The 144,179-nt window shown below is 39.5% G+C and overlaps 3 protein-coding genes across 6 annotated transcripts; 2 read left to right on the top strand and 1 right to left on the bottom strand.

Annotated features, from left to right (window-relative positions):
- Positions 1–38,332: 38,332 nt before the first annotated feature.
- On the top strand, positions 38,333–55,147 carry NUDT4 (nudix hydrolase 4). Of its 4 annotated transcripts, none has more exons than XM_021687327.2 (5): positions 38,333–38,862; positions 48,511–48,621; positions 49,851–49,895; positions 52,019–52,106; positions 52,399–55,147. In XM_021687327.2, the coding sequence occupies exons 1-5, from the start codon at positions 38,764–38,766 to the stop codon at positions 52,599–52,601; spliced, it is 546 nt and encodes a 181-aa protein (XP_021543002.1). In that variant the 5' UTR covers positions 38,333–38,763; the 3' UTR covers positions 52,602–55,147. The 4 variants fall into 4 exon arrangements, with proteins under 4 accessions (XP_021543002.1, XP_021543003.1, XP_044771292.1 ...); XM_021687328.2 differs by having other exon boundaries at positions 38,334–38,862; positions 52,022–52,106; XM_044915357.1 differs by lacking the exon at positions 38,333–38,862 and having other exon boundaries at positions 47,251–48,621; positions 52,022–52,106.
- A 5,298-nt stretch (positions 55,148–60,445) lies between these two features.
- Positions 60,446–98,997, bottom strand: UBE2N (ubiquitin conjugating enzyme E2 N). Its single transcript, XM_021687520.1, has 4 exons — positions 98,756–98,997; positions 63,352–63,598; positions 63,024–63,164; positions 60,446–62,162 (listed from the first exon to the last, which is right to left on the bottom strand). Exons 1-4 carry the CDS (start codon positions 98,783–98,785, stop codon positions 62,122–62,124), a joined length of 459 nt encoding a protein of 152 aa, XP_021543195.1. The 5' UTR covers positions 98,786–98,997; the 3' UTR covers positions 60,446–62,121.
- Positions 98,998–112,222: 13,225 nt separating this feature from the next.
- Positions 112,223–143,356, top strand: MRPL42 (mitochondrial ribosomal protein L42). Its single transcript, XM_021687522.1, has 6 exons — positions 112,223–112,267; positions 113,860–114,023; positions 119,264–119,327; positions 121,415–121,499; positions 127,815–127,978; positions 142,784–143,356. The coding sequence occupies exons 2-6, from the start codon at positions 113,954–113,956 to the stop codon at positions 142,827–142,829; spliced, it is 429 nt and encodes a 142-aa protein (XP_021543197.1). The 5' UTR covers positions 112,223–112,267; positions 113,860–113,953; the 3' UTR covers positions 142,830–143,356.
- Positions 143,357–144,179: the final 823 nt, after the last annotated feature.

Below are 144,179 nucleotides of genomic sequence, written 5' to 3'. Positions count from 1 at the left end.
CATCTTTTTTCCATGCAGTGCTTTGTTTCCACCCTGGGGGGGGTGTCAGATTCCGTGTCCTCTTTTGACTGAGAACCCACAGACTGTCCTCCAGACAGGCATAGGTGAGGCCACTCAAATGGCCCGTTTGTCCAACTGCAAGTGTGCTAATCCGGGACTCAAATCTGCTCTGCACTTCGGGCTTCACCGCCACAGACCTGCTCTGCTGGTTTATGCAGGCTTCCTCCAGAAAGGAGAAAGTTTAGACGCCGGTGGGGGGAGGGGAGGGCTCTGCTAGCATTTAATGAGCTGCCTGCAGAGAAACGCAGCCTACTGTAGGGCGCTTTGTACCTCCAATTCACAAAAGGAAAGAGCGTCTTAATGAATTTTATTTACTTGGGAACCCCCAAATTTAATTGTGCCCCAGTATTTATAATCATGTTAGTCTTTTTTCTATGAACACACACATACACATATAAATTCATCTCTTCAGCACCTGTCACAGTCTGAAACATCTATGTGGTAATAATGTTTGGCAAATAAGTAAAATCATTTTATTTTTACACATTTAGAACAATACTTATATGCAGTATGGAATTTTGCTTTTAAAAATTTTGCTCAGTATGGTGGGTGTATTTTTCTGTCCCACTTTTAAAGCATTTTTTTTTATGAATGCACAAACACTATTGTGTGGATAATGCTGACCTGAACATGCAGTAAATCACCCTGTATTTGTATCTCTGAAGACTTCCTTAGGCTAGATTCCTAACTGTGAAATTAATAAGTCAAAGAGAATAAACTTTTTAAGGTCGCTGGTGTCATCCAATGTTGATGAACTTTCCAGAATGAAGTTATCTTCACATGGAAACCCAATCAGACCTCTGAGAGAGCTGTGGCAGTCTGCATACAGTAGCTGCTTCCCACCTGCTGAAAGAATGGCCCTCTTTGATGGTCTTTGGACCCATAAATCCTCTCATACCCCAGACAGCCTCCCTTCCCTGGCATCCCTGGACCATCCCTGTGCTGGCCCCCACTGGATCAAGCTCCAGCTCAGCTGCTGTGGTCCTCCACAAAGGCTCAAGGGAGAAATCTAATCTTCAGTATTGTGTTCCATTTAATTTTCACTTAAGGATTGTCTTGACTGTTTTCCTACTTTGTTTAACCATATCTATTCTAAACAAATTCTGTGTCACAAAGCCATTTCTTTCGTTCTTTCTTTTTCTTGAATTGTGTCTAGTATCAGTTGGGGATTGAAATGGGTGGCTTTATCCCCCTTTGGTACAACATAACTTGTACTTAAAAATATTATTTGAATTGTATTCTGGGTCTTCAGTGACGCTATGATATGTGTCATTCCAATCGCATTCATCAAACGTGCATATTACTGTGCTATGACCTGGAAAGGACTTTTTTTTTTTTTAAATAATTGAACATTTGCCTTACAGACCTCAGATCCACCACTATGATGTCTTGCCCCAAGTGTTCTTCCCCTTGGAGTCCTTCTTTACTAACCTATTTACATCTCCACCCCCCCCCACCACTTCCTCCTCTACTTAATTCTTATCATAGCAGTTGTCACCGCCTCACCAACTATATATCTTACTCGTCTCAACGGTCTGTCTCATCCACTAGAAGCACAACCATGACAAAGTGGTTCATTAATTAATTAATTAGTTCAGTATTTACTGACCGCTTCCAGGTGTCTAGAATTGTGATAAGCATGGGGTGGGGGACAACAAAAATGTGGAAGACTGCTTTCCAGGAGCTTACAACTGAATAAGAAACACCAAACAGCTAAGCAAAGATATGAAGCAGGATCTAATCTTAAAATACTAAAATAAATGAGGTTGGACAAAGTAGGTGTGCTCTGGAAAAAGTGGCAAGAACAGACTATGTGAAGTGAGGGTAAAAGCCAGTAAGGAGATGAGGTTCCAAGGCAGGTTGGAGCTTGATGAGGAATTTACAGTAGAAACATTTGGCTTGTCCTGTAAGCGGTGCAGGTTTTTGAGCGAGGCAGTGGCATGATGAGATAGTGTATAATAAATAAGGACCGGTGGGCAAAGAGTGACAATGAAAACGATGGTGAGAGGCCAGATGAGGGGACACTGGTTGGAGAGGTCAGAGGGGCCAAGGCCAAATATGCATGTTTGATGAATGAGATTGGAATGACACAAGGGGAGGGACCAGAGGAAGGTGGTAAATCAGGAAGGACGAGAGGGTGGAGGGTGGCCCTGCAGAGGCACAGCTGAAGTACCCTCGCCTCCACTCAGGCAGTTCTCAGAATGTTGAGATCACCAGCCATTCAAGAGGACATCGTTCGTGGGCTGCAGGAGACTGAGGCTGGCCGCCTGAAAGGGGAGAGGAGGGGTGGAAGGTAGCATAAAGCACAGGATAAAGACAGCTGGGATATTCTATGCAAACTTAAACTGATTAACAGAGCCCAGATAAAGAGGAATAAAAACGAGAAGAGGGGAAAAATAAGAATTGCTATTTTAGATAAATCCCATATGGGTTATGCTCTTAATTTACTTAAAGCAGATGGCTGGACCTGGGACTGCCTAATTTATTACTGTCCTGCCATTCAGAGCCAGAGCCTTCCTTAGGTTTCTAAGCAACTCTGATGGGAAATGTCAGATTGCATGAAATTTTCTGATTAGACCATGTGACCTAAGCACATCCTACAGAAAATGATTCGAATACTCAAAATCGCTTATCCTAGACCACAGCTGCCAGGTCTGTTCCCTCCCTGCTCACAGCAGATGGGTGGGTGGGCCTTCCCCTATTTGCAGGCAGTATGGTGGGAGTTCTAGGAATAAAAAAGACCAAAATAGAGGGTGGGAGAGGACTTGGAAGAAGTCTGAAATACCAGATTCTTTCTTGTTGTCCTATTACTTTCCAAAATTTTCTATAAGGGAAGGAAAGTCACAAAGCATTTAAAAGAAGCATTCAAACTTCTCTGGCAATTAAGCAGCCTCTGAGTCAGCAAACGCATCTACTAAACTGAGTAACATCTGAGATAACATGAGAGGATTGAAAAAGTTTGGACAGAATCAGGAGCTAGGCCAGTTTACAACCTGAAGAGGAGAGCACAGTGATTTTAAAAAGCTATAATTAACATTTTTTGAGGAAGAGTCACCATGTGCCAGGTTCTGTAGGAATTACTACTGAGGATCTAGGTTAGGTCATACAACCAGGAAGTACACTGGATCTGTCAGAGTGCAAGACTGGTTGGTCAGAAAAGTGAAGGGCAGAAAGCTGCAAATGCCAGAATTGGAGAATGCAAGGAGCTTCCCTGTGGCACTCCTTTGGAGCAGAGCACAGTTCAGGCTAACAGAAGAAGGGACTGCTCAGAGCAGAAGAGAGCATTTGCCAAATGCAATGGGGTATCCTGTATTGGAACTTGCAACAGAAAAAGGACATTAGGGAAATATGAAAAAAGTCTGGGGTTTAATTAATAGTAATGTACCAATGTTGGCTTCTTGAGAGTGATAAAGTTACCACAGTAATGTGAGATGCAGATAAGGAATGGAGAGGAACTCTCTGTACCATCTTGTAACTTTTCTGTAAATCTGAAATTATTCTAAAATAAAAAGGTTATTTAAATATCTTTAGGAAAAAAAGAGTAAATTCCCATACACTTTAAGGACCACACAACTTTCCCTTGTTGGAAAGGTTTTTTGGGCATAACAGGACACTGTCGCTCGTGAATACCAGGATATGGAGAAATAGCATGTCCCCTCTACTGATTGATCAAGGACACCCAGACAGCCATCAATTAACGTGGAATCCAGAGTCAGAAAAAGCTTTTAAAAATCTCAAGAGGGCCTTGCTCAGTGTCCCAGCTTTAAGTCTTCCTACCATGAGGGATGTGACAGAAAGGGAATGGCCTTGGGTGACCTAACCTAGGCCCAGGGACCAGCTCAACAGCCAGTGGGATATTTAAGCAAAGAGCTGGATCTGGTGGCTTATGGCTGGCGGGCATGCCTTAGGGGCAGCTTTGACTATGAAACTAACTCTGGGACAGGAAGAAACTAACTCTAGGACAGGAAAAACGTGAAGAATACCCCGTTCTCCTGTTCACAAATCCCCTGAGACATACAGCAAGTAGGAAGTTATCCTGGGGAGGATTGGCAAATGGACTTCACACATGTCTAAAATGCATGGGTACAGGTACCTCCTGCTTTGGGTAGATACCTTCATGCACTGGGTTGAGGCCTTCCCCTGTAAAAGTGAAAAAGCCTCAGAAGTGATAAAGGCACTGGTAAGTCCCTTGGTTTGAACTCCCCCAGTCCCTCTGAGTGATAACAGAGGGAGCATCCAAGGTTCTGGAATCATTCCATCCCTCTTGCAAGGAGTTTCCCAACTCCCAGCCCCAAAATACCCAACCTCTCCCATTTTACCCTGGGGACCAAGGCTTGTTTGAGCCAGCCTGGGAGGGACTGAATACAGTGATTTTAGCCACTCCAACAGCAAAGTGCCTGAATTTGAAGCCTGAATCCCCCACTCCAGAGTCAAACCCTGGTCCCCAATGGGGCCTAACAACAAGGAACCAAAATCCCTCTGTGAACCCAGAGAGGACCTCAAACTAGTCTTGAAGGGACAAGACACAGATCCTTATATCCTATCAAAATCATAATCCTTATTGCATTCCTTTCACCTGCCCTCTCCTCACAGTATGTGGGAAGTTCACCAAAACATCCTCTACCTCTCGCCAGACCGCTGGCTATACTCGATCTTGCATTGTGCTTTGGGCCTTGCCTCCTAAATGCCCTAACCTGCTTTATATCTTCCAGAATGAAGGTCATCAAATTCCAAATGGTGGTTCAGATGGAGCTTCATATGAAGCTCAAACCAGGTATCTACAAGGGACCCCTTGATAGATCAGGACGAGAAGAACCCTGACTGCCGCTCCATCCAACCCTCTTGACCAACAGGAAGTTGCTACGATCAGTCATAGCCCTTTTTCCCTAATGGCAATTAAGGATACGTCTTCAGAGGGGGGAATGATGGAGAGTTAGGAGGCAGGCAAGCAGGGACACGGGGTCCCGCCCAAAGATGAAACCACCCTTAAAAGGATTTCACACCACCCCGGAAGAAGCCCTCCACCCTTTCCCATATGATAGGTGACAAAAACCTGATTGGATGACAGGTGCAGGGAGGGTTAATCAGATTAAAACAGCCTGTCAACAAGCCCGTAAAAACCTCTAGACTTAGAAACTCCCCGTGGCCACCCTCTTGGGTCCCCTCCCTCCTCAGGAGCTTTGTACTATCACTGTTATCACTCAATAAACCTTGCTTTGCTGCCCACCAAAAAAAAAAAAAGAGCATTTGTGACATGTTTACAAACATTCTTCAGAATAGTAACATTTTTTTTTTTAAAGATTTTATTTATTTATTCATGAGAGACAGAGACAGAGAGAGAGAAGCAGAGGGAGAAGCAGGCTCCCAAGGAGCAGGGAGCCCGATGCGGGACTCGATCCCAGGACCCTGAGATCATGACCTGAGCCGAAGGCAGACGCTTAACCATCTGAGCCACCCAGGCGCCCAGTAACATTTTTTAATTTACTTTTTTTAAAGATTTTCTTTCTAAGCAATCTCTACACCCAACGTGGGGCTCGAATTTACAATCCCAAGATCAAGAGTCGCACCTTCCCCCGATTGAGCCAGCTAGGCGTCCCAGAAACAGTACCATTTAAATGGAAATGGCAAGGGCAGCATTTTTGTGGCTGGTCATATTTCTTGGCAGACAAAATTATTCATAATGACAATCACAATGACTAATGGAGCACTTATAATAATATCCAGCCTTTATCCAACAGATGTTACACAAATGCCCACATGTCATCTTCAAGACCACACTATTATTATCCTAACTTATAGATTAGAAAAGCTCTTAGAATAGAGCCTAGAATCTGGTAGTCAAAAATTAGGTGTTTTTTTTTTTTTTTTTAATTTCTATTTTTATTATAGAAGCTAAGAAACTGGGCCAACCTGACAGCAACAGAGTAACAACTTCAAACCAAACCCTAAAAGACTTCCAATTCCAGCCTTGCCATTTACTAATTCTATGGCTTGGGCAAGTTTGGAAAACAAAAGAAAGCTAATATCAGGGAGTGGATTTAAAAGTTTGTTGAGAGGGGCGACCAGGTGACTCAGTAGGTTAAGCCTCTGACTCTTGATTTCAGCTCAGGTCATGCTCTCAGGGTTGTGAGACTGAATCCCAAGTCGGGCTTTGTGCTGGGCATGGAGCCTGCTTAAGATCCCCCTCTCCCTCTGCTCCATCCCCAGGTCTAATTAAAAAAAAGTTTATTGAGAAATATCAAGTGCTGGTGAGGATGTGGACAAAAGGGAACCCTTGGACACTGTAGGTGGGAATATAAATTGGTACAGCCACTATGGAAAACAATATGGAGGTTCCTCAAAAAATTAAAAATAGAACTACCATATGATCTAGTAATTCCACTCTTTGGTGTTTATCCAAAGAGAATAAAAACAATAATTTGAAAAGATTTATATACCCCTATGTTTACCCCAGTATTATCAACAATAGTCAAGATAAGGAAGCAACCACTGATAGATGAATGGATAAAGAAGAACTAATATATATACACAATGGAATATTAAACAGCAATAAAAAAGAATGAAACCTTGCCATTTGCAGCAACATGAACACACCCAGAGGGTATTGTGCTAAGTGAAATAAGTCAGAGAAAGACAACTACCATAAGATTTTCTTTATTTGTGGAATCTGAAAAACAAAACAAATGAGCAAACAGAAACACACTCATAAATACAGAGAATAAACTAGTGGTCACCAGAGGGGAGCTGGGTAGGGGGATAGGCAAAATAGGTGAAGGGGATTGAGAGGAACAAACTTCCAGTTATGAAATAAATCAGTCATGGGAATGAAAAGTAGAGCATAGGGAATACTGTCAATAAGATTGGAATAACTTGGGCGCCTGTGTGGCTCAGATGGTTAAGCGTCTGCCTTCGGCTCAGGTCGTGATCCCAGGGTCCTGGGATCGAGTCCCACATCGGGCTCCCTGCTCCTCGGGAGCCTGCTTCTCCCTCTGCCTCTCTCTCTCTCTCTCTGTCTCTCATGAATGAATAAATAAAATCTTTAAAAAAAAAAAAAATTGGAATAACTTTATATGGTGACAGATGGTAACCACACTTACTGTGACAAGCATTTATAATGTATATAATTGTTGAATCACTATGTCATATACCTGAAACTAATATAATATTATATGTCAACTATACTTCCAAATTTTTTTTTTTAAGATTTTATTTATTTGACAGAGAGAGACACAGCAAGAGAGGGAACACAAGCAGGGGGAGAGGGAGAGGGAGAAGCAGGCTTCCCACTGAGCAGGGAGCCCAACGCGGGGCTCAATCCCAGGACCATGGGATCATGACCTGAGCCAAAGGCAGACACGTAACGACTGAGCCACCCAGGCGCCCTCCAAATTTTTTTAATGTAAAAAATTTTTTAAATGAAAGTTTGTTGAAAATTGTATCACTCAACTAAAGTTTAAAAGCAGACAATTAATTATTATATATCTCAAAATTCTTTTTTTTAATGATTTTTTATTTGAGAGAGAGAGCACAAGTGGGGGGAGGAACGAAGGAGAGGGAAAAGGAGATTCCTCACTGAGCAGGGAGCCTGACATGGGGCTCCATCCCAGGATTCTGGGATCATGACCTGAGTCGAAGCTAGCAGAGTGTTGTATTGGGGTCAACAAAAAAATTCCACATATACCTTTCTTAAGACTCCTTGGATACACCTCCAAATACAAGAACCAAATAAGAGCAAATGGAGACAGTAAGGGAAACTGTTAGTCCCTATTAAGCATAGGAGCCACTAGGAAATGAATGTTTCCAAATCTCTTCAGGTATCAAATGACTGCAGCTCATTGGATCAGCAGATTCCCATGAGAAGCATTTCCTTCAGAGGGGAAGGTGGAAGAGGCAAATTATGAAGACAGCCTTGTGATGACTGATGCCCAGGGTGAAAATGTCAGCAGACAGAGGGGGAAGGCTGGTACTCAGCAGCCTTTGCTCATGCACATTCAATTCAACCCCACTGTCCTTTATTCAACATTTTCTTAGTGTCAGGGATGATGCTAAACTCTGGGAAAGATACAAAGGTGAAAAAAATAAAACAATGCCTAACTTCAGCAAGTTTACAGCTAGTGGTGTATTTCACCAGAAGGATATACAGCACATACGAGGCACAGTGGAATACCTTGAGTGTGAGTCTTCACTCCACTCCTCACTCTGCACCTGGCCCAAGTTGCAGACTCTCTTCTCGGACCTCCCTAAGAATAATGTAATTCATATTTGCCTGGGAAGATCGTTGTGAATCCTGAAAATGAGGGAAAGTACGGAAAGTAAATAGGAGTCCCATCATAAATCCATATCGCTTTCCTTTTTTTTACCCCAACAAAAAGAGAAATAAATCCCTTACACCCCCAGCCAACCAACTCTTCATTTTAAACTAGACCCTGGTCTCAACTGACTAGAAAGGGAGGTCACAGCAGAAATGTTAAGAGAAGAATTTCTGGCTTCAGAGATTGCAGGAGCCCAGGTTCAAACAGTATAAAGACTACTGAGCTGGGGTAGGGGTGGGGGGGGAAGTTCAAGAATGGACTTTAGAACCTTAACACATTATTTTTTTTAAAGATTTTATTTATTTGACAGAGAGAGATCACAAGTAGGCAGACAGGCAGGCAGAGGGAGACGGAGAAGCAGGCTCCCTGCTGAGCAGGGAGCCTGATGCGGGGCTCAATCCCAGGACCCTGGGATCATGACCTGAGGCAGGTGCTTAACCAACTGAGCCACCCAGGCGCCCCACCTTACCCCACCTTACCGCCCTGAAGGCAGGTGCTTAACCAACTGAGCCACCCAGGTGCCCCACCTTACCACATTATTGTGTTACCCACCTGCCCCCAACCTATCCCCAAAGATAGGGCCGCAGAGATCCAAAACATACATTGCTGACACAAAGCTGCTTAGAACCTAAAAAAGTTGAAACCTTTTCTAATCTATCTGCCCAGATATGGAGTCACTTCTAATTTGCACAAGAAATATGCTAGCAGCAGCCTCAACCTTCCCCACCCCCCATACCTGCCTAAAATGTGATGCCCTTGCACTTCTGGGCCCAAAACAGGATGAGAAAACAATAAAACCCTATGCCTGGAGTCATATAATTTATTCATTTACTCAACAAATATTTATTCAGCCCCTACTGTGTGCTCTGGAACATTTTCTTCTCCCTGTGTCCCCTGGGCTGCCTCTAATCTCTCTATTCTACCCTTGCTGATCCCAAAAACCTCTAGTTTAATATCTGTTTACTGTTTTTTAGCCAGTATCTCACCTCCTGACATGCAGGTTAGCCATCCTTTTCTTCCAGAATAGAATATTGTTCTATCCTCTCCGGCCCCCAGGCTTTACCTCTTTCTTCATGGCTTAATTCAAAGCCCTTAATCCCTTCATTATTCAGCTCCTCTTGCTTCTCTGCCCAGCTATCCTATCACCAATACTTGCTCTCAACTCATCACACCATAGTCCCTGAATAGAGCAAATGGGGCTGAAAGAGTGGAACTCATTTGCCTGTGGTGATCCAAATTGTGAGCAATCCAAATCAACAAATTCTGTAAAAATAGTAACACTTGAGACTGAGATTAGGGACAGGTTACACTCATTAGTAATGACTAAGTCCAAGGGCTGACCATGGGACTGAGTACATGAGGTGGGATGGGGCAAGGTCATTGGAGGAGGGAAATCTAAAGAAAGCCAAGACCAGATAATAAAAACAAAACCTATGAGGATAAAACAATCACCAAGAAGTATGGCAGATATAGTGCAGGAGAGAAGGATCTGGAGCTAAAATCTTAAGAAACAAATGTGTATGTTAAAAGAAGGAGGCAATAGAAGACTATAGGTCTGATGACTTGAGAGTGAGAGTTGGTTAGGAGCACTGAGGGGTGGAGGGAATGTTCTGGAAGCAGTAATAAGGATGACCCCCCTGTCTTAGTACATTCAGGCTGCTATAACAAAACTATGATTGACTAGGTGGCTTATAAACAACATTTATTTCTCCCTGAAAGTCCCAGATCAAGGCACTGGCAGATTCCATGTGTGGTAAGAACTAGCCTCTTGGTTCATAGACGGCTGTCTTCTCCTGTGTCCTTATGAAGCAGAAAGGGCAAGGGAGCTCTCTGTGGTCTCTTTTATAAGGGTACTAATCCTATTCATAAGGGCTTTACTCTCATGACCTAATCACCTCCCAAATGCCCCAATTCCTAGTAACATCGCATTGGGGTTTTTTTTTTCAACATATGAATTTGGGGGGAGCCACAAACATTCGGTATGCAGTACCCACCCTGCTTGTGGGCTCGTGATATGAGGAGCTTGAGAGAGAAAATGGCCACCATCAGCAAAGGAACCAGTGTCTTTGGGAGAGCCAGGTCCCCCCTATAGCAAGAAGTTGAAGCCAACATTCAAGAAGTGAGGTAGAGAGGGGATGCTGTGAAGTCACTGTGGAAGGGTTTCAGAAGTTGGGGAATGGTGAGATGTAGGGCCAGGATAGCATATGACGCCATGTGGAGATCAGAGTCCAAGAATAGGAGATGACCTGGTGGACCAGGGCTGACAGAAATGGGAGACATGATGGGATTAGCACAGGCCCCCAGGGCTGATAGCAGTGGCACCGTTGTGGGTGTTGGGGGCCGGGAAGTGAGGGTTTGCCAGGAACACTCAGAGTTCTTGCCCATTGCAAATTCATAATCTGTTAGGGAAGACCCATACATACTGACAGAAAAATGCACCCCAGATTACCTATGGAATTCAGCCTGTGGAGGATGCCTATCCGAGGGGCACCCAACACAGACAGGGAAGGTCAAGGAAAACTTGAGAGACAGAGAGAGAGAGAATGGAAAGACAATTCCATAAAACTACTGGCACCCCAGAAAATAACTGAGACGCTTCGCCTATGGCAATGAGTGTACTACACTTGATCTTAGCCAAAAGACCAAGAAGTGGTGCAATGAGACTTCATATAAATGGACCATCAGTTTAAAGAGTAGTGCAATATTTTATATTTGTACTATCTGAATAGTCTTTGATCTTGCCAGAGTGAAATTTATTGGTTTTGCCTAGAGAACTTTGCAAGGTTATACAGCAAAGAGTGGGTATAATATTATCTTTAATATAAGTTGTAAAACTCTAAATAGATGGAAGTTAGATTTTTTTCTGAGGGTAAAAAGTAGGAAACATTTCCAAAATTAAAAGTCTAATACATTCATTCCTATCTCTCTATTACTGGAGATGTGTGAAATTACCTCCAGTATTTGAGGTGATGGGTACAGGGAAAAAAATAAGTTGACGGAACCTTCCCTGACTCCCATATTTAAATTAGCCATACTCCTTTTATGTCAACATTTCTTGAGTGCTCAAATGTATCTTATGTAATCCTCATAACAAACTGAAAGATATTAATTTCCATTTTACTGACAAAAAATCTAATGCTTAGAAAGATAAAATAACTTGCCAGCATCCCACAGGGAACAGTTAAAGCAAATTCACAATTCTGTTAAAACGACTGCCTCTTCCCTTACATCGTGATACAGTCACATCTTCAAGGATTTTTAATTGCAAAAAGAAAAAAAAAAGCTATTTGTGTTGTCCACACTAGTCACTAATTACACTTACCACTTTCAGTAGTTTCAAGGAAAAATTCTGATTACACCAGAGAAGCTTTTTACATAAAGTTGAATAAAATATAATGGGGAAGAATCTCCCCCTCAGGAATTCTGCTGATGATAGGCTAGTTTAGCAAGGCGAAGTCTGGTTGTGTTTAGGAGAAAAAATATATTGAGGACAGGCTGACAAGTTTGGTCAGCCAGAAAACCCTAATAGGGACACTCATTATCACACCATAACTAGAGAGCTGGTGTTGAAAATTGGCTTAGTCTGCATAGCATCCTCATTAATAAATAAATAAATAAATAAATAAATAAATAAATAAATAAGGCATCAGTCAACCCATGGAGATGGACTACTATTCAAATGTAGAGTATTTACTCATCTTAAATCTATAAGAACATGTTTTATAAACACAAAAAAGTTCAATCAGGAGTGATAAGAAAACCATATATCAATCTCCATAAAAATTTATGGAATTCAGATAAAAAAATCTACAGAGCCCTAATGCAGATCAGATGAACCCCAGGATTTTATGAGACACAGTTTAAATACCTAAATCAATTAAAAATTATTTACTAGTATTCTTTTGCATGGCTGTCCTATCTATTATTTAAAACAATCCCCTGTATGTGGGGCATTTGGTTAGTTCTATTTTTCTCTATTGAAAATAACACTGTAATTAATACCCTAGTACAGGGGCACCTGGGTGGCTCAATCGAGTAAGCATCTGCCTTTGGCTCAGGTCGTGATCCTGGGGTCCTGAGATCTAGCCCCCCATTGGGCTCCCTGCTCAGCAGGGGGTCTGTTCCTCCCTCTCCCTCTGCACTCCCCCACTCCTGCTCCCGCTCACTTTCTCTCTCAAATAAATAAAATCTTAAAAAAATACCCTTGTACATACATTTTGGCACTTAGAATAAATTCCTAGAAATGCTGGGTCAAACCATAGACATATTTTTGAACCTTTTGGTAGATAATGCCAAAATGCCCTCCACATATTTAAAAACTGGGTTGAGATTTCTAACTCAATGAAAGGAAGGAAAGGAAGAGAGATTAGCTTCAGAATCCTGGATTTTAGCCCTAGGCTCACCATTTGTTAGCTATGTGATCTTGGGCAGGTTACTTAACCCTTCAGTTTCTCTGTTTTCTTACCTATAAATTGGGTATAATCAGTACTTACCTCATAAAGTTGCTGTTAAGAATTAAATGAATAAATGTTTGTAAAGCTCTTAAAACAGAGCCTAGCTTATAGAAGCCTTACATAAATGTTCACTAATTCCTGGTTCTTAGACTTTGGGACTTCAAAAACCAATTAAAAAAAAAAAAGAATTTAAGGAAATCAATATGAGTTTGACCTTTTTTTCCCAAAATAAAAACATTTTTTAAAAACCCGGCATAGGGGCACCTGGGTGGCTCTGTCGTTAAGCATCTGCCTTCAGCTCAGGTTATGATCCCAGGGTCCTGGGATCGAGCCCCACATCGGGCTCCCTGCTCAGCGGGGAGCCTGCTTCTCCCTCTCCCACTCCCCCTCCTTGTGTTCCCTCTCTCGCTTTGTCTCTCTCTGTCAAATGAATAGATAAAATCTTTAAAAAAAAAAAACCCGGTATATAAGCAACATTTCATAGAAAAAATATTTTAATAACATAAAAATTTAAGAACACAATGTCAAAATGTTACTTTTATCATTATATTTAGCTTTAGGAGAGATTTTTTACATTACACTTATTTTTCTCATTTTTCTATGGAGCAGTGAACATGCTATTTTTTCACTGTGTTTGAGAACCATGGACAATCATATTTTCTAAAACTCTTGCATTTCTGTTTTTCACTTATTAATACTCAAAGGTTTTTAATTTTTAGAAAATATCATAGAATTTGGACAGTAGTTTTTGTGAACTATGTGAACAAAAGATAATAGGATCATAAGGTCAGCTTACTGGTTTTGCAAGATGCAAATAACAGAGGAAAAAGAAACATTCTCTTATATGGCTCTGAAAGAAAATAAAAGTGAAGCTTTTGGCCAAGAAACTTGACATCCTACTTTTATTCTGATAGAGGAGTCCCTATAAAGCTGTTGAAGTGGAAATGAAATTCCTGAGTCCCTAAGGGCCAAATCATTTGTGGACAGCCAGAATTTGAATTAACTCCCAGAAAGATCTGTAAAGGAACACAGAAATGCTTAGGGAAACCATGTGAACTGCACTAATGGCGAAGAACTGATCAATCTGCAATGGTCTCCATCTTAAAAATAATTTGTTTGGGATGAATAATGAATGCTATTGCATTATTTGTTGACCGGTTTCCTAAGTCATTCATTAGTTGTCAGGCACATATTTAACAAATATCTAATTACAATAACTAGCATTTGGTGAGAATTCACTAGGTGCCTTGTACTGTGCATTGCATTACCTCATTTCATAATGACACCCATTCTTTAAGGGAGTATTGCTCTAAATTCCTATTTAAAGGTGATAAACAGACCTAGAGAAGCTAAATCAAAGGTTGCTCTAAGCTTCCACACAGGTGGAACCAGAACACAAACCCAGTCCAGCTGATTCCAGAGGTCTTGCTCTTTTTTTTTTTTTTTAAATATTCCATTTATTTGTTTGAGAGAAAGACAGAGAGAACACAAGCAGGGGGAGGGGCAGAGGGAGAGAGACAAGCAGACTCCCCACTGAGTGTGGAGCCCAAAGATGAGGATGACCTGGGGCCCGATGTGGGGCCCAATCCCAGGATCCTGAGATCATGACCTGAGCCAAAGTCAGATGCTTAACTGACTGAGCCACCCAGGTGCCCCCAGAGGTCTTACTCTTAACCAGGGCTTAACCACTACCATTCCAGACCTATTTTATCATTCTTAAATGTTAAGAAGAAAATATAATGTTTCCACTTAACAAGAATAGAAAACATTAGCAAGTATACTGGAAGAGACCTAAACTAAAAGGAATCTTCCATCCCAGCCTAGGCTCCCTACTTACTCTATTGCCCTTAGTAGATTCCAGCTTTGGCTTTCTCATCTCTTTTTTCTTTGAAATGAGTGATGTCTAAAGTTCTGTCAACCAAGGAATTCTTAGGGGTAAAAGATTCAATTGATTTCTTTTTTCCCTAAGTTGAAAGTTGGCCTTGAGTTAACAATTTAGGCGGGGCATAGGGTGGGAAAGAAAGACCACACTAAGAATCTTAAATATTATTTTAGAAGATAATTTAGTATTTATTTATTTATTTTTAAGGATTTATTTATTTATTTGAGAGAGAGAGAAAGAGAGTGAGCGCATGCACGAGCAGCGAGAGGGGCAGGGGGAAAGGGAGAGAGAGAATCCCACAGAGACTCCCCGCTGAGTGTGGAGCCTGATGCAGGGCTCAATCCCAGGACCCTGAGATCATGACCTGAGCCAAAATCAAGAGCTGAACGCTTAACTAACTGAGCCACCCAGGTGTCCCAGATTATTTAGTATTTGGTATTATTTAGAAGATCATTTCTTTTATTAGTTATATATCTAGTAAGGCCATAACAATTACAGGCACACATGAAGAAGAAATTTGTCTATGAATTATGGTACTGACTATCAAGGACTGTGAAGGCTCTGAGATTATATCTTACTTGCAAATTAACAGTAAGCCTGCCAGTTTTATGCATGCTGGTAAAAGGCATGAGATACAAAGGATTTTATTACTCACATCAACGCCAGTAGCCAGAGTATCAGCACTTTCTTGCACTGGTTCCCAGAGTCTCAATCCCCACAAAGTGACGTGAAAGGAGCCAGATAACATCTGCACATGCACTGGTTTGCATTTCAGGAGAGGGACGCTGAATCTTTTATAATAGGCAGCAAATAAACCTGTTCCTTTGCTCCAGGAGATAGTACCTCTATTTTCCAAGACCATTCACTACCCAAACATCCTTGAAAGGATAGTCTAGAATGAATATAGTCAGTGCCTCTGCTCACAAGACAGGCAGAAATGTGAGAGACCCATGAAAATTGTCTCACAACACTGACCATTCTGCTTATTAGAAGAACACGTTTGAAGACTGTATCTTGCTTAGATCCATAGATTTTTATAAATGTTATAGTGGCAACAAATTATTCCAGGATCTTGGACTATTCCTTTTTAAAAAAGTCAGTTGTGTCACTATGCTTGTTGTATTTTCTACAGATCCTAATGAGTCAGCACAGAGTTTAATAATAAAATTTTCACACAATGTAAAATGCAGTGTGGAAACTGACCTAGAGCATCCCAAAGTTAAAATGTTCTAAATATACAATGCAAGCATTTACACTAAGACTGCTGAATACAATATTCTAGAGCCAAATGATCTCAATAAACAGCTATGAGGCTTTTTAAAAAGGTCTGAATCTTAAAGTCTAGATTGGATGATATTGAGTCCCCATTTCCTCAATATCTCTTGTGAGAGATAAATTGAAAGGAGGAGATTTCTGTCTTAGGACCAGTTTTCTTATAAGAATCCAAAATTTTGAGATACTATTCTTTCCCTCTAATCCATCAATACTGTCCTCACTCATAAAACTGCACTAGTTCCTTCTTCCCAATGGCTCATAGGATTCTGAATCTCACAGAACCACCTTTTGATAATTAAAAGCTAATATAATGAGATTCAGAGATCTGTGTTCAAAAAATATCTTTTAAGCATTTTTTTTTGTCTGATGTGATGATGCTAGGTAGCAGGCCCCAAGTTACAAAAATTAAACTTAAAAGCAAATCACTCCGTTCCCCATATCCACGAGTTGATAGTTGAACTCCACAAAAACCCTTTTCATTACCTTTCCCCTAGTCCCTTGAATATTACCCTATGTCTTACAGTTCCCCATTTACTCCCACAAGCCAGTTCTACACACCATTCATAAAATGAAACAGTAGCAAAGATTTGCTACTTCAAAATAAGGACATACTGCCTTTTCCCCAAATTTATTTCACCCAGGTATAAACACCCAAACACTGACAAAAAAGGTGTGGAAAATGTGGTGTGATTGAGAACTGCATCTCATATATTGTTTTTTTAAATAATATTTGTGTGGCAGAATACTATATAATCTGTGTTTCTGTGGCTTTGGAAACATAGCGCTAGGAAATGTGAAATACAACTTTGTCTCCTAATTTCAATAAGGCTTGCTCTGGCAAATGGCTAGAAATAAACTCAAAATGTGATTGAAAGCCAATTTTCGCTGTTTTAAAAAATGTTAACAGTCAGGGCGCCTGGGTGGCTCAGTTGGTTGGGCGACTGCCTTCGGCTCGGGTCATGATCCTGGAGTCCCAGGATCGAGTCCCGCATCGGGCTCCCTGCTCGGTGGGGAGTCTGCTTCTCCCTCTGCCCCTCCCCCCTCTCAGGTGCTCTCTCTCATTCTCTCTCTCTGAAATAAATAAATAAAATCTTAAAAAAAAAAATGTTAACAGTCAATCAAATCAGAGGTTGATTTCAAAAGAAATGTCGTTTTCCTTCTTTGAATGGCATACACACACACACACACACACAATACATACCCTTAGAGAATACTTAACAAGAGCTAAGCTCTAAAATTAAAGAATCTGTAGAAAATGCATTGATGCACCTGAAAATTGTTTTCATTCTCTCCTTTGTGTGAAATTCAATTACATAGAAAGCAAACAAATGGAGCAAACAATGAAAATGGCACATGGGATTTTTTTTTCAATTACTATAAACTGCACTCTCTAAAAGAGAAAGACTATTTATGCAGCAATTGCATCTAATGACAGGCATTGTTCTCCTGTCAGGCTATTTCTGGTTTTTGGAGCCTCTTAACACTAAATCCAGTGTTAACTCCTTTTTAACAAGAAACTCTCTCTCCCCGTAAATGCAAACTTAATAATATTGCTCTTATCTTGATCCTTCTGTGGAAAAAAAAAAAAAAAAACCCACACACACACACAAAAATTTTAAAGCTTTGACAATACTATGAAAGACAAAATATGGTATTTACATCTTTCTAGAAATATTTCAGTGAGCCTACTGTGACCATTCTAGGGCAGCAAGAATGAAAAGTAGGGAATTTCATTGCTTTAACTCAGTTCTAATGTATTGCTTTAGAATTTAAAACAAAACAACAACAACAAAAAACCCAAGCTACTCTAATATATAAATGCAGCCCTTATAAAAATACCAAAACATACATTTACCAGATTAATCTTCTAGAAAATTAAAGTACTAAAATTCTTCTTTGAATTCCCTTAAACAGCAATCTCTTCTTATATTTTGTAGATGACTCAAGAACAATTAAAATTTTGCTTTAAAGACAACAAAAACCTAATTTAACACATTTCTTGATCATGTCTAGGAGAATGATACCAAGAGAGATTGTCTTAATTTTAAAATATTTTTATTAATATCAGTATTAATATATATTTCTCTCTATATAACTACATTGTGTGACAGAATATATATTTTTATTAATATTAATATATATTTAATTCTCTCTCTAAATCATCATGTGAAAGGATTTCAATCTCAAATTGAACTGGAGAATATGAAATGAGGAATCTCATGCACATGCCCTCAGAAGTACAGAACTTAAGAACTGAAACACTGATTTCCCATAAATGCCTGATTTACAGAAGATGAGGCTTATCTCCTCACCAATGAACATCCAACAGGAATCTCTCCCATCCTCCAGCCAATGAACTTACTGCTTGGACTCCGGCTGAACATCCCCCTCTTTGTATTCCTTGTTCCTAAGTCTGCCCTAAACCCTCAACAGACTTGCCTGTAGCTTGCTACAGCATCCATTTCCCAAATTGCAATTCCTCTACTATTCCCAAATCAGCTCATCTTCTGGTAATTTGAGCTTGTCTCAGTTTACCTCTTTATTTAGGTTGACATGTGTCACATATATGTCACTTTCCAAACCTACATCATCTGGGCTTGAACTGATAAGGCACATAAGATGTAAATGATTTACTACAGATGCCCTGCTCCTCCCACGTAGACTTAATTGCTTTAATGGGGAGCAATCCCTTGAGCCAAAAGAAATTTAAATATCAGTGACAAGCTGGTGGTGACATTTCAAGCTCTTCTACCACATTCAAAACAGACTCCACCACCCACCTTCTCTCATGCCTCAAAACAGTAAGACCTACTGGTGAAAGCTTTGGAGTTCTACCTATATACATACCTGAGGTGCTGGGATAACCAGGTGACAGACCTCACCACCTGCCCTTCCTCTTTCTGGAGACAGTGTAGTACGGTGGAAAGAGCATTGGGCTTTGGAGTGGGACAAACCTGGAATCTAATCCAGTTGCTAATATGGAGTCTTGGGCTAGCTGCTTTATAGCTCTCTGAGTTTCAGGTGTCCTCATCTGTAAAATGGGGAAAATAAAACCAGTCTTTATGGTGGTGTATGTAGAGCTGCAGACATGACAGTGACAGGCAGGCATGAGGGAACCCTCCTGGTGGGGGAAGTGGGACAGGTTCCAATGTTTGAAGGAGTTACAGTATCTGTGAGCTCTCTGAAAACTTTGTCTTAGACCAGTCCTGAACATCACTATCATGGATGGGAACTGTGTTGTTCATGCATTCATTTATTCATAGCATACATGGTCACGGAGCTTCTTATCTAGGCTAGCAAGGAAGACAGACTCATGCATAACTAACTGTAAGACACAGGTGCTATCACATAGGTAAGCTGAAGGAAGGGTTGGAAATGACAGTTGGCAAGGTCCCCCAAAAAAGAAGGACCTTTCAGGTCAAGTCACATATGGTCAGAGAGGATTTAGTAGGACATTACAGGGGAGTTTCAGGGCCACCTATGAGTGGTTCATACCCTCCTCTCTAGGACTATGTAGTGGGGAGCAATTGCATCCCCCTCTGGAGACCTGCAGGGTGGTCTCTCCATCGTCACTGTGGCAGGGACTCATAAGGGGAGAGGTTTAGGAAGTGGATGCATTCAGGCCACAAGGGGTTCCAGGCTTCCTTCTAAACCAGCTAGACCTTCACAAAGTGAATGGCCTTCAACACCACCAACTCTAGAGAGTGGTTTAGTTAGAAAGGAGAACCTGTGAGGGAGTAGAGAAGGTTTCTGCTAATATATCCTTCCAGATGGGATGAGGGAATCAGATTCATTGTATATTTGACAGTACGAATAACCAGTCTGAAAGTTTCAAATATAAATTAGAGTAGATTGATGAATAATAAAGGGATGGCTGCTTCTGTTCAATTCTATACATTCCTGATTGCATTGATGATGATGATGATGATGATAAAAATAATAACAGCAGCTACCATATCCTCGGTATTTCTTTTTTTTTTTAAGATTTTATTTATTTATTTGAGAGAGCGAGCTAGAGAGAGCACAAGCAGGGGGAGGGGCAAAGGGAGAGAGAAGCAGATTCCCCACTGAGCAGGGAGCCTGAGGCAGGGCTCCATCCCAGGACCCTAGGATCATGACCTGAGCCTAAGGCAGAGCTTAAACTGACTGAGCCATGCAGGCGCCCCTATCCTGGGTATTTCCTATGTATCAGGCAAAAATTTGAGACAGACAATTATTATCCCCACTTACAAATGAGCAAACTGAAAAACTGAGAGATTAAGTAACTAGCTGAAGGCTACACAGATAGTAAGTGGTGGAGCTGGGTTTCAGACCCAAAACTGCTTACAATTCCAGAATCTGCATTCTACCCCATTGCCCTACATGCTTACTCAATCTCTAAATGGCTCTGTGGACATTCCCAAAACAAGAACTTATCAAAGTGCTATTTATTTATTAATCTCCATTATCATAAAAATTCTTACTAACATTAGTATAACAATGATAAATTTCTCTGTCTTAAGAGTTTTAGGTCCTCGGATCTAGTCCCATGTCAGGCTCTCTGCTCAGCGGGAAGCCTGCTTCTCCCTCTCCCTCTGCCTGCCACTCCACCTGCTTGTGCTCGCTCTCTCTCTGTCAAATAAATAAATAAAATCTTTAAAAAAAAAAAAGGAGTTTTAGGTCCCAAGGAGACCTTTGGGGTAAATTCAACCAACTCCTTCAATTCTACAAATAAAGAACTGAGCTATCCCAAGTTCAACTAAGCTACAACTAAAACACCAATGGTTCCTTTAAAAATGTTAGAAAAAATGAACCTCTTTGTATATACCTATTGATGATGATGATAATCAGAGTTTGAAATAAAATTGTGATATACTAACAAGATGGTATCAAACAACCTTGGGACTTGACACAAAAGGTTGGAATGTTTTCAAACCTCACTTACTAACTCTGTTGCTTGATAACTTCACAAAAAGCAAGTGGCTTCCTAAACACTGGCTATTTGGCTCTCCCTTAATCATTCCTAAAATAGGGGCGTCTGGGTGGCTCAGTCAGTTAAGCATCTGCCTTCAGTTCAGGCCATAATCCCAGGGTCCTGGGATTGCACCCTGCATCGAGCCCCGCATCCGGCTCCCTGCTCAGGGGGGAGCCTGCTTCTCCCTCTCCGGCTCCCCCTGCTTGTGCTCTCTCTCTCTCTCTCTGTCAAATAAATAAATAAATAATTTTTGAAGACTTTATTTATTTGACAGAGAGAGAGGGCTCAAGCAGGGCGAGCGGCATGCAAAGTGAGAGGTAGAAGCAGGCACCCCGCTGAGCAGGGAGCCCGACATGGGACCCGATCCCAGGGTCTGGGAATCGAGTCCCGCATTGGGCTCCTTGCTCAGTGAGGAGCCTGCTTCTCCCTCTCCCTCTGCTGCTCCCCCTGCTTGTGCTCTCTCTCTCTCTGACAAATAAATAAATAAAAATCGTTAAAAAATAATAATAATAGGGCGCCTGGGTGGCTCAGTTGGTTAAGCGACTGCCTTCGGCTCAGGTCATGATCCTGGAGTCCCAGGATCGAGTCCCGCATAGGGCTCCCTGCTCGGCAGGGAGTCTGCTTCTCCCTCTCCCGCTCCCCCCTCTTGTGCTCTTTCTCTCTCTCACTCTCTCTCTCAAATAAATAAATAAAATCTTTAAAAAAAAAAAAATAATAATAATAATAAATAAATAAATAAATAAATAAATAAATAAATAAATAAAAATCACTCCTAAAATATCTAAGGTATGTCCTGGCTTAAATGTACCCATAGTGGATTAATTTTTATTTAAAAACCTGGTCATGCAAAACTGAATTTAATTTTTTTCTCAAGCAGAAGTAAAACCTTTCTAAAAGTAACTGAAAACGAAAACACTGCCTGAAAAGCAAAAACTAGGCAAAATCAAGTATAGAATAAGGCTAATGTCAATCACTATGAAGTTAGGCCATTAACTAAAAGTAACAGAGACAGAAAATTTGGCTTGTGGTTTTTTTCATTGATTTATTTTTATCCTTCCATCTTCAGTAGGATTATTTTTCCCATAGCCAGCTATTGATCATTTGGAAAATTAATTTTTTATAAAAAGACCATTTATTTCCACTGTAAAATGACAAAATGAAAATGAAATCTTCCTCAAAAGTCTTCAGCCTCATTAATAATAAAAGAAATACAGATTAAAATGAAACACCAGGTTTATGCTATGGAACTGAGTAAGATCAAAGATTTTCCCCCAATTCTCAATGTTGGTGAGGGTATTGCAAAACAAGTTTACATGATGTTTTGACAATACTAAGAAATAAACTAAGGCAGTCTTTTTGGAGATCATTTGACAATATCCCTTTAAATATGCATTTTTTTTAAAGGCACATTTATTTGAAACAGCAACTCCACTTCTAGGAAGGTAACCTCACATTGCCTCATAGGCAAAGATTTGCCTAGAATGACATTGATAACAGGGATAGCAAGGAAGGAAGGAAGGAAGAGGGGAAGGGAGGAAATTAAAGAAATCAAAATGTCCACCTATAAGAACTGGCCAAATAAATAAATATGGTACACTGCATTCATAAAAAGCAGTATTATTTTTCCATTAAAGTGATGTTGTGGATAAATACTATTGAGATGGAAATCATTCACATATGTTACTAAATTAAAAAAAAAATACAAAACTCTTTGTACTTGTATGTTTCCATTTATATGAAGTTCAAGAACAGGCAAAACCAATCTGTAGCAATAGACATCAGAACAGAGGTTGGCTGGGAGGGTAGAGAACAGATGAAGAGAGTAGACACTGATTTGAAAAGAGGTAAGGGAACTTTCTAGAGTGATGGAAATGTTCTAATCTTGGAATATGTCTTGAGGGGGAGGAGAGGGACAGAGTAGGTATACATTTGCCAATTCATCTAAATGTACATTTAACATCTATACACTCCATTCAACGTAAATTATACATCAATTTAAATAAGGAACAAAACCCCTAAGTGTATAATATAATTCATCATTAACAAAAATAATGTTTGTATATATACCTGCAGAAAAGGATGTGGAGATAACTTTATTTTTTTACTTTCTTTTTTAAAAACTTGTCAATGAGGGGCACCTGGGTGGCTCAGTCGTTAAGCGCCTGCCTTCGGCTCAGGTCATGATCCCAGGGTCCTGGGATCGAGCCCCACATCGGGCTCCCTGCTCTGCAGGAAGTCTGCTTCTCCCTCTCCCACTCCCTCTGCTTCTGTTCCCTCTCTCGCTGTGTCTCTGTCAAATAAATAAATAAAAAATTAAAAAAAAAACAACTTGTCAATGAGCACTATAATAATTAAAATAAATACAAATATACAAGCATGTCCAAATGTGTCTCAACGAGCCTCTCCTGCCCTTAATCTGGATATTGCTTCCCCCTCTCAAAAAGTAGTATATGAATTACCCAAAGCATAATGGAGCCATGCCAGGGTTCAGAGTTCTCTACGTTTCCATGGAGGGATACCACTGGAGTCCCAACCTTTGTGGAGGTCCTTCATAATATGTGTTCACTGATCATTTGCCTCATTTTCTCAGACAACTTCAAATACCAAAGTTATACCAAGACCTTAGTCATTTTGAGGCATACTCTAAGTATTTTTTTATTTGTAGAACCCAAATTCCTCTCAGGTCCAGAGAATAAAGCTTCAAATTACAAAAGGCAATGCAAATGCTGTGTGGCCTGAGAAATAGCTGTTCCTTTGCACATGTCCTGCCAAGCTTCTAAGAATGGTTTTGCCATTATTTCCAACCCCATAAGCAGCCAAGCCTGAGCCCCACCCCCTCCTATTACAGATAAGTCAGTCAGTGTTCATGGGACAGGAAAGCCTTCTGTGCCAGGTGTGCTCACAGCCAAGGCTGGGTGTTTGACACCTCTTGCTGGTAGCAGCTCATGTTCACATGTAGCCCCCAAATCTCCGCATGGGCTGCTGGGTCATTAACCATGCAGGCACAATTACCTACTAACAATAACAGTGCAAACAACCATAGGGCAGTTAGCTGATGGGTGGAAAAGAGAGGATATAGTCACAAAAAGATGAAACATAATTACATTCCTCTTCCTTAAAACCCCTGCAGGATGGATACAAACTGAGAATTGAAGTAGATGGGAACAAATGAGAACAGAAACTTTTCCTTGGGATACAGCCAAAAAAGCTTATAAACTAATGCTAAGAATAGCTCAACAACCCAACAACCTGGCTTGGTTCTAGACCAGGGGTGAAGCCAAATAATACCCAGAGCATCCACATCTCTAGCCCACTGAACAGCTTGCCAAAAATGCCCCACAGGACCAATCAGACTTACCTGGTCTCAAACTGAACATCCTTTCATTGCTCCCACTTTGCTACTCCTTTTGCAAAGCCCCCATCTCAGTGAATCACACTCCAATCTACCCCTTTACCAGAGCAAGAACTTAGAAGACATTTAAGCCTCCTCTTTCATTTTCCACATACAATCAGTTACCAGGCCCTGTAGATTCTACCTTCTAAGTATTTTTCTGACTGTCTTTCCCTCTAGTTCATGCCAACTGTCACAAAACGTAGTCTCCACTTTACTGCCTGAATAACCTTCCTAAAGTGCAAATCTGATCATGTCATTGACTTATTCTAGTCTTTCCTGACTCTCCATTGCCTACCCAGAGGTTTCTTGAGACAATCTGAGGTGCCTTCACTACTAGATATTTAAATATGTGAAATCATGGGGTTTAATACAGCAAAGGAGGAGGCAGTATGGACCTGGAAAAGACCTGTCCCACTTAAAGGCATTCAAACCTGAAACTATTTTAAAACATCTGTGCCAGCTAGTAAAACCCTTTTTTTTTTTTTAAAGATTTTATTTATTTATTTGAGACAGAGAGAATGAGAGAGAGAGCACATGAGAGGGGGGAGGGTCAGAGGGAGAAGCAGACCCCCTGCCGAGCAGGGAGCCTGATGCGGGACTCGATCCCGGGACTCCAGGATCATGACCTGAGCCGAAGGCAGTCGCTTAACCAACTGAGCCACCCAGGCGCCCGCTAGTAAAACCCTTTTTGAGGTCACTTTGACACTCCTGGTCCACACAGTAGAGTCTGAACTCCCTAGCCTGAACCTAAGTCTGTGATATAGCTGATGACTGCTTCTTTGGACTCATCTTCAACTAGTCTCAGCAAGTAGCTTTCGTTTTCCTGAAGATTCTTTTTCACACAGCAGTGCCTTTGAACTTGACCGTCCCATAACCTGGGCCCCTCTTCTTTCTCTACCTTGCCTGATACTCTCATTTCAATACCTCTGGTACTGCCAGCCTTCCTGGAGCCCTGGGGAGAGCTGTACTCTGGACATACATCTCTTACAGTTCTTTCTCAGCTTGCAAATATTCATTTTTCTCCCCTACTAGTTAGTACTTAGGGGACTTGTCTTATAATTGCACAAATCATATGTTACAAAAGAAACAGTAAAGGCAAGAGACAACTTTCTTCCCCAACATCGTAAATAAGATTGAGAAAAATATCGTTTGCATCACAGACTACACTTTTTGAAAAAAATTTGGGTGTCCCTGGAGAGCTAATGGAGATTTTAGGGGGCCTCCAAATATGCTATGCTATGCTATGTCCTTATGCAGTCTCTGCTCACTAAACCTTTATTGCATATGACACTGCAACAATCTTATGCCAGAAAAGCTCCTTTAGGTCTTGATCAATTCCACAAAATGTTAATGGGGGTAATATTAATCATTACCATGAATTTTCAGTGTTCAAAAGAAATAAAGAAAGACACTGTTACATGCTCCAGCGCCTTTTAAAAAGTCACTCTAAGAAATAAAAGGGAACTCAACTCCACTCCCACAACTGGGTCACAAGATCCATTAGCTGAAGTAGTTGAGTGCTCAGTTACATGAAATAGTTTTATTTCTCAGAACTTGTCCAAAGGGATCTCCCCTGCCTGCAGAGGTAAGGAAAAAAAGAATCTTTCCTATACCTTTAAGTTTGACCTGCCCCATTTTTCCCTCTGTCCCTTGATTTAAGCCACTGGGGAGGTATGGAAATAAAATGGGAAGTTCGAAAGGGAAGAGATTGTGAAGGATGAAGGGGAGGGCTGTAGTGGGGGCTTACAACGTATCTATGTCCGTTGTGACCAAGGTTAAATGAAGTCAACCACAAAGCTCCAATAACCTCATTACTTCCTACTTTGCATACTAACAGGCTGACCTCTAGGTTTGACTTAAAATTGAGTGGTCTGGAGTGAACTCATTCATTATATACCAGTTCCTCCCAGAATATTACATATATTTTTATCATTATTGTTGGGGTTATAAGTGCTTTTATTCTTATTAACCAATGTGAAAGCAATTTACTTAGTATTGGGCTGAAAAAAAAACCAAATAGACTCCATCCTAATACAAAAATGAACATGCTCATGATAGAAAATTGAAAAAATACAGCTAAGTGTAAAGAAAAAAAAAAAAAACACCTATACTCAAAGATCTTTATATAACTGGGACTCTATTATATTTACTTTTAACACCTAAAAAACTAACTTCGTAACAAGTTCTTGCCTTGTTTTTAGAAAATAGTTAAGCATTGTTTTTTATAGCTACACAGTACTCTTGGAAGTGGATACATCGTAATATATATAACCATTTCTCTATTACTAGGCGTTTAGCTTCTATAAAACATACTTTGGGTTAATAATATGGATTTAAACCTTTTAATAGCTCTCAATACCATCAATGAGTAAATGAAAACTTTCCAAACAAGGTGTAGGCAGCAGCAGGGGAACAGTTTAGGAAGCATTTTAGTCACTGGTTTCCTTTAGCCAAGAAAAACAGGTACAGTATCACTAAATTATAAACAAAAGCAGGAACTACTCTGAAATTTCCTCAAGAATAATGTATTTCATAAAATTCTGTTGAATTGAAGGTGTGATCAGTTCTAGAAAGGCTTTGGAGGAAAGAGGGGAGTGTTGAAAAAGGAGCACAAATACATGAGACGTAGTATAAAAACATGAAGTTGGGAAAAAGAAACCAGAAGTTCTTAACAGGACAGCAGACTTTTCCACCCATTAGGGCCTTTGGTGGGGACCAGACACTGATAAGCTTGTCATAAGTCCTTAAATCTTGAAGAAACTTTTTTTTTCTAAGATTTATTTATTTATTTGAGAGAGAGACAGAGTGGGCACACGCGAAGGGAGGGGTAGAGGGAGAGAATCTCGAGCAGACTCCCCACTGAGCGTGGAGTCCAACATGGGCTCCATCTCACAACCTGGACATCATGACCTGAGCCAAAACCAAGAGTCAGACATTTAACTGACTGAGCCACCTGGGCACCCCTTGGAGGAACACTTTCTTAAACAAAAACTTTAACAGCCATTTGTTAACAGCGATCCCCTACCTACCCTATGTGTCTTTTCACCAAATCATTCATCTTTTCCCATGCCCTTTCGACTTTACCAGAAACAGAGCAGGTAGCCAGAGGTTCTTTCACAGATTCGACATGGCTAGAATCACCACTGTGGAATGCTTTTCAAGTGACGTAGAAATTAGAGTCTTCCTAAAACCCAATGTCCTTGGACCTTTGTGTCAATCTGGGGAAAAAAAAATGCTATGTACCATTATACTTTCATTTGATTTTCACTTAAATCAATTTTTTCTTACAAAGCTATCTTAAAATTTTGAAACCACTCTACATGCTTTGCCCAAAGTGTTTCCAATTATTTCTTGTAACAGTTTGTCTTCACAAAACTCTGAGAGATGGGTAGGGCAGGTATTATTAACTCTATTTTGAAGAAAACAGATAAAGAAAGTAAAGATGCTGTCACCAGAACCCAGATGTTTTGTCTTTGGGCCCAGGGTGCCTTCTCCTACAGACTATACGGTCACAGTGGCTTTGGCAGATGGCATTGTTGGAGAATCTATGGAGACATGACTTGTGCTTCTGTGATCAAATATCTCAAAGAAGTTCTGTCCTTGTATTTCCTGAGTATTTCCCTGAAGCATATATATATGTATTCTGTCTTAAAGCATCGCCAAGTTTCTTCAAATGTGGATTTAAAAAATTTCTTATCTAATTAACCTACATAGAAGAAGGAACCAAATTGTAGCGTTCATTTCTCCAAATAGTTAAAAGGGATAAAGATGAATCTTTACAAACAGTAACATATCTGAAAAACTATGTTGAGATTTAAAAGGCAAATAAAACTAGGAAATGCAAGTGTGTCTCTTAAAAGCAGAAAAATCTATACTGTATGTGCTTTAAATTAAATAAGTGAATATTTATCTTAACATCACCAAGCTCTGTTTAAAAAGGTAGAACAGTTCTTTCTTTTTCTTTTTTTCCCTTCCCTTCCCTTCCCTTCCTTTCCCTGCCTTTCCTTCCTTTCCTTCTTTTTCTTTCTTGTTTCTCTCTCTCTTTCTCTCACACTCTTTCTTTTCTTTTTTTAATGAATAGATATATAAAGGCTCAGCCTGGAAAATTCACCAATAGAAAAGGCATCTATATGTACACGTATGGCTACTTGCCTTTTTAAATAATGTTACTTTTCTATAAAGCTGGAATATAAAAGTCTTGGAGAACTACAACTGAAATAGAACACATCTATATATATATATTAATATATGTACCTATATATATTATTTTCTTTTTAAAAATGAAAGGAAAGGTAATGTTGAAAGCTATTTTCATTAGGGATGAGGGGGTCTGTGTGTGTGCATGAATGTATACACATGAGTATTTTTGTTGTTGGAAAGCAGTTTCCAAGAGCCCTCAACTAGCCTGAATGTGGTTACAATTTAGCACTTGACCACATTGAGTTTAACTCTTTATTCTAGACTGGACTTGTATTGTTTCATGTTTCCTGAAAAGACTGTGATATCTTGAGGTTAAGAACTCTGTCTTCTATTTCTTTTGTATCCTCCACAGTGCCTGCCACAATGTTTATATTGAGTTTAAAGATGGGGTGCCTGGCTGGCTGAGATGGTGGAGCATGCCACTCAGTCTTGGGGTTATGAGTTTGGGCCCCATGTTGGGTGTGGAGATTGCTTAAAAATAAAATCTTTTAAAAAAGAAAGAAAGGAGGGGCGCCTGGGTGGCTCAGTCGTTAAGCGTCTGCCTTCGGCTCAGGTCATGATCCCAGGGTCCTGGGATCAAGCCCCGCATTGGGCTCCCTGCTCAGCGGGAAGCCTGCTTCTCCCTCTCCCACTCCCCCTGCTTGTGTTCCCTCTCTTGCTGTCTCTCTCTCTGTCAAATAAATAAAATCTTTAAAAAAAGAAAGAAAGAAAGGAAGGAAGGAAGGAAGGAAGGAAGGAAGGAAGGAAGGAAGGAAGGAAGAAAGAAAGAAAGAAAGAGAAAGAAACTTCACCCAATGTTCCATGAGAACCAATCCTACTAACCATCCAATCTTTGAAATAAATTGTTCTCATTCTCTAAATGTGAAACTAAATGTTAATATTATTATTTTGTGGAACATCTTGACCCTATAATAATCTGCATTTGTATTATACGGTTGCAATTATTATTATTATTATTATTATGAAAAACAATGTTTTTATGCTTGTTCTCTGGATATTTTAAGGCTTCAGACATAATTTTATAAATGTGGTGAATAGGAGTAAGTAATAGAAAGCACAAAAGTCAAGCATCTCTGAATCTCTAGTAGATTTTTATTTTTTTAAATATTTTTTTAATTTTATTTATTTGTCAGAGAGAGAGAGAACACAAGCGGGGGGAGCAGCAGAGGGAGAGGGAGAAGCAGGTTCCCCGTTGAGCAAGGAGCCCAATGTGGGACTCGATCCCAGGACCCTGGGACAATAATCTGAGCCGGAGGCAGACACTTAACTGACTGAACCACTCACGCTTCCCTTTTTTTTTTTTTTATAAATTTTTTTTTTAAAGATTTTATTTATTTATTTGAGAGAGAGAGAGAATGAGAAAGAGAGAGAGCATGAGAGGGGGAGGGTCAGAGGGAGAAGCAGACTCCTTGCTGAACAGGGAGTTTGATGCGGAACTCAATCCCGGGACTCCAGGATCATGACCTGAGCTGAAGGCAGTGGCTTAACCGACTGAGCCACCCAGGTGCCCCTCTAGTAGATTTTTTTTTTAAGATTTATTTATTTAAGAGAGAGAGCATGTGTGCGTGGGGGGGAGGGGAGCCAAGAGACTCTCAAGCCAACTCCCTGCTGAGCATGCGTGGAACCTGGCATGGGGCTCTATCTCACAACCCTGAGAACATGACCTGAGCCAAAATCAAGAGTCAGATGCTTAACCAACTGAGCCACCCAGGCACCCCTCTAGTAGATTGTTTATAAGGGTGTGGAAAGACCCCTTAGAAAGGAGAATTGGAGACATCATAGAGCTCTCTCTGGGAGCTTAGACACATTAACTCATACCAGAATACAGCATTGTTACTGGGAAACTTCTTGCCTCAGCCAAGTCTAAAATTAATTCCTTTTCAAGCAACAGGTATTTACTAAAACTGCTTTTGTTGTATTCTTTCTGTTCCTCTTTCCTGGTTCCAGACAGTTTCTGCCCCTACACCTGGATTCTGATTTATAAACTATGACCAGCTCATGACTATAATATCTTATTCTTGAACCCTGCACCTGGATTGTTGACAGTATTACCTCATTCCAACTTTGCCTCTTTCTTTCTTTTTTTTTTTTAAGATTTTATTTGACAGAGAGAGACACAGCGAGAGAGGGAACACAAGCAGGGGGAGCGGGAGAGGGAGAAGCAGGCTTCCCACTGAGCAGGGAGCCCAATGTGGGGCTCGATCCCAGGACCCTGGGATCATGACCTGAGCCGAAGGCAGACGTTTAACGACTGAGCCACCCAGGCACCCCTGCCTCTAACTTTCTAACAACAGATCCAGACTCCTCTTGTCCTTGTCTGGTGAGTCCATTTCATGTAGCAGTTCTTAATCCTTTTGAGGAGCTCCTTGAAAATGTATGAAAGCTATGAACTTATCCACTCCAAAAAAAGAAAAAAAAAATGTACATATATACACAAACACACAAAGATTTGCATTCAATTTCAAGAGGTTCACGATCCTATAGAGGCCACTTTTAAGGGGCTTCTGCTGATAGTAACCTATAGTGTAAAAAAAAAAAAACAAAAAATAACCCACAAAACAATGCAATCTATATAATCTAGGATAAATCTTTATACCCACCAATGAATAACTTCCTTTCAACTTTTAGATAGAAGGGAGAAAGATAAACTCAGCTATCCAGAACCAAATTAATAAACTGATAACGGTTCTTTCTAATCCTGATTAGCTAAGTTTCTAAACAGTCACAAAAGTTCAAAGACCTCCCCTGTTTCAGTCATTACAAACAGATATAATTCATTCTTGGTGGAGTTTGAGAAAAGCTAGTGCTTGTCTTTATCACTTCCAAGATTTTTCTTCTAAAAAATCACCAAAGTAATATATGTACATTGAAGAAATGCTGGAAAGTGAGGAAAAGCATACATAAGAGTTTTAAATCACTTCCAATCCTAGCACTAAAGATACCCAATTGTCAATATTTTAATGGACAAATTTCCAGTCTTTTTTAATTCATATTTTTTAGATTGCCAGAATACCTTTCCTTCAAATTCTCCTTCAAGTTCAAATTCTCCTTTTATATAAGAACCTGTTGTACATTCAAAGACTTAGTTCAATCTTTAGGGGTGCAAGAAACTTCTAGATTACCTAAGACATGCCCCAGGTCTATACATTTCTGTGCTCTGACTACAAATTCACCTGCCACCTTCTTAATCTATACACAGCATGGACTGTAGCTGAAGGCAAGGTATCTACCAGATTGCTATTGTGTCTTCTGGTTATTAGCTCTGCCATCAATGCTTGTAATTGTGATGATAATTACAGTTTTGAAATTCTGCTGCTTGAGTTGAACACTTGGCTCTACCTTCCAGTTTTGTGAACTGGACAAGTTATATAACTCATCTTGCCTCAGTATTCTCATTGTAAAACGGCATGTTGGTGGAGAATAAACGAGTTAATATCTATAAAGTATGAGGACACAGGGTGTCACCTTGGAAGCACTGAGGAGATGCTATCATTATTATTCTTTATATATTGTTGTTATCCTTTCCCATGATGTTTCCTGGTTTGTCAGTTCTGCTCTCTCCCTGTTGGTCCAGCCACCTAGTCCACTGTACCCTAGCAAATTCTCCCTATTCTTAAATGATTTTGCCTCGGAGTTTTTCAAGTACATTCCTTTATTCAGTTGATACTTTTTGAGAATGACTATGTGCAGGCCCTACAACTGGCCTTAGATATAGCAGAGGCCTCTGCCCTCAACTGTTTGGAATCTCCTGGGAGCAACAGATAAAAAAATAAAATGAAAAGAGTATTTATAATACCGAGTAATGAGTGTGACCATGGATGAAGTACAGGGGCAGAAACAGGGACTGCAACCAGACTTTGCAGGAGAAGGTAAATTATGCCTCCTAAAGGAAGGGTCTCTAAATGGAGTCCTGAAGCAGGAGTTAGGCAAAGAGGGGTGAGAGCCAGAGAGAAAGGTTATGTTTGAAAAATAAGGGATTTGACTATGAGCTCTAAGATCCCTTCCAGTTCAAAAACTATAGGACTCTGCTGTCTACCTGATATGGAAATCCACCTGACCCTTCCCACTATGTCCATCACTGGCCTAAGTTCCTGCCAAATGTGATTTTAGTTGGAGGGAGAAAAAGGGATAGTTTTGGAAAAAGCATAAGCTCCCATTAATGCTCAGTAAAGCAGCCACACTTTTTTCACTGATATATACAATTGATGTTTCTCAATATTATGTCAAATGCTATAAAAACTGTGCTTCTAAAAAGTCTCCTCTCCCAACCAAATCACCAGCTCTAACTCCCACCTAAAGAGAAATTCTACAGTTCTTTGTGTAGCTATTTGCTATAGACTGAATGTTTGTGTTGCTTTAAAATTCATCTGTTGAAATCCAAACCCCAATGTGATGGTATTAGAAAGTGGGCCTTTAAGAGATTATTAAGTCACAAGGGCAGAGCCCGCATGAATGGGATTGGTGCCCTTACAAGAAACTACGGGGTGCTCCCTCGCCCTTTCCACCTTGTGAGGACACAAGGAACCAGAAAGCATCTATGAATGAGGAAGTGAGTTCTCAGCACATGCTGAATCTGCCAGCATCTTGATCTTGGACTTTCCAATCTCCAAAACTGTGAGAAATAAATGTCAGGTTCTGAGGACTGAGTTGATCATATTCCTCAGTTAGCGTAAATATATATAATTTTATATATATAGCCCCAAACCAAAACAAACAAAAATCAAGGACAGATTTAAAAATCAGCATAAATAGCCAAAGAGAGAGAGAAAGAAAGAGAGAGAGAGAGGAGACAGAGGGAAATGGAGAGAAATTGATTGTATTTGCATTTTCTATACAGGAATATGATACATGATATAGTAACTATGCCAGAAGAAGAAATCAGCAACATATTATCTACGGATTGCCTCATGGCCTATAACTGAGCTAAAGTATCACTGGATCACCTGGATTTCGGCCCTCCTAGGGCTTGTAGTCTAGTTCTAAGAATGAAATTCTGTTTCACCACACAAGGATGAATGCTGATAAATCAATCACTATTAAATTTTCACATAGAAATAACCATTAAATTTTTTTCAATTCATGAAATAATATTGGTCACAACTTTTTGTACAGGTGAGTAATTTTTATGTCCTATTTCTCTATTTTATATTTTATAAAAACATTGCATAACTTGCAAACTGCACTTTTGGTTATTCTAATCATTCTAGAATCTAATACTTATATCATGAGTGTGTACAGCTTCTTTCTAACAGAGATTCATTTCCATGCCCCATGAAATATAAAACATTTCTCCTCCTTTCGGTTTCCTTCCTCTCCTCCATTTTCCTAATGGCTTACAACCTCAACAACAATCAGCTCATGGCCCCTCTAGTTTCCTCCACACTCCCAACCCATCTTCCCTGCTCCAACAACCCAGATTATTTTGAAGGAAATCTCAGACATCATATCACTTCAGCTCTGAGTATTTTAGTATATATCTCTAAGCGGTAAGGAGTTCTCTTTTCAAACATCATCATAGCCCCTCAAAATAACAACAGTTGCTTAATATCATAAACCAGAGTTCACATCCCCTAATTGCCCTATGTCTTTTTTCTTGTTTATTTTTCATTTGTTTTAATCTATATCAAAACAAGGTCCATACATTACAATTGAGTAACATGTCTCTTATGGGCAAACATTCTTTTTTTTTGCTTTTCTCCTCAAATGAAAATAGCAGAATTGTTATGTAGCAAAAAGAAGCAATTCTGAATGAAGCAGGAGTTTAAAATGCTGTCCTGAAGAAGGTGGTGAAAATGTCTAGTCACTGCCTTTGCTGAGGAGATAAGCACTTGGCATACCTTTCCCTGAATGATAAAGAAGTAAAGTGGGAGCTGTGCTTCCCGGTAAACATTTTTATTACCCACCTAGAACTGCACGTAAACATGATGCATGTGAAACAAAGTGCTCTGCAGTTAATAGGAATTGAGGAAATAGAAAATGAGTTGAAAATCTGAAAATCATTCTTTACTTCAATGAAAGAGAAGCTTATAAACAGGCAAACCAGTCTCTTTTAAAGTCTTGCTAATGCTGCTTGCATTAATCCTTTTTAGGATTTTTAATCCTAAGGCTTAGTTTATTGCTTATTCCATTCTAATCTGTGCCTTTTGTAAAAGAAACAAAATCACTTTAGATGACATGAAATTGGGGGCGCCTGGGTGGCTCAGTCAGTTAAGCGCCTGCCTTCGGCTCAGGTCATGATCCCAGGGTCGTGGGATCGAGCCCTGCATCGGGCTCCCTGCTCAGTGGGAAGCCTGCTTCTCCCTCTCCCGCTCCCCCTGCTTGTGTTCCCTCTCTCACTGTGTCTCTCTCTGTCAAATAAATAAATAAAATCTTTAAAAAAAAAAAAAGTTTAGATGACATGAAATTGTAATCAAGACTTCCACTTCCATTTTGCACTAGAAGAGCTTCTCTTACCATCTTACCTTAAACAAAGCTCCTTTTTCATTTTAAAATGGAAAGAAATCCCAGTGTCAGAACATAACACATACAAAATAATTATCATGTAATAAAAGAGGCAAGACAAGCTTACAGTGATACAGTGCAGGAGTTAAGAATATTGGCTGCAAAGAGAGAAAGGCCATCCCTGTTTCTTTGCCTGTAAAATGGGGACGATAAATAGTAGCTGTCTCATAATACTGCTGTTGGGATTATTCAAATATGATCATGACAAATCATCCCTTCCTATGTCTTTCCAATGATAATAATAGCTAGTCATTACTGAATGTTACTCACTGCTGGGTGTTTGTCATGATCAGTTTTACCTTGAGAGATAGAACTTACTTCATGGTAACGTTGTGAGTCAATTACAAGAGAAGGCCGCAAGCTCCCTGCACGGCACCCCTATTGCACTGCCTCCCATAAAAAGACCCCAGGAAAAGAAGTACCCTGGAGAGAGAATGTTAGTTCTCCTCTCTGATGGCTCCAAGTATTTGAAAATAGTACAGGAAATGGCTCCGCGTGTAATAAGTTCCAGGTAAGACAACACTGTGCTTAGTGCACTAAACAGATTAACCTGAAATTGGACTCTGATCCCCAAGGAAACTGGCCGGTGTAGCCCAGTCCTTACTGGCCCTGCAGAGGAAAAACAACCTCATGTCTATCTCAACTGTGATCTGGCTGGATATGATCTAAGCTTTGAACGGTGCCTAAGCGCATTTCAGATGCATAATACCTGTTAGACAATACTAAGCAGGGAGCTTTGGGCTGGGGTGTGCACCCTACTACTGAGGAACTGACATAGGAAAATGAAGATCCAGCATTGTAATTCGGCCTTTCTCTATTCTATCATTTTTAGTCAAAAATTTCCTTTTCTCTTAGGTGTTTCTCAAATAATTGCAAAAACTAACTCAATAAATAAATTAACAAAAAAGTAGGGGGTGGTTATTTATAGAATACCATTCTTCCGTTCAAATCATTTGTTGCAAAATTCCTTTTAAAACCCTTCCCTCACAACTCACAGCCCTTTCCAAGCACCTGGCCCTCTGCGTTATTCCTCTACTCCCTGCGGAAACATAGGAGGAGGATAGATCTCCAAAGAAAATGTGCTTATTAATAATAGCCTATGTTTAAATGCTTTATAGTCTTAAAGCACCCTCAGATTCACTGTGGTCTTGTGCAAGATGGTATAAATGATATTATATCTATTTGACAGGTGAGAAAAGTTACATTTAGTGATTGGTGCAGGTGAGACCTGAACTCAAGATCTTTTCAACCAAATGCAACGGTCTGGAACCTGAAGCAAGCGGCCCCATGCTCATGCTCGCCAGTTTTCTGTGCCAGTTTTTCCTCCCTTCAGTGAGTCTTTTCCAGCCATCTTCCTCTTTCCTCCTCAGTTAATTCTGATTCATGCCTCACCTCATGTAATTACTAAATGGGAAAGATTTGAGTAGATCAACATCCAATCAACTAATATTCACTGAACACAAAATAGAAGCTAGGCCTTTAAAGCAGAGGGAAACTTAATGTTCTTTATCATTTAAAAAGACCATGGTGAGATTAATCATTTTATCAATTTGAACCAATTATCTTAAAATAATATTTGCATATTAGCCAAAATGGAGCCCCTAGCTACATGTGTTCGGTTCCTGTTTATAAATCGGGAAATAAACTTCAGGCAGCTTCTGTAAGAACGCTAAGGCTTGGAAAATGTCCCTGCACGGACTTGATAAGCTTTCCAATTGTGCCATGGTAAAATCTCATTTCTTAAATCACTTATTCAACGTTAACTCATTGTACAAACTTGCATCTGCCTGGCCCTGGAGATAAGAAGATGATGAAGTTAGATGCAGCGGTCATGAACCTGGAGGTCAGAATCTACAACAGGAAGACCAGTGCCCTACTCTGGACTCTCCAAGGGACCCCAGGCTGGGAACAGTCAGGCCTCACAGCCCTCTGGGCCAAAGGTGGAACCCAGCTACCCCCACCTCCTCTGCAGCCACATGGGCCTTTACTCATTTCTCCTTGCTCCTTCTCCCACTGGACTCTACATATGTCCCAGTTCCCTCGGCCTTGAAAGTTCACCAGGCTCTTGGTGGCCTTAGCTCACCGTCCTCTGGCCCTTGACCAAAACCTTGACCTCCTGCCTCAGGAAGCCTTTCCTGACTTGCAGGTCTGGTCATATCTCCCTGGGAAACCCTCCACCACCTTCAACCTTATCACATTTGTAGTTTTACATGTACTTGTGTGATTGTTTGATATCTGACTATATCTGCTCTCAGGTGCCTAAGATCCTGGAAGGGCAGGGGCTGGTTTTAGATGCCAGTGTCTGGCACACAGTAGGCCCTCTAGGAATGAAAACCGAATAGTCACACGTGCCTGGAACTAAGTAGCCGGGGCTCTGTGGAGGGGGCAGGTTAGATTGGGTTGGCTTCCTTAACACCGGGGGCCTCCTGGCTCCAACCTTAAAGCGTGGGTGACACTCTGAAATGGAAAGGTTGTTCGTCCCAAGTCCCCAGAAGACTTGAAACTCCCAGACAGCAGAAATCCTATTCTATTTAGCGTGTGGCTCCAGTACCTAGCTGTGCCTGTTACTTAGCATGAAATGCAAGCGCAAAACACTTCGTAAATATTAGCCATTGCCAGTATTAATGAATACATTCCGGAGCGTGGGACAAAGTGGAAGATGTTACTCATAGCTTCAAAGAAATATTCAAGCTCGAACGGACTCTTGAGAGAACAAACGACCCCCTAACCAAAGACTTAAAAAAAAAAAAAAAAAAAGGAAATGTGCCTTCTCTCTTTCCCCTGGAAAACAAACAAAACCCCTAAAACCCTCCAAACGAACCCTCTTAACCAACGTCTTCCCCTTTCCAGGCCTTCACCCTCTCGTCTCCCCGCACCTCACGGGCGAAATCGGGACGTCAGTCACTGCGGAGACTGCCATCGCTGCGATGCCTCCAGGCATTTCCTGACCGGGGTGCAACTTTTTGTGAGGATGTACGTAGTTGGACCTCCTCGCCTGGAGATGATATTTAAGGTCTCCATGGGGCAGGTAGCGGTGTTTATAAACAGGGAGGGAGGGGTCTTTGCCTCTTCCTACTCACGGGTATTTTGGCGGGCTACCGCCAGCCCGCGCTCGGACGCAGCCCCATCCCCTCAGGCTCCGAGGAACCCACGTTGCCGCGCGGCCGAGACCCCGCCCCCCGCCGCCCCTCCCCCGCCGCAACGGTCCCGGCACGCAGGCGCAGGGGCGCGCGCAGGGCGGGGCGCGCGGAGGCGGGGCTGCGCGGGCCCACTTAAATATAGGGGCGGTGGGGGCGGCGCGAAGCCGCTGCGGCGCTGCTGCCTAGACGCCGCGAGTTCTTTTAACTGTTTCCTTGTGGCGCGAGCCTCGAGTCTCGCTCTTTCCCCGGCGGCGACGGCGACGGAGACGGCGTTGCCAGCAGCAGCAACAGCAGGAGGGAGCGGAGGCGAGCGGGCGGCGGGCTCCATGGAGAGCGGCGGACGCTCGGGCAGAGGCGGTGTTTGCTCTCCGGCACCCGGGCTGCAGTGACCGGCGCTTGCGCCCTGCCCCACGTCGAAGCGGCCACCGGCCCCGGGACTGACCGGCCTCGCTGCCACTCCCCGCGCCGCCGCCTCGCCTCCCGGCGCCTCTGTGCCCCGACTCGCCCGCGCCCCAACTCCCCGACGGGGTGGCGGCGGCCGGGTCCCCGCGGCGGCGGCCGGAGCAGCAGCGGCAGCAAGAGCCCGCCTCTATGATGAAGTTCAAGCCCAACCAGACGCGGACCTATGACCGCGAGGGCTTCAAGAAGCGGGCGGCGTGCCTGTGCTTCCGGAGCGAGCAGGAGGACGAGGTGAGGGCCTCCAGCGCGCTCTGTGCCCTCGGCGGCGGGGGCGCCGGAGCAGGCCGGGGGAGCGGGGGGCCGGGGCCGGCCAGGGTGGGGGTCCTTGCCCTTCCCCTTCCTCGCCCGACCCTTCTTCTGGCTCCGGGGCTGGGAGGGATTAGTTAGCCCCCTCCTTCTTTCCCTCCCTCCCTCCCTCCCTCCCTCCCTCCTTCCTTCCTTCCTTCCTCCTTCCTTCCTTCCTTCCTTCCCTCCTTCCTTCCCTCCCTGCTTCCTTCTTTCCTCCTTCCTTCCTTTCTTCCTTTCTCTGGGTTGACAGAGGAGACAAAGGGGCTGGCCCAGCCCTATGTTCTGCTGGGCGGTCGTGAGGACCTGAGGCCGAGACGCCTCCCGGCCCGCGGGAAGGTCCTGGGCCGTATAGGTCGCTTCTGGCGGGAGTCACCATCTTAACACGCGAATTGAGTGTAAAGCCAGATAAACCTCGAGTGCTAACAGAGGCGGCAGAAATGGCGTGAGTGTTGCAGCCCAAGCTCTAATGCCTCTGCCTCTGTTATATTTTCCTTCCACGTTACAGCAGTTTGCGTTTTCGCTTTAAACCTAGGGATGTTTGTGGAATAGCCAAACAGACGCCGTGCTTTAAAATAAAACCCCATTCGGTCTGGTTTTTTAAAATCCCACTTTTAAGTGGACCCTTTAACTCGCAAGCACTTGGCATGATTATATTTGATATATATTTTTTTTAAATGGCCGCCTCTTTTAAAGTTTTCTGACAGCAGAAAGATGGCTAGTGAAAAATGTGGAATAACGCCAGAGGGAGAAGATGGTTAGAGGTCGGCAAAGTTGCCATTTTCAGACCGTAATCTCTAGCTCTCAGCATATTTATCAAGGCTTCTTTACTTTGCTGTGTTTGGTTTGACATCTGGAGAAGAGCAGCCTTTCTTGTTCTAAGAGTAAGCAGTCAATCTTCTGTAATTTACCCTCCTGCGTTGGGTTGATATGAGGCCCTTGAGGTTTTCCTGGAGAGCAGTTTTTCCTTATTTGTTACATTTATTTAATTTAAAACTGGTTCACTGTTTTAAATTTGCTTAAGGCAGTAATAGTTGATTGGTAGCCATGAAAATCTTTTATAAAGCATTGCCACTCCTAAAATCATTAGACAGGGAAAAAATTAACAGAGTTCTGCTTCCATAACCAACTGTATCCAATAAAATACCAGGCTAAAGCTGGAGACGAGAAATGTAATGGCTTCCTTATTGCTAATCTGTGTAGTTAGGATGAGTATGACACAGTGTACACTCGGTAGCATAGTTCTTATTATGCTAACAAAAATCAAAGTGCTTCAAAATGGTGCTCTTCAAACTCTGGTTTTGCCTTTATTTTTTGAAAAGAAACCAAGCCTTTTAGTGTTGATCAGCCCTCAGTTGGGGGCCTTTAAGTGTTAAAACCTAAATTGTCTTGAGTTTTCCGAAGAAACAGGTCTGCATCTATGACTGGGCTCACTTTGGAGAGCTAGGAAGTGGAAGGGGAAAGATGTTGTAACATTCACAGAGTCAACAGTCAACCAGCCTTAAGTATATTCTATTTTTAAAAAGATTAGAAAATCGTTGAGGGAAGGGCCATGTTAGGAAAAAACAAGCTTTCAATACAAAAGAATAGCCCAAAGTGATCAAGCTAGGTCAGGGATCTTGTCTGATTGGCTCACTGTTGTGTAATCACATTCTTAGTTGAGTGCTTTCCTGAAAACCTGAGTTTGTTACATTTCATCCTCTTAGTGCTGGTTTATAGGTGAGGAGACAGTTGCAGATCATAAGTATTTTCCCCAAATGACATAATTAGGAAGCGGTAGATTGAGAATTCAGGATCCAGTCCCTGCTCCTGATGCTGGGCTCTTGGCACAGGGCTCCTTAGCAATTGGGTGCATGCTATTTGCTGAATGAGAGATTTTGTGAGGCTGAGCTTGGAAGCCTTTCTGGAAGTGATGACTTTGAAGTCTTGCCATAACCTGAACTTGGAATTCAGGCTTTGTTAAAAAAAAAAAAAAAAAAACGTTCCCAGGAGAAAATACAGGAAATGGGAAGAAATTGAAATGATCTGTATTGTGTGAATGGTAAAGCTAAGCCTGAAGAGAGCTTCAGAAATCACCGTAGTAGATCAATGAATTAACGTTTGTGCTTGGGAGTTGTTCCTACTGTAATAAATGCTAAATTCCTAGCCTCTAGTTGAGTCAAGAGACTACTGCCATTAGATAAAATGAAGTAAGGAGCAAGCTCTGGAGTATTAGAGAAATCTGTTACGTAAAACTGGGTAAATCTGGTACAGTGCAGACTGAGAAACCAAGTCAGAATATGTTCTAAGGGAAGGCTCTAGAATTCTCTAAGTAAAATGCACAGCCAACCTTAATGTGTGGTTAATTTCTGTACTTGTGTATATTTGGGGCTCTTTCTATTATATGATAGTTACAAAGTGAACCCTATTAGCTTTCCTGGACATCTTGCTGTTTTGCTATGAATTTATTCCCACTCTGTTTAAATTATACTGGTAGCCTTCCAAGGATAGGATACAAAACAGCCTGAATCCACCTCTTTAGCTAATAGGTGAGAATTTTCGCCCCTACTGGGTTAACAATACCTAGGTCCTGGTTGGGAGATTTAAATGTATGCCTTATTTTAGGATGAAATGTTTATAGACTGTCAATTGAAATAAAATAGTAATTGCTGTTTGACCACAAAAAGTTACGCAGTGTTCTAGTATGGTTCTCCTCGTACTGAAGGAGTTAGTAGCCCATAATTGAGAACAGGTTATTTTAGGAAAGAAGGTTGTCCTAACAGCACAGTCTATTTTTTGGGGGGTGTTTTTATATTTGCCTGTTTTATCGTCCCTGTGAGGTAAATAATAAGAATTAGCATTTGTACAGGAAGAAATTAGGCAGCAGACATAATTTGTCCCAAGGTCAAAGAAGCTGGCAAATAATTTTGACCCCAGGTGCTTTATTTCTAAATCTCCTGTTCATTTGATACTCTCTAGCTAGTTTTTTCTGTAGGCAACCACCCTTAGTTTTGGCAGTTGGGCTTCCTCACAAGCCCACAAATAAGCATCCCATAGAGTAGCTGGGATATTGTGCTTGTACGGAGGAGGAGGATAATACATTCACAGAAGGTAACCAAAAATAGGTTCTTTTGAACATATTGTATATATGATAGTTTGAACAGGACTGTAGAGATGAAAAGTGTCAACTCCTAAGAAACATACTCTGTAGCGGGAAGATAGACAAATGACTGATATAAAGGGAAATAAGATAAGGGAAAAGTACCATCACGTGCTCCAGGGTTAAGATCCACTGGAGCTGGATTTCAGTCAGTGAGAGAGGAAGGACCAAGTATCACAAACAGCAAAACTTGGGGCTGTGGGTTAGTTGAGCCGCAGCTTAGGATAGCATAGGACAGATAATGGTTGAAAAAGAGCACCTTAACTATTAGGCTAAGGAGTTGCTAGGGAAGAAAGGAACACTTAGTTTTGAACAGGGAACATTTACATTTTAAATGTATTCAAGCTTGAGGATGATCTGGCAGCAAAATAGGATAGAGTGCTAAAAAGAGAAATAGAAATGACTTGATTCTGGGTGGAATCCAGGCACAGTTGTGAGTGAGAAACACTAACAAAACAGTCTTAAAGACTGCCCCCCTACTCTTCCATTTGGATTTACCACCCTACTTAACTTTTAAGCTCCTTGAGCCAGGGACTGCATTCTACAGTCTGCTAAATGCCCAAAGTGTATTAACTAAATGTCTGAATTTTACAAAATCATGCACTAAAAGTAAGCCTTGGGAGGGAAAGCAGAGTCCTAAAAAGACTTGGTAGGGAAAGCAGAACTCTAAAACCAGAGCCCTAATAAAAACAATCTTAATAAGAAATATTAGTACAGGTAAATCTCTCCTAACATTTGTACGCTTGGGATCAATAGGCAGTCTGCCTTTTCAGATGTATACTCTGGGGCTTATACTTCCGTAGAAGTCCTTTTAGATTTAAGTCCTTGAAGATACTTGCTTCAAATGGAGACCACTTTTATGAAAGTTAACTATCCAAAGGCAGCCTTTTCTAAACATAGGGAAATGTCCTCTATGCCTGCAGCTCTCCCAGACCTAAAGTGATTCTTTGGCCACTCAGCCACTTCCTTCAAGGGAAGGCATTTTTGTACAGTTTGCATCTGTTTCAGGCTCTTGGTATATATCACTAAGGCTTTCTGTAATGTGTGAAAGAAAGCTTACCCATAGCTTCAAAACACTGACATGCTAGAAGAAAATGTCATCAGCCCAACTTAGCATTCATCTATCTACCAATCCCATACAGATGGTCCCTGACTTCAATGGTTCAACTTGTGGTTTTTCGACTTTATGATGGTGCAAAAGTGATACACACTCAGTAGAACCCGAACTTCAGATTTTGAATTTTGATCTTTTTCCAAGCTAGCAATAATCTAATATGGGTTAAGCACATTTTCCCAAAATGAGCTGTTATTTTGGATGCTCCTATAGCACTGTGCCTCTGTAGTCCAAGAAGTAGTACTAATTTGTTTAGTAATAACAGTAGGTAGCTGGTTAATGGATACAATAATCATTGTTATAACTTAAGATCTTTTTAAAATGTGTGCACACTGGGTGTTCCTAATATGCTGCTTGCTGGCCTAATTTTGGCTAAATGCCTATAATACAGTTACTATGGTAGAGGTAGTTTAACCATTCACACACATCCTAGTTCATGATAATGTGGGAAGAAAGAACAAAAACTCCAGTACAGCTTCTAATAGCTATAATTCACAAAATAAAACTCTTCATTCTTCAATTTAGGAATCACTTGAGAGGTTCTCTAGATAGCTCCCCCCCCCCCGAAGTAGTCATTTGTAGTGACTAGTTGTTCCCAGAAGCAGGCTGTGACCAAGAACAGTTATAAGGGTAAAAGCTGAAACACGAAGGACATTTGGGGGCCACTTGGTGTATAGGACTAAGAATTTCAAGTACCTCCATCTTCTGAAGGCATCACTGCATCACGTAAACCTTGAACAGCATTTTTTTTTTCGTTTACAAGCTCTTACACACCCCCAGTGAGGACGACTTACTTAGGTGATAGAGTATAGAATCTATACTGTAGATTACTCCAATTCATAGACAAACCTTTGTCCAGGAAGACTCAGGGCTGGTTCCAAGTAGACCATTATCACTATACTGTTGCTACTTAAAGTGAGAAGTACTTATATTCCAAATGCTTAAAACATTAAGTGTCTAAGAAAAAGACAAGTGTGAGAAATGGCTTCTTAACAGTGATAAGTGAATCTGTTGTATTCTGATAATTATTCAGTACATGGAAGGAGGGGTTGGGGTTTGATAGTGTAGTAGCAGGAATGCTTATATGAAGGTGGGCAGGTTGAATCAAGGAAATATCTTCACTTTTCACTACTCTTAACAGCACTGGCTTTGAGGTTGAGTTTGATTCAAGTCTCATTCTGCAGCCTGGTGGGTTGGCTAACCTCCTTTTTATAAATCTTCCTTTGGTCTCAGCTCTGGCTTACCTGGAAGGTTGAATGTCTCCTTTCATCTCTGTCACCTTGTCACTAATGTGGCAGACTGTCACCTTGTTGGATACACAAAATGTAATATGCCTAGAAAGGTATTTGAAAAGGAATTTAAAACGTATGAACAACCAGGTATGGATTTGTCAGCTATTGGTATATCCTCTTACTGATATTTTATAACTTCTGTTACTTCAGTAATAATATTTTTAGAGCATTAGGAAGCATGCTAAAGCTATATTACAGATCTAGCAGATTGGGGATGTTGTAGAAATGTGAGATGGCTTTTTTTTTTTGAGGATATTAAATAATTTGTGATGGGGTTCTATATGCTTAGATTCTTCTAGCATGTAGGAGGGATTTTAATTCATCTTTGTCTCTACTTAATGCTATTCAGATTCATTTCTTCTACCCTGGTAGATAATCACCACCACCACTCTCCCCTATATAACACAACAAACATACAAATGTGGCCTTGACTTCATTTGAACTCTGAATGAAGTACTCTAGATGAGTAGGCAAATATTTAATGAAACATACTGGTTTCCAAATCTGTTTCATCACTGAAGACTCATTATCAAATCTTTTAAAGCTAGTAGTTTAGATGCTGGTCATTTCTATACTGCAGATACTAATTACTTGTTTATTAAATGTATCATATTTTGGAAAGATACATTTGAAGTTGATGGTTTGATCAATAAAATTTAATCATTTTGGAACGTCAAGGGACTCTTGCGTGTTAAGTTTTCAGATTCTACCTAAATCATTTGTCCAAAACTATACACTTGTTTTCATATGTTTCTAAAAAATAATTTATGAAGCATACAGGGATTCCATGTCACTGACTTTTGGAAGATAAATTTACTCATATGTGAATGATGTCCTTAGATTGCAGATTAAAGATTTGGATTTAATTGGAAGCATAAGTGTTAGTTCAGAAAAGCAGACAGACTCTACTAATGGGTTTTCAACATTATTAACCTTATGTAATTTATCTCTTAAAGACTATCTTGGGACAAATGGGAATTATCATTGACCTAGATACATGACACTGAGTTTCATTTTTTTCAGGACTCAAACATTAAGAATATCAATGGCTTTGAAACTCCCTGTTTACTAAATAAGGATGTACTTTTCCAGTAGCTAGCCCCTGCAGTGTCCTGTCCCATTAGGAAGGTAATCAAGGAAGTTGCTTAAGGAGCATAGAATTGGGTAGTAAGAATTTCAACCAGGCAATAAAAACTAGATTATCTGTAACCCACACCTAGTAATCAGGAAAAGAGGCCTCCAGCTCTGCAGTCCGAAACAGAAGTTGTGGTTTACTTTTCCCTTGATGCAAGATGTGTATGCTTTTATACCTTAAGCATTTTTGTTTTAACTTAAAAACATATATTTGCCAGTCTCGATATAGCCCAAAGCCTTGGAATACCATAGATCCTCCGAAAGCCTCCTTTTTGAATAAAATAAAAAATGAAATCTGATTTGCAGTTTCACTTTGTTTAAAGAATTGGAACCTTGAAGACTCTTGAAGGCTCTTACTGAATTTTTAAATTTCCTTTTTCCAGTCTTTTATAGTAGTCTCATCCGTATTTAATTTGATAGAGGTTTTTAATAACCTACCTTTAATTAATTTTTGCAGTCTTTTTGATAATTCCTTTCTGCCCTCATTTCATCATTAACTCTCAGTAATTATAAAACAAATACAAGTGGCAAAATTTGGGGGGAAAGCCTAATTCTTGGTAACCTGATTCAGCTCCACTAGTGGGAAAGCCGAATAGCTAGTAAGGGCCAACAGCGAGTGCCTAGGCCAGGACTTAAGGTATTTAATTCTCAATAACACTCAACACCCCTAACAAGGATGGGCGCTTGCTTTTACAGAGGACGACACTGGTGCACTGAAAGGTAGATGAGCAGCCTTCATTGTGTGCATCCAGTAGTGAAACACACCTTGGTTGTGATCTGTACAGTTGCAAAACATCTTCAGGTTCAAACCAGTGTTTTCTAATTCTTACTAGATTTGCTGATTCTGGCTCTTTAGTTTCTAATTTTGATATGTAAGCCCTGTTTGCTAATATTTAATAAAGCTTAAATGTAAACCTGTCTTACGTTTCATTTTACCAAAATGGCTATATTTTGACGTGGTGATACCTTCAATGTCAGCCATTAAAATATTTTTTAAAGGATTTTATTTATTTATTTGACAGAGAGAGCATAAGCAGGGGGAGAAGCAGGCTCCCCGCTGACCTGGGGCTCTGTCCCAGGACGCCGGGAACATGACCTGAGCCGAAGACAGCCGCTTAACTGACTGAGCCACCCAGGCGCCCCAGCCATTAAGTATTTTAACTAATGTTGTATCAGCTATTAATTTACAGTGCTTCCTCTGGATTTGCACTGTTCTGCCGGTTATTCATTTGAAGGAATAAAGCCGGTAGAAGCAATAGAGTCCTATCCAGATCAAGAATGAGAGAAATAATGCTCAGACCCCTTGAACACTGATGGATCACCACTTTGCAATGATGGTGTGTCCATAGACCACAGTTTGCTGCTTAGTTTTCAAATGGAGGGGATATGTGCCTGGATAGGTGTTCCTTATCTTCCATCTCAATATTTTAGAGGGTTTGGGGGAAGGTGGGAGTTGCTGAACTATTTTACTGTCAGCCTGGAACTTTCCAGTTGGGGAAGGTTGAGTTCTGGCGGCCTCCTCCGTGGGAGGCGAATCCTGTGCTGGCTGTGAACTCTCAAGGCCAGCGGCTGCTTTGGCAGGAGGGAGGGGGCTGGGCAGCTCGAACTACGGGCACGCCAGACAGAAAAGCAGTGCACATGTCCGGGATTAAACTTCACTCTGAATTGATTGATCTGGTGAGAATGGCTTACATTGGTGAAGGCAGTATACTAAGGTAATTTTGTAAACACTTTTGTTCACGTTGGTTAAGGCACCTGTTACTTCACAAACATCGTTTGGTTATTTATCATAGCCTTTGTTGTTTTAACTTGGGTGAATTTTAACCTACTCTAGCCCACAAATTTTCATTTATAAGATATATATTTCTTGCTTCAGGCACTTAAAATAATGAACCTCTGGGATACTCTGATGATGTAGTTCTTTTTTTTTTTTTTTAAGTGTTTGCATATTTCAAGGTTAATGCTAATCTTGATTGAGGTCTGCAGACTTCCTGTAAAGAGCCAGATAATATTTTAGGCTTTGTGGGCCACACCGTCTCTGTTGCAGCTACCCAACTCTGCTATCGTAGCATGAAAGCAGCCATAAGCAACATGTAAAAAATGAATGAGTGTGGCTAGGTTCTCAGAAAATTTTATTTATGAACACTGGAATTTGAATTTCATATAATTAAAAATATAAAAACCATTTTTAGCTCACAGACGGTACAAAAACAAGTAGTGCACTCACTGTAGCTTGCCAACCCTCTTCTAGATCATAAGTTATAGCTGCCTGTTAATCAAAAGAAGTGACTTTTGTTCACTTATAATTGGTTTGGAATATGAAGGTACTTCTTTCCACCCAATCATAAGTGTAAAAATAACGGGAACTCTCCCTGCCGTGCATTGGCTTTACGTGAATTTCCCTATTCCTTTCTCACAGTCTCGGTTATCTTTTAAGTATTCATACATTTGATAGGTGAGGGAACAGGGTGATGTGCCTGGGGTCACATACCCTTAAATTTGGGAGAATACTAAGATTCTATAACTGAAAAAACAGACATTACGACCACAAACCTAAGTGCATACAGCTCTGAGACTAGTAAACCGAGTCTCGGCTTCTGTCTTTTGTGAGTCTCCAAGAATTGGAGTTTCACGAAGTGAATCTGGTAGTTGAAGTGACTTCATTAGGTTCAGAATGGTGTAGTGATGTGAGCACAATATTGTTGAATTCTGAATTCCAAAAGATGGTGTGTACAGAAGCTGTCAGCTGCTTGTTTGTCGTAGGATGTGCACCCCTCCTAATCTGAATGACCCTGAAAGGCGGGTTAACCTGGAAGGGCTTACGTTCCCAGGCCGGCGGGGGCGGGTTGAGGGTGTTGTCCGGGGCGCAGCACTCCGCGGGCAGCGGCCGTGCACGGTGGTGCTCCTTCTTGCAGGTGCTGCTCGTGAGCAGCAGCCGGTACCCGGACCAGTGGATTGTCCCTGGAGGAGGCATGGAGCCGGAGGAGGAACCCGGCGGCGCAGCCGTGAGGGAGGTTTATGAAGAGGTGAGATGAACCATTGTGGCTTGTTTGCTCTCCTCTCAAACACACTGTGCCTGTGCACTTGGAGGTTTTACAGTGTCGGGGGGGGGGGGGGGGGCTCAGGCTACGTGCACTCAGAAGACGGACAGGCAGGTCACGTGGGTGCTTGCTCTCTTGTCTGGTTCAACATTTTTAAGCAGGCAACTACAGCTAGCATTTTGCTAAGCAGATATTTTTTCTACCTGGTAAAATAGAGCTAAAAGCAATGTAGACATCCCCCAGAATTGTGTAACAGACAATAAGCCTGATCAGTGATGAGTACATAATATGGCGGCCTCGTGTCAGAGCGGTTAGTGATACACCTAGAATGCCCTGCAGGAATGCACAGAGACATCACTCATGCCCTGTAATTCTTTCTCAGATGAATAAGCAAATTGCCTTTATTTGTTTTGTCTTAAAGTTGAGGAAAACGGCACACACACCCATGCACGAAAGCATAATGGCCTGCTTATCTTCTAACAGTTGCTTATAGATAGAACTTGCTTTTACTCAGAGGCAGAATAGCATAGATTTCAGTGCTATAAATTGAGCAGCAACTTAGGATATAAATGGGAAGCAAATGCTAATATTCTCACTGGGTCTTGGTGTGTAGTTACAAAGGTTTCATAGAGATGGGTCTTGAAGGATGAGCAGCTTCCTGATGGAGGAACACAAGTCGTAGAGGAGACAGCGGGTACCAATGTGTTAGTTGTGGTGTGGATTTGAAGTTCCAGTCAGTCTGTTACAGTACTGGGTAAAAGTAATGAGGATTCTGCAGTCAAAGGGTAACATAGAGAAAAAAATTGTACCTCCTGAGCCATGTGGGGGAAAAAAGGGCAGAAAGACCATCCTTTAAGAAGGGTAAACCCTTTATCAGTTCATATGGAAAAGTTCTGTTTTCATTCATGAAGTTTGTCCCATATTGGTAGAAAGTCTTAATTTTTGGTCAATCCCTGTCAGTTCTAATAAAATAAATGACAATCTGATCAGTCTGAACTTGCATATGGAATAAATTAAGCCATGTTTTATAGCAAACCACAGGTTGTGAATCTTGGCATAGCTAAAAAAAAAAAAAAAAAAACCTTACAGAAGCAGGCTTGGTATAGGAGGGCCTATTGTGCTTAGATCCAAGGGTTGAAATAGCCAGAAAATAACTTCAATGTAAATTTTCTTAAGCAAAGGTAACAGTTTTACATTTCATCCTTTTTTAATAGGCTGGAGTCAAAGGAAAATTAGGCAGACTCCTGGGCATATTTGAGGTGAGTAACAAAAGTAATCCTTTCAAATAATAGAATTAACGATTCTTTCCTGACCAGCCAAATAATCTGGCAGCAACCTGAGCTAGACATTTCCTCTTAAAACTATCAGTAAGCAAGTAAGTTTATAAGGATTAGGAGAGAGGGAAGTAAAAGTTACTTTCATATGCCATCAGTTTTATACATTATTACAGTAGTAATTATTTTTATATGACAATACAGTAGAGCTGATACAGAAAGACCTATCTCTTGGTTTACTGATACTGTTTAGTTATAGACTTTTTAGGAGGTACAGTGTCCTCAGTATCACCTAAGGGTTTAGGACTCTTGGGGGATACTGTCTGGAAATGGACCCTTTGCCTTTAGCACATAATGTTAGATGATACACAATAATGACTTTATTATCCCTACAGGACGGTATGAAGGTTAAAAAAAAACCTGATACAAAGAATAGATGCTAAAAGCATAGAATTCTCTTACATAATCTGTTATTACTGAAGGCAAAATGGAATTTGTGGAGAGGGAATTTGGAATTGGCAGGTATTCTATGGAAGGTAAGGATCATGAGACACAAGCTCTTCTCATCTTTTCATCCAAGAGTCAGACAAAGATAATTAGATACATGGTGTATACCTGACACATTGTGGCTTTTTTTTCCCTTCAAGATACTACTAAAGGGTTAGTTTAGTCCTTCTCCTAGAACCATAAACATTTTATTTTTAAGGCTTTTTAAGGGGGTGCCTGGGTGACTTAGTTAAGCGGCCCACTCTCTGATTACGGCTCAGGTCATGATCTCAGGGACGTTAGGTGCTCGGCAGGGAGGTCTGCTTGGGATTTTTCTCCTGCCCCTGCCCCCGCTCACACAGCCCTCCCTCTCTCTCCCCCCGTAATAAGTTCTTTTTAAAAAAGAAAGAAAAAAGGCTTTCTACAGAATTCAGAAATTGTGCAACACTTGGTAGAATTGATGACACCTAGAATACTCTGTTAACAGTAAAGTTCTCAAGTTAATATTCAAACTTTCCAGAATTCAGCACTTGCTTTACCCAATTGAAGAGCACCATCTCCTGGTTAAACTGAAAAATATATTGAGGGTTTTCTGTAATTCAGAGTAGCCATGGTACAAATAGCACATTGTCGATACGCTGACAAGATTTTTGAAGAAAACATCTCACATTATAAATAAAGCTTCTATAACACAGGTAGGTAATAGTATTAACTGCATTACAAATGCTATTTAAATTTATTCATAGACTCTGAACAGAAAATAGTAACCAATGTATCTTTCCCCTTAGAAAATATACAAGGGAAAGTTAGTATTATCCTGCCTATTCACCCTGGTGATTTCAGTGAATTTGTGAACATAACATAATACATGTATTGATTTTGCAGGCATAGAAATAAGACAGTAAGTTCTTGACAATAATGAACAGTAATGTTTTATGTGAGAGATGCCTCTCATTTTTTTTTTGTTCCCGTTCCTTCCCAAAGACATAATACACTATTTGAGTGTATTACTCAGGTAGTTTGTGGTGGAAAAAATTCTGGCAGTGTAGAGCAAGCAGCTCTTGATCTCAGGGTTTTGAGTTGAAGCCCCAGGTCAGGCATAGAATTTATTAGAAATAAATAAAAAATTTTAAAATCAGGCAGTTATCTGAAGTCCTAGACTATATAGTAAGCAAGGCTAACTTTTAATTGAGAGGATGACCCCTTCATTTTAAAACCAACTTGTGTTTAATTTTGAATCTAGAAGCAAGGTGGCAGTTTTTATATGGGTAAAAACTGAGTTTGAGCACAAAGGACTAAAAGATAGTATTCCAGAAATAGACTAACCCATTCTCAACCTTGGCTGTGCATAGTTGACCTGAAAGCTTTTAAACTATCAATACATAATGTCTCTTAAACACATGCATTGAAATCAGAGTGCCACGTTTACTATGGGGAGCTAATTTCATCATTTTACATTTACATTTTGTATTACATAAAATTCACTTCTGTGCTGGGTTATACAACTGGATTATACTTGCCTATGTGCTAACCAGTAGTATGCCACAACTGAATTTTTTCCCCTCAAAAATGTGTAATGGCTAGCTCCTGGAGAGTAAAATGCTTTTCTTTTTATATTCAAGCAGAATCAAGACCGAAAGCATAGAACATATGTTTATGTTCTTACTGTCACTGAAATACTAGAAGATTGGGAAGATTCTGTTAATATAGGTAAGTTCCCTTTCCCTTTGCCATCTGGATTCTCTTAATTCAAGTACTTTGTACTTGTATACCATTTTCATCTTAAATTACTTTTGGTTCCCTTTTTTAAAGAGGATCAGTATGTATGTCCACATTTGAATTATCTTAAAATTCTTCCCCCAACATATTATTGTCTAAGCCATTCCAGAAAAAACAATAAAGTTATTATTTGTGGGGGAGGGGGTGAAGGGCATTGTTAAAGCATATGGCCTACTTTTTAAAATTGACTATTGTAATATAGTGACCAGTGTCCTATTTCTAGGAAGGAAGAGAGAGTGGTTCAAAGTAGAAGATGCCATCAAAGTTCTCCAGTGTCATAAGCCTGTACATGCAGAGTATCTGGAAAAACTAAAGCTGGGTTGTTCTCCAACCAATGGAAATTCCACGGTCCCTTCCCTTCCAGATAACAACACCTTGTTTGTGACTGCCGCACAGACCTCTGGGTTGCCATCCAGTGTAAGATAGAGAGAACTGGGAGGACCTCCCATGTGCAGTCTTGTGGGGAGAGGTCTCTTTTATTTTCCTTGGCAAACATCTGAATGACTCTTGCAAACTGTCTGAATTTGCGATGCAGGATTTTCAAACAGTTTGCGTGTTTTTCAGATGTTTTCAAATCTTCTTAAAAAAAAAATGTAAAATATTTTAATAAGCCAAAGCCATGTGGAATTTTTTTTAGATGCCTTAACTCTGCCCCCAACCCACCCCATCCCCATTTTAGTTCATTTTTTTCACAGCATTTTGTTTTTTGTCCATTTGACATCAGTCTGTGGTTTTTGTCAGATCAGCTTACTTATGGGTATATCTTCTAAATTATTTTCTCATCACAGCATTAACATAGTCAACAAATTCTGTTGTAGAAATTTACAAAAATCTTGATATTAAATCTGTTCGATCTGAAAGCTTGTTTCATAGGATCATAGTTTCAATTCCTAAATTCCAGATTTGGACTATTTCTGAATGGTCTAATAACTATTTTGACAAAGGACTTTTTGCTATTTTCAGGAATTTGTCAACGCATTTGTCTTAAATTTTCACAACTGGTATGTCACTAGCTACCTGATAAGGCCAGTTACCCCCCATAACTCACTAGTCCTTTAACACACAGTTTAACTATATACCGTTGGTGATTTTTAGAGGTATTGTAAGAAAGATGCATGTAGTAAATACATCATCATGAAAAACTGTATTCATGGGATTTGAGTTAGCATGCTAAATCGCCAATTCCCTTTATCCATAATCTCTTTACACAGAATACTTGAGAACCATAATTCCCTCAAGGTAAATTCCTTTTAAAAGATTTATTTCCAGTTTTTTAATTTACTGACCCTTCTTTAGTTAAACTTAACTGGTTACCAGTAGTGACCACAGGATTAGTCTAACCTCAAATGATAGTCAGTGGTGACTGCAGTGGCCTTCTTGCTGTTCAGCTGTTCCAGACTTAGATTATTAGGACACCTGAGAACGTCTCATCTTTTATACGTTGCCAATAAGTACTATTTATCCTATAACTATTTTGTCTTGTCTTTATACTCACTCGGAATCAAGAATCCCATTGACACACAGGTACCTTGTCTGAAACCCCTGTACTTTCCCAAACAACCCAGACAAAAACCTTTGAATAAGACATGGGGCGGTGGGGAGAGTGAAAGATCATTCTGTATGTAGGCATTAGCCTTGTAAATATTGTACTGGTGAGTACAGAGTAGAAAGTAAGTATAGTTGTACATTCTACAAATTGTTAACCTTTAAAAATATAATTGCTGCTAAGTAGAGTGCTGTTACACTTAAGGAAAATCGGTGCCACTGTTTTGAAAAAGATCTTGTGCCATAAATGCAGCTGACTAAATATAAATATTAGTTCACAAATTAATGCTGTCAGAGGAAGGAGTAAAGTAGAAAAACTTAACCAGTGACATTTCATTCTAAATTATGTAGTATGATCAAACATCATCCAGAATTTTTATATTATTCTTTGTACAGAGGTTATGCATCCTGCGTGTTTTTTAAAAAGGAAACATTTTAAATCCACAGATTGACACTTTCAGTCTTCAGTGGACTTAAGATTTTGTTGTTTCTCAGTAATCTCTTAAATTTCTTTATATACCTTAACACAGCAGAGAAACTGGATTTTGTATATAAAAATGTCCACCTGAAATGCTATCACAAGTACTGGGGGAGGGGGATATCTTGTATATGATATTCTTAGAGGTAATAATGCATGAACTTATTTTATAAACTCTTGGACTATGTATTTGACATGTAAAATATGTACAGTATTGTCAGCCATCTCTTAAAAGTGAGCCTATAAATATTGTTGTATAATTATTTTTGGTCAAGAACATTTGTACTAAGTAGTGCCACTCGGGTCAGGATTTTCTTCAGTGCCATTTAGCAAACCAACTGTCTTTAGTCTATGCAACTAGCAAAAATTTGTATGATGCAACAGAATACAGTCGTCAACACTTTGAACTTCACACAAGGGATTCTTCACTATTCTTCTGGAACCCAGTCTAGCAAAATGAGAGGAAAGGCCATAAGGAGATTTCTGTTAAGGGAGAAAAAGCCTTCATTTTCAGGCTCAGCAGTTGAATCTACTATAGATAATAGTGTCTACTATCTCAACCTTCCAAAGTTTACAGAGTGTTGGGACTCATTTCTGCTTTCTGTGGGGTAGATGGATAAAATTGGGCAGCTAAATTTTTCAGTCCCATGTGCCTCCTAAATATATAGGTTATAAGTTGACTTGTAGACACAAAGTAGCAAACTATCCTGAATATTTGTTGTTTGGGGGGGGGTTGTGTGTGTGTGTGTGTGTGTGTATGTATTTTTTAATAAACAAGGTGAAATTTTCTGTCACATGCCATTCAATTTTCTGTCAAACAGTTGTATAAAGCAGCAAAACTGAAAGCGGGGGATGATTGTTGTATACACTCTAAATTGCTTTGCATGGTCTCATTTGAGATAATTGGTGTAAGAATCTTGACTTTTTATATTTGGAAACCAAATAAAAGGAAATACATTTTTTTTTTTTTTTTTTACCATAAGTGAACATCATCCAAGTGGAAAACTTGTCTGGCATTCCATAGTAAAAATTTACTCCTCTCCCATAGATGGTCATATACATAATCTCATATATTTATATGAGTGTATATTTATATATATTTATATATATTCATACTTTCCACTTATGATCCTTACTAGTGGAATTAACTAGTTGTCCACCAGTAAAGTGTTGCCATTACTCTCCCAAATGGATATTTCTATTAAATACCAACCAGTCTCATGGTGTCCCACTATGGCTATATCTTTATAGCTTTCTGCTCCTCAAATGGGTTTTATTTTTAATGATTTTCAAGAGCTCTTCTAGACTATTCTGTAATTACGTACTTAGCTAATAATTACTATCATTTTATTACAGCTGTATTTAAAAGGCTAGTTCCCTTGCCCACCAAAATATTTCCCCAAAATAGTGCTTACCGAAGACCAACTTAAGAATCCATTCAACCTCATTTGGCTTAAATTGGAGGAAAACAAAAAGCATGGCATTTCTCAATGCTGTCTTCACACTGGAATACAAGAATTCTCTGCAGGTCCCTTTAAGCTGAGCTTTGTAGACGAAGTGACAGGACTAAACACTACTTTTTAGTGAACTGGGTTATAACAGGAATGCTGTCATGTAGTTGATTGTCTCAAATGAAGTTTCCAGCTAACCCTTTGTTTCATAAATTTCTAATGTATACCAGAAGCTGCACAATAATCTGCTTTATGCCCAGCATTGTTGCTCATAGCACAGAGTAAGTTTCTGCCCACAAGACTGTTAAAGTCTAAGGGCATCTGTATGGCTCAGTCGGTTAAGCATGACTTCAGCTCAGGTTGTGATCTCAGGGCCCTGGGATTCCAAGGTGTTACAACTTAAATTTTTTTTTTACAGACTTACATGTACCATCTTCAAAAGCAACATTTTAAATTGTGCCCCTCCCCCCAAATATTTAGCAACATTTTATATGGAACTGTAGAACAAAAATCAGGTCAAAAAGTCATCTCCTCTCTGGTGCTACTTTCCTCCCTGTTTTTGTATCTTCCTGACTAGTGCCATTGGCTGAATTCTAGCAGTAAGGTGAGAAGGCCCTAAAGGCCTCTCTTGGCATTGCATTATAGCAAAGACCCAAATTTATCCAAAGGCTCAACTGTCTTTTTGCCAGAAACCAGTCTTAAATTCCTCTACTTTGCCGTGATTGCAACTAATTATCCTCAGTTATTCTTGCCAGTATGTGGAATACTGACTACCCTCTGGATATCACATCCTGGTTCTTAAACAGCAACGCCAGTATTGTAACTCCCATTTTTCTCAATTTTTAATCAAATGCATTCCTTAAATGAAATTAAAAGAATACTTTGACCATTAATGTGTATCCAGAACCTTAAAAACATACCTTTTGATCAAAGTATTACACTAGGAATCCCAAACCCTCTCCAGGAATGTGGACCGAGATTTATATACCAAAATTAGGCAACTAAAGTGAGACAGGGAAATAATATGCACACACCTAAAGGGGTAATGGTGGTCAAATACATCCATGTAAAGATTACACAGACACAAGTAACATTCAAGTCAGGTAAGGATCTGCACGTGCACCAGTATATAGCCTTTTGGACAACGACCAAGTACTACTCAGCAAAATTTTACAGCTGCACCTCTGGGAATTGGTCAACTGAAACACTTAGACAAGTTGTACAAGCAAAATATGGTTAAAGATGGGTATTGCAGGCTTGGTAAAACTGGCATCAACTTAAATGCTACAACTGGGACTAAATTATGATCAACAGATATGATATGGATACCAAATGTGATGCCACCAAGTGTAAACTTTGAATAACACATTTTAAAAAGAACTACAGAGTATTACCTACTAAAGGTCACTTTTTAAAAAGGAACCTGGATTTATTTTCTTTAAAAGCCTGTATAATTTTAAAATTAATATTCCAAGAAATTTTCAGTGTGAAAATGTTTAATAATCTCACATGAAAAAACTGGGCTTGTTTAATGCTCAATCTGTGCATACTATCAAAATATGTATATTAACAGCAAAGGGAGAAAAGGAAACCTACACCGTCTTTGTTTTTGGAATAACAGTAATGTATCACTTTTTAAAGGAGGGGGAAGGAGAGACATTTGGTTCTAATACAAGAGCAGTGAATAATCAATCACAGCCAAGGGGGTGGGTAACAGCCTACAGGACAAACCTTAGACCCCACCTCTTTGTACAGCTCACAAACTTAGAACATTTTTTTTTTTTTTACATTTTCAGTGGTTGAAAATATTTTGTGACCTGTGAAAATTAAACTTATCATAGCACTGCATGTCCAACCATTTAAAATTGTCTATGGATGCTTTCTCACCAACAATGGCAGAGGCGAGTAACGTGGACAGACCCATGGACCACAGAGCCCCAGATATTTAGTGTTTTAGAAGGAAAAAAAAAAGATTGTAAGACTTCGGCCCTATTCATTCCCTTCGTTATCAGTCCTAATGCTTCCTCCCAAAACAAAGAAACAGCACCAAGTTCAAATCTAGTGCAACCAACCTACCTTACCTAAACTGCTTTTGACGAGTCTCTAGTCTACTCATGAATTTCAGCCAGGATACTTTGTAAACTTGCTAGATTATAATGAGATTTAATTGGGATTTACTAATCTAGATCATGGAACTATTTCAAAAGAGTCATATGGTGGGTGAGAATGGATCAGAGTATGTAAAAAAGGAAACTTGCTAGGTACTCTCTACAAATGAGGTGAGGTTATCAATCTTTCTAACTTCTAAGACCTGTTTCGTCCCCTAGATACAAATGATTAGCAGAGGAAAAATGTAAAAAGCTCCTTAATGAGCACCACAAAACGTATTTTAAATGATGAGATTTCAGTTGTTACTCTGCTAGGAGACAATAAGCAAGGTCGATTTAAGGCAATTATTCTCCTTCTACAACCAAATCAGAAACTGAAACAATTTTATCTAGTCAGTAGGGGCTTGGCTGTGTAGCACTCTACATCCACATAACTGAAATGCCACACCAACAGGCACAGATGAAATGAGACCAACTGAAGTACGGCAAAGATGTTAACTGGGGAGAGGAAGGAGGACGGGCACTCTTCATGTGAAGTTCTACACCTAAAAGGAAAAACCCGTAGCCCAACTCCTAGTTTTGCTGCCAATGAGAACTTACCCAATTTGTAAAAAAGCTGTACCAAAGCTAACCCTTGGAACAAATCCTCCCAATTTCCAACATCAAGGAGAAATGGAAATTAACACAGGGGCATATAGTTAACGAAACAAGTATCACCAGGCTGGGTGGAATATTACAGATTTTTATTCTTTATATTTTTCAAGTTATTACATTCAACATGTTTTGCTTTTGTGATCATTAAATATCATTTAAAAAATAAGCCCCTGATAATAATTCCTTAAACCTAAGCAGCATGCTAAATAGCTAAATGAAATGTTACCTCAGCCCAAAAATAATTATTCCAATGAGATATTACATTTTTCTTAAATCGACTGATGAATTAGCTGCCCTATAATCATGGCATTTAATTATTTGTTTTTTGGCCAGCTTTTCCAGATAAGGCTAACTTTTTAAAACCTTTGCTACTGCAACTAACAAAAAGTGATATGGCTAGAATAGCCCCCCCCCGCCCAAAAAGATTCCTGAACCATCAAATAGAAAATAAAGACAATTTCTATCATTCCTAGGACACCAACAGTTCCATTTCGCTAATGTGTTTATGGTGTCTTGCAGGATACTAGATTTCCTCCAGTACTCTCCACAGCACCTGTGGCTTGTTTAAATATCAAGTTTGTATTTAAGCTTATTTTTAAATGCTTTTTAAATTTTGTATTAAAGTATGTTCTTGGTCTAGAGCAGGGTTTAAGTTCTACACACCGCAGACCTAAGATCTTATGAGGCAGGACCAAGAATAACTAGTGTGGAAACAAAATATACTACAACAAAACAGAAAACCAAATAAACATAAAGCTCCTGTCAATGCCTCAGGATTTCAGAGAAGCTCCTAATGGACAGAAGAGTTTCTCAAGAAGCCACTTACATATTCAGATTCTTTTCCTCTCCCCCAGGGCTTTGCACATGGTGTTCCTCCAGCTTAGAGGTGTTCATCTGGCTGGAATCCAGAAGAGCGGCCCTTCCCAAGTACTTCCTTCCCTGCTCCAGGACAGAGTTGCAACTGCAGTTTGTCTGTGCCCCCCCCCCCCCAATTGGAAGGGCCACAGGAAAAGCCGCATGCCAATCTCATTCACTTAATCATCCCCAAGCGGTAGTGTTGGGTACATAGAATACTTTTGTCAAATTCACTGTTCCCTTAAGCTTAGGAGTTACAAAATCAAAGGCTTATAAAGGAAGAGGACTACATAAAGGAGAAAGCGGGCCTGGAAGGGGACTCGAGGCAAGCAGAGTCCCTGAACGAGGAGAGATGCGCTCTTATCTGGAGGCTGCTTCCTCCCGGAAGGTGAAGGGTGCTATGCACAAACGCTGGGCATGGCCGCAGTTGCCAGATCTTCACATCATTAAGTTACCAGAATTTGGGATTTTTTGTCACGTGAATCTCCTGATTTTTAAAAATGTTGGCACTGAATTCAGAATGTTTTAACCAATCACATTTTGTGGGCCAAGGAAAAGGCCCAAAAGCCAGAAGTAGCTGCCAGTTTGGGGGATCTATCCTGGCCACTCCCAGAGCTCCTTTAATCCTAAACACGTTCAACCAACAAACTGGCTCATTTCATCCCACTGGTTGAGAAAGAGTCTTATCAAAACAATGGGGGCTCTTAACAAAATTACAAAGGAAAAAACAGGATGCCATAAAATCAGGAAACAAAACATTTGAAACAAAAACAGTGCATTATTCCACTTTAGGACTTCTAGAACTCAAGTAAGTAGACATAAGAGTCCTATTCTAGACATATTTTGTGGTCCAATGAATTTACATCTGGAATTTTAGGACTTACAAATCACTACGTGATACTAGCTATCATCACAAGTAGTGCCACCTGCACTAAATAAAGCTCATCTCTACGCAACTGCTTGTGTTCATTTTGGCCCCAGAATGCGATTCAGTTTTCTTAATTGCAAATACCCTCTACAGCACAAGAACGGTTATAAATGTCAACTGCTCTTAAGAGCTTTAACTTTACAACGTTAAGGTTACGAACAATTTTATTCTGAATTAAACTAACACTTGTTGCCAATCAATGCATTTATTTGGAAGGATACCAGTTACCACTCATCAAAAACTTTCGTATGTTGAAAATGTAATTTTAATAGATAATTCTTCATCTTACATAGGAGCACAATAAAATACACCACATTCTGAAGAAACTCCAGAAGTTAAGAGAATCAAGAGTGGGGGAAATTCAGACGGGCTACAATATCCATTACCTTAAATTGCGAGAGACAAAGGTTCCCACCTGCGGGTTAACATTTACATACTTAGGACTGGCTACACTGATGACTTACAAAGAACAAGGATAGGGAATTCGATACAGAGAAGGGTGGGAAAGAACAGTTTTTTGAGGGGAGGAACTCTGTCAATGCAGAAAAAAATTACTGAGTATCAAACAATAGGAGCTCCCATAGCAAATACTGAAGGATGAAAGAATCATTAACTGAGGATCTGATACTCTCAAAGGAAGAAACCTTTCAGATGACACTTACGCAAGCTGGCTGCTTGAGATCTGCTCATCAGGTCTTATAAGGAAGACTCATAAGTGCCTCAGCAACCCCAAATGATTATCAGATTGGTGTTTCCTAGTAGCACATACCAGTGGTTACACGTGAAGTTTCCAGACAAGAACTAAGCAAAAGGTCATATCCCAAATGCCAGACACACAAATGTGGCACATGTGAGTCCTACATAAAGTCAGTCACAACTGCTGCTTTGCTGTGACTCTCCTGTACAGTAAGTTTCAAACATCATGGCAAGACACCTATGATCATCTAATCAGACAACACAAACACATTTATTCAAATTTCTAGGAGGTAAAAAAAATACCAAATACCGACGCTTTATGCATGCTCAGGGCCAGCTTATAAATACTCCATTCAGTGACATCTTAACACAAGTTTGCATCAGTGAAAAGACACTGGCAAAATCCACCTCTTGCCGGATCAACTTGTCAGATGGTGAAGACCAAAAGAGAATGTTCCATCAGTTTTAATTTTTAAATACGATTGTCACATTGGGAAAATGAAATAAACACAGTAAAATAAACTGTACAAAGGCAAAGTAGAATAACAAAAAATATTTTACTAAAACATAAGATTTACAGAAGTTTCCAGACAAGCCATACAAAATGGTCACAAGCTTTTTCTTGAAGGAAGGATTCTACACTTGACAGCAAAGTCACAATGTTATTAGTGAGGGCTGTGATGTTTGTTTAATGTTCCCATTTTGGTTCAAACAATCAAGCTTGTCCATCTACAGCGTCTAAATAAAGTTAGACTTGGCTAGAGAGCATATTCTAAAGAACTGGTTAGCTGCTTTTAACCAATGCAATTAGATCACCATAAAAAGGGGGAAAGGAGCCCATAAAATTAAAATAAAACTACCTCTCCCCCTCAAAAAAAAGTAATAAAGAAAAACACCCACACCCCTGCAGCTAACCCTGACAACTACCTTCATTCACAGTGCTTTATACTCAAACCATGATGGGGGAAATGAATAAAAGCAGAGAAGGGCCACTGCTTTTAAACGTTTCACAACAATCCAGATGGTACTTCTAGCCTCTGCTCATGCTTTACAACAATGAATCAGGACAAGACATAGATTTGCTAATGTGCATTTAATCACCAAAGGACTGAAGATGTCTGGGCTTTTATTCTGTAATGTTTCTAAGACTGTGTCCATTAAATGCAAACAAAAAAGGAAGAAGTCTTGGCAGAACAGGAGAAGTGATGCACACTTGATGATCAGATCGATTTTATATATTATTCATGGCATATAGCCTAGTCCATGCTCTAGCTGTAGACAAAAACAAACGTGCAATTATTATTTTACTTAGTTCAGTATGTTACTTTCTAAACTCTGTAAAAATAAAGCAGTATTCTGTTAAATTCATGCCATTTTCTGTCATCTGGATCAGACAGACTGTGTGTATATCTAATTACCAAAACACTACAACGGAATCCAGAAGTTCTACAAAATTCAGCAGGATGAAAAGAGGTGTCTCCTTTTGTCTCCATTTCTAGACATGCTCTCCACTAATTTTGTTAAAATCTGTAACAAGAAGAATCCTACTCATTTCAAACTCCCTAGCTATAAACTGACATAGTTTTATTGATCAGATGAATTACAAAAGCAGCTCAATGGTACACACCAAATATTTGATAAACCAGGTAGTACAGGTTATACAAGTTAAGAGCTCCCAATTACAGGCTGTCTTTACATCTGGGGGTCATGAAGCAGGCCCTAACTTGGAACTTAAACATCTGTTGTTAAGAGGTGTTTACATATTAGAAACAGGATCTGACTTATTCCTCTTAATATATTTTTTCTTTTTGTTAAGACTCGAAAAGAAGTTTTTAAAAAGGTAGTATAGGGCGCCTGAGTGGCTCAGATGGTTAAGCGTCTGCCTTCTGCTAGTGTCATGATCCCAGGGTCCTGGGATTGAGACCCACATTGGGCTCCTGGCTCAGCGGGGAGCCTGCTTCTCCCTCTCCCTCTGCCTCTCCCCCTGCTCATGCTCTCTCTCTCTCTGTATCTCAAAGGAATAAATAAAATCTTTAAAAATAAAATAAATAAATAAATATTAAAAATTAAAAAGGTAGTATATATTTGTTTTAAAAAGTGGAAGTGGTGTGAAGGAGAATGGATATTAAATACCTGTTTCTATGGCTTGGGCTTCGTTGGTCTTCCACTGCTCCGCTACATCATTTGCTAATGGATCATCTGGATTGGGAGCACTTAACAAAGCCTGGATCGATAGCAGAACTGTGCGGATCTGCAGTGCTGGGGACCACTTATCTATGAAGGCAACAGGCCCAGAATGATCAGCATGAAACAACAGCCCCAGAACTCCTGCATTGCATTCCCACAGACCTTTGTGGTCTTTATAATAAGGCAAGATTACAATGTTCAGATTCTCAATACAGAATGCTTAAGAGAAAAAGGAGAAATCTTAATAGCATATATTAATAAAGGTAACACTTACCTTTCAAAATATCTAAACATATTCTTCCCAACTTGTCTACATTAGGATGATAAATTTTGGTCATGAAACGTACTTTAGGGGCTGCCATCGGGTATTCTTCTGGTAGGAATAGTTCAAGCTTAAAAGTCCCTCCCTCAAAGGGGGAATCCTGGGGGCCAGCAATGACCACATGAAAATAACGGGCGTTGCTCTCATCTGGTTCTGCTTTAATGCCAGGAACTGGTTCTGCCAGCAAACGCTGGGTTTCCTACAACAGAAAAACATGATACATTTATGAAACAAATGTCACTTTGCTAAACACCAAGTTAAAAGACTATTTACATAATCCCAATCACCTGAATGCAACTGCAAGTGAATACTGATGACATACACTGCAACTACAAATGTCTGAAAATATGTTGATAATAAAAATTAGGCTAATGAAACTGATTTTATACTAAGGAGAGAAGTGAGGAGAGGGGAGTGGAGGAGAGAGGAGGGGAGAGAGAAGAGAAAAAAGAAAATAACACTGGGATTATCACATAGGTAAATAAAGGCAACTTACTCTGTTTAAACTCTACCAAAACCTTTAAAAAGTAAAATTAGGGGCGCCTGGCTGACTCAGTCAGCAGAGCATGCAACTCTTGGTCTTAGTGTTGTGAGTTCCAGCTGCACGTTGGGTGTGGAGATTACTTAAAAATGAAATCTTCTAATTAATTAATTTTTTAAAAAGTAAAATTAGTTCTAAAAGTCACTGAAAATCTGAATGTAGGAGGGAGGGCCAAGTGCCTAGGCACCTGAACAGAGCTAGCTAGAACTATATACAACCTTGACACCAAACACTTTAATGCTGCTCTCCAACAATCATTAGGTCTCTTTTCCATCTTTCTCCCTCTCTCCTAAATAACTATAACACTCTTCCCTCTCTCTTCAAACCTCCAGTACCTCTATCCTCACCCTCACTTTTGGCTGATGACTCTGCTTTCTATTTCACGAGAAAACAGACATGCTTCCCACTGTAGCATTTGTACACCCACCTTCAACTGTGTACCCATGTGCTTTGCCTGTCCTCCTGTCACTGTGAAGGAAATGGCCATCACTCTTGGCTAAGACTGACCTCTCCTCTAAAGCACTACATCTCATCTCCTTCTCACCTATCCACGGACATTGCCCTAGCATCTCTTTCGAAACTCTCCTGAATCATCAGTTCCCCCTCTTCACTGGATCTTTCCCCAAACTGTACAAATTTGCTGTAATTTCTCCCAGTAAGAGGAGAAAATAACCTTGACCTCACTCTCCCCCCACCCCCACCAGCTAATGCCCCACTGCTTTGCTGCTCTTTCAAAGTAATCTATACTTGATTATCTCCAATTTTCCTCCTCCCTCCTATCTTGAACACAACTCTCCAATTAGGGTCTATCCACTAACCTGTCTGTTGAGGTCACCAGTGATTCCCACACAGTTAAATCAAATGGCCAATGCTTAATCTTCATCTTATTTGACCTAAATGTAACATCTTACCCAGCTGGTCCACCCTCCTTGCCAAACACCACCCAGCTTCCTATAGCCAAGCTCTCCTGATTCTCTTCTACTTGTCTGGCTGCAACCTCCTTGCTGGTTCCCTCCCTGACTCCCCAACACTGAAGTGCGCCAAGGCTCTGTCCTAGGGCTTCTTTATCTACACTCTTCCATAGTGATCCCATACTGTCCAATGAATCTAAATACTAAATACGCCCTGTATATGATGTCTCCCCAAATTCATATCCAGCACAGATCTCTCCCCTAGATCACGCCTCTTTTATCCATAACCACCTGTTCAACAGCTCCTCTTGAGTATCTTAATAAGCATCCCAAACTTTGCATGACTTTCCCCACCTTCAACCTGCTCTTCCCTCAAAGCCTTCTTCACCATCAAGCCATCCTTCCAATTGATCAAACCTTTTCCTTCATACCCCACCATATCTAACCTGATTGGCATATTTTGTTCACTTGAATTTCCAAATCTACTGGACTGCTTCTTACCACCCTGCGGCTACACTTCTAATCCAAGCCACCATCAGCTCTCGGCTGGCATACTGCAATAGCCTAACTTTGTTCTTCTTGCTGCTGACCTTGTTCCCCACTCCCTCCTGGGTCTGTGTTTCATGGATCTTTCAAAGTCCTTATAATGGCCCCCCAAGAAGAGGCTTTATATGATCCCCTCACTCTGGCTATTCTTAATTCATCTTCAGCTATGTTTCCCCCAATACTCCCACCCTGGCACTTTGCTCCAGCCAGATTAGCAGCTTGGTAATTTTCCAACCTGCCAGGCATACTCCTCCCTCAAAAGCTTTGCCCTCGCTTTTTTTCCCCTGAAATTTCTGTCTGGTTTGCTCCCTCAGAGCTCCTAAGATCTTCATTCAAATGTGTTTTCTTAGTAAGGCCTCCATAATTGAAACTGAAAAAGCCCATTTCCACCCTATCCCACACCCTTCCTATCCCTGTTCCCCTAATTTTATCTCTACAGCACTACTAACATATTACACATCTCACTTATTTTGCTCAGAATGGAAGTGCCATAAAAGGAGATTTGTGCCTGTTTTATTTACTGCTATATCCTCAGCGTTTGGAACAGTGCCTGGCACCACAGATGTTCAATAAATACTTGCTGAATTATGAATCTATTTGATGTTACAAAGAACAAGGAATAAACTATCAGAATTGCATCTTTAACATTAAAGCAGTGTTATTCAGAGCAGGATGTGCACATCACAGGAGGAAAACAAAAGGATCCATTCAGGCATGGGAAGAAATAATCAAACTTCTATTTATAAACTTACTGTCAGCCAAAAATAGTTAACACTCAATAAAAGAAACTGACAATACCATGTGTAATTTTATATATTAGTAACATATTTTCAACATTTTGAATAGGCATGTGCAGTCGAAGTTTTAGAACACTGCTATACCTAAAGTTTTAGATATGAAGAACAATAAGAATATTGTATTTACACTGCCTTCACTTAAGAAAAATCCTACACCGGGGCACCTGGGTGGCTCAGATGGTTAAGCATCTGCCTTCGGCTCAGGTCATGATACCAGGGTCCTGGGATCGAGCCCCACATCGGGCTCCTGGCTCAGCAGGGAGCCTGCTTCTCCTTCTCTCTCTGCCTCTCTCCCTGCTCATGCTCGCTCTCTCTCTGTATCTCTGTGTCTCAAATGAATAAACAAAATCTTTAAAAAGAAAAATCCTACACCTTACACCATTTCATTCTACAGCCTACAGGGCACATACTAAAAGAGATTTCCCTGTCATATACTGAAATAATCATAAGATGCAGATAAAAAACTAAACCCTTTTCCAAACTGTGTTAAACCCATAGCCATTTGAAGTAATGCCTTTAGTACTTTAATTAGAGACTAGTTTTTTTGCTTTGTTTTAATCGTGGCAATGCAAGGGCAAATGAGAAACTGAAATGCTATAAACTACTTTCAGCAAAATGTTCTTTAGGTTCAAAGTAAAACATTTTTAGAGCATTAAAAACCCTCAAGAAGAGGGGCACCTGGGTGGCTCAGTTGATTAAGTGTCTGTCTTCAGCTTGGGTCATGATCCCAGGGTTCTGGGATCGAGTCCCCGCATTGGGCTCCCTGTCTGCTTCTCCCTCTCTGCCCCTCCCCGCCCCCAGTGTGTGTGTGCTCTCTTGCTCTCAAGCTCTCTCTTCCTCTCTCAAATAAATAAAATCTCAAAAAAAAAAAAAAAAATCTCAAGAAGCAATAATGAAGCCCCCCACTGTGGGAAGTCCTCCAACATGGAATTAGAACAAAAGAGGCCAGGCTTCATTTTTAGCATCAATCAATCAATCAATCAAGATATTAAGGATCAACAGTAAGAGTAAAGGAATGAGAAAAAACCTAGATGGTAAAATTCCTTGAATTGTGACCTGTCCTCACCTCCATCCTCCTTTTGTTTTGCCCCAGGTCTTCCTATTTTTAGAAATCCATAAGGAGGGAGATTGGAAGGCTGGGGTCTAAGAGCCCCAAAATCCCACTCCCTGGTTACACAAAGTAGTAGCAGCTCTATTCAAGGCTATAAAAAGCTGCCAGAAGGGCCTCCAAGATCATATCCCGAAATAGCCTCAAAATTACTCTTAGAACACATTGTCAGAGATTCAGCATTCCTTCCTCATCTTCAGTTCCTCCTCAAAATAAGAGTCTTTCTAAAGAATGTACATATTAAACATATCACATGGCCTGATCAATTTTAAGATTTAATCAGAACACATTCTAGCATAAGCTTTTAAGTGTGGAAAACCTTTTGAAACAGTTTTTATATGCTCTCAAGTTCTCATGCATTTTGATATAATGAACAGATGCATAATTATTTGACTACATGGCACTGATTTCCCAAACAAACCCATAACATAAATTATGGGAGGAAAAAAGAATAAAATCCAAACCAAATGGAACAAGTCTCACCCACAGAACTTGGGAGTCAATTTTTTTCCCAAAAAAAGCAAAAGTGGGTAGGAAATAAAATCCTTCCTGCTACTACTCACACATGGTTAACTATGAAACACCTAGTTTTATATTATTCTTTGGTAGAAAGACAGTGAAGTACAGTGTGATTTCTTCAAGTCTAGAAGTAACGGGTTCAAATTCCTACTGCACTGCTTACTTAACTATTACTTTTGAGCAAATAATTTACACTGCTCTGAGTCTCAGCAGACTTATCTATATCATAATTAAGACCGCCTCTCATGCAGAGTTGCTATGAAGATCAAGAGATAATACTGCAGAAAGACTTAACAAATGAGATCACATAGGAAGGCCATAGCCATATACAACCAACTCAAAAAGAATTAAGAACAAAGCACAATAACAAATCTTAAAAATTTATTAAATAACAGTATTTGTTTTTAAAGAAAACAGAATAACCATTAGTTTCATTATGATCCTACTTGTTTAAAAGCAATCCTCCGACCCAGTCCCAGGTAGAACTGAGTTTAGGCCATACAGAACAAAAAGCACTGTAGACTATTTAGGGAATTAGCTACTAAAAAGCAGAAAAGGAAGTACATAAAAATAGAGTATGAATTTAAGTGGCAATAAGATTAAGTCTCAAGAAAACTATCTCATCTTACAGAGTGAGGGTAATAGTTCATGTTATAAATACCTTAAAATGGAAGTAAGTAACATCAAATTGATCTGGTCATCAATACATCTACTAGGACTTGAAAAGCAAATTCCAGGATTATACCACAGTAAACTGCAGCACTTGAGTTTGTCAACTAAATTCCATTAACTAGGTCTTGTCCCACTTTAAAGTTCAATAACAACTTGTGCTCACTATGAAGCAATGTAAGGTCTTACTATACATTTTTTAAGGCAATGAATGAATTATGTACAGTAAAATTTTAGATAATAAACAGTATTCTTAGACAAAGAGTAGCAGGGGCGCCTGGTGGCTCAGTCGGTTAAGCGTCTTGATTTTGGTTCATGATCTCAGGGTCCTGAGATCTAGCCTCAGGTCGGACTCCATGCCCAGCAGGGAGTCTGCTTGAGATTCTCTCTCCCTCTGCTCCTCCCCCCCCCAAAGAAAAACAGGGAGGGAGGGAGGGAGAAAAAGAGTGGCAATTTGCATATGAGAAAAGTTGATACATAATAACTTTCTATATACACCTCCAACTTATGTCTACAGCACTTAGGTTTTGCCCTATTTAGAATATTCTCTGGTGACACCTGGGTGGCGCAGTCAGCTAAGCGCCTGACTTTTGGTTTCAGCTCAGGTTGTGATCTCAGGGTCATGATATCCCTGCTCCATCAGCACTCAGCACAGTCTGCTTAAGACTCTCTTTCCCTCTCCCTCTGCCCATCACCACACCCTCTCTCACTCTCTAAAATTAAAAAAAGAATATTCTCCGAAACACAAAAATGCAATGTATTACTAATAATGTCAACTGTCGATCTTTTAGATCATCTCACCCAAGAGCCATGTGACTATACTTGATAACACTATCAATTTTTTGTCACAATTAGTCTTACCAAACTGAGAGATGCCTCAGTGATGTCTACTCCGTCTACTCCAACCTCTGTTAACTACATCTATAAACAATTTTAAAATATTAACAAACAGGGGCTCCTTTTTTGGGATTACTGATAAAGCAAAAGCCTATTTTTCAATTGTAAGCTACTTTAAGGGCATCTACAACTTCACCATCTACAATAAGTGGGCACTAAAAAAAATGTTAACCAATATTTTTGAGTGTCATGCCCCCAACATTTTATCCATGAGCCATGTCATTTTTACTGCACAATTTTGGTCAACACAATGAATTTTAGGAACGCATAGATCTCATTATAGTAGAACGGACTATATTCTGGCTGGGATTAGAAACAGAGTCAAAATTGTGCTCAATTTCCCCACTATACCACTTCCTTACAAATCATAAGGCCAGCTAGAAGTGCGTACAGCATGATAAAAATGGCTGATGAATATTTTCTCTACAGCAGTGCTGCCCAACAAAAATACGAGCTGCAAATATTAAATTCTCCGCTAGCCACATTAAAAAGAACAATTAAAATTAATATTTAACTATATATTCAAATAGCATCATTTCAACATGTAATCAATATAAAAATTAATATTTATAATCTTTTCTCATACAAAGTCTTCAAAATCCAGTAATTTATACTTACAACACGTATCAATTCAAACTAGCCACACTGCAACTGCTCAATAGCCACATGGGGCTAGGAGCTACCATACAGGACAGTGAAACACAATACTGTTACAATCTTACTTACAGGTTGTGAAAATAATTTATTCATATAGTGAGTAAAATCTGGTAGAGAAACTTAAAAGTATCACTTTTTTCCCTTCAAAAAATTCTATTCAAATAGTAATGTCAGAATATCTGAATCACTAATAATAGGAATGTGGGTGTTATTGTTTGTTACAGTCACAAGATTGTGTTAGAAAATAATGATTTGTAGCCATTTCAAAAAAGCATAGCATGGACAAAAATTAACTGAAACAAGGCAACTGCATTAAGAAATAAGAGTCAATCCCCTCAGGAATAAATTTAATTTTTACAGTCCACACTACCCCCTAGTGGACGAAAGACATCACTTACTTATTTCAACCCCTTTTCTTCCCAAACAGCTCATACATTATTTTACCCTAATTCACTAAGTTTTTAAAAAATGTTTACCCTAGGGGCGCCTGGGTGGCTCAGTTGGTTAAGCGACTGCCTTCGGCTCAGGTCATGGTCCTGAAGTCCCTGGATCGAGTCCCGCGTCGGGCTCCCTGCTCGGCAAGGAGTCTGCTTCGCCCTCTGACACTACCCCCTCTCATGTGCTCGCTCTCTCTCATTCTCTCTCTCTCTCAAATAAATAAAAATCTTTAAAAAATAAAAATAAATAAAATAAAAATGTTTACCCTAAAGTCAGATGAGAATAATGATTCTCAAGGCACACCCTCCACCTTCCTCTTTTTCTCCCTCTACTCCCACACACATAAACCTCACAATTTCCTTCTCTGAAAAGAAGGAAAAATGGAAGGAGCCCTTTCAAAGGCTCTAGGTACCAAGGACTAAATCCTAAGATTTTAGACCAAGTATCCCTTTAATGAAAAGCTTTATTTCCAGCTGGACTGGTAAGTAGCAAGAAAGTAAAGCTGACCCATGAACAACACAGGAGTTAGGGGCACCAACCCCCGGCACAGTTGAAAATCCACATATAACTTTTAACCCCCAAAAACTTAACTACTTACTAATAGCCTACTGTTGACCAGAAGCCTTACCTGTAAGTCAATTAATACATAATTTATGTATGTACTATATACTGTAGTCTTACAATAAAGTAAGCTAGAGAAAAGAACATGTTAAGAAAATGAGGGGCACCTGGGTGGCTCAGTCAGTTAAGCATCTCCCTTTGGCTCAGGTCATGATCTCCGGGTCTTAGGATGGAGCCTCAAGTCTGGCTCCCTACTCAGCAGGAAGTCTGCTTCTCCCTCTCCCTCTGCCCCCGCTTGTGCGTGCTCTCTCTCTAATAAATAAAAATCTTTAAAAAAAATCATAAGGAAGAGAAGATACATTTAATATCCATAATGCATTTATCAAAACAAAAAAATCCATGTACAAGTGGACTCATGTATAAGCGGACAAGCGAGCACAGTTCAAACCCGTGTTCTTTAAGGGTCAATTGTACTCTGTATTCCACTTGGAGTAATACCCAAGAGATGGAATGGAATGACCTGGGCTACAAATCTCTAGTTTTTTTTCTCAAGCCAAGACCAAATCAGTACTTCTGTTAAGTTCAGTGAAAAGGAAAAGAGACTTGGAAGCCAGGGAAGGACTTTTGAAAAGCTAAATCCAATCAACTTGTTTCTCAGGTCTGAATTAGTCTGGAAGCATCTCCCCTGTAGTTCCAGTTTCCTGGACATTAACACCACTCCTCTTACTACAGCTAGGACAGTAACGATTTGAAGATAAGAACTCCAGCGCAAATGGTGGTGATGATGTGCTAAATAAATACATGCTTGTTCAATGAATAAATGCATGCGTGCTTAGGCACCAGACAGAGCTGATAAGAATTACTATACTTACTGTGTTAGTAGTGGGTAACTTCCACCCCAGGAATGGCATTTAAAATTATTCCGATCACTGACAACAGACAAAAATCTGAAAATCCTACTAACAAAGTGTGCCTCCAACAGGGAAAACTTATTAAGCTGAATTCCTTGCCTACCACCCCCAAATTCTTTTGTGTCACTAAACACATCAGGTTATACTGCAGTCTCTGTTTCTTTTCCTGCCCTCACTAGTCTGTGAATTAAATAAGGGCAGGGACTCTATGCGATTATTAAAGCACTGTACCCAGATACACAGAGAATCGATAAAAAATCAAGTAACAATAACTGTGCCAAATAGTGACTTAAGTGCTCTACATGTATTATTAACTCAATCTTCATACCCATTTTACAAATGAGGGAAATGAGAAACTAAGACTAACCACTTACATTATAACCAAAGCTAGCAAGTGGCAGAGCCAAGATTGAAATCCAGGTAATTGGCCTCTACTCAGCTGGCTTCAGAGCCTGATTTCTTAATCTCAACGACCTATAGAAAGACAATTAACAATATGAACAGTAAATCTCAAATGTTTGGCAGGATAGTAAATAGCACAGAAGTTAAGGAAGGGCTATTTTCAGTCCTTCATAATCATGAAAAAGTGCTTCATCAAAGGGGTAAATTACTTTAAGCCATAATGTCACTTTTTTTCTTTTTTTCCTTTGGGACTGGCAACTGAAGAAGTATACAGTCTTAGTAACATAAATGAAGTAGAAAAAACTCTGCTTTATTTGATGAAAAAATTGGTATATGTCATTTTGACCTGGAATTATCCATTATATGGTAAGCCACTTTGCCTATCTGTTATTACATGAAACCACTATGCTCTGAAATGCTGTGACTCTGAAATATGAATTTACTAACAAATGTTTATTTATTTTGTACATGACACTGTGGTATCAACTAATTCAAAGGAAGAATAAAAAAAAGTCCCTTTGTCCCCCAAGAATTTATTCCACTGAGTATAAAGTACATATAAAAGTCAGTTTTGGGGGGCACCTGGGTGGCTCAGATGGTTAAGCGTCTGCCTTAGGCTCAGGTCATGATCTCCAGGTCCTGGAATCGAGCCCCATGTCAGGCACCCAGCTCAGCGGGGAGTCTGCTTCTCCCCCTGCTCCTGCCTCTCCCCCTGCTTGTGTTCTCTCTGTATCTCTCTCGAATTAAAAAAAAAAAAAGAAAGAATATCTTCAAGATAGTTTTAAAAAAAGTCACTTTTTGAAAGATGCATTTTCAAATGGGGTATGTCAAGGTCTTAGAGAAGGCACAGGTGTGATTAGGGATACTAATCTACAGGAACAACAGGACTAGACTGGGAGCACATTACGTTCTTGCTTATTTCTAAAGACATTTCAAAAGTTTTCTGGAAAGATAACTTTACATCTCCATCTTTTTTCTACTTTTTAAAAGATTTCTAAATATTGGCATCACAGCTGAAGACAATGCCAATTACTCCTTCATAAAACACTCATGAAATTTTTTTTTTTTTAAGATTTTATTTATTTATTTGACAGACAGAGACACAGCGAGAGAGGGAACACAAGCAGGGGGAGTGGGAGAGGGAGAAGCAGGCTTCCCGCTGAGCAGGGAGCCTGATGCGGGGCTCGATCCCAGGACCCTGGGATCATGACCTGAGCCGAAGGCAGACGCTTAACGACTGAGCCACCCAGGCGCCCCCACTCATGAAATTCTTGATGGTAAAAATGTCCTCTGAGGGGCGCCTGGGTGGCTCAGTCGTTAAGCGTCTGCCTTCGGCTCAGGTCATGATCCCAGGGTCCTGGGATGGAGCCCCATGTTGGGCTCCCTGCTCAGCGGGAAGCCTGCTTCTCCCTCTCCCAGTCCCCCTGCTTGTGTTCCCTCTCTCGCTGTGTCTCTGTCAAATAAATAAATAAAATCTTAAAAAAAAAAAAAAAATGTCCTTTGAATGCCCAGCACTATATACTAGTAGACTCATGGAAGTTAACATATCCATTTTTTTCTTGGTTTCTGATTTGATGGATAATATAAACACTTCATTGCCTGGACTTTCTTTAGCACCAGCTCAAAAGTTTAATATATGCCTTTACTGATCTGAGTAATGTAAAACTGTCCTTTGGTCTTAATGAATTCTGTGTCTTAGGAATGATGTCTTGGAACTCTGAATGAAGAGACTACCTAGCTTAGTAACACTTCATTGAGATTGCCGCTATTTATAATAAGGTCCTTAAGGCACCGTTAGCAAACCCATCAAAAAGCATTTTTAAAAAACTTGCATACTTTAGATTCTGGGAAGAAGTATATCATTTAGTAGGCGGGGGAGGGAAGGTCTTCTGTATTTATCCTGAATGAAAAGGCAATTTTTTAATTTCCTGTTTCTGTACAATGAAAACAAAATTATGAGTGATGCCTTAGCAAAAACCAGTGAACTTGTACTTTAAAAAAAAAATTCAGCATTTAAGTTAGAAATGATCTAGATTGTGGGTTTCTTTCTTAAAATTTCAACTGGTTGAAGTTGATAATTCATTTTAAGGCCTTTATGTGTAATTTCAGCCATTTATCTACACATTTGTCTATAATTAAACAACAGTAAAATTCCCCCATTCATTCATACCTTCCCTCCCCTTCCTTAGTATAATATTGGAATTAGGAGCTTAAGAATGTGAAAGTTTGAAGTAACTCTTGTTTGAAAATAGAAAAAAGTTATCCATAGTCACACAGGATTATGTCTGGCAGCATAAGAAAAATGAGGTTCATAGTGGATGTTCGTCATTCCTTTAGACCACCTGACAGGCAGAACAGCCTTGTTGGGGAATAATACCCCCCAACCTTTATGGATCCCCACCTTCCTCAGGAGAAGCTTTAGTCTCAGAAAATTTCCTAACTCTCTACTAAGCATGTGAGACCTAGGCTCACACAAAACCTGTGCATCAAAGCTAAAATACAAAAGAAGGATCCATTCTGGAGATAATAGCAGTAGTTACCTCTAGACAGCAACGGAAGAGGTTCTAGAGTAGCAGTCTGTACTTGGTATCAGCAATCAAACCGCAGAGTACGAGGCACACAATAGTGGCAGTGAAGACTCCACCATGATGTGACTGTGAGCCTTGTTTGAATGCCTCTTTCTTTGGCACCCCTGAAGATTATGTGAGATACCTAATAACTCAGTAAATACTATTTCTACTTAAACTAGCCAAAGTTGACCTCCATCGCTTGCTAAAAATACAAAGCCTAAATAGATAGAAAAGAAAGTGAAGAAAAGTTAAGAGTTAATGGACCAGGGGCTGGGGTAGATGAAGAGGTTAAGAAGCTAAGTATCTCTTTGGGATTAAATGAGGTCAAAGGAGAGCACCAAAGTCAGCTAACCTCTCTATCAAAGAACTTCTATCTAGTTTAACAGCCTTTGTTAAAGAAGGAGCTAATTTCACATTAAAAGAGTTAACTTCCAACTAGACAGCCTGGTATACCTCCTAGGGAAAAACCTGGAGCTAAGACGTCTCTATTTAATCCCAATCCTAACTGTACCAATTTGTTATACAATCATACAAACTCACTTAACCTCCCCAACCACCTAAAATTTAGTCCCTCCAACATTTCAAAGGTTCTCTTAGCACTAAAATTGACTGAATATTTTAACAATGGAATGGATGAAATCTTACTGTTATATGCTCCCTCCTACTACAAGGTCCCCTTTTATAATACTCTTATTGTTTTAAAGATTTATTTGAGAGGTAGCAGGGGGGAAGGGAAGAGGGAGAGAGAGTCCCAAGCAGACTCCACACTGAGCGCAGAGCTCAACGCAGGGCTCAATCTCAAGATGCTGAGATCACGACCTGAGCTGAAACCAAGAGCAGGGTGCTTAACCAGCTGTACCACCTAGGCACCCCATAATACTCTTTAACACTGTAATTACTGTTCACTATTTCGCCCTCCCTGCTGAGGGAAGAGATATTATGGACTGTATCCCTAGCATCTATGCCAATGCTCAATATCTAAAGAAGAAATTTGTTGCTAATGGTACCTGCTTTTTTCCCCAATTCTTTCCCACCTGCTCATTAAAGAAAAATACAATATAGACTTAAATAGCTATACTCCTAATAACTAAAATCTGGTTAACATTTTAGTATGTTTGTATTAATTCTGATAAAGACAAAAGCCCTTTTAAAACAGTTTAATATTTTCACATTTTTTTCATTTACTGTGTCAGTGCATCCCACTTTCCTGGTTGCTTTACAGGTAAAGTAATCAATACTCCTTGCACAACTATGTGGCATAAACAGACACTTTTACTGGCCTGCAAGCTAGTGGCTATACTGGTGCAACTACCATGTATTACTTATTCAATCCTTGATCACTAGTTACTTCAGGTTTCAAATGTGGTAATCACAACAAAATTTAAGTGCTAAATGCCTGAGGTCTCCACTAATAGGAAAGGCCTATGCTTATATTAACAGACAAGACAGAAGCAGAGCAGCTGAAATTTTCAGTGAGGCAAACAAAAATAAGTTACAGTTGGTCCAGATTTAAATTCTCAATCCAATTGTGCCACTGACAAAATTTTGTCCAAAATCCAAACCACAAGAAAAAATACTGCATACTAACTCTGAGATAAATCAGGAAGCAATTAGATATTAGGGATTCTGGCTCCCCCAAAATAAGCACCCTTTAAGAAGGCTGCCATACTGCACCGCTCCAAGAGAAACCCATTCAACATCACAGTCTGTATGAATAGCACCCCCTGAAGCTGTACAGTGCAAGATCCCAAATACTATGGATTAAAGAATAAAACTTCAGTTTAGCAGCAATACAAATCAACTTTATTATTGTCTAACTCATGGAAAATTGATTATATGGTAATTCTAATAGAATCAAAACGATAATTCCAGTAAAATCAGATTATTTACCTCAAACATCCCATTTTCCTACCCACCGCTGATAAACGGGCATCCACTGTGCTTTGAAAGAAAATCTATGCCCTATTTCAGATGGTTATGTTTAAGGTTATCCATTTTGTGGAATACATAAATGATGAAAACAAGTATACCCACACTGAGAAGGAATTCATTCTTTCCAGATTTACAGTGAAGCAGCATCTTTGCAAAATCAGAAAACAGTAGTAACACTATAAGGCTCACTGTATTATGGTAAGCTCTCTTCTCTGCACTCTAACCCTCCCAACCACCTTAGAGCTAGATTAGTGTATTAAACAGATAAAGAAGTAGAGGTCAAGTGGGCTGCACAAGCTAGTACTTGGCACAGCTACAAGTCAAGCCCAGAAAGCCTACCTCCACATTCTGTGCTCCTGCCACACATAACCCACACAGCTCCACATACCCAAAATCTTTTTGCTCTTCAGAATTAGGAAGTAGATCTAAGACATTTAACACACTAAACGTTATTTTGCCCACAAAGCAGCATTTCTACCATTTTGAAAAGTCGACTGTCACTTAAGAGGTAAGCAGCTGAGTAAATGCTACTGACTAAAAAAGCAAGAGTATTATTGGGCGGTATGGGTGCACCTTCTGCACAAAGCTATCCCTTACATACTTTCCTCCCTACTGACTCCCCAGCTACACTAGTCCCTATAAGTCAAGGCCCAGGTGTAGTGTTTGCAGCCCCAACACTGAGCACCACAGAGTGTCTCACATTCCATAAGGGCTGAATGAACAGACCTAACTACTACTGAAAGAAAAATACAGAGAGGGTAAAGGGGGATTCAAGAACTTCCAAAAATGGTAAGCCCAAGGTTTTAAGGTTCCAGAAAGTGGCCATAAATATAGGCAGGAATGGGGGGGGGGGGGGGGGAAGGTTTTTTTTTTTTTTTAAGTTTTAAACCCAATCTTCATGAACTATTTCATACTTCTGCTCAAAAGCTTTGCCCCTGCCATTCTCCTTACAAGTTGTGCACTTAAAGGACCAAACACTAAGCACCAGAGTATCAGGCTTAAATTTCTTTTGCCCCTTTAGTAGCTTTGATAATCTAATCATCTTTCTCAAGTTTAATAATGATCATTTGCTAATAAGAACTGGTTGACACATTAAAGATTCAGTCTTCTACCTCAAGGTTTTTGGAAGAATTTGAAATTAATCTCATTTTCTTGAGTACTTTCGAGATTTTAATATTTCACACATTATCAGTCTGGTTTGAAAGTTAAATAATCCTTTTTTAAGATTTTATTTATTTGAGAGAGAGAGTAAACAAGAGAGAGAGCACAGGTTGGGGGAGAGGCAGAGGGAGGGGGAGATGAAGGCTCCCCACTGAGCAGGGAGCCTGATGCGGGGCTTGATCCCAGGACTCCAGGATCATGACCTGGGCCGAAGGCAGACGCCTAACCGACTAAGCCATTCAGGCGTCCCAAAAGTTAAATAATCTTAAGAGATCCAGCTGGAGTATATAACTCAGTAGATATTCTGTTTTTCTGTGATTTTAGATGATTATTTTGTCCTGTGCCACTAAGCCAGAGAAAGAAATGACCCAGACAACTCAGATTTTAATATAACTGAAATAAGTACAAATTTACATACTGAGGCAGACATATTACATGATAGAGCATCTGTGTACAATAGTACTGGGTCAAATTCACCCATTTCATGTGGGACAGCCAGAGTCTCTGCAACAACATAGTATGAATGCTGGACATAGGGCTTGCTAGGAGTGTGAACTAATATGATATGTTGTAAAACTGCACCTAAGCAAAAATAACAAAATTTCAAACAAAGATTACAAAAGCTTACAAAATTATAAAATAACAGATGTAAATGGTCCAACTGAGTGGTTTCCTTGAGGAAAGTAATTAGATGGCTGAGAGGTGGGCGATACTTCAAGCTAGTATCCTTTTGCTGAATTCTGTAACATGCCCAAGTACTACTTACCAAAAAAAGCAAGAAAAAATGTTTTTAAATAAAATCACCCAAGAAAATTGGATAAGCATTGTTAAGTAACCCTATTTTGAAAGTGACAATATTTTATTATCAAGACAACCCTTAAAACTCAGAATAGACAAAAATTTTTAAAAATGCTATTTACTGTTATGGGAAAAACTGGCTCTCATATACATGGCTGGTGGGATTACAAGCTAACCCAACCTTTAAAATTTCATGTCTTGGAATTTATCCCAAGGAAAAACTGTGAATGTGTTCAAAAGTACAGCTCCAGAAATAATGGTCACACCAAAGCCTATGAGAATGTGTAACACCACAGAAAAATATCCTTCTATGTAAGTGAAAACACATACTTCAAAACAGTATAATCTTTTGATTAAGTGTTGTGCTGGGATGGAATGTTCTAAATCTTAAGATGGTGGTTTCATAGCTGTTGTCAAAACTTAAATGGTACACTTAAAATGGATGCATTACTTGTATGTAAATTATACCTTAATAGAGTTTATTTAAAAGGGGGAAAAAGCTTAGTGTATGTCTTGGGCTTGCTGAGGGCAGGGAGTGGGTCTTAATTTGGATAGACAGGGCCCCTATTCACCTGAGTATTTATTGGGATTGAGAGGCAGGAGCTACACTGACCAGGGACTCCGCACTAAACTCTGCAGATGAGAGGTGCTGCAGTGGAGCAATGCAGGAGGGAAGAACCTAGAGGAAAAACACCAAGAGCCAATGAGATGGTTTATGACCATTGGCTGCTAAACTCCTAACTCTCCAATAAACACCCTTTAAGAAGGCTGCCATACTGCACCGCTCCAAGAGAAGCTCATTCAACATCACATCCGTAACTTGCAAAATGCTTGTAACTACATAGTGGATTCTTTTATGGAAACTGCTTAAAGGGCTGAACTGTGTGTTTGGGTTAAATGCATATACCATCCCAGAACCAGAGACAAAAGAAAATCTCAAAATACTGCTAAATGGCCAAACCCTCAGCAGGATATGGGATTTTCAGATGCTAATGAATTAGAAAGCTAGATAAATTTAGTTAGAACTGGAATACATCCAAGGTGTAGTGATGACAAAAGAATTAATCCTTAAAACTGACCTGAATGTTCATACTGTTGTTTCATTTAAGCCTCAGAACCACCTCTAGAAATGTACACAAGTGGCAGAACATGGATTAGAAGTGCACTGCAGTCCAGGGCTCTTTTACACTTAACACCTGGTACTTGGAATCCTTAGCCTCCAGCAGCGCTTCCCATCTATACATTCATGTTAGGTGAATGACAGAGTTGTAACTGTAAGGTGAATCTGAGCTAAAAACAGAAAATGTTTCTTAATTTGTTCTAATAGTGTATGAAGGAGTGTCCTCAGAACTGAGGCAGTCACCAAGGATAGGGGCAAGGGTAAACTCCTGACGTACCATTTGCCTGTATCCTCTGGCACTTTCTCTAAGCCTACTTTCTTCTCTAACATCCTAGCTTGAATGCACACAGTTCTGGTCTAAGATTTGAGGGTTGGTCCAAAAAAGAGGGGGAAAAAATTCAACTGATATGAAACAAAGGCATTTATCTATGGTATATGTTGCTTACTTTAAAAAAAAATCCTGACAAATGGCCTGTATGGGGGGGGGGGTTGTGGCAGCGGTCCCCTTACCCTAAGCTTAGTCAAAACAAAAACATTTTTTTTTAAAGATTTTATTTATTTATTTGACAGAGAGAGACACAATGAGAGAGGGAACACAAGCAGGGGGAGTGGGAGAGGGAGAAGCAGGCTTCCCGCCGAGCAGGGAGCCCGATGTGGGGCTCGATCCCAGGGCCCTGGGATCATGACCTGAGCCGAAGGCAGTCGCTTAATGACTGAGCCACCCAGGTGCCCCAGAACAAAAACATTTTTTAAAAATCTCAAAATCCCTAATTCTGCAGGACTGAAGTCAAGCCAAATACTACCACATCTTTTCCCTATCTATCGTGGGCTGGGCCAGAAGGTCAGGCAGCTTTCTATCTCTAAAACCTCTACACTGGGAAATTTTATCTCTGTCAGATGTAAAATAATGGTCTCTCACTTATCCTTCTATACTTTGTGATTCTGGAGGCGGGACTCTGCAAACCACACTTCTGCTCTGCCAGGGACTCGGCACTAAACCCTGCAGATGAGAGGTGCTGAAGGGGGACTACGAGGGGGAAGGTGCTTCTCCCGGGTTTCTTGTCTGTCTGAGGTGCCTGTGAGCATCATCCAACATCCCTGCAGCACAGTCATTCAATCTGCAGTTTACCCCACACTGAGAGCACCAGCTTAATGGTCATGTGTCCCTGTAGAGGGCAGGACTCTCTTCGGAGTTCTGCATCCCAGATGGGGCTCTGCATCCCAAGTTCCTCAATTTTAATAATTTCAATCTTTTTTTCTGTTTTCTTCCCAGACTTGGAAGTGGTAGCTGCTTCCTATTCTACCTCCACAATACTTTAAAGCTCTCTTTTCACCCTTTCAGTCACCCAAGTAACAACTTTATATATGTGACAGCTCCCACATGTTCACAGAATCGCCACAGTAAGGATAAGCCTAGCTGCCTGCACACCTCCTAGTACTACCCCTAGTATACACCTCCAAGTGGCTCCTTGCCCTCCACTCTGCAAAAGATAAAAGGATAGCTGGAAGTAGAAGGGCAGTTATGCCAGTGAAGGAAATGCCAACCCCAGAGGGTGCCCATGCAAGCACCTCAGGTCCCTAGATGTCTGGGAACCCTTCCACTTGAAAAGGTAGAAAACACAATGCCCGTATCTGGCAACTAAAATCAAATTCAGGATTCAAAGGGTGGTTTACTCAAAAACACTAATTCGAAAAGATATATGCATCCCTATCCCTATGTTTATTGTAGCATTAAATAAAATAGCCAAGATATGAAAGCAACCCAAGTATCCATCAATAGATGAATGGAAAAAGAAGATATGGTGTGTGTCTGTGTTTGTGTATATAGTGGAATATTACTCAGCTACAAAGGATGTGATCTTGCCATTTAGACAACATGGATGGACCTAGAGGGCATAATGTTAAGTGAAGTCAGACAGACAAAGATAAATACAATATAATTTCACTCATGTGGAATTTAGGAAGCAAAACAAAAAGAAACAGACACATAAATACAGAGAATAAACTGATGGTTGCCAGAGGGGATGAGCAAAATGGGTGAAGAGGAATGGGAGATACAGGCTTCCAGTTATGGAATGAATAAGTCACGGAAATAAAAGGTACAGCATAGGGAATATAGTCAACAGTACTATAATAAATAGCACTGTATGGTTACAGATGCTAGCTACACTTGTGAGCATAGCATAAGGTATAAACTTGTTCAATTCACTGTGCTGTAACACCTGAAACCAATGTTACACTGTGTCAAACATACTTCAATTTTTTTTAAAAGTGGTTTTACTGGTATCAATATGTAAGTTTCACAGACATCAGGACCAACACTATACCAACTAAGATCCACCCTTCCTCACTTTTCAAAGCAGGAGACTACAGCTAGATGCTCTTCAGAGAAATATCTGATAATATGCTCAAAGACAGACAGACCCAAGTGTGAATGACCCAAATCTTGCCCATAATGTGGCAAGATTTTTAAGACTCCCAATCACCATACAACCAACTTCTCCCAAACCACACTTCTCCAGTACCCCTGACAAAAAGATATAGGGTCCAGCAATTTTGCACACAGCTTAGCGTTGTAATACTTTGAGGCAACACTTTCACATACATGGGAGTCAAATGAATCTAAAGAAAAAGGTAACCTACAGAAAACAAGATTAAGGAAGGGGACAATACCTGGGATCTCCCTGCCAGAGGATACAAATATCCCTTCTCAATCTTTCTCACTCCCATCACAAAGCTTTTTCAGTAAAGATAAGACTCTTAATAGTGAGGGAAACGGGTAACATTTCTGTACTTTGCAATTAATCACATTTTCTCAAGATATGTGTCTGTTTCCTAACAGAAGCTATATGACAGACTTTATGATATAAAAGTGGCTGATATATACCAACCAGAAAGAATTAAATTTTTTTCAGTCTGCCATAAACAGAGGGAACTGTCTATAATCAGTATAAAGAACAAAGCAGATACTCAACATACAAATACTTGTAATGTTTAAGAAATTAACACACATAATTCATAACCATAATTGGCCTGATGATTCAACTCAAGAAATAAAGAAGCACTTTGGAGTAAAGAAGTGTATGTGTGCACTCGAAGAATATTAAAACTGCTGTAACTTGATTACTCCTAAGAGGGAACATATGCTAATTTTACTTTCTTTTTTCATTGACAGTAGACCTAAATAGCTGCATTTTTTAATACACACCTGTGGGGCACAGGGAACGGAAAGCCTGCTCACCAACTAGGACTGGGTTCTTGGTTGTCAGGGTCCTGCTGCATCCTATCACAGGAAAATCTGCTACAGTAATCCCTACAATGAAGGGAGCCAGCATTGGAATTCTCCACCTTTGTTTATGGCCCTGTTATGGTTAATCCACTATTATCAATTAAGCAGTAGAATACAGAAAGGCTAATACGTATGTGTGTGAACCATCTATAGGCTTTTTAAAAAGTACAGGCTTTAAAAAGATCTATAGGCTTTTTAAAAAGTATATATAGTGCTCAAAACTTTGACCCAGGCAGTGCCAAATATTTTATTTTTCCAGTGGTTATGAAAAGCATATTAAAATATTTCTTCATCAGCTTTAAAAATTAAGGAAATCCAGGGGCACCTGGGTGGCTCAGTTGGTTAAGTGACTGCCTTCGGCTCAGGTCATGATCCTGGAGTCCTGGGATCGAGTCCTGCATCGGGCTCCCTGCTCGGCAGGGAGTCTGCTCCTCCCTCTGACTCTCCTCCCTCTCATGCTCTCTGTCTCTCATTCTCTCTGTCTCAAATAAATAAAAATAAAATCTTTAAAAAATAAAAAATAAAAATTAAGGAAATCCTGCCATTTGCAACAAGGAAATTATGCTAAGTCAGTCAAACACAGAAAGACAAATATGCATGATCTCACGTATGTGTGGAATCTTTAAAAACAAACAAACAGTAGAACAGTGATTACCACAGAGGCTGGAAGGTAGAGGAAAAGGGAAGATATTGATCAGAGAGTAAAATCTTTCAGTTGTAAGATGAGTAAGTTCTATATACCTAATGTATCATATGTGACAGTTAATAATAATGCATTGCATACTTAAAACTTGCTGAGTAGATCTCAAGTGTCCTTACAGCAACAAAAAAGATAACAATGGAAAGTAACAAGATATAAGTTTTTGGTAATCATTTCAAAAGGTATACACATATCAAAACATCATGTTGTACACCTTAAATATACAGTTTGTATTTGTCTAAAAAAAATTTAAACATATTTTTCACTATAATTAATGACTAACAATAGAACCAACATCTGTTTCCGAAGGTGCCTTAAAAGGATCCCAGAAAATAAAGCAAATTACTTAGGGGCACTTGGGTGGCTCAGTTGGTTAAGCGTCCGCCTTTGGTTCAGGTCATGATCCCAGGGTCCTGGGATCAAGCCCCACATCAGGCTCCCTGCTCAGCTGGGAGTCTGCTTCTCCCTCTCCTCCGTGCCCCTCCCCACCTCGAGAGCTCCCCGTGCTCTCTCTCTCAAATAAAAAAAATTTTTTAAAAAGCAAACTACTTATATTTTATCCCTGATTTTCTTTTCATGAAACCTGTAGAAGTAACAGAAAATAGTATTTCTAATTCTAAACCACCTACTTGTTATTAAGAACATAAGATGACTACTGTCAAGGTTTTCCCAAGAGAGTAGAGGAAACAAACCCAAAACACAGAATGCTGGACAGTCACATGTGATGAAGGATGCTTCCCGGCAAACACGGCATAATTCAGAAGTTGGAAAATACATCATGTTGGCTGGTAAGCAGCATCACTATCAGAAGTTATATAAGAAAGGGGAAAGAGGAAAGAGATGCCAATGAAGTAATCAAGACAAAAAGGCCAGCTTATATGTCAAGTTAAAAAGTTTGAACTTTACCCTATATACAGTGGAGAGCCACATGATCACATCAATGTTTTTAGAATAATGTGATGGAAGGGAAGGGAGGGAGATGGGTGGGCAATAAGTGAAGACAGAGAGATGAGTTCTGAGATTATTGCAAAAACAATTAAGGGAGGATGAATAAGGGCCCACATAAAAAGACAACTGGAAGAAGACAGGAATGGGTTAGGAGAAGCCAGAAACATTTCTGAGGCTGAATCCATCGGGGGCTTACTAGCAAACTGAATGTGGAAACGAAGCAAGGGGAGGGAAGAGGAGAAGTAAATCTCAGGCAACTAGGTTAATGTTGACATAATAAAGAAGAAACACTAAGTGTTTCATGAGGAGAGACAGCAAAATGAATACATTCTGTTAAAAAAAAAAAAAAAGGTTGATTTAAAAATGTCTGCAGGAGACAAGAGACTACGGACTCTGAGAAACAAACTGAGAGTTCCAGAGGGGACGGTGGGGGGGGGGGGGATGGGTTAGCCTGGTAATGGGTATTAAAGAGGGCACGTACTGGGGGGCCTGGGTGGCTCAGTTGGTTGAGCGACTGCCTTCGGCTCAGGTCATGATCCTGGAGTCCCGGGATCGAGTCCCACGTCAGGCTCCCTGCTCAGCAGGGAATCTGCTTCTCCCTCTGACCCTCCTCCCTCTCATGCTCTCTGTCTCTCATTCTCTCTCTCGCAAATAAAAACAAAACAAAAAAAAATCTTAAAGAGGGCACGTACTGAATGTTATATGCAAACAATGAATCACGGAACACTACATCAAAAACTGATGATGTAATGTATGGTGATTAACAATAAAATAAAATTTTTTTAAAAAAGTCTGCAAGACATCTAAGCGGAGATAAAAAGTAGGCATTTGGAGACCTGAAATTCAGCACTAGATTTTAGAATCACTGATCAATGTGGACTGAAGCCAGGTAAAAGTAAATAAAGGTGTTCAGAAGAATATATAATGAGAAAAGGTTCAAGGTCTGAACCCCAGGAGAACATAAACATTTAAAGGCCCAGGAGAACATAAACATTTAAAGGCTTCAAAACTATCAAAGCTGATAGGATACAGGCCTGCATACTAGTTATACTGGAAAAGTATACATTTATTTCAGAATAATGCTAACACTTGGCATTTATGTTTTGTTTGTTTTTTTAATTGCCTAAGAGCCAGTTTAAAAGCCAAAAGGGAAAATCAGTTCCAGGATTATGCGAACATGGCTTTTTCTAACTGTTTCAAATTCTGCCCAAAGGGATCATATAATCATCAAATTTTAAAACAGGAATCAGAAATAACGGAGGCCTGGGGAAAATGACTTGGCCAAGGTCACAAAGTTTCTTAAACCCTGAGATAAGAATAAAAGTCAGTGCTGATCCTTAACCATTATTCACCAGCATTAGCTTAATTTTCTGTGTCCAGCAATCAAGTCCAATCTTCAAAGATAAAGATTTACGACCACTAAAAAAAAAAAGATTTACTACCACTGACAATTTTTTTTAAAAATAATGGTGCACAAGGCTGAAGAATATTTCTTAAATGTTCTAAAGGAATGTAGGTTTCAAATATGACTAGTTTTGGGGAACCAATACAAACTATTTACCTTATAAAACTACTGCTTTGCTTCATTCAGCATCGTCATTTCTTAAAAGTTATTTACTCAGAAAACTTGAGCTAAAAACTTTAAAAGGGAATGAAGTACTGATACATGCTATAATGTGAACCTTGAAAACATGCTAAGTGAAAGAAGCCAGACACAAAAAGTCATGTATTATATGATTCCATTTATATGAAAAGTCCAAAACAGACGAAACCAGAGAGACAGAAAGATAAGCAGTTCTCAAGGGTTGAGGAACTAGGGGGGTGGACAGTGACTGCTAACGAGTATAGGGTTTCTTTTCGGGGTGATGAAAATGTTCTGGAATTAGTGGTGATAGTTGCAAAACTTTCTGAATTATTAAAACCCACTGAACTGTACATTTTAAATGGATGAATCTTATGGTATGTGAGTTATATTTCAAAAAAATAAATGAAGCATTTAGGTTTTCCTTCCATATTCATAAGATGTTAGCCATTTCATCTATAAACTGAAGACTGAAATAGCAAAAGAAAATGAAGGGGGAAAATATCCATATTAATTATTTTGGTATATAACATACTTAGTATATTAACTGAATTTCCAAAATGACACATTCACAAACACTTCTGAAGAAAAAAACTTTTTCAAATTAAGACTGCATTTAAAGTGTCTGTGTACCAAGCAAAGAAGTGCTGACTCATGTTACAGCTTCAGCACTGCTCAAGTATCTTCCTGGAGTTTGATATGTCTAACCTGGAATGACATTCTACTCCCCCCCGCCACACCTCACTTTTCTACTTACCCTTCAAAATTTAGCTCAAATGTCATCCCACTAAAAATATCGCTCCCTAAACCAATCTTGATGGTTTCCCCACCCTGGACTGTCATGTCTTTGGTGTTCCCATTGACACCTTTGCTTTCTATGTATGAGAAGGTACTGGCTATGTGATTTTACTTGTATCTTGTATCCCCCACATTCTAACCATCTTTGCATTGAAGCCAAGCATACCCAAGGCCTTCATTTCTGCAAGGTGCACATAAAAATCATGTGGAGATCTTAAAACATAACAAAAAACATGCTGGGCTGCTATATGTTAAATTTACAAATGCCACAGATAATTCTGATGCACAACCATGAATTAAGTACTCAGATTATAAACAAGTGTTCACAGAAAATGTCTTCTAGTTCCTACCACCCAAAACAGCGGTCCCAATTAAACTGGGAGAAGATTCTGGTAGGAAATAGGCAAGGTTTGGCCAAGAATTCACTGATCTCTAATCACATCAGTGGCAGGAACCTGAATGGAGCCTGCAGCACTTTCAGTTTAACCCTTTCCTGACGGGCACCAATAAAGACAGGGTGGACAGAGTGCTTTATTTGAAAAAATGTTACTTAATGGGAATAGCTCTTTTACAGCTAAGGGTAAGAAATTTCAAGCTTTATAGCTATAAATCACTGTGCCTCCAACTGTGAAAAATATCTTTTCTAAAAAGCCAAAGCAAGAATTATAGCATGTGCAGGCGTGTAGGGGACTTATACTGGAACAGCGCTTGGCCTTCTCTCCAAATGGGAGTGAGGAAATTAACTCAGGTACAAACACCCTCCCTGGGTTGAAAACCAAAATTCCATTTAATATATAAAGGAGTGTAAGATAATTCTAATCTATTTTTAGGCTTACTGAATGAAAAAATTCTTGTTTAAAATTAACATTAGAGGGGCGCCTGAGTGGCTCAGTTGTTAAGCGTCTGCCTTCAGCTCAGGTCATGATCCCACAAGCCCTGCATCCGGCTCCCTGCTCAGCATCAGCTCCCTGCTCAGCATAGGCTCCCTGCTCAGCGGGAAGCCCGCTTCTCCCTCTCCCACTCCCCCTGCTTGTGTTTCCTCTCCCACTGTCTCTCTCTTCCAAATAAATAAAATCTTAAAAAAAAAAAAAAAAGGAAAAAAATTAACATTAGAGAGGTTATGCTCTGATGCAGTGATACCTCAAATGTATTTTGCTGGTAAGAAACAGCAGGAAAGAAGGAATAGCTGCTCTTTAGTTCCTTGTCACCCGAACCACAGACTTCCCCCAAATCAAAGAATCCAGGAGGGCAAGAGAGGAATACACCACACCAGACCAAAGTCATTCCATCTTAAGTGAAACTATTCTAAACAGGGACTCACTTGTGCAAAAGCCTCTAATTAAACTACAATAAGGAGACTTCTGATGAAAAACAAGAAAGCTAAACACTTAGAGTCTGCAATGAAATATTTTTCCACTTCATTTGTCCAAATGATCATACAAACACTGCCAGTTATTATCTAGGGGCAGATAAGCTCTGGTGCATTTCATCTACAGCACCTGCTGTCCATAGATTTAGATTGCCTAAGTTCATATCACAGCTCCACCAACCACTTAACCCCTCTGTGCAGGTTTCCCCATCTGTAACGCAGGGCTAAAATTAATATTCATATCATAGGTTTGCTGTCAGAATTAAATAAATTAATGCATGTAACATGCTTAGAACAGTGCCTAGCACATAGTAAGTGTTCAATAAAAGATATCTTACATAATAAAAACTGTATGACCAATCTCACTTCAGGAACAGTTGTCACACCACACTCTGGTGAATGATTCATACACTGTCTGAATTTAACAATTCAAAATTCTTTACCCAACAATTTTTGATTCCAACTCTCTAAACTTAGTAATTAGACAGTAATACTTCTTGATAGGACCCTAATAATTACATAAGACACTATCCATCACACATACTAGATTCCTGGAATATGGTATACTTTTGTGTACTCTTCCTCTTCCTCTTTTTCTCTTTCCAGCTTTCCTACCTGCTATTCCATCTACCCAAAACTCATTCTCCCTCCTTCAACTTTGTTTTTTTTTAAGATTTTATTTATTTGACAGAGAGAGAGAGAGCACAAGCAGGGGGAGGGGGAGAAGGAGAAGCAGGCTCCCCGTGGAGCAGGGAGCCCAATGTGGGACTCGATCCCAGGACCCTGGAATTGTGACCCGAGCCGAAGGCAGCGGCTTAACCGACTAGCCACTCAGGCGCCCCTCCCTCCTTCAACTTTAAAAACATTCCCACAACCTTACTATCCTTCATCCTCAGGCTATGGTAAATCCCATGTGTATCTTTTCTCATAACACACCTCATTTTATTTATTTTATTTTATTTTTTTAAAGATTTTATTTATTTATTTGACAGAGAGAGACACAGCGAGAGAGGGAACACAAGCAGGGGGAGTGCGGGAGGGAGAAGCAGGCTTCCCGCAGAGCAGGGAGCCCGATGTGGGACTCGATCCCAGGATCCTGGGATCATGACCTGAGCCGAAGGCAGACGCTTAACGACTGAGCCACCCAGGCGCCCTAACACACCTCATTTTAATTTCTTGTTTCGTGACTGAGTTTTCCCTTAGATAGTGATGCACTTCTTGTTCACCAGGCTTAGTGCTAAATACATATGCATCCAGTAAATGTCCATTTATTTGAACTGAAAATGTCTTAAGAATGGACCAAAAAAAGGGATAATAAAAAAGCAGAGAAATCGCAATTTCATAGAAGAATGAAATTTGGCCTTGGGCTCTTACTAGCTTAGTAAAGTCACTTTTGTCCCTGCCCTATAGTAAGAGGAGAAGGGGATGGTAATCCCAATTGTCCTTAAGGGTCATAAATACACAGACACTTTATGGGAATAACATTTTCCTTAGTATAAATTATTTTTAAAAATCTTAAAAAGTTGTAAATAAAGGCACCCATAGTCTCAAGACACAAAGATAACATCTGTAATGCTTCTTTCTAGTATCTTCCTGACTACAATGCCTTTAATCACTAGACTGTAAAGACTTTGAAAATAAAAACAGATTTGCTCAAAACAGACCAAATTACTGATCAAGACATACTGAAAACTAAAGAAGTTTGAAAATCTGAACAGATTAGCCAAAAAGCAAAATACGTCAACATCAGATTCTGAAAACAATGTCTAAAAGCACTTAAGGGCCCTTGGCTGGCTCAGTCAGCAGGGCATGTGACTCTTGACATCAAGATCATGAGTTTGAGCCCCACGTTGGGCACAGAGATTACTTATTTATCAATAAATAAAATAAAATAACTTTAAATTATAGCTGAATCCTAATCATTTAGAAACATCTCAGTTGCAGGCCATATCAGAATAATAAAAATTTTTATTTCTAAGTATCCTTAAGGGATTTTCGAATAGCTACAACCAGGATTTTAAAAACATAAAATACCATGAATAGTGTGGTATAGCTCTTGAAAGAATAGCTAATAAAGAAGTCTTTCTGTTGATTCTCTGAGGGCTTTTTACCAGTTATCCAGTTCTTCCAATCACACAATAATGGTTTCTGCCACCAGAGATGTTAGCGCCACAGTTCTCAGACTATGGTGATCCTACATCCTATCTAATCCACAAATTAAAGATAACTATTTAACATTTCAAAAACAAACAAAAAATACTTAAGCACTTTTAGAAGTTGCTAAGATTTCAAGGGACGTTAACTGATTCCCTATTATTCCATCTCCTAATTTATATATCCATGCTGATGTCTTTCATATACATTTGCAAAGAAAATTTCAACTGTATAATAAAATAACAGTCTAACACATGTTTCATACAAAAAAGGAATATTTCTTGATATAAAATTACTACATATGCCTTTCAGATCTACTTTGTTTTTAGAAAGTAAAATTATATAATAATTAGGCACCTACATCAAAACTGATGACTACAATTGTAATGCCCAAAGCCCCTAGTGAATGCTATCCTCATTCCCTTGTTTCTGGTATTTATTTCTCTAGTGCATAAACATCTATTACTCACAGTAACAGATTTAAATGTATGTTCACAATCCATACTACCTCAATCTGTAGTACAACTTATTTGCTTCTTAAAATCGTTTTCACACAAGTAAACCATCCTACAGGGTATAGGGAAAAAAGCGAAGTTACCAACTTGCAGCAGAATCCTAATCATCCAAATTCTTTGGCCTACAGACTCATCAGAGAAGGAAAAAGATGGGCATCCTCTAATGTATAAAACTCTATAGCTATAAGTGGTCACAGTGTGGAAAAAATTTAGAACTTCTGCAAAGCGAATGCATATTTTTTTTTAATTTTTTTTTTTTTAAGATTTTATTTATTTGCGAGAGAGACAATGAGAGACAGAGAGCATGAGAGGGAGGAGGGTCAGAGGGAGAAGCAGACTCCCTGCTGAGCAGGGAGCCCGATGTGGGACTCGATCCCGGGACTCCAGGATCATGACCTGAGCCGAAGGCAGTCGCTTAACCAACTGAGCCACCCAGGCGCCCCCAAAGTGAATGCATATTATCTCTGATGCCATAGTTACATAGAATGGTAGACAGTCAGAAGTGTTTGATATTTTGACAAAACTCAATTCTAATGTGAGAGTTGATCAACCTGGACTAAAGAAAGTGCTTGACACAGAGAAGCTTAAAAAAAAACATTCAACTGCTTTTTTTAATTTACTTTCAATTATGCCCACATTTCATAATCAAAACATTAGGCAGTAAATTAAACAGTATCCTTATAACCTGAAAAAAAATTTTTTTTAAAGACTTTATTTGACAGAGAGAGAGAGACAGTGAGAGAGGGAACACAAGCAGGGGGAGTGGGAGTGGGAGAAACAGGCTTCCTGCCGAGCAGGGAGCCCGATGTGGGACTCGATCCCAGGACCCTGGGATCATGACCCCAGCCAAAGGCAGATGCTTAACAACTCAGCCACCCAAGCGCTCTATAACCTGAAAATGTAATCACTACCAAAAGTAGTCCAGGGATTCTTTTTTTTTTTTTTAAAGATTTTATTTATTTATTTGACAGAGAGAAACACAGCGACAGAGGGAACACAAGCAGGGGGAGTGGGAGAGGGAGAAGCAGGCATCCCGTGGAGCAGGGAGCCCGATGTGGGGCTCGATCCCAGGACCCTGGGACCATGACCTGAGCCGAAGGCAGACGCTCAACGACTGAGCCACCCAGGTGCCCCAGTCCAGGGATTCTTAACTTGGAATCCATGGAGACAAAGAGGATTCACAAATAAGCCTGTCAAGAACCTGAATCCCCAGAAGTCATATATAAAAAATATGGTTTATTATTCTAGAATGGTCAAAAAAAAGTTTGTTTTTTTTTTAAGATTTATTTGAAGAAAGAGACCACAAAGGGAGGGAGGGGGAGAGGGAAGGACAGAATCTCAAGCAGATGCCCCACTGAGCATGGAGCTGGAAGCAGGGCTTGATCTCAGAACTCTGAGATCATGACCTGAGGTGAGATCAAGAGTCAGACGCTTAACCAACTGAGCCACCCAGGTGACCCAAAAAAATTCTTAACAGAAAATTCTTAAACTGGGACAACAACCGAAAGAGACAAGAACCATAATGTTTCTGGTCAAGTTTTTACTATAAGAGTTTATCAGTTTCCTAAGGATGCTTTAACTACATATAACAAGTCCATCCTCAACATGTTAGATTTTCATGCCTTTTTTTAAATGGGAAAAAATTGGGGCACCTGGGTGGCTCAGATGGTTGGGCGTCTGCCTTCGGCTCAAGTCATGATTCCAGGATGCTGGGATCGAGCCCCGCATTGGGCTTTCTGCTCGGCGGGGAGCCTGCTTCTCCCTCTCCCTCTGTCTCCCCCCTGCTCATGCTCTCTCTCTCCGTATCTCTCTCAAATGAATAAATAAAATCTTAAAATAAATAAATAAATAAATCAAAAATAAATGGGAAAAAATTATTGGTCAGACCTTCAAGGCTCAAAAATAGGGCCAGTTATCTGAATCACTTTTCTCACTAAAAACTACCTTATGTACTAGAACAGATATCAAATGAATCGCTTTTAAATAGTGATAGGAAAAAAGTGATATCTGTATTTTTAAAAATTACAATTATTAAAGTAAAAAGTATATAGAACTCAAGTTCAATGCTGAGTCAGACCATTATGAGTTTTTACGAAACAGAAGAATAAATTCTAGGAAAGACTGGTGAAAATCTATTCTGAGCAGGTTGGTTTGCCAGGTTTTAATCAAATAAGTCAACTCCTTGAGTAAGTTAACTATTGTTCTCAAAGCTGTATTCTACTGTCTTCACGATTAACTTTGAGAAGACAAAAGAACATCATTCTGTTAAAGTAACATGTAAACTGTAAATCTTTTTTTTTTTTTAAAGATTTTATTTATGTATTTGACAGAGACATAGCGAGAGAGGGAACACAAGCAGGGGGAGTGGGAGTGGGAGAGGGAGAGGGAGAAGCAGGCTTCCTGACAAGCAGGGATCCCGATGTGGGGCTCGATCCCAGGACTCTGGGATCATGACCCGAGCCGAAGGCAGACGCTTAACAACTGAGCCACCCAGGCGCCCCTAAACTGTAAATCTTAAATAAATTATTGACCAAGGCCACAACTACAGATCTCATTTATCTTCTCCCAAAGTAACTCTAATTCTTTATGAGGAACCGATTAGGAAGGACTTCTTATTTTAGTTTCTTTTAACCTACGTGATTTTAAGCTTTAATTGCTCAGTCACTTTTAGAGACTAAAAGAGTTCTGGCCGAGGAGAAGAGAGAAAAAAGCAAATTCTAAAATTCTAGCAAAACAAAGAACTGCCAAGATTCAGTGTAACTCACACTTGTGCAAAATACCACTAACTATAAAACCATTCATCACAGCATTTTGTATAGCAAATTTTAGAGACAATCTAAATCAGCAATAAACAATTGGTTAAATTAAGGTCTAACTACATGGTTCCACAAAGAACCCCTTTAAAAATGAGTCGCCTCAAAGATATATTGGTGGGGGCAGGGCGCCTCGGTGGCTCAGTTGGTTAAGCGACTGCCTTCCGCTCAGGTCATGATCCTGGTGTCCCAGGATCGAATCCCACATGGGGCTCCCTGCTTAGCAGGGAGTCAGCTTCTCCCTCTGATCCTCCTTGCTCTCATGCTGTCTCTCATTCTCTCGCTCTCAAATAAATAAAATCTTTAAAAAAAAATAAGAAAAAAAGATAGATTGGTGGGGGGCGAGGAGATTAAAGTATTTGCATCAGGAGGAGGGGAATAGGCCTAAATATACATACTAAATCTCTTTGGTCTTTCTGGAAGAATACACAGTAAAAATTATGGTTGTCTGGGCAGGCAAGTGGAATGCTGAAGGGCAGATGAGAGAGTCTTTAACTTTCTCCATGTACCTGTTAGAACCTTTCAAATGCTGCACTCCATGTATTTCCTATTAGACAAAATAAAAAATTGATTTTTTAATGAATTAGAGATTAACTTTTAGCTCAGACATTGATTTAGATAGAAATCTACTAAGCAATAACATCAAATTATGATATAGAATAATTCTCCTAAAACTTTCTTCCAAAGATTGAAGCACATTCATTCATTCATTCAATATTTCAGTGCCTACTACACTACATCCTCTAGGGATGAGAGCAATGCCCAAGTCATCTAAGAATCCCTGCCTTCGTGGAGCTTTAGTAGGCGCAGAGATAAAGAATAAATAATATAACTTCAAATAGTGATAAGTGCTATAGAGAGGAGAGGAGGAAATACGGGGATAATGAGGAACTCTAAGGGAAGGGGAGAGGAAAAATGTGTTTTGGAATAATTAAGGTAGACCTCTCTGAGGATGACATGTGAGCCAAGAACTGAACGATACGCCAAAACAGGTAATGTAGTAAACAGAAGGAAAGCCCCGTGACTGGAATAAACTTAGCCTCTTATTGTTCAGACTGAGCAAAGCAACATTGTGGTTACAGTAGAGTGACCCAAGGACAGACATGTAGGAGATGACCTCAGAGGTAGGCAGATGCAAGGAAGGCCTTGTAACTACGGGGGAAAAAGTCAAGATTTTATTCTAAGTGTGATGGAGAACCTTTGTAGAGTTGAGAAGGGGAGTGATATGATCTATATTTTTAGAAAGTAACACTAGCTGCTGCTTAGGAGACTAATACAGTAGGCTAGGCAACAAATGATGGAATTGAACAGTGGTTTCAGAGAGATGGGTAAATGTAGCTGATTAAGAATATATTTTGAAAGTTGATGCCCTAGGGAATTTGCTAGTGGACTGTATATGGGAATCTGAGTAGGACAGGAAATGAGTGAATAATAATTCAAAAAAATCATCTTATATCTGTATAGTTAATTAAAGTTATCAAAGTATATTTACGGGCGCCTGGGTGGCTCAGTTGGTTAAGCAACTGCCTTCGGCTCAGGTCATGATCCCGGAGTCCTGGGATCGAGTCCCACATCGGGCTCCCGGCTCAGCGGGGAGCCTGCTTCTCCCTCTGACCCTCTCCCCTCTCATGCTGTTTCTCTGTCTCTCTCTCTTTCTCTCAAATAAATAAATAAAATCTTTAAAAAAAAAAAGTATATTTACATACATTGTCATTTCATAATAACAAGAGGCAGGGGAAGGTCACACTGGGTCAAGATCCAAGTTCTGTCCCTTGCCAGTTTTAAGACCCTAAGAAAGTCATTTGAATGGGTTTCTAGACTATAAAGGTAGTCTACTTCACAAGATCAAGATCTACAAGTATTAAATGGTATAAGACTTTTGTAAATGCAGGAGCACCTGGCTGGCTCAGTTGGTGGAGCATGCGACTCTTGTTGTCAGGGTTGTGGATTCAAGCCCCACGTTGGGTGTAGAGATTACTTAAAAATAAAATCTTAAAAAAAAAAAAAAAGAATTTTGCAAATGTAAATAATGACCAGTTGGAGGTAAACAGCATCCTATTAACAGCTGTCCAATGAAAGACGGTGTGTTCCTACAGTTCAGGACAGTACAGCTACCTACCCTGCACCACCACCACCAGCATATTCCACATAGAATCCTGTATTGCAGATGACAAAAAAGAGGCAAACTTTTTAAAAATTCTGATTAAAAAACAAACATTTTTGGGTACCGTGTTGCTCAGTAGGTTGAGCACCCAACTTTTGGTTTCGGCTCAGGTCATGATCTTACGGGTCTTGGGATCGAGCCCAGTCTGGGACTCCATGCTCAGCGGGGAAACTGCTTGAGAGTCTCTCCCTCTGCCCCTCCCCCCACTCATTCCGCACACATTCTCTCAAATAAACAAATCTTAAAAAAATTTTTTTCACTGATAATGGGAAAATATACATAATACAATGGTAAGCACTAGAAAACACATTATAGTCTTGTAATCTTTCCTAGGGATTGGAGAAAACAGTTCTTTTAAGCTAAGCTATAAATGACCATTAAAGTAAAACCACCTAACTTTTCCAAGATAAAACCCAAATGAAGTCACCTTTTATTAAAGAGGTGCTATCAACAAGATACTGTAAAATTAAGACCATATTTATGAATTATCACTGTATTGGTTAAAATAGTAAAATGAAAATACCTAGTGTAAACTAAATTGTGTGCCAAAAAAACTGAATTATGAGGACTTCAATTCACTGCCATAAATCATTTCTGTAACTTTATTAAAGAAGGTTTCACAGAATTTATTTTTCCATCCAAGGCTTTCATATTACCACAGAGTGTGTCCAGAATCAAGCAAAACTGGAAAAAATGTTAAATCTTCAGTTCATTACGTATTTTGGAGAATTATTATGAATATCAATTTGTAGTATGTAGTCAATAAATAACCTGAATACAGGAAACAAAAATTTGAAGACATCTGGTGTACAGCTAGATACCCCCCATCTCTCATTTTCAACTGGGGCTTCAATAAACATGATTGGGGTCATGTGAGGAAAACCACATTGTTAAGGACCATCCAACGCATACAGCAATTTAACTGCCTTGGACAGAGTCTGAGACAAATCCATAATACAAATTTTGCACCATGAAAGTTCACATTAGACTGCAGCACACAATGACAATCTATGCTACTTCTCTAATTTCTAAGAATTTCTACCTTATAAAAAGTCTTATTTCGGGGCGCCTGGGTGGCTCAATCGTTAAGCGTCTGCTTTTGGCTCGGGTCATGATCCCAGGATCATGGGATCGAGCCCCGTATCGGGCTCCCTGCTCAGCGGGAAGCCTGCTTCTCCCTCCCCTACTCCCCCTGCTTGTGTTCCCTCTCTTGCTGTCTCTCTCAAATAAAAAAAATCTTAAAAAAAAAAAAAAAAAAAAGTCTTATTTCTCCAAATCAAGCCACTCGAGGTCAGAGACATCCCCCCATCTCAGATATATTTAAGTTGCACGAAACACTGCACAATACATCACCCATTAAAAGATCTTGAATTTAGTATGCATCTCCCCTCAAACTTCAGAACAAGCTAGATTAAATGCACGTTCACCAGGTTATATAAAGAAAATGATGCTGCAATTTAGTCACTTTAACTCGCATATTAAGGAACACAGAAGTTCAACTAAAATTTTCATTAAAAATGACAAGAAATTTCAACGTTTTGCTTTTATGTACTGCAAGAAATACCGTACATCTGAGGACCTGATATTATGTAAAGGATTTACAAAACCAATATGTCCATTTTTCATAGTTCCATATGTATTGGAACAGTTTAAACATTAAAGTGCATAAAATCGAGAGGCAAAGGATTTCACCAAGTCCCCCATACCTGCTCTGCCTCTCCCCCCCCCATGTTGTGTTACACTACTTCCTCTGAGCAGAAACCGCTCTCAAAGAGTTTGCCAACCAGAGTGAAATCACAGAGATAACGAGCGGAAACGTATTTAAAAGAGAGGAGATAACGAAAGCGAGGGCAGAGGGGCGCGCAGCCTCGTGTCCCTCGACCCCCGCAGCCTGCGGCGAACATGTGCCTACGGCTGCAGGACGCGCGGCCCTCCCGGAGCCGCCTCCTGGGGCACAGGGCCCCGCCCGGCATCACGCTCCTGGTTCATTCATTCTGAACCCGGGGCTTCCGCTCCCCCGCGCTCCCGCCCGGCCCGAAAGAAGGCTCCAGGGCCGAGGGGCTGTGTCGGGCCACAACTCCCGCCCTGAGTCCGGGCCCCGCCACGATTCGCGCGCGCCCGCGGCCTCCTCCCGGGTGGTCTGAGAGGCCGCGGAGGCCCGCGCCGGCCCGCGCCCAAGACTAGAACCCCGCAACCCCGCGGCCCCACCCTCCGCCAGGGTGCAGGCCAGGCCTTCCCCGCCCGCAGGGCGGCCACAGGGAAGCCCCCGGTCCCCGCCGCCTGGCTGCCCCACCGCGGCCGGAAGTCTCTCTGGAGCCCCCTCCCCAGCGCCTGACTTCCCTCGCCGCCACAGCCAGACCCTCTCCGCGCTGGCCTGGGGCCTCCCAGCGCGGGCCGGGGGCCCGAGGAAGGGAGGAGCCGAGCCGCACGGTCTGCCAAGCCGCCAAGAGCAAAGCGCAGAGCCGGGGGTTGGCCTGGGCGGTTACCTTGATAATCCTGCGGGGCAGCCCAGCCATCTTGTCGGATCCCGAGTTCGGCCTCTGGTCTCGACTCCGGCTCCGCTCGCCTCACGCACGAGTGGAAGTCCAGGGCTCCACTTCCGGGGGACGTTGCCGCGCCCGCCGCCGCCGCCGCCGCTGCCGGCGCCGCCGCCGCCGAGGCCCCTCGGGAAATGTAGTCCCTGCTCGTGCGCGGGCGGGCTTCCCTAGGACCTGGCCCCCTCCCCCGCGTTCCCCGCCCCAGCCCCGGCCTGGGGGTGGCGGAAGTGACGAGCCCCGGCGGGGCAGGGACTTGGGGGAGGAGACGCGAGGCGGCGCGGAGTTCTGGCGCTCGTGGCCGAGCCCGCCGCGCGACGGTGGGATTACGCGGCCGACGCCCCGCAGGCCTCTTACCGCGGGCACGCCTGCGCCAGTGAGCGACGTAAGAGAGGCCCAGCCGCGGGCGCAGCCCATTCATTCATCCGTTCGTCTGTTTGTTCATTCAACGTTTTTGCGCGCGGCGGCTGCGGGGAACGACTCGGGTTAAGTTGAGCCGCGGGCTCCTTCCTCAAAGGGAGGTGGAAGACTGCAACTCAGTAGCCATATTCCTAAATGCGGGTCTCGGAAGTTATCCAGGGAAACCCTAGTCATAGAGTTTTGATATTTAAATTTTGGTTTTTAAATTTCACGTAAATCGGGCCCCTTAAGCTCAGGAAAGGCTGAAAGAAAGGGTCTGGAGAGAGTTGGGGTGCAGGGAATTGGCTTCTGAACGCAGAGTTGCTAGCTGGAGGAATGACCGAGGACAGGATTAGAGAGCCCAGAGCAATCCCTGAGAGAGGGATTACCCGTGGAGCGCAGGGCCCTAAAGGAAGATTAGAGTGGCGATGCCTGAAAATGGGACTGTTGGAGAAGCATTTTGTGACATTTGATGACTGCTTGCTTGCTCTGGGATAGGCTTTTCACGGGTATTATTTTACTTCACAGCAATCTTAAGAAGGTGTCTCTACAATGAGGCTCAGAAATGTCAACTAATTTTTTCCAAGATTATGCAGGAGAAAATGGAGCTGTTTTGACCCCGAGCAGGTCTCCCAAAACATGGACCCCTGATTGCTTAACCACAGTGTTTCCTAGCACAGCACAAAGGTAGATGGTGAGTAAGGATGTGCCAGGTGCTGTGCTGGGGGGTGAGAATACAAAGACAACACTGACTGCCTTCCAGTCCAATAGAGAAGAGAGACAAGTAATTAATTACAACCCAGTGTGTTAATGGCTATAGTAGAGGTTCCTCCAAGGCGCTATTTGAGCCCAGAGAGGCATTAATTGAGAAGTCAGAGAAGGCTTTCCCAAAGGGGAAGAGTTGCCTTCAAGGGTGAATAAGAGTCTAAGAGATCCAGTAGGGAAGAGCATGTCAGGCATAGGAAATAGCCTATAAAATGGCATGGGACTACAAGAAAAAGTATATGTGTGTATACACACACACACACACACATTGCATTAAAGAAATGGAGACTATGAATGCAAGAAACCTAGTAAAAATAAGAGAATATTATGTGCTGGGCACAATGTTAAATGATTACATGGATCATCTCATCTAACTATAAAGCTCATGAGGTAGGTTCTGTTATTACCAGTGCTTTTGAGATGAGAAACCAAGCCTCAGAGGTAATAATGAGAACCTCACATAACCAGAAGTCTGAAATAAGTGGTTCTGTGATTAGAAGAATCTGGGAAAATAAATGACATTGGACAAGGGTACTTTCAGAATATTTTAGAGAGGGCTCAGGAGAATTCACCCTGATAGGAAGAAAAGCAGAGTGAATATTAAGTTAGAAGTGTGCTGTTCCACTTATCTATTGTTGCCTAACAAACCAGCTCATACTTCCTGTTTAAAGGGACAACGATTATTTACTTAGCTCTTGAAACTGCAGTTTGGGCAGGGCTTGGCAGGGAAGGCACATCTCTGTTCCATGCTGTGCTGTGTCAGCCTGGGCAGCCTGACTGGGCCCAGATCCATTTCCAAGATGGCTCACATAGCTGGCGGGTTGGTGCTGGCTATTAGCTTCTCTCCTAGTGGGCCTCTCCCTGGGCTTTCTCACTACCTGGTAGCTGGGTTCCAAGAGTGAGTGTTCTAGCTAGCAAAAACAGAAGGTGAATTGTCTTTTTTTGACCTAGTCCTGGAAGTCACATAGCATCACTCCCACTATAATCTATTGGTTGACTAATCACAAAAACCCACCCAGTTTCAAAGGTATGGGGCATGGACTCCACCTCTTGAAAGGGGAGTGGAGAGATTCTAGAAACTAACATAGTATGTGTATGTTGGAAGATACGGTTGTGGCCAAATTTGGAAAACATAAACTGTCACAGGTATGAGAGTTGTCATTGTGCTTACAGCCAGCCGGCTTAGTGTCACATGCCTGTACTGGTTAAAATAAGCATGCCTGGCTGGAGCCCTTCTCTCTTAGAGATTCTAATTCTCTAAGTCAGCGCCGGGGCCTGGGAACCTGCATTTAAATATGAGTAATTTTGATGGATCCTAAAATTTGAGAATAAAGATAAACAACAAAAATGTATAAACAGAAAATATTGCCACGTGCCTTCTTTTGGCTGTTCTCTATTAGGATGGATAATGAGTATCATGCAAATTAAGAGTGAGGGCACTGGAGCCCTGGTCTGGGTTTGAGAACTTACATTTGCTATCCCTTCATTTTCTTCACCTATGAAATGTATATACTTCATGTGATTGTTGTGAAGCTTAAATAAAGACTACATAGGCCTTAGCAAGGACTATTATTTTCATAATCTTGATAGAACCAGGTATAGTTTTCCTTAGGAAACCAGACTTTTAAAACATGACAGTATAAATTTGTTTGGCAGAGACTATTTGATGGCATGAAATACTCTTAAGAGTATTAACAGTAAAATATATTTTTGCATGTCTCTTCTAGTTGTTTTTCCCATTATTTTCCCCCTTGAGAATAACTCAGACTATACTCATCTGGAAAATAAAATCTGAACTTCTGATTCATATAAGTCCTGTAGAACAGGATATAGTCTTAGAAGGACAGGTTACCACAGGATCAAGATGAGGTCTATTCTCAAGTTACAAATCTAGTTAAGAATCCTTACTCTAAAATATGGATAAAACAAGGATATCCACTAAACTAACTGAGTTGATTCAGGGAGGGGTGTTGGGTATTGGAGGGAGGGGTGGGGTATTGGAGAACAGAGGTAAAAGAAAGACATTTCACTTACATTCTTGTACCTTTTAGATTTTGGACTGTGTGAATGTGTTACCTATTTAAAACATTAAATAATCTAATTCACTAATTTCAACAGTCTTAAGAGATACTCAAAGTTCTTTCAGTGCTGATCAGGATGATAGTATACACTCAAAACTCAGCAAAAAGATGCCGGTCCATGATATTGAATAAATTATAGTGACCAGATAGCTCTACTAAGTTGAGTAGTGCTAGGCAGAATTCTTAGCTAATTAATCTTTGGCTTTTGACTTAGCATTATGCATCTCTTCATTTTGGTTACCAGTGTACCCCTGAGGCCTAGCTCAGGGCCTGCTATATGATAGTTCTCAAACCATGAGAGACTATGGACTCCGGGAAACAAACTGAGGGTTTCAGAGGGGAGGGGGCGTGGGAGGATGGGTTAGCCTGTTGATGGGTATTAAGGAGGACACATATTGCATGGAGCACGGGGTATTATACGCAAACAATGAATCTACATTACATCAAAAACTAATGATGTACTGTATGGTGACTGACATAATAAAAAAATTATTAAAAAATAAATATCAGATCATTTTGGTAAAAAAAATAAAAAGTAAACTTCCTATGTGTGTTTTTATTTACATAGTTTTAATCATCCTGTATATATCATTTTGTATTCTATTTTTTCCTTGGTATCTAATCAGTAGCATTTCCATGTTCTTAACTGACCTCTGTAACTAGTATTAAAAACTGTTGCATTACATTCTACCCCCCCAAAAAAAAAATTTGTCAAGGGAATGAACCAATAATTGCAGGGGAAAAATAAACACCTGTTTGAGAATAGGTTATATAGATTCATGATCAATAAGTGAATGCTTACAGAAAGTACAGGATGTTTATGTTCATCCCTAAACTTTTCAACTTCCTGAAGGGCAACAGTTTTTTTCAGAAACTGCCTTGTGCTTTGCAGAGACAAAATAGAATAGATGAGTTTGGAAAATGGTATATCAGTCACCTCTACTAGAGGCTCTGTTTCAATTCAGGAGGGGCAGTCATCAGGCAGAAGTATTTGTCTGCAAGTACACTTACTGTTTTTTTTTTTTTAAGATTTTATTTATTTGACTTTGAGAGAGACAGCGAGAGAGGGAACACAAGCAGGGGAAGTGGGGGAGGGAGAAGCAGACTCCCCGTTGGAGCAGGGAGCCTGATGCAGGGCTCCATCCCAGGACCCTGGGATCATGACCTGGAAGGCAGACGCTTAAGGACTGAGCCACCCAGGTGCCCCACACTTACTGTTTCTTGCAGCATAAGAAAACCGTTTCATGAGCCATCAAGACAGGAGTATCTGTGAGAAGAGAGTTCATGAGCACTGACTCAGGGGGGAGGAGGGTGAGGGAGAAAGAAAAGGTTGCACACTGAGTTAAAAGAAGAAAGAAGAAAAAATGCCTGTTGCCTCATATTCAAGAGGTCAATGTCAGTAGCTGAGCACTTATAAACTGTTAGCCAACACAGTGCCAGCCTATAAGAAGGAGCTGAGCAGAATCATCCAGGGTCATAAGAACACTATCTCAAGGTGGAAGGCATCAGGAAAGATGAGAGCCAGGAGAATCAGAGTAATAAAGTTTACCATTGTTTAATGCTTTAGCTTTACAAAGCATTTTTTAATGTCCTCTCATCCACGGAGGACCTTTAAGTGCATCCACCACTGGAGGCATTCTGTAGAGCCCACCATTGACTCCACCATGTCTCTATCAAGGTAGATGGAGGGGGTATGCCTTTCTCTGGGCCATTGCCCAGTGGTGACAGGATTCCAGGGGATGGTGACTCAAGACATTTGGCCAGAAGCCTGGCTGGAACAGGAACTCTGAAAGCAAGGTTCTTTTCCCTGCAAATGTGTGCTACCCTTCCAAGTTCCCAAAGAACCGTTTGCCTGCTATGACCTTGGGCTTCAGTTGCTACGTAACCGGGCCCGTGATTGCATACTCAGCCTACCAGCTAAACTGTCCCTGCCTTTCTCTCTACCTGGTATGCCTTCACCTTTCTTCTTCTCCAGCCAGCACCTGTCTCTCTCAGTCTTATTGGCTTCTCATATGCTTCTCGGTTGTGTTGCTTGCTGTCTACAGAAACTGTCCACCTGGTTCCAGCATGATTAGAAATGTTTTGAAAACTGTTTTGCTTTTGATAACAATGACTTGGGATCCAATAAACTCTGGAGCAGAGGTTTCCAAACTTTGGAGGGTTAAACACCTCAGAGGCTGGTTAAACATACAGGTGCAGGGGCCCCACCCAAGGTCTTCTCAGTGCAAGTCAAAGGTCCCATGCATCTGTGTTTTTAACACACTCCCCAGGCACTACTGAAGGGCCCAAAGCTTGAGAGTCACTATCCCATATTATCTGATCTGCTCGAGAAAGCAAAACAGTTGCAACAGCAACCCTGACTTACACTGTTCTTGTTCTTGTTTTGCTAGATCCTTTTTGACCCCAAACTCATTACTTTTCTCCTGCTTGTTCTAATTTTCTTGGTCCAGGTATTAGATATTTCAGATTGTTTGTGTTTAAGCTGGCCGGCCCAAGTGTTCAGTATTCCAGATTGTTAAGTTTTAAAGAGGCCAAGAAATAAAACCCACTTTCCCCTCCTGAAACTACAACCAAATTGAAAAAGATGGAGATCAGAACATTGCTTTCATTACTAATAAAGCTGATTGGAGAACACAGCTCTAAGTCTGTAGTAATTTGGGTTACTCGCATCCCCCCAACCTGCTCCCCGGTCATAGGCACAGCCAGACAAGTGCGGGCCCCATAACTCCAGCGAGAGCAGAACTGGGAATGCTGGAGAGCAGAAGACAGGCCGCTGAAGAAGAAAGAGAAAGAGGAGGAGGGATTGGAGGGGGAGGAAAAGGAGAAAGAGGAAATGGAGGGGGAGGAAGAGGAGAAAAAGAAGAAGAAAGAGGAAGAAGGACATAAAGAAAGGAAGAAGAAAGGGAGAGGGAGAAAGGAAAAGAGAGGGGAAAGGGAGGGAGGGAAAGAAAAGAGAGAAGGAGACAAGGCTGAGCAGACCCAGCTCATCATTTTAAATTCACCAGAGAATTTATTCCTCTTAGCTTCAATTTACAAAACCTCTTGCCATCTTCTTAACCCGATGCTTACTTTCCATCTCAACTCCCCAGAGGCAACCTCAGCCCTCAGTTCGGACAAATTCATCGAAGCTTTGAATATCCTGTGATCCATCATACCTATCTCTCTAACACCCTAATTTTCACATCTGGGTGCCTCTTTGCTCACAGTTCTCCACCCCATCTGCCCACTAGTCTCACCCTCCTCTCCAAAACATCTTCCCAGTATGTTCTAACAAATGCTCACTCTAATCATCTGTTTACAAATCTCCCTCACCACGCTGTGCACCCTTCTAAGGTAGGGAGCACCATATTCTTCTTTCTGTGTGTTCAGCAGTAACCTAATGTCCGACACATATTCCTCCTTCCTGCCTTTCTGCCTTCCTTCATTCTCTGCCTATTACGTACTAGACCCTCCCTAGCAACTGGTATGTTTTTTTAATTTAAATTCAATTAGCCAACATATAGTACGTCATTAGTTTTTGACATAATGTCCAATGATTCATTAGTTGCATATAACACCCAGTGCTCATCACATCATGTGCCCTCCTTAATGCCAACCAGTATTTTAAAATGAACTGGGTAGGATCTCCAATCTTGAACTTACTTTCTAATATGGGAAACAGATATTAAAACAAATTAATATATTTTATGTGATAAGTTCTGTAATTAGGATATAGAAGATACAGTGAAGAGTATACATAAGATACAGGGAAGGCTTCATTCACTCAATTATTTAATAAACGTTTGGTGAGTGCCTATTACGTACCAGGCACCATCCTAGTTTCTACAGGTAAATGATGAGCCAGATCAGACATGGAATTGCCCTCATGGAGAATGGATGTGGACATATATGAATGAAATTAATACAAGATAAGCGTGAAATGTTTTTTAATCAGAGTTCCCGGTTGCAGGCATAGAAACTGACGCAGACTAACAGAAAAGGAACTCATTGGGAGGACGTTGGGTGGTTCATATGATCACAGGGAAGGCTGCAGACCAGACTCAGAAACACAGAGGGTGCTGGCATTCTGGAACTGGGCAAGGAAGGGAGCCAGAGGACTCACCTGGCCAGTTTTCTGTTGGACACTTCTCCCCTGACCTCCTCCACGTATGGTGTTCCTGAGTCCAGAGCCTCTTGGATTCTGATTGCCATTTCTGGCTAGGGTGGGCTGATGGGCATGGGAGTCTGGCTTCTAAACTTTCAACCACTCCATCAGTTTTCAGTTCCCTCCTCACTCCCTCTTCCTAAATACTTGGTGCCACCAATTATTTGAACCTTGGTACAACCTGCAGTCTTAACGTTGCTAAGTCAGGTGTCATTCCTGCATTGGCTGGCTTCCATCCTTCTTCTCATTTGTGTTTGGGGATGATTTTTGAGAAAGGGGGCAAAAACATCTTTATGACGAAATGAGTATTTTTGTGTCTTTGAGGCAACTTTCCTACAAAAGATTATTCACAGATTAGTTTTTAATAAATATTCAATTTATTGAAGTAACAATAAAGTATAGTTTTTCCTTAAGCTTTCAAGTTCAACTACAAATCTTATTATTCTATTTGTAAGACTAGCAAAAAAGTTTTTACAAATTAGGATCACAGGGGTACCTGGGTGGCTCAGTCGGTTAAGCGTTTGATTCTTGATCTCAGGGTTGTGAATTCAAGCCCCATGTTGGGCTCCATGCTGGGTTTGGAGCCTACTTAAAAAAAAAAAGATTAGAATCACAAAGCTCATCTAACAGGCCACAAACCAAATCTGATAGTACAAATTATATCTCCTAAATACTTCATTATAAACATGGCATACACATGTTTGTCAATGTGTTGTATTTTCAAATCTAACCGGAAACTAGTACGACTAGATGGGTTTGATTTACTTAATCATTTCTACACTTAATTCTAAATCTTTGAGGAACTAAAGTCACATCCAGGGGAACAATTAAGGAACCTCCAAGTACTCTCAGATTACCGATACAAGCAATTTGGGGGTGCCTTCTAGATTGGTTGTGAGGGTAAAGTCTGGAAGGACAGACTTCCAGGATCATCTTCTGAATGACCTGGAGGGAGAAGCAGAGCCCTCTTTTATGGTTGTGGTGCCAATAGGAATTCCAAGTCCATGCCCACCAAATAGGGTCGTCTCACTGCCCCTGTCACTTGAACTCAGGTTACACATTTACTTAATTCTTAGTGTGACTGGAGCCCCTAATCTCTTACCTAGGTTGTTTCACTATTTGATTTACCAACATATTCAATAAAGCTACTTATTGCCTGAAACTATTCAGAATTCTTTTCACATTCTATCAATATGGGAGAGTCACATTGCTTATACCTAAGTGACATCCAGTTGGATTCTGCACCAATCTCTGGCTTTATAGTTACAACACTACAGGTATGCTAATAACACTTATTCTGATATGGTGCCACTTATCTCCCTTTTGCTCCTCCAGATCCACTCTTTACTTTGTCCACCCTGCTCTCTGCCCAGGAAGTTGATCTGAATGTACTACCCTGTGTGGAGGGGGTTCCTTGCCCTCTGGTTTGAGGAAAGATGGGAAGGTCAGAGTAATTATTAACCTGGGTTAGTCTTGGCAAGGCCACCTTAGGCTGACTATGCCCTTCAACAAAAGGTTACTGCTCCTCTCAAGGTAGCCAACTATAAGATTCTCTCCTTCTGGGGTCCAGTAACTGCTCCCTCTCTTTGTTCCTTCTGGTCTGGAAGGAACAGCCAGTGCCACTAAGCCTGGGTTATACTCCTCCTCTTCCTTGGAATTCCACTCACACTTCTGTAAAGAATCCCTCTGTAAATAAACTCTTCTGGAATTACACCAGTTTGAGTATGTCATCTGTTTTCTGCTGTGACCCTAAGTGATATACCAACTTAAAGCTAGAAATTATTATTGTCCATTTTAGACTATATTTTTCATTTTTAATTACATTCATTAGATTATTTCTGACAGTCAGAAGAGAAGGATTATATTTTAATGCCTAAGAAATAAGTAATCTCCTTGGGCAAGATATTCATAAAAATTCATTATACAAATATTTACTAAGCACCTACAAGGTATAATTATTGCTAGCATTGATTGAGTGCTTATTACATTTGCTAAGCATTTTACTTACCTTCTTTTATTTAATCCACTCAACAATTCTATAAAGTAGGGAAGATCATTCTTGTACCCCTTTTATAAAAAATAAACTAAGACTCAAAAATGTTAAGAAAAGCCTCTGCCTTCAGCTCAGATCATGATCCCAGGGTCCTGGGATCAAGTCCTGCATCAAGCTCCTTCCTCAGCAGGTAGCCTGCTTCTCCCTCTGCCACTCCCCCTGCTTGTGTTCACTCTCTTGCTGTCTCTCTCTATCTCTCTGACAAATAAATAAATAAAATCTTTCAAAAAAACCTGACACTATTTAGGCTATTCACAGGAAAGATGTTCATGATATATTTTTTAAGTTATTCATATATTATACATATATATATAGTTTTAAAAAAGAAAATCTATATGTGCAAGTATATGTGTATTTATTTATATATGCATATTTATAGGAATAAAAGAAAGCCTAAATATGTGTTTGTGTGAAAGAGAGGGAGATTGAAGGAGAACCAGGCCATCTGGCTCGTATCTCAGCTCCACCATTTACTGGCATAGGATTTTAAAACAGTACACATAATGTGTCCAATAAATGTTAGCTATTATAATATGGACATAAGAAGAGATGAAAAGTGACAGATTATACACCCAAGCGTTAGCAGTGATTATCTATTGGGTTTTGTTTTTCAACTTCTGTATTAGTATTTTTTTTAGTATACATTTTCTATTTGGAAATGAGCATTGCACAGGTTAAGCTCAGGGGTGCTGAGTAGTTCCCAGACTCAAGTCACAGTTCTACCATTCGTACCTTGCATGACTTTGAACAAGTTATTTTCCTTCTCTGTGTTTCTGGAACTTCATTTGTATAATGACAGTCACAATAATTATACCCACCTCCTAGGACTCTCAGAAGGAATAGAAAAAAAACATTTAAAGTGTTTGAAGAATAATGTCTGACACATAGTAAGTACTCAAAACTGTAGCCAATTTTATGTAATAAAAAATAAATAAAAGTTTTTAGAAACATTATCCCTAATGGCTTGGTAGTTATTGCCCTGGAGTCTTTGATCTCTGATTTATATAAAAAGTGACTTTATTCTGTGAAGTTAGGGAAGATAAAAGGCACCCCCCTTTTCAGCGGAAGCCATTTGAAGCCAACTCCAAAGTTTTACAATTTTGTCTGTTTCATCATTTTACTAGCATGAATTTAAACTGCTTTTATGTAAGCCAATGTAAGTTATCACTGGTGTTTCCAGTTTGTATTTTGGGGAATTATAGTTTTAAACTTGCGGGTATCGAACTACTTTACAACATGCCTCTCTTAGCTACTCTCACACCACAGTCTCTTGGTTTTCATACTGCCTGTCTCCTTGCCACCTCCGAGAGGTCCTTGCTGGGTCTTTGCCCTCCTCCACGTGACCTCTAAATGTTGGAATTCCCTGGGCCCACATTCTAGGGCCTTTTTCTTTTTCTTTTTTTCTACATTCTCTCCCTACATGCACTCAACATTCTCCTGGCTTCAAATCTACATCTACCTTAAACTCTTCTTCAGACACATCTATCTAACCACGTGTCTCATTTTATATTTCTATTATATCTCTATTTATGTCTCAGAGATATCTCAAACTCAACAACGCTCAAATGGAATTACTCATTTCCACCCTCGTCAGACCCCCCCCAACCTGCTCCTCTTTCAGTCTCCCCTATCTCCTGAACCATACCACCTTCAAGCTAGTCATCAAAGCATCTCCTGAGGTGTCTTTCCTCTCCCTCAACTCCCACATCCAATCAATCCATCAGCAGGTTCAGTCGTCATTTCTACTTCCAACATATATCTGGACACTGCCCTTCTCTTCATCTCATGGTTGCCATCATCTATCATGTCACCATTCCTCACAAGTAGAGCCAGAGTAATCTTTTAAAAACATAAATCATGGGGCACCTGGGTGGCTCAGTTGGTTAAGCGTCTGCCTTTGGCTCAGGTCATGATCTTGGGGTCCTGGGACGGAGCCCATGTTGGGCTCCCTGCTCAGCAGGGAGTCTGCTTCTCCGTCTCCCCCTGCCCCTCCCCCTGGCTCGTGCTCTCTCTCTCAAATAAATAAATAAAATCTTTTTAAAAAATTAAAAAATAAAAATAAATAAAAACATAAATCATATCATGTCTCTCTTTTGGTGTTAGAACCCTTCAGTGACTCCCTTACTGCATTGAACATAATATCTATGCATATGGCCTCTGTCCTGATTCCATGTGCTCTCTACCAACGCCTGCAAAGCCCAACATGACCTGGCTCTTATTCACCTCATCTCCTGCCACTCTCCTCCACACCATAGTCCAGCAGAGGGTAAGCTACTTCTACCCCCTTTAGACTTTTAAGTAGTTCCCTTAGAGTAGAGCTGTCTCTACTCTTTTTCCCATGCACATGGTTGGTTTCTTTTCTGGTCTCAGCTTTGTCATTTTTTCCTGGCCCCACGAAGTGAGTCTCCCTGTTGGTCAGTGGTCCCCACGCAGCTCACAGCCATCAAGATGGGTCCTCTGGAGTCATCCTTGATCCATCCATCTTCTGCATTGCATAGCGAATGCTTAACAAGTCCAGTTGATTGTTCATTCAAATCTGTTTCTCCTCTCTGTCTCTTCCTACAACATAGTTCAGAAAGACATTACAAGACAGCTTTGAAGGATGGGCAAGATTAGAAAGGACAGACATGGGTCCTCAGTGTGGGCTTCTACAGGAGCAAAGATTAGTAGCAGAACAAACTTGGTATTATGTAAAAATAAGGAAAGACACCAAACCAGCCCACATTTATTTTTCTTTATTGTGAACTTATATTATGTTCACTTATTTTCAATATTAACTACTCAGGACTATGGCCTTAAGTTTTTGTTTTTGTTTTTTAAGTAGGCTTAAAACGTGGAGCCCAAAACAAGGCTTGAACTCACAACCCTGAGATCAAGACCTGAGCTGAGATCAAGAGTCAGACACTTAACCAACTGAGCCATCCAGGCACTCATATCATATGGCCCTTGACTTTTGAGGAGTTTATTGTCCCCCTTGAATGCACGATAAAAGTTATGAATTCTTTTCAGAAAAATGTAGATATATACAAAATTTTGCAAATCATTTGGGAAAGGAATTCCCAGGCTAAACTGCTGCTTCAGCAATCAATCATCTACTGCTTTGGATATCTGCAGTGTTATTGTTTCATTCATTCAACAAATATTGGAGGCTTACAATGGGGCCAAATGCAGTCCTACATGTTGGGTTTATATAGAGTATAAAACATGATAGATCCCTTGTTCCTGCCTTCATGGAGCTTGAATTCTAGCATAAGAGACAGACATTAAACAAGGAAACAAATGATAACAGAATGTTATATAATGGTAAATGTTATGAAGAATAATAAAGGAGAGCAATGGGATAAGAGCAGATGAAGCTCTTTTCTTGATATGGTCTTCTCCGAGATGATATTTGAGCAAGACCTGTATAAAATAAGGCAGTAGTCATGAGAAGAGGTGAGAGAAAAGCATTGCTGGCAATGAGAACAGGAAGTGCAAAGGCCCGGGGGCCTCCTCGCCTCACAAAAATATAAGGCAAGGTCCAGGATTCTGCACATTTTCTTCCTTCCATAATGAATAGCCAGCACAATTCTCAGAACAGTTTTGGGCTTTCAGGTGGAAGGGCCTCCCCACTTCCCTATGTCAAACGTCAAATCCAACCCCATCGGCCTTCAGTGCTTCTCTGAAATTACTTCTTCCCCCCAGGAAACCTTAGCTTACTCAACAAGAATCGATCTCGAACGCCTCTAATTATTTGTACAAAGCTTTTAAAAAGATAGTGCTTGCTACTTTCTAAGGATGTGTGCATGGGTCAGTGATTTTGTTTTTTGGGGAGAGGGGGGTTCATGAGCTCAAGTTGAGGCAAACAGCTTCAGCTAAACACGGGAACAAGTTCAATAGATCTGGCTCTCAGCCCACCCGGAGCTCTTCCCGCGGAGACTACATTTCCCAGAGTGCCCCGCGGACCAGGGAGGTGCGTGAAGCGGTGTCTTCTAGGACCCGGATTGAGGTAAAATGGCGGGCTCGCGGTGAACGGCTGTCAGGTAACTGCTACCCTCTCTTCCTCCGGTTAAGGAGTTTCTAAAAGCTAGGCAGGTCCAGAAGCCTTATGGGGAGATGTCGATGTGTTCTACCTATCGTTCGCGGCAGGGTAAAGCCCCTGGTGTCACCATTCTCAATCCGTCCTGCAGAAGAGTTGGCGTATGGCCGTGCCCTTCGTGTGGGCTCCCCTCGTGCCTCGGCGGATCGCTCGGGGACCCCTCCAGTCCAAGTCTTTCGATTTTGTTCTTGGGTGCTAGTCCCGATGCTTCTCTGAGCATGTTCCTCAAACCGCGAGTCCTTCGAAGCTCTTCGGAGTTTTTCCTTCGGGGTTGAATTCTGGGCCAAGGAATTTACTGTCTGAATTTCTCTCCCTGGAGTGAGTAATCTGACTTTCCAGTTGCCCTGATTGAGGGAATCTAATGTCCCCCCAGATACTTTGTTTCTTGGTTCGTAGTCAGAAGACATGGGTTTGCGTTCCACCCATGCCACCTATAAAGCAGCGGTATAGCGGGCAGGTAAATCGTTTGACCTCTCTGAACCTCAGGTTCTCAGTGTATAAAATGGAGACGCCTACTTCACAGACTTGTGAAAGAGCATATAATGTATAGGGAAAGGGGGTTATAAACTGTAAAAAGCACACTGTATGAACTCAGGAAAGTAGTGTAAATGTACTGACGGTGCAGGGAATCACCCTGCGTAATTTAGTCTAGCAAGTAAGATTGTGAGGCCTATGTCCCAATTCCATTTTATCACTATTGGGGGAAGGGAACGAATAGTCATTGAGGCTAATTAAAAACAAGGGATGTAGCAATGGTTATAAGTCATTTACTGACAAAAGCCATGGAGGTTGTGGTTGTTTTCCCCATTTTACGGTGGAAGAAACAGAGGGTCGTTTAGTTAATGACTTGCCCAAAGTTTCCCAGTTTATAAGTGACTGGCTCTAAAGTTCTTGGAAGCAAATCATTTAAATTTTGTACTTTAGTTTTTTCATGAATGAAATAAAGATACCTGTCATGATTAATAGAGTAAAATGAAATGGTAGTGAAAGCACCTTGGAAAGTTAAAAACCTTGTACATATGTAAGAGGGTGAAATTTTACTTGGGACTTTAGAGTGTTTATATGTGTTCCTCTAAATCAGTATTTAATGGGTAAAGGATAGGCCTTGTTTAATATTTAATTTAATTAGAAACAATCCTACTTCAAGTGATGTAGTAAGATCATGTGTATGGCACCTGAGAGGCTGCACACAGACACATTAGCATTATGAAGGAGGATGCTTTGTGTAGCATGTGTGAGTGACTGTTTTCTAAGGGGAATTACACATTTGCTGAGTGCTCACTAAATGGAAAGAACTATAGTAGGTGCTGAGAAGTGTGCATTTAAGAAAAATAGTAAAGGACATAGTTCCAGGGCGTTGGGTCTTATATTTTGGTGTTGTTCTTTGTCATATATTACATGGAAATGGAAAGTTGTTTAGAAGGTTTTCTTGTGACTGTAGTTCTAGCTAGCGATTCCTCTTGTTCTTGTAGCGTTCAATATATTGTATCACTTTAATTTATCATAGGCATTAATTTTTCTTTATCTTTTATGCAGGGATGAAAATAGGTATACCTGCAAGAAGATTTTAAAATCAGTTTCTCTTCAAATCATCTTCTTTCTCACCACCTAATAAGCATCTTGATTCACCATGGCGTTAGCAGCAGTAAAATGGGCGATATCAAACAGAGCTATCTGGAAACATTTATTTCCAATTCAAAGTGAGATTTTTTTCATGTTTAAAAAGAGATTTAAAATTTTTCATATATTATAGAAATCCATGTTCGCTGTAGAAGATTTAAAGTCTTTAGTTATTAGGCAAAAAAAAGAAGTGTTTAGTTATTGTATATGCCTCTTAATAGGAGTGTTTGCAATAATGGAAAAGGGGAGAAAGTCTAAATGGCTATCAAAAGGGGTGGATAAATTTTGGCACATCTTTATGAATATCAACAGCTGTTACCAATATGAAAAGATCTCTAAATAGAAGGGGGGAAAAGTATGTCACGGAACAGTATTTATTGTATGATCCCATTTGTGCATTTAAAAGATGATCTACCGTATACCTGTATAGGTATATGCATAAATACAGAGTAAAAAGTGTGGACCAAAAAGGTTATCTGTATAGACCACTAGTGGGATTTAGCTGAGGGCAAGTGAGGGATTGACAAAGAGGAACTTTCTCTGGTTTGAATCACTTATGTTCACTATGTTTTCACATATCACTTTTTTAGTAGTTCTTAAAATTAGCAAGTAAAAGGCAAATTTACAATTTCATCTTACAAAAATCATTGCTAATATTTAGGATTTCAGTATGTGTTTTCTGTGTACTTAGCCATTTAAAAATATGTATGTTTAATATAAAGATGCATTTTATATGTCATAGTATGTAAAATATTTATAATTTATATGGGCACCTGGCTGGGTCAGTTAGCAGAGCATGCAACTCTCAATCTCAGGGTCATGAGTTCAAGCCCCATGTTGGGCATGACACCTAGTTTTAAAGAAAAGGAATTTATAATTTAATATATAATTTGTACCTTTCTTTTTAAAAGAAATGTGCATGGTCTAATATTTTCTTCAAAGCCTCTTGATACATGTTTGATAGTCAAAACATTGGCCCATATAAATAAATAGACTATTATTAAAATCTTATTTCCCAACCAGTCTTGCTTTCACTCTCCCTTTCCTCTGTGAACTCTCTTCTTCCATTTCTAAAGCAGATAATGGTTAGAGTGTAATAATCAGTTTGCTTTTTCTTCTTTACCTATGCAAGCCAACTTTTTTACACATCTCTGGCTGACCTTAATCTCTTCCTTCATGTTTTCTATTTATTGCCATTTGTAATTGAATGTTTGTTTATTGAGTTAGGGGAAAAGAGTTGAAAACTAAGGTAAAAAGTAGATTTAATCAAGTAAATTAGGAGGAGATTGTTAAGAGACTTTAGATATAAACTAAAATCAGGGGGTCCCTGGGTGGCTTAGTTGGTTAAGTGTCCAACTTTTTTTTTTTTTTAGATTTTACTGATTTATTTGAGAGAGAAAGTGAGAGACAGAGCACAAGTGGAGGGGGAGGGGCAGAGGGAGAGGGAGAAGCAGACTCCCCACTGAGTAGGGAGCCCAACAGTGGGCTCGATGCTGGGATCATGACCTGAGCTGAAGGCAGACACTTAACTGACTGAGCCACCCAGGCGCCCCTCGTCCTACTCTTGATTTTGGCTCAGGTCATGATCTCCGGGTTGTGAGAGCAAGTCCCGCATTGGGCTCTGTGCTGAGTGTGGAGCCTACTTTAGATTCTCTTTCTCCCTCTCCCCCTCCTTTCTCTCTCTCTCTCATCCCTCCCTTAAAAAGAATAAAAATCAATGAGAACAAAACAAAACAGTAGTTGGTTCTTGATCACTTAGGAGCATTTTTGTTGTTGAGAATTGGGAGAGAGACTTCTGCTTGCTTAAACCTTTGCCCTGACTAGAACCCAGCCTCAAGGCTGATGGTAAATCAGACCTAATCATTTTTTCCTAGTCCATTTCCTGAAACAGCAATTAGCCCTCACTGAGGTTAATCTGAAAACCAGTTAATCTGCCCCTGGATAAGTGAAAATTATCTATGTATACTTTACCTACTAGATTATAAATTTATAGTGTCTAATTTATTTTGGTTTCCTTAGTACCTCTCATACCTGGTAGGTGATAAATATTTGTGAGCTGATTTGAATGGACTGGAGTTGTCAAAATATCTAGTTAACTAAGAATTAATTTAAGTTACCCCAGAAAATTATTTCATTATTACTCAGTCATCCTAATATTTAGTGACTGCCTAACTTCTTGCATCCTGAAGCCCCTTATTCTCCACAAGTCCTGTAATTACTATTATTGAAGGTAAAGTATTATTACTATTATTGATATCTTATATGAAAAGGAAGAACATTAAGATTAGAGGCAAAGCAAAACCATGATTAAGGGAGAAAGTTCAGTGAGCAGAAATAAAAAGGCCTCCCATTTGCCAAAAGGAACATTTAAAACCTTCCAAAATATACAATCAACAATGGGAATGTAGAATATTTTAAGGGTTTTTAAGCATACTAAGTCATTGATCTTTACAACTTTGAATTTTACAACTTTGAATAATACTACATGGTAGGTGTTCTATGAAGATGAAGGAACTTGAGTTCTCTGACCCCTCAGAAACTTACCCACGGTTGTATATCATATAGATGAGAGCTGTGATCGAGACTTGGGTCTTCCCATCTTATTTAGTCTAAAACACTTTCTACTGTATCTTCTTTCCTGTAGTAACTTAAAATATTGAGCATTTGAAGGTTAAGTGGGACTGTCAGTTTTTATAGATATTATCAAAAAGCAGTTAAACATATGTATGCATAACAAGAATAGCCTGTAAATTATGGAGAGCTGACTCATTGAAATTCTTTTTGGTAAATTGAGTTGATTGATGTTAACTTTGGCATTAATTCTTTTTTTTTTAAAGGTTTATTTATTTGAGAGCGAGAGAACATGCGCTCATGTGTGGGGTGTGGGGAGGGGCAGAGGGAGAGAGAGAGAGAATCCCAAGCAGACCACTGAGCACAGAGCCTGATGCGGGGCTCAATCTCAGGACCCTGGAGATCATGACCTGAGCTGAAATCAAGAGTCAGACGCTTAACCGTCTGAGTCACCTAGGCGCCCCAATTCTAATTATATATTTAAAACCTCTGATATTTACTATATTTAGAGTTTTTCTCTTGATAAAGTGTCAGATGAATATCTCTAATTATGTACTAACTGTGAAGAAGTTAGCATTTTAGACACAGTTCAGCAGTCACTTCTCTGTTAGTAGCCACTGGAGGGGACAGAGTCATGATTGAGGTGTGGTTCCTGGCCTTAAGGAACTTATCTACACTTGTAGGTGAAGCAGACATCTATGGAAATAAGAAATACCTGAATATGATATAAAATGTCATGTATGTCATGAGGGTACAAACAAATGTCTGTGTTTAAGTACAGGGTAGAAATTTAACAGTTTCTTGTTGAACTGAAATACTGTTGTCTTGAGTTTTCCCTCCTGCCTATTTTAAAAACATTTAATTCTGTCTGTCCTGCCTCTGCCACCCAGCCCAACCCTGTTTCTTTCAGTGAATGTGTATATCACCTAGCTGGTTTATATTCAGAGACTACAAACTTCTTTTAGTATTAATTCATATATAATTAAGAAGATTTCCGACAGTGTGAAGAAAATAAAATAAGTGTAAATGACGTTTATGTCATCCTCTGACTTGTCATGCTGAATGTTCCTCCATATTAGCACAGATAATTGAAAACCAAATCTTTTGAGAGATGAGGTTAAATTTCTAATTCTTTGTATTTTATAATCTTACATCAATAGAACTTTGGGATTGACATTTTGCTGAGCAATCTTTTATGATAGAAGTGAGTTTTCTTAAGGCATTTTTTATGCTTTGGAGTAAGAATTTATGTTTAGACCTCTATATGCAGCCCTTGGGGAAAGGAGGAATATACAAAGATGGAAAATATCTTATTTACACATCTTTGATACATATAAATAACTGATGCAGAAAAAAAAAAAAAAGACCACAAAGAAGATATAGCAGTGTCAAGTGAAGCATAGGTTTTGGGACATGTACAATAGACTACTCCTTTCTCTGTGATGGGAATTGTGGGGCAGGGAGGAGAAAAAGGATTTCATGGAAGAGTAGCATTAGACTTTGAAGGATGAATGGTATTTGAACAAAATGGGGATTGCATTTCATACTGAGGAGCAAGAGGCTCAGTTGAGAGAAGTTGATCCTTGGCTTTAGCCAGCATATAAAGTATTTCTCCCTTATCTGTGGAGGATACATTCCAAGACTCCCAGTGGATGCGTGACACTGTGGATAGTATTGAACCCTATATATACTATGCTTTTTCCTATACATACATACCTGTGATAAATTTACCAATTAGGCACAGTAGAGATTAACAACCATAATTAATAACAAAATAGGACAATTCTAATAAGGTACTGTAATAAAAATTATGTGAATGTGGTCTTTCTCTATTGTCCTGTACTCACCCTTCTTCTTATGATAATGTGAGATAAAATGTCTATGTGATGAGATGAAGCAAGGTGAACGACATAGCATTGTGATATAGCATTAGGCTACTCCTGACCTGACACTGTGTCAGGAGGAGGATCATCTGCTTCTGGACTGTGGTTGACCTTGGGTAACTGAAACTGCAAAAAACAAAAACATGGATGGGGGAGGACTACCCTATTCAGAACTGTTTTTAACTATACTGAGCTACATTTACATTTTTTCTTTGTATTTAAAGGAACACTGTTTCTCTGAACATAGGAGAAACAAAGTAATTAGGGCTCTTGAATTTGCAGATATTCTAAAAAAGGAAAATATGCTTTGAAATCTGAGCATTTTGATTAAGAAAAGTTAAATTTGAACAGTTTATTTTGTATTTCATCACTTAACATACTCCCTTTGTACCATGCACTTGGTCTCACAAAGTTTTTATTTATTTATTTATTTTTACAAGTTTTTAGAATACCTAAATCCTTCCTGTATTCCTCTGATCCTTAGCACTTGTAACTCCCTACAAGGAACATTGTACTCACCCCTGCCAACTCCTGCTTATCCCTCCATCCTTCAGAGCACCTTAGACATCATCTTCACTGGAAAGGCATTCTTAAAACTGCACAGTCCTATTTTGTAACCTGTGTGCCCTCTCCCAGTGCCTACCCATCCTAACAAGGCTTGTCATTTATATTGGAATTGTCTCTCACCAGACTTGTACCTTTTTTGAGAGCAGGGACTAGATCTTTTTGAATCCCCGATCTCTAGTACACCCCTGTTTCATAGTAAACAGTAAATATTGGTTGAATGAATGAAACTAGCTTTACATTTATGTGAGAACATATGCTCAAATGAACTAAATCCATTTTACTGCTTGGGGTTTTTGCAGACGGAGCTTTATATTGTGTTTGTCATAAATCTACGTATTCTTCTCTACCAGATGACTATAATTGGTATGTATTTAAATTCAGTTGAAAAAATAACAGTCTGTTAGTTGTATCTGAAATGTTTTAATTTTATTTCTCATTTTGGTATTTTCTGCTTTCTTTTCTGATTATTCTTTAATTTTGTATTTAAAAATTATTTCAGCGGCCTTATTTACACAGTATCTGGGCTCATAAATGTTTTAAATAAAAATCATTATCATTGTGTTTCAGTGAATCCTTAATTTGTTGTAAGACAGACATGCTGTTAGAAATGCTATCTTTTGGGCGCCTGGGTGGCTCAGTCGGTTAAGCGGCTGTCTTCGGCTCAGGTCATGATCCCAGGGTCCTGGAATCGAGCCCCACGTCCGGCTCCCTGCTCAGTGGAGAGCCTGCTTCTCCCTCTCTCTCTGCTTACTTGTGCTTTCTCTCTCTGTGTCAAATAAATAAATAAAATCTTTAAAAAAAAAAAAAAGATTTAAAAAAAAGAAAGAAATGCTATCTTTTATCCTAAAGCATTCTTTAGCTTTTTGGAAAAGTTAATTAGTTTTTTTAGTTTTTTCTCTTGGGGTTCATATCTATTAGCTTAAGCATTTATTTATCTTATCTTTTGGTTGATGTTAAATAACCCTAAATTACAAATAATTTAATTCAGTCACAATTTATTTGGTACTTACTCAATTCTAGTCACTATGCTAAGAACAAGGAATAATATATGAATAAGATGTTGTTTTCTTCTCTGTAGTAGTCTGATGTACAGAAACTCAACATATTTTCTTAAGCTATGATGTTTTTATTGCAAATTTTGGTAAAAAAATATTTTTTTCCCTCTTAACACTAGTTTTAATTTGAATTTTAAGTGTATACTTAGTAAGTACTAAGATAGTGATGAAATTAGACTAGGTAATAGGTAACACTTTAAACCTGAAAAGATTGAATCTTATAAGTGTTGTGTATTATATAAAACTCCATTCTTCATCAAAAATCACTTGATAGATTAAATGTTCATTATAGCTGTGTTATGCTATTTGATCTTAAAATCGTGGTGAAACAACCTAATACTGTATCTTACGTAAGCTAAAATACACTGTAGTGTTTAATTGCCAATCTAGTTCAAATCTGGTTAGTACTGAAACCCTAGAAACTTAAATTTGTAGGTATCTAGAGAACACATAAGGTTAATGAAAGCTGAAAGTTGTGCTCCTTAGAATGTATGTGGATTTGAGTATAATAGTTGATAGGATCTTTGAAAAATAGTCTTGGTCAGTTGGTACCTGGGTGAGATCCAGCCAGAATATTGCTGGAAAAAATATTTAGAGGAGTATTGCCCAAAATATGTTTTTCTGAGGGATATCAGTGGAGGGAAGGGATAGTATTCAGTAATTGTCAAATTTATTTGACTGCAGAACTCTTTTTACGGGAGACTTCTTATAGCTGTATTGTTCCGTGAAAGGCACTTGGAGAAGGCACTTGATCTAGAAAAGGGCTCAGCTGCAATCTTTATGATTGGAAATTCAGGTGATCCTTTGCCTGAAAGATTATGTACTTTGCTGATATTTAATTTTAATAATTTAACAAAGTAATATACTTCTTATAGCTTTTTGAAGGTAGTTTTTATTTTTTAAGATTTTATTTATTAGAGAGAGAGAGTACAAGCAGGGTCAGGGGCAGAGGGAAAGGGAGAAGCAGACTCCCATCTGAGCAGGGAGCCTGACACGGATTTCCGTCCCAGGACCCCGAGATCATGACCTGAGCTGAAGGCAGACGCTTAACTGACTTAAGCCACCTAGGCACCCTGAGGGTAGTTTTTAGATAAGGAAAAAAGTTCTGATAATAGTGATGAGTAAACATGAAGATCCCTCCCAAAGATTTGGATAGTCTAAAAACAAATAGGTAAAAGAGTGGGTTATGCATTATTGGTTTGTTGTGGTAGTTAAGCTGACATATTTTGTGGGATGGTCTGAGTTGTCCCCTCTGATACAGGTACCAGGTCTGCCAGTCTAGTGCCATAGCATCTATTCTTCAGGGATTTATGGTTGGTTAATTAATTTTATCTCTAAGAAAATCATTCTGTCTTGAATACAGTATAACTCTGTTTCTAAAACATTCTTTTTTAGCAAAGTAGAGCTGGCTTTGACATCGGATGGCAGGACAATAGTATGCTACCACCCTTCTGTGGACATTCCATATGAACATACAAAAGTATGTATGAGAAAATCTCTTGTAATTTATAATTTGCTGTTAGAAATATTCACATTTCCTTACAGTATCCAAAGAGAATGGAATTGTTTGATTTCCTTTATTTGGTTTATATCTTTTTTTGGTTTTTATTTTACTATTTCAGTTTTTCTCATATCTTTTTCATCTTCTTTCTTTAAAGACTTTTTCAGTATACAGAGTGAACCATTTAAACACAATTATGGCATCAGTTTTCTGGTCTAAAATCTGGTAGGTGATTTTTGGCTAGTACAGATTTATAAAACACATTGTCCCATACTACCTTATATTGTAATCTAATAAATCATGAAAAACTTGTATTTTGGTATGCTGTTTTATACCCTTTATATTATATTGGTTCTGATAATCCGTTGCATGTTTGGTGAATTTTTTTTTCCAGTTTTTTCTAATGGGTCAACATGGGCATATATTTTAAGGACTAGTTTAATTTTTTCCATATTTCTTCAAAAGCCAAGCACTAGATAGAGGAAGTTTTGTTTTTGTCTTCAGTACGATTTATTTTAGCTTGACCCAAGTCTTTTTCTTATTTTATATTTGAAATGCTTCCTTCTATGTCTTTTAAGCCTTAGTTTACTATATTTAGTAATGTTTGATTTGCTCTTTGAGGAGAAAAGAATTAGATAATTCAAATCGTCACACGATGCATCTAGTGGTACCTGTTTTTTAAAAATCATCATTAGGGTCAGAATAATGGTTGATTTGAGAAAATAGCTTAATTTTAGTTTGCTAGTTTTTATTCCCTTTAACCTCACCGTTTTGTCTGCCTGCTTTGTATTCTAGCCACATATCATAGGCAATAATCCAGTACCTCTTTCATTTCATTTCTGGGGGCAGTGTGTAGAAAATAGGCATAAATCACTGACTTTTGGCTTGTAAACACTCCAGCTCTCGCTGTATTGTGCCCTGACCTCTCACTTCATCTTTTTCCCCTACCTCAGCCTCCACTCCCACTGCTGTATTTTAGAGATGTTCTAATCGCAAATACCTGCTCCTCCTTCCTGCCAGTCTAGATTTCAAGAATTCCACTAGCTTCCTACCAGTTCCCCCAGTCTCCCAGCTCCAAGAATTCTTCATCTCCTCATTGAGACCTACATCCATTGATCAAAGCACTTTTTCTTAGCCCTCATGCATCTCACACATTCTCACTTCTCTCCTTGCCTGGCATAGATTCCATGGTCCATCATTATAATCACTCCCTTGCATACATGTCCAACTCCCTGGTTCCTTTTTTTCTGTTGCACTCCCATTGTAGCTGTTGTCTCCTCTCCCACATCATCAGTATTCCTTCCTCCCTCTTTCTCTCCCTCCCTCTCTCTGTCTTTCTCTCTCTCTTGTCTAGAAGATCACTCTTATCACTTTACATGTAATCATTCCACTGCTCACCACACTGGCCTCCCTGCTATTCTTCAGGTACATTAGGCAGGCTCCTACCTCTGGGCTTAATGTAGTACCCGTACTGCTGGGCTCCTTCCTATTGTCTTTTCTCAATGGCTTGTATCATTTCTGGCACAATAGATACTTTCTTGTATTTCTATCTATCTCCCATCACTAAAATGTAACCTCCATGAGGACAGGGCTCTGTGGTGTTCTCTGGTATATCCTTAGCATCTGGAATAACACCTGTATTTGGTAAGTGAACACTGAATATGTGTTGATTAAATGAATAAATTTGTTCCTCTCTCTTCATGCTTATGGGTTTTCTGTTTTAGGGCTAAGAGACATTCACATGGGGAAGCATGGAATTTTTTTGTTTCTTAAGTAATAAATTATAGATTGGGCTGCACAATAAGAAACATTCTTGAAAACACGTTACTGTTAGAATTTAGAATACAGTATGTTCTTTTTGAATCTAGATTTACAAATCTCATGCAGATAGTACATGATAATAAATAAATACCCTCCAACATGACTTGAAGTTTAGTCTTGATTTTTTTTCTTTCCTCAAGGAGGTAGGGCTGCTGCAACTCCAGGGTGCCCTTTGATTCTCTAGGCCCTGGAAAGCAACTGCATACAAAGATCCTGGTCATATGTAGAAATACCTACTGAGACTGGCTTTAAGAAAATTAGGATGATTTGCATGTTTGGTTTTCTGGTAATTTGAATTTAAAACATGTTGATTGTTTTCCACAGATCCAGATCTGTGAAGAAAGATCCTTCCTTCTTCTTTTGCCGAGTATATATTTTATTAAAAGTACTAATATTCTAAAAATGTTTTTCTAGAATTTAGGATTTCTAGTTTAGGAAAATAAAGATATTACACCAGGGGCAAAAAGAATGACTTGGAAATACTAAAATGTAAGCACTAGGCAATTCTTTTAGTGGCTGATTTGGTGGAAAATTTCAAAAGTCAAATTTTGAAAATTCTTAAGAGAAACAAGGAAAAGTCAGGATGACAGTTCTGAATGTTTTTTAAAGTTGACAGTTTTATTTTAGTTTTTCCTTTTTTGAAATAGTCATGTGTCCTTTCTTTGAAGTTTGATCAAGGAGATCAAATGCTACCTAAAAATCAATTCTGAATCAGCCAGAGGCTCTTGGTATAGACTTTGAAGAATCCATTAATTCCGATGTCTTTTATCTATGTGCCTGGAAAAGAAGTGTGTTTAATCATACAAAGCAGAGAGAATTTGTGATATATTAGAATTGAGCCTGCTTGGGAATAGGAAGAGAGACAATGGAACATTCATGAATACTTGGAAACAACTTAACTTTTGATAATACTAAAAACATTTGATCTTTAGCAACAAGTATAGTCACCTAAAAGAGAGAAAACTATTATAGGTTCTTTTTTTTTTTTTTTTAAGATTTTATTTATTTATTTGAGAGAGAGAGAGAATGAGAGACAGAGAGCATGAGAGGGAGGAGGGTCAGAGGGAGAAGCAGACTCCCCGCCAAGCAGGGAGCCCGATGCGGGACTCGATCCCGGGACTCCAGGATCATGACCTGAGCCGAAGGCAGTCGCTTAACCAACTGAGCCACCCAGGCACCCACTATTATAGGTTCTAATCCTGTGTTTGCTAGACCTCTGAGGGTCTCATAGTAACTTGCAAAGACACTTACTAATATTTCGCTTTACATACAAGTAATGATCTTTTAAAATTACTTTAAATGTCTAAGGAGGACTTTTTCTTTAAAGTAAATTCTCTCCTGTTTGAGACCTTAAAGAAATCTTAGTAGCTACCTACCAGTATTGAACTCTTAAGAGTACAAGGGACAGCTGAGCATACCATATATTATTATTTCATTTAATCCTCACCAAGCCCTTTTGGGTAGGTATTACTTCTCTGACTTTACAGAAAGGGAAATTAAGAGCTTAAATAACTTGTCCAAGGTCACAGAGCTATTAAGTGGTAGAATTAGAAACCAAAGCTCAAGTTCTTAACCTCTTTATTATACTACCTGCTCATTCCCTCCCACACTAAGTGGTTCCTTATTTCTACTTATCTCAAATTGTTACAAGTCTTACTTTGCAGGCCTTTCATAATCTGATTTCTCAAGATTTATTTTTATTTTTTTAAAGATTTTATTTATTTGAGCGAGAGAGAGAGGGAGCGCATGAGCAGGGGGGAGGGGCAGAGGGAGAGAGAGAAGCAGACTCTCTGCTGAGCAGGAGATCCCAGGACTGTGGGATCATGCATGACCTGAGCCGAAGGCAGGTGCTTAATCGACTGAGCCACCCAGGTGCCCTCAAGATCCATTTTAAAGTTTATCTCTTTATTGTGTGTTCTTTCCTACTTTTAATATTTGTTATTCCTTGTAGAATGCATTCTGCCCTCTGTAACAAGGCTCTGACTTGGCTCCTATTTTACCTCTCACTAATATCTTTTTGTTACTTTGCATTTCTGTAGTATTGAGTCAGTTGTGCCACCTTCATGTGCTTAGATACTGCTTTTTAAAGAAGTCTTATTTTTTATGTACATATGCCTAACAAATATAATTATATGCTATAGCATTTAATACAATGGGAGAATGTAGTAGTTGTCATTAATAGTGTATGAATGTAAAGACATTTATGTTTGAATTATTTTCTTTCTGGTTAAAAATTCAGATTTTCATTGTATTGTAATACGTATATATGGTATTTGTAAAGCAAGACAATGTTACCACCTTGTGTTACATACATCATCATGTAATATTTAAAATATTACATGACTTGACTTTCCAAAACAGTGATTCTTAAAGGCTTTAATGAGTTAGTGTTACTGATGGGAATATGTTATATCACTCAAATGTGTTGGGGAGGAGATGAGATTTTTAGTAGTTGATGTCTTTAGGTGAAAAAGTACTCAAGTTATCATAAAGCATCATTTGATGACATTTCAGTCACCTAAAATGAACGCACTGGAATTTTTTTGTTTCCTTTGGATGTAAGAAATACCATTTTCATTGTATCTCACTTTAATGATAAGCAAGGTTAGAGACTGTAAACTTTTTCCCCCCCCTAAGATTTTATTTATTTATTCTTGAGAGACACAGAGCGAGAGAGAGAGGGGCAGAGGCAGAAGGAGAAGCAGGCTTCCCATGGAGCAGGGAGCCCAATGCAGGACTCAATCCCAGGACCCCGGGATCACGACCTGAGCCGAAGGCATACAGTTAACCAACTGAGCCAGCCAGGCACCCGAGACTGTAAACTTTCAAGTTAAAAAATAATGGGCACAATTTATAGTTTTGGGAAATAAAAATTAAAGTAATAAGTGCTTTATTATTGGGGGAACAATAACATTAAATACGAACTTTATTATTGGAAAAGAAACCCAAAACTTGATATGAGAGAAAAAATATTTGACTTTTTTTTTTTTAAGAGGGGGAGGAGAGAGAGGTATGGGAGGGGCAGAGGAAGAGGGAGAGAGAATCTTTTTTTTAAATTTATTTTTATTTAAATTTAATTACCATATAATGTATTACTGGTTTCAGAGGTAGAGGTCAGTGATTCATCAGTCTTATATAATACCCAGTGCTCATTACATCATGTGCCCTCCTTAATGTCCATCACCCACTTACCCCATCCCGCAACCCCTCTCCCCTCCACCAACTCTTAGTTTGTTTCCTATGATTAAGAGTCTCTTATGGTTTGTCTCCCTCTCTGGTTTTGTCTTATTTTATTTTTTCCTCTTTTCCCCTATGATCCTCTGTTTTGTTTCTTTTTTTTTTTTTTTTTAAAGATTTTATTTATTTATTTGACAGAGACAGAGAGAGTGAGAGCAGGAACACAAGCAGCGGGAGTGGGAGAGGGAGAAGCAGGCCTCCCCCCGAGGAGGGAGCCCAATGTGGGGCTCGATCCCAGGACCCTGGGATCATGACCTGAGCCAAAGGCAAACGCTTAACGACTGAGCCACCCAGGCGCCCTCTCTGTTTTGTTTCTTAAATTCCACATATCAGTGAGATCATATGATAATTATTTTTCTCTGATTGACATACTTCACTTAATACCCTCTAGTTCCATCCATGTCATGGCAAATGGCAAGATTTCATTTTTTTGATGGCTGAGTAATATTCCATTGTATATAAATACCACATCATCTTTATCCATTCATCTGTTGATGGACATCTGGGCTTTTTCCATAGTTTGGCTATTGTGGTTATTGCTGCTATAAACATTGGGGTGTAGGTGCCCCTTCAGATCACTGCATTTGTATCTTTGGGATAAATACCCAGTAGTGCAATTGCTGGGTCGTAGGGTAGCTCTATTTTCAACTTTTTGAGGAACCTCCATACTGTTTTCCAGAGTGGCTTCACCAGCTTGCATTCCCACCAACAGTGTAAGAGGTAGGGAGAGAGAATCTTAAGCAGGCTCCACGCCCAGTGCAGAGCCTGACAAGAGGCTCGATTTCACAATCCTGAGATCATGACCTGAGCCAAGATCAAGAGTTGGATGCTTAACCAACCGAGATGCCCCTATTTCTGATTCTTTAATGAATAATGCAACTAAGTAAAATTCTGTTCTGAAAACTTACCTACCTTGAGGTACTATAATGAATTCCGGAGTGTGAATTGTTGTATTGTAAACTCAGTCAAATGCTGGCTAACATTCCTATATTTTTTTTTTTAAAAGATTTTATTTATTTATTTGAGAGAGAGAGAATGAGAGAGAGAGAACACATGAGAGGGGATAGGGTCAGAGGACAAAGCAGACTCCCTGCCGAGCAGGGAGCCCGATGCGGGACTCGATCCAGGGACTCCAGGATCATGACCTGAGCCGAAGGCAGTCGCTTAACCAACTGAGCCACCCAGGCGCCCATCATTCCTATATTTTGATGCTGTTGATTTCTGATTATTTTGTAGCCTATACCTCGGCCAGATCCTGTGCATAATAATGAAGAAACACATGACCAAGTGCTGAAAACCAGATTAGAAGAAAAAAATGAGCAATTTGAGCAAGGACCCATGATAGAACAACTTAGCAAAATGTTCTTTACTACTAAGCACCGTTGGTATCCTCGTGGACAGTAAGTTCTTTCCTTTAACTCCCACTTGACAACTAAAAGAATGTGTAACTTTTCTTGCATTAACAAACTTCCAAGGTTGTATTCTGCATGGGGAAATTAACACCCAGTATGATCACCTATTAAATGGTATTTTTATTTTTTTTAATATATATATATATTTTTAAATGTTTTATTTATTTATTCATGAGAGTCAGAGAGAGAGAGAGAGAGGTAGAGGCAGAGGGAGAAGCAGGCTCTCCGCCTAGCAGGGAGCCCGATGTGGGACTCGATCCCAGGACCCTGGGATCATGACCTGAGCCAAAGGCAGACACTTAACCATCTGAGCCACCCAGGCACCCCTTAAATGGTATTTTTAGATGTACAAATAGTGTAGCTAAAACGAAATAGTACTTCTTTTTTCTTTTATTTTAATCGGGGAATTTAACCAAAGCTTTCAGTGAATTTTGCAAGAATTCTTGAAAATTTTTCTATTTTGTGATATAGTCATTTACTGTTTTTATTCATCCTCCTGCCAAATAATTGACCTTGTTCTCAGCCCACCTATCCATTTATTTAACAGATTTCAAGTTATTGTTTAAAAAAATAGGGTATAGCAAATGATTGGGCAGTGTATATAGTTCTCAGTTCCTTTAGAAACTAGTTGCCCCTGTTTGCTAGTACTCACATTTTATTACATGGATTCTTACCTCCTATCTGACTCTGGCTTTAAATATTTTTCTTCTTTTGATTCTTTTTTCTTTTATATCTATCTTATTCCCTACCAAAACTGAGAGGTGACTTTTTTTTTTTATTCTTATGTTAATCCCCATACATTACATCATTAGTTTTAGATGTAGTGTTCCATGATTCATTGTTTGTGGAGAAGTGACTATTTTTAATGGTTTATGTTTGAGCAAACTTTGTTCTTACTCACTTAGTCAACCAATAACTAAGCACTAGGCTGGCACATTTCATGGCAGGACATGCTTATGGAATGCATATGGAATGAATATACATTCATCCACCTGCTCTACTAAGTGCTGGGAGATAAAAAATACAGTCCTTGTTTACAAGTTGTTTATAGTCAAAGAGAGAGGATAATATAGTAAATAAAGGCAAGTGATTGAGCCTTGAAGAATGGTTAGGAGCTAGCCATGGGCAGAGAGAACAGGATGTCATAGAGTATGCTGGGGAAATTGCAAGTAGTTCAGCTTGGATGGGACCCAGAATATGAGGAAGGAGTGTAGGTCTTATGAAGGATTTTGTATTGTGCTGAGGTTAGATTTTATTTTCATTGCTAAATTTTAAGAAAAAAAGTTAATGCATTAGAAAATCATAAAGTGGGTTCTGTACTTGGGATACATGGAAGGTGTATATGGAAAGGTGATATATGGAAAGTTTGGAGTCAGGGAGACCTGTTTGGAAACTATTATAATAGTCTAGGTGAAGTTTATTGAAGATCTTAATGAAAGGGCCAGAAATGGGAATAGAAAGGGGGAAAATAAAAGAAAGGACTTTGATAAAAGGAGGAAATAAAAGGAGGAATGAGGAAAAAAATTTTTAATTAACAGCAGTACATCACTGACTAGGTGTGGGAAGAGACAGGCAGCCTCTCAAGTTTCTGACAGAGGTGTTTGGGTGATGGTGGTGCCATTCGTACATGTGGGGAAACAGGAAGATGAACCCATTGTTGGTCATGTTGAGTCTGATGGGTCAATGGATCAATCTGGTGGGGAGCATTTCTGAAAGCAAATGGATGTATGGATCTGGAGCTTGGTTTACTTATTTATTCAGAAGGTACTTCCTCCCTATCCTTAGGTAAAGTAGAGATTCCTTAGGTAAAATAGAGATTCCTCAAGTCTCATACTCCATGTCTTGCTGAAATTCATTCTAAGAGCTTTAACTGCATTCATTATATAGATGACATGCAACTTGCTCCATTATACATTTTTTTATTTCCTTGCCCTTATTCCCAGTATCATGTCCTTAGAAATTTCAAAATAGGTATCTGTCCAAAGTTTTAAATTCATATAACAAAAACATAGCTCTTCTATTTCTGTCTTAAAAAAGTTCCTCCCTGGGCGCCTGGGTGGCTCAGTTGGTTAGGCGACTGCCTTCGGCTCAGGTCATGATCCTGGAGTCCCGGGATCGAGTCCCACATCGGGCTCCCTGCTCGGCGGGGAGCCTGCTTCTCCCTCTGACCCTCCCCCCTCTCATGTGCTCTCTGTCTCTCTCATTCTGTCTCAAATAAATAAATAAAATCTTTAAAAAAAAAAAAAAGTTCCTCCCTTAATAATCTTTCTATTTCTATAATAAAAGTGATATTTCTGTATCAATTTCCCAGGATAAAAATCTGCAATTTTTTGGCCACCATGGTGTCTTTCAATTCCTGCTTCTGTTTTCTCTCTTCTTCTTTGATTTTTCTTTCTTATTTAGTACCCACTTTGTTTATACATGCTCTCTGGGTTTTTCATAATTTAGGGTACATGGAAACAAATCAACAAACCATTTCTTAGCCCCAGATCTGTGTCATTACTGTATTCTGAGATTTCTTTCCATGATTCATAACATCACTCATGTTTATATTTTATTTTGTCTCATTATCCAGATATTTTAGTTCAAGCCCTATCTTGAAATTCTTCTGTGATGACTTTCAGTACCTGTTTTCTTCCTGTGTGTTCCATATCGCTACAATCTTCTGCCGTCTTTTGTGTATAACCAAATCACTGTAGTTATAAAAGTCCTGTAAAGGGGACTTGAAGGGAACAAAATTGAAGGCAAGAAGACCATTAGCAAGTCTTAAAATCATGTGTGTTATCCTCAGACTTTTATGTCTAGTATCCCACCTATGTTTAATCTTATTATTTAATCTTATTACTGCTTACTAGCTTTTGACTGCTAATTAATTTAATCTTCTGGTATGTCTTGTCCCATCAGGATTACTAGGCACCTGCAATTTTAAGCAGACTTTAATTAGATGCAGTTGATTATCCCAGTATCTCTCCTAATAAAGGGTTTAGCAGAAAAACTCCAGATACTAGCTTATGTATATAAAGAAAATTTTTACCAATGGGCATTGTCCTTGTGATGCATCATCTTTCAGAATTTTAAATAAGCTAAGTTGTGATCACTAATCACTCAACAAGTATTTGTTTGCTATCTAAATATTTATTTTGGATTAATGTAAGCCATTATCAAGTGTTGATTTCTAGATGTCATTGAGCTCTTCTTAAACATAAAGCAGTGTATAGAAGGATGTTTTATTAAATATTTCGCAATTTTTAAATTAGGGCAATCAAAAGACTGGGACCCATTATGAATTCAATAATTGCGGGTATATAATATCTTTTTAAATAAGCTTTTATTAACCGATACAAAACACTCGTTTAAAGTATTTTTAAACAATGCAGTGAAGTGTAAAGTAGAAATTTTCTTTATACTTACTCATTCCTTATGCCCCATAGTTAAACACTGTTAAACTCTTCCTATATGAATAGACCTATCTCATATTATACTCAATCTTGTGCTTTTTAAACTCCATTAAAGCAAAATTCTTTTCTGAGTGTACAACTTTGTTTTAAAGGGGCCTGGGCTTACTCAGATCATCTTCCCTCTGCTAGTTACTAGCTATTTATTTAATCTTGTTATTTTTTAAAGAAAATAGAAATAATAATGCCTAATTTGCCAGGTGGTTTTTAAAATGTAATTGATTAATTAATTCCAGTGTTCTATTAGTTTCAGGTGTACAATATAGTGATTCACCAATTCTATACATTACTCAGTGCTCATCATGATAAGTGTCCTCTTAATCCCCTTTACCTATTTCATCTGTCCCCCCACCTACCTCCCCTCTGGTAACTGCCCATTTGTTCTCTGTAGTTAAGTGTTTTTTGGTTTGTCTCTTTTTATCTTTGTTTACACATATGAGTGAAATCATATGGTATTTGTCTTTCTCTGACTGATTATTTCACTTAGCAATGTACATCCTCTAGATCCATCCATGTTGTTGCAAATGGCAACATTTCATTCTTTTTTATGGTTGAGTAATATTCCATATATATATGTATATATATGTTTCATCTTTATTTACTTCTTTCATCTATAGATGGACACTTGGATTGTTTCATGTCTTGGCTATTGTAAATAATGTTGCAATAAACGTAGGGGTGTGCATATCTTTTCAAATTAGTGTTTTCATATTCTTCGGGTAAATTCTGCATGGTGGTTTTTAGATAAAATATAATCATGTAAGGGGCGCCTGGGTGGCTCAGTCGGTTAAGTATCTGCCTTCAGCCCAGGTCATGATCCCAGGGTCCTGGGATCGAGTCCCGCGTCAGGCTTCCTGCTCTTAGGGAGCCTGCTTCTCCCTCTCTCTCTGCTGTTCCCCCTGCTTGTGCTCGCTTTCTCTGTCAAATAAATAAATTAAAATCTTTTTTTTTTTTAAGATTTTATTTATTTATTTGATAGAGAGAGACACAGTGAGAGAGGGAACACAAGCAGGGGGAGTGGGAGAGGGAGAAGCAGGCTTCCCACCGCGCAGGGAGGCCGATGCGGGGCTCGGTCCCAGGACCCTGGGATCATGACCTGGGCCGAAGGCAGACGCTTAATGACTGAGCCACCCAGGCACCCCATAAATTAAAATCTTTAAAAAATATATATAACCGTGTAAGTTAAGCACTTTTTGAAGTATCTTTTCTTAGATAGATTGTTTTGAAGTGTAATTTACATACAGAAAAATTCACCAGTTTTAAGTATTCACTGTGATGAGTTTTGACAAACATGTATACAATTGTATAATCATACAATCATACTACCACAGTCAGAATAAAGACTGGTTCATCACTCTAAAAAGTTCTCTCTTTTGCAGTGAGTTTCTTCCCTTTAACCCCACCCTTGGCAGTCACTGATCTCCTTCCTATCACTTTTTAGAATTTCATGAATTTTTAGAATTTCATGTTTTTCCCTTTCTAGAATTTAATGTAAATGGAATTACATAGTCTGGAGCCTTTTGTGTCTGGCTTGTTTAACTTAGTATAATGCTTTTGAGATTCATCTTTGTTGTTGTGTTTACCAGTAGTTTATCCCTTTTTATTTCTGAGTAATATTCTCTTGTATGGATAGACCACAATTTGTTTAGTCACCAGTTGTTGGACATCTTGGATTCTTTCCAGTTTGGGCCTGTTATGACTAAAGCTGCATAAATATTCAAGTACAAGTCATTATTGACATATTTTCATTTCTCTTGGGTAAATACCTAGGGGTAGGATTAATTGGTCAGATGATAAGGACATGTTTAAATTCATAAGAAACTATCAAAGTGGCTGAACCATTTTTCATTCCCACCAGCAGTGTGTGACAGTTCCAGTTGTTCCACATCCTTCCCAACACTTGCTATTATCAGTCTTTTTAATTTTAGTCATTCTGTTGAGTGAGTAGTAGTATCCTTGTGGTTTAAATTTATGTTTCCCTAATTGCTAATAATTATGAGCATCTTTTCATGTGCTTATTGGCCTTTGTACGTTGGGAGGGTTTTTTTTTGTTTGGGGTTTTTTTGGGGTTATTTTGGTGAAATATCTGTAAAAAGCTTTTGACTATTTTTAAAAAGCAGATTAGTTGTCTTATTATGGTGTAAAACTTGTGGATCAAAGTCCTTTGTGAGACAGATGTCTTGCAAATATTTTCTCTCTGTGGCTTGCTTTTTCACTTAATAGTGTCTTTTGAAGATCAAAAATTTTTATAATTTTCATAAAGTCCAATTTACAAATTTTTCCTTTACATTTTACTTTAAAAATCTTTGCCTAGTCCAAGATCACTAAGACTTTCTTCTGTGTTTTCTTCTAGGAGTTTTATAATTTAAGCTCTAACATTTAGGTCTCTGATCCATTTATGGTTAATCTGTATATATGGTGTGAGGCATAAGTTGAGGTTCATTTATTTGGCGCATATATATATATATATATATATATATATATATATATCCAGTTGTTCCAACACTATTAGCTGAATATATTATCTTTTACCACTGAATTGCCCTACCAACTTTGTTAAAACTCAGTTGACCCATATATGTGGGTGCTGGATGCCATACCATTCTGTTTTGGCTAAATAACTTTAAGCCTTGAAATCAGGTAAAGTCCTCTAATTTTGTTCTTTTTTTCAAAGTCTCAGCAGTCTTAGGTCTTTTGCATTTCCATATAAATTTTAGAATCAGCTTATCAATTTCTATAAAAAGCCTGCTGGGATTTGAAGGAGATTGCATTCAGTCTCTAGATCAATTTCAGAATTGCTATCTTAATGGTATTGAATCTTTCTGACCATTAAAATGGTATATTTCTCCATTTATTTAAGTCTTTAAAAATTTTTCACTTAACAGTGTTTTTTATAACTTGCAGTGTATGGATATGGTACTTTTTTGTTAAATTTATTTCAAATATTTCATAATTTTTATGCTGTTATAACTAGTATTGGGTTTTTAATTTCAGTTTCCAAAGGTTTGTTGTTTGTAATACAATTTTATTTATTGTAGAAATGTGATTGATTTTTGTTTATTGATGTTGTCTCCTGTGATCTTGAGAGTAGTTCTAGTAGTTTTTTAAATATATTCCTTAGGATTTTCTGTGTAGATGATCATGGTATCATTGAATAAAGGTAATTTTACTTCTTCTTTTACAATCTGTGCTTTTTATTTATTTTTCTTGCCTTATAGCACAGCTTAGAGTCTTAAGTAAAATGTTGCATAAAGTGTTGAGAATGGACATCATTGCTTTTTTTCCAGTTTTAGTGAGGGAAAGCATTGAGTCTTTAAACATTGTGTGATGTTTCAATATGGGTCTTCTTATAGATGCCCTTTATCAGGTTGAGAAAATCCCTTCTATTCCTGGTATGGAGAGTTTTTATCATGAATGGATGTTGAATTTTGTTGGATGCTTTTTTCTATATTTATTAAAATGATCATAACATTTTTCTTTTTTAGTCATTTGATGAATTATATTGAATGACTTAAAATGTTATACCAACCTTTCATTCCTGGGCTAAACTTCACTTGGTGATGATCTATTATTACTATTTTTTTAATGTATTGTTTGGATTCTGTTTGCTAAAATTTTGTTGTAGAATTTTTACATCTTTGTTTATTAGGGATATTGGCCTATAGATTTATAATATCTTTGTCTGGTTTTGGTTTCATAGTAACACTTGCAACATAGAGTAGGTTTGGTACTATTTCCTCCTTTTCAGTGTTTGGGAAGAGTATGTGTAGAATGGGTATTATTTCTTAATGTTGGAATTGACCAGTGAAGCCATCTGGGTCTTGAATTTTCTTTGTGGAAAGATTTTTTTTTTTTTTTTTTTTAAAGATTTTATTTATTTATTTGAGAGAGAGAGAATGAGAGACAGAGAGCATGAGAGGGAGGAGGGTCAGAGGGAGAAGCAGACTCCCTGCCGAGCAGGGAGCCCGATGCGGGACTCGATCCCGGGACTCCAGGATCATGACCTGAGCCGAAGGCAGTCGCTTAACCAACTGAGCCACCCAGGCGCCCTGTGGAAAGATTTTTAACTGCAAATTCAACTTCTGTACTCAATAGAAAGGACTATTCAGTTTATCTCTTCTTGAGGGAGCTTTGGTAGTTTGTATCAAATCCCTTTGGGATTTGCCCATTTTATGTAGATTGTTGAATTTATTTGTACATAATTTATAATATTCCTTTATTATCCTTTTAGTATTTTCATAATCTGTAGTGATGTCATCTCTCTCATTCCTGGTATTGTTATTTTGTTGATTTTTTTGAGAACCAGCTTTTGGTTTAATTGATTCTGTTGTCTTTCTGTTTCCTTCCTTCCTCCCTCCCTCCCTCTCCCTCCCCCTTTCTTCCTCCCTTCCTTCCTTCCCCTTCCTCCCTTTCTTCCTTTTCTTCCCTTTCCTCCCTTTCTTTCCTTCTTTCTAAGTAGGCTCTACACTGGGGCTTGAACTCACAACCCTGAGATCAAGACCTGAGCTGAGATCAAGAGTTGGATGCATAACCGACTGAGCCACCCAGGCGCCCCAGTTTTCTATTTTTGCTCCTTGTTATTTCCTTCCTTCTGCTTACTCTGGGTTTAATTTGTTCCTTTTCTAGTTTCTTAAGGCTTATTGTTTAGAAACCTGTCTTTTTTATGTTTTTAATGCTATAAATTTCCCATTAAGCACTGCTTTAGCGCATCCCACAAATTTTGATATCTTTTCATTTTCATTCAGTTCAAAATGTTTTATTTCTCTTGTGATTTCTTCTTTGACCCATAGGTTATTTAGCAGTGAGTTAATTTCTAAATATTTGGAAAATTTTCAGATACCTTTCTGTTACTGATTTCTAGTTTAATTCTGTTGTGATCACAAAGCATACTTTGTATGATTTCAGTCTTTAAATTGATTAAGATTTGTTTTATGGCCCAGATTGTGGTCTCTCTTGGTGAATGTTTCACATACATTTGAAAAGTAGGTGTATATTCTGCCATTATTGCTAGTAGTGTTCTAAAAATATCAATTAGGTCTACTTGGCTGATAGTGTTATTCAGGTTTTCTATACCCTCACTAATTTTCTGTTTATCTAATTGATTATTATTAGAGGAACATTGAAATCTACATCTGTACTTACGGATTTTCTATTTCTCCTCCTAATTCTGTGTTTATATATTTTGAAATTCTGTTACTAGCTGTACATATGCTTATTATTTATATTTTCTTGATGAATTGACACCTTTATCTTTATGAAGCCTTCTTCTTTTTTTTTTTTTTAAGATTTTATTTATTTATTTGACAGAGAGAGACACAGCGAGAGAGGGAACACAAGCAATGGGGGAGTGGGAGAGGGCGAAGCAGGCTTCCCACCAATGACAGAGAGAGACACAGCGAGAGAGGGAACACAAGCAGGGGCAGTGGGAGAGGGAGAAGCAGGCTTCCCGCCAAGCAGGGAGCCCGACGCAGGGCTCGATCCCAGGACCCTTGGGATCATGTCCTGAGCCGAAGGCAGACGCTTAACGACTGAGCCACCCAGGCGCCCCTGAAGTCTTCTTTTTATTGCTGCTAATATTTCATATCCTGAAACATAATTTGTCTAGTATTAATATAGCCCATCCAGGCTTCTTTTGACTAGTGTTTACATGATCTTTCTGTTTCTGTTACTTTTAACTTATCTGTGTCTTTATATTTCAGGTGGGTTTCTTAGAAGTAGAATATAGTTGGATTTTGCTTTTTTGTCCAGTTTTACTTTTCATTTCAGTATTAAGCCATCTTAAATGCTGTTTCCTTTGATTTTCAGTACTTTCATTTTTCTGTCATTTGCCCTTAGTTCACTTTCTTCATGAAATTTAATTTGATTATAGTCATTTTGAATAGCTGTTACCCGTTAGCCCAACTATATATAACTATAGGTGGCTAGATATCTGTTAATGTTATATTTGTGGGTAGTTTTTTGTTTACATCTCCTGCTCTAGATTATTCTCTCTTCATCAGGAATGCATCTTTTGTTTTGTACTTTTCCACGTGATCTCTAATACAATATTCTTAATACAGTGTGTGAGTGCTTGCTCAGTTGCTGTCTGATGAAATATTATCTTACCTAATTATCTTCACAGCTTCTTTTCTTTTTTTTTTTTTAAAGGTTTTATTTATTTATTTGAGAGAGAGAGAATGAGAGCGAGCACATGAGAGGGGGGAGGGTCAGAGGGAGAAGCACACTCCCTGCCGAGCAGGGAGCCCGATGTGGGGCTCGATCCAGGGACTCCAGGATCACGACCTGAGCCGAAGGCAGTTGCTCAACCAACTGAGCCACCCAGGCACCCATCTTCACAGCTTCTTAAAGGTGTTCAGTTTTTCTTTTTTTTTTTTTTTTAAGATTTTATTTATTATTTATTTGATAGCGAGAGAGGGAACACAAGCAGGGGGAGTGGGAGAGGGAGAAGCAGGCTTCCTGCAGAGCAGGGAGCCCAATGCGGGGCTTGATCCCAGGACCCTGGGATCATGACCTGAGCTGAAGGCAGATGCTTAACCAACTGAGCCACCCAAGTGCCCCTCAGTTTTTCTTTGAAATGGTACTTTATTTATGCTAGTTTTGGGGGTGGTCCACTGGTAAATTTCTCAGTGATTCTTAGAAGTTTTATTCCCAGAGTTTAGCTATCAAATTATGTGGGTTTATTCAATTCCCATTTTATTTAGGAGAGTCTCAGGTAGAGTAGGATGTTCCTTATTATCAAATTCTTAATCAAGGTCAGCAAAGTGAGTTTCATGATCCCAAGGTGTTGCCTCACTTCACTCAGTTCTGAACCTACATGCTTTTAATTATTGACTTCGCCCAGAGTGGGTGGGCTGGAAGGGTAGGTAGCGTGACTGTACAAAACTGATGCTATGAAATAGCCCAGTGGCCAATAAACATTGGTGATTAGATAATCTCAAGTCTGGAAGTCTAAAGTTAATATTGTTACTACTAAATCTGTGAATTGCCTTTTGCCTTTTCCTAACCCTGGTGATTTTATTTACTTTGGGATGGCAGTTCAGAGATTCTTAGTTTTGGGCTTTATGCTGAGAGTGGGTGCTAGGGCTGTTTTGAATTTTTAATATGGGAGGTAGGTGATGAGGAAATCCAGGACATTGGGTTTGGGGTTAAATTGAACTTTTAGTTCCTTACCCTCTGCCTTTGCCCTAATGACTATTTTTACATTCATTTGTGCACAGGTTGATTTCAAAAGATAACATATGTAACCATGCAGCTCCTGCTACTTCCTGTTTTGATATTACGGGTATGAAAACAAATTAAACTAGCTTATCCATTACATTATATTTACCAGAAGTCATGGAACTTGGAGCATACTCTTTGAAAGGTGCCCCTTATGCAAATCCATTTTTTTCATATTCCCAACAGCAGTTTGTGTTAGATAGCCCCTTTGTAAATAGTTGCTGAGGACATGATTATGAGTTGTTTTGCCCTCCCCAGCAGCCCCTGAGGTATCTCCTGTTGGCCTTTAGGGTCGCCAGTACTCAGAAAACAAGTATGTCAGTGCCCTTAGTTGCTAGCATTTATGTACAAGCTGTTTTTCCTTTCTTCAGTCTTCCTCAGTTGGCATGAAAAAAATCAAAAGTGATGGTGCATTCTTTCCATTATAATTCTTTCCAGAACACGTCATTTTAGCAATATTACAGTCCCTAATGGTTGTATGTGGGTTTTCTGTTATTTTTCTCCTTAATTCAACCTTAATAACCATTGAAACCCTTTTTACATATCCATAGTTCATATACTATCTTGGTTTCTTCTACTGATTCCTTTTCATCTTTTTTACCTCTAAGTTTTGGAGTGCTCAAGGATTAGTCTTCGGTTGTCTGCTCCTTCCTGTCCCGTTTTCTAAGACAGTGATTTCATCCAGTCTCATGGCTTTAAATACCTTCTGCATGCTAATGGCTCCCAATTCTATCTCTGGTCAAGACCTGTCCCCTGACCTCCAGAACTGTATATCCTTCCAGCTGCCTACTTGACAAGTCTAATAGGCATCCCTAACTTAATATTGTCTCTAACTAAGCTTCTGATGGTCTCCCACAAACCAGCTTCTCCTATAGCCTTCCCTATCTCAGTTAATGCTAGCTCCATTCTTCTGGTGGCTTGGGCCAGAAACCTTGGTGCCATTCTTGACTCTTCTCTTTGTCTTACACCCAACATCTGATCTGTCAGCAAATCCTATTAGCTCTGTCTCCCAAAATATATCCACATTTGACCAGTTATCACCATTGCTTTTGCCACCATCCTGGTCCATGCCACCATCTTTTGCCTGATTTATTGAAGTTACTTCCTAACTGGTCTCCCTCCTTCTGCTTTACTTCTCTATAGTCTGTTCTTAGCAAGTTGCCAGAGTAACATTGTTAAAACTTCCCTTAGTTCTTAAAATTGTTCTGTTGAAAACCTTCTAATAGTTTCCCATCTTACTCAGAAAAAAGCTAAAGGCCTTAACTGTTACCTATAAGAACCTGTGTGATCTGATCCTCCATTACCTCTCCACTCTCATTTCCTATTGTTCTCTTCCTTGTTTACTCTGTTCCAGCCACATGGCCTCTTGGCCATTCCTTGAACATGCCTTTCCTTCAGAGCCCTTTTACTTGCTGTTCACACTACATAGAATTCTCTTCCTGCTAGTATCAGCAAACCTAGCTTTCTCACTTCCTTTGGATTTTTACTCCCTGAAACCTTCCCTGGCCAACTTACTTGTTTTCCTGTTTCCTGCACTGGAATGTAAGCTTCATGAGGGTGGAGATTTTGTCTTGTTTTGTGTACTACAGAATTCTTAGCACCTAGAAGTAGTCACTGGCATGTAGTAGATGCTCACACATCTAAAAATTAATAAATGAATGGGTAAATGATCCTGATTGTCATAATACCTCTTAAAAAAGAAGATAGTAAGCTAACATAGCTCTACTACATACAAAGTTATGTTGAAGGAAAGAAGGATGGAAGGATTGAAAGAAGGCCTGATGGAAAGTAAGAAGGATTTGGAAAATAATTTTAAATTTCTTAAAATGTAGAGCGATCCTATAAATGTATGAATAGCAGTACTCTTTTATTTAAATAACTATTTATTATTTTTCCATGGAGGCCACAAAAATTAGTTACTCCCATCAGTAGGAAACAGATCTGAACATCAGGCTGCAGTGTGAACCAGGAGATAAAAGTTCTGCTCTGGGTTAAGAACTGTGGACTTAGATGTCACTGAGTCATTGTGTTATTTAAGAAGGGTAACAGTGTGTCTTGGTTTTCCAGGAATAGTCTTGGTTTAACTCTCTTGTTAATTATTAATAGGGTGGGTTTTTAATTCTCTCAAGGGTCCGAGTCTGATAAGTTTTAAGGGCACCCTATAATTAAGGTGCTTGCCCCTGGCTAGTGATTGTAGCAGATATTGAAATTTGTGCATCGTAAGAAAGTGTGACTTCCCCAGGGCGCCTGAGTGGCACAGTCTGTTAAGTGTCTGCCTTTGGCTCGGGTCATGATCTCAGGGTGCTGGGATAGAGCCCTTTGTCCAGCTCCCTGCTCCACAGGGTGTCTGCTTTCCCTTTCACTCTGCCTGCCGCTCCCCTCCACTCATGTGCATGTGCTCACTCTCTCTCTCCCCATAAATAAATAAAATCTTGAAAAAAAAAAGAGAGTGTGACTTCCCAAACCCCTGTTCTGGTGATTAGTTGCTTTAAGAGGACACCTTTCAGGGTTGCACTAGTAAAACCTTGATTATCTGGCACATAACTGGAACCTTTAAGAAAATGATAATTTTTCATAATTTTTCTATGCCAGTATAAGTACTTGTAGAAAAGTTTACATAAATTATATTATGCTATATGTATTATTCTACAACTTAATGTTCTGTGTTATTGTATATAGATGTACTTCATTATTTCAACTTAATTTCTGTTTTGCAATTTTCAAAAAATCGGTATCAAAAAAACAATGTATAGGAGAGTTGCCTGTATGAAACCATAAGATAAGCAAAAAATGCTTTCAATATCTTAATCACAAGTAAAGAACATAAGATACGTGTCTTACCATTTATGGTGTAGAAATCCTTACATTGGATTTCCATATTAGCAAAAAAGTAGATAAAAGACCAACTTGCCAAAATCTGGTCTTAAGGGAGTTTTTGAAGAGAACTCATTACCATAAACACATGTACTCTGTGTGGATAAGGAAATGCAAAGAAGCAAAAAGAAAAATTCTCCCTGGTGAAATCACTCAAAGTCAATCACTGCTAACAATGCATTTCATTTCTCTTTTTATATATTTCATAAGTTTTGTTAGCTTGTGTATTTTTACATGGCTTTAATTATACTGTATATATAAATTTGCATCCTGCATCTGCCCCTCCCTGATTAATATTTAATATTTTGGTATTAAGATAGTTAGTATTTTAACTGTTTTTCTATATGCTTTAGACTAGATTTCCAGAAGAGGAATTACTAGATCAAAAGCTATGACTATTTAAAAAATTTTTTTATATATATTGCCACACTGCTTTTCATAAGTATTGTACCAGTTAATACTTTAACAGGTTGGGTCTGATGTTGCTTATTTCATCACACCTGTGCTTGGGTTGGGCCTTATGATTTTTAAAATATTTGTGATTGCAAAAACAAAAGTTCCTCACTGTTTTAATTTGCACTTCTTAACATTTTTGTGACATACATTTTCTATAAACATTATTAATCGTATCCTATTGTATATTAAAACATGATTTTGCAGCTTAAGAGACCTCCATTTAGGGGGGAACATCCCCTTATAAATAAAACTTAAATAGAGCATGTTCAGAAGACAATTATTAGTTTGCTTTTGTGTTTTTTTAAAGATTTTATTTTTTATTTATTTGAGAGAGAGCAAACATGAGGTGGGAGGAGGGGCAATGAAGAGGGAGAAGCAGGCTCCCCCCTGAGCAGGGAGCCCGATGTGGGGCTCGATCCCAGGACCCTGGGATCATGACCGGAGCCGAAGGCAGACACTTAACTGAGCTACCCAGACACCCCAAGACAATTACTAATTTTTAATTAAGGATGAATTATCCAGGTTACCATATTGAAATTAACCTCAGGAGTGGCAAAAAAACCTTTCCAAAATGCTTATTTAGTAGAAAACAATTTTCACAGTGGGGAAATATGGCTTCTTATTAAGAAAAATTTAAATATTTATCTTGGATATATCTAACATTATATTAGGTTTCATTGATTTCATTGAGTACTAATGAACAACAAACTAATCATAGAAATTTGATATTTCTTTCAGGAACAGTTAATATTTAATAAAATAATATCTTAAATATTTTCTTCTTTTCAAGGTATCATAGACGTCGTAGGAAACTGGATCCTCCAAAAGACAGATGATACTGAGGTTTTCAGGAATTAAAAAGATTTTATCTTGTGTCTCATTTGCCATTTGAGAAAATGCAATTGAGTATATTTACTAATATGTTATATAGCAAAATAATAAAATGTCTTCATGTATTAGCATGTATATTTCTTTGTATAAATTAGGGAATTGTGGATTTGACATTCTTACTTACAGAAACCTACTTCATCTTACTTTGCTTTTGAGATATTAAGATCTACCATTTATTTTATGTGTCTAGTGTGATTATTTTTACATTATCAGCCAAATATTGTTAGTATTAATAGAAATATGCATGGCTCTCCTTCTCAAGGAGATTTTTAAATTGCTTTTGAAAAGAAACTCATGAGGTCCACCCAGAAAATAAACATTACAATTCTTTCTTGTGGCTTCTAGGAAATAATTAAATTACGGTTGACCCTTGAACAACTCCAGTTTGAATCGTGTGGGTCCATTTATACACAGATTTTTTTTTTTAATAAATATAGTCCAGTACTGTAAATGTATTTTCTCTTTCTTATGATTTTCTTAGTAACATTTTCTTCTCCCTAGCTTTATTGTAAGAATACAATATAAAATACATATAACATGTAAAATATATGTTAACTGACTGTGTTATTAGTAAGGCTACCAGTCAACAGCAGGCCATTAGTAATTAAGTTTTGGGGGAGTCAGAGTTATAGATGGACTTTTGACTGCATGGCAGGTTGGTATCTCTAACTCCCTTGTTGATCAAGGGTCAACTGTAGGTACATTTTAACTAGTTCCGTCTGCTGGGTCCTTTATATACATCATTATTAAATTCTCACAATAATCCTTTAAAGATAGAGCATCATCCCCATTTTATGAGTAGGGCCAAGTGACTTGAACCCTATCTACTTAGCAAGTGGGAGAGCCAAAATCCAAATGGTCAGGCCCCAAAGCTTTTTTACAGTGAATTACAGGGACAAAGGGGTATTCTCTTTCACCCAAGAATGTACTTTCCTAGAACAAAAGTACATTTTGCTTACAAATTAAATAATTTGTTTTGAGATTTTTTTTTTACTGGCTCTTTAAAAAATTATGCTAGCTTCAGAACACATGCAGCTCTGGTTAAAATGTTAATATCACTAAACTAGTGTTATGAGAACGTTAATAGATTATTCTGCTGTTGATTGTCACTACCACTTTATATGTGATCCTTGATGGCATTACTGCCCCTGTGATTTCTATTTAGGAGGTGAGGAATCTCTTAAGAAGGTGGAGAAATGTTTTATTCAAACTTGTAAAATATTTGTGGTATTTTAAAATTTGATGTGAAAGATGATTTCAGTGAAGGGAAATTGAAATGAAGTTCATTGAAATGA

The sequence above is a fragment of the Neomonachus schauinslandi genome, chromosome 5 (genome assembly GCF_002201575.2).
Source record: "Neomonachus schauinslandi chromosome 5, ASM220157v2, whole genome shotgun sequence".
Classification (NCBI taxonomy): Eukaryota; Metazoa; Chordata; class Mammalia; order Carnivora; family Phocidae; genus Neomonachus; species Neomonachus schauinslandi.
Note: the sequence above shows the minus strand (reverse complement) of the source record. Positions and strands in the feature narration are given on the sequence as shown.

Coding starts and splice junctions, on each gene's coding strand:
- NUDT4 (XM_044915356.1), top strand. CDS start 48,382: ATGACCCTGAAAGGCGGGTTAACCTGGAAGGGCTTACGTTCCCAGGCC. Junction 48,622..49,850: donor TGAGGGAGGTTTATGAAGAG/GTGAGATGAACC, acceptor CTTTTTTAATAG/GCTGGAGTCAAAGGAAAATT. Junction 52,107..52,398: donor GGAAGATTCTGTTAATATAG/GTAAGTTCCCTT, acceptor TCCTATTTCTAG/GAAGGAAGAGAGAGTGGTTC.
- UBE2N (XM_021687520.1), bottom strand. CDS start 98,785: ATGGCTGGGCTGCCCCGCAGGATTATCAAG. Junction 63,599..98,755: donor TGCCCCGCAGGATTATCAAG/GTAACCGCCCAG, acceptor TTTCTGTTGTAG/GAAACCCAGCGTTTGCTGGC. Junction 62,163..63,023: donor AGCCCAAGCCATAGAAACAG/GTATTTAATATC, acceptor TTTTGTCTACAG/CTAGAGCATGGACTAGGCTA.
- MRPL42 (XM_021687522.1), top strand. CDS start 113,954: ATGGCGTTAGCAGCAGTAAAATGGGCGATATCAAACAGAGCTATCTGG. Junction 114,024..119,263: donor ACATTTATTTCCAATTCAAA/GTGAGATTTTTT, acceptor GGGTTTTTGCAG/ACGGAGCTTTATATTGTGTT. Junction 127,979..142,783: donor CGTTGGTATCCTCGTGGACA/GTAAGTTCTTTC, acceptor CTTCTTTTCAAG/GTATCATAGACGTCGTAGGA.